Genomic DNA, 117,151 nt, shown 5'->3' with positions numbered 1-117,151 from the left:
CCTCTCTGTTCTCACCCAACCCTCCAACTCTCTCACCCTAAATCCCTCGAGGAATCTCAGACCTGTGTGTGAACCAGACTGCCGTCTGACTGATACGAGACCGAGACTGATACTGATCCGCTCGGACTGAAGACGCCGACGTCTTCCAGATCTTTAAATCCAGCTGAGACGAAAACGTTCCCTGCAGTCAGTGAAGAAAAGCTTCAAATAACAGACAGGAATACTCACGTCAATCAAACTACGTCACACACACACACACATCTGATTTGAATAAACTCAATATTAATCACATTAAGTTGTAAATAATGAAGCGGTCCAAAAACACTGTTTGTACTCTGTAATTATTAGTTTATTATTTCATTATTGGACTGCGGAGTCAAAAACATTTTATGATTTATTCTTTTTCTCTTAAACTTCAATAATATAAATATATAAATGAGTTGAGGTTCACCACAGGAGGCAGTAACATCCACCGGGCCTGTAGAAGCTGCAGTTCCTCTTGTCGTCCTCTTGAGGCTTAACAAAACTTATGTAAAACATGACACGCCCTCTCTGGAGCCAGTGTCAGTTCATCTTTGGTTAAGCTGCAGAAAATACTGAAGGAGAGAGCGAGCGAGCGAGCGAGAAACCTGGGACTGACTTTCAGTGGTTGGTGAAATAAAAGGCTGAAAGACAGACGCAGATCTGCTCACTCGTCTTAATTATACTCATACAACACGTATGTTCACCTGCTGGTGTGTCTTACTGTCTAACACAGGTGAGATGAGGAGTGAATCCAGCCCTCCTGTTCACACACACTCTCCTCCCTGCAGCAAACAAACCTTCCCGTCCTCCGGGGAGAACACACTGCAGCATCTGAACCCTGAAACACCGGAGCGCTCCAGAAAAGTCCAGTCAGAGTCAACACGACCGAAATAAACTCTGAGATTACATCTGAGTTTGTGAATAATACTGCATTTTATTGTGCTGCATTGTTTGAGTGGGAAGGAAATCACTGGCGTCAGTCCGCTGGTTTCCTTTTTCCTCCTTTGACCTTTGACCTCTGACCTCAGGTCTCTCTTTAGGAATGCACTTTCCAACATGATAATATAACACAGACACACCAGCTCATATTTAATCATCACTCGACGCTTTAGTGTCACATTAAATGTTTGAACAGGTAGAAAGGTTGTTTTGTTGTAGGTCCTACACCCACCTGTCAATCAAAGCGTCCACGCTCTTAATCCTGCATAACTTTAAGCCTTAATATAATGTGAACAGGTGAGTTGTATATAAATTCACCCTCAGAACAGTTGTCATGAACGGGGAAATTAGCTACAGAGACCAAAACTGTTTTTTGTACCAGGCTGTAAACATGTTTATTTCTGCTGTGAAACATGGGGACTTATGGAGACTGACTCACTTCTGGAGCCAGCCTCAAGTGGACGTTAGAGGAACTGGGACTTCAGCTTCGTTTCCAAGCTGCTTGTGTAAATCCAGTTTGCAGTATGTAGTCTATTTTTTATCCGTGTGTGTGTGTGTGTTACAGTAGTGACAGCCTGGAGTCACTCCCCAAACATCCATTGTGACAGCAGACGATCTATTGTTATGTGTTTGCTGACATGGTGCATCATCCGCGGGGGGTTGTGACTGTTGCTTTCCCAGCAGCACAATGAACACTCCATGCAGAGATGCTGAGCACAACACTCCACGCCTTTATTTAGCTGAATGACACATACACACACACACACACACACACAGCAGAGTGAGATGTGTGTGTGTGCTGGCATCTCAAAAGGAGTGAGAGGACAAGAGTTCAGTTCAGTTCAGCCCTGACAAAAATGTATTTTGATATAAATGGTCTGCGTCATTTTAACGCCAGATTTAGAAAACGAGTCGAGAAATGTGCCTGAACGATGAAAGAATCATTGTTCCACATCTGCTTTCTGGTGTTTTTTGGTGTTTGAAAGATAAGAATTAGTTCAGTTTGAAGGAAGTGAAACCAAATTATGACTCAGAAAAATGCAGTCAGAGAAGTAAATATGCAGTTAATTAACATTAACATTAACTGGCACTCACAAACTCACGCAAGATTAACTCCTGGTGAAGGAAGCAAAATCAACATGCAACAATAATCAAGTATCAGATATAGATTTTAGCTTGTTGTTAGCTTATTTTAGCTTGTTGTTAGCTTGTTGTTAGCTTATTTTAGCTTGTTGTTAGCTTGTTGTTAGCTTCGTTTAGCTTGGTGTTAACTTGTTTTAGCTCGTTTTAGCTTGTTTTAACTTGTTGTTAGCTTGTTTTAGCTTGGTGTTAACTTGTTTTAGCTTATTTTAGCTCATTTTAGCTTGTTTTAGCTTATTTTAGCTTGTTGTTAGCTTGTTTAAGCTTGTTGTTAGCTTGGTTTAGCTTGGTGTTAACTTGTTTTAGCTCGTTTTAGCTTATTTTAGCTTGTTGTTAGCTTGTTGTTAGCTTGTTTTAGCTTGGTGTTAACTTGTTTTAGCTTGTTGTTAGCTTGTTTTAGCTTGGTGTTAACTTGTTTTAGCTTGTTGTTAGCTTATTTTAGCTTGTTGTTAGCTTGTTTTAGCTTGTTGTTAGCTTGTTTTAGCTTGGTGTTAACTTGTTTTAGCTTATTTTAGCTTGTTAGGTTATTTTAGCTTGTTTTACTTCACTGTTAGCTGGTTTTAGCTTGGTGTTAACTAGTTTTAGCTTGTTGTTAGCTTGTTTTAGCTTGTTGTTAGCTTGGTTTAGCTTGTTGTTAGCTTGTTTTAGATCATTGTTAGCTTTATTTAGCTCGTTGTTAACTCGTTGTTAGCTTGTTTTAGCTTGTTGTTAGCTTGGTGTTAGCTGTTTTTTAGCTTGTTGTTAGCTTGTTGTTAGCTCGTGGTTAGCTTGTTGTTAGCTCGTTGTTAGCTCAGTACAGTTGTCATGAACGGGGAAATTAGCTACAGAGACCAAAACTGTTTTTTGTACCAGGCTGTAAACATGTTTATTTCTGCTGTGAAGTTGGACATTTGGACATGGGGACTTATGGAGACGTTTGTGGACGTGCACAGATGAGAGTTTAGCGTGTTAGCGTGATCTTTGGTTGATTTGATGCACATTAACTTTAACACAGAAATGCCGAACACGCGATTCACAGATCAGCTTGTTGAGGTCAACAGAAGCCGTCGCTGTCATCAAGGCTCGGTTCTGGAAGAACATCTCCTCCGGGCCCGCACAGAGACGGTGACAAAGGAAAACTTCCATGAATTATTCAGCTGTCTCTGTCTTTGTGCGCTCGTCTCTTCCCGACACGCTGCAGACTCTGACAGCTTTATTGTAGCTTCATGTGGAGCTCAGTGTAAGTGCTGTATAAGAGTGTATAAGAGTGCAACCACCACACACACACACACACACACACACTTTAAATAGCTCGCTAATTGGACAGGCAAATTATAGCTGCAGCTGAGGACTGTGGGAAACGTAGGCAGCTTTAAGTGTTTCCTTTATTGGGAGAGCTGCTGGTTTCAAAGCTCATTGTGACTTTGGTTTGCTCGTTAATTCCTTTTTTCTTTCTTTAGTGATGTTAATGCAGACAGAGAATCAGAAGAGGAAACAGAGCGAGTGTGTGAGATGACAGAATTTAACTAAATCCAGTAAAAAGAGACAAAAACACACAAATATCTTGATTTTATTGACGTGCTGGTGCTGGACGAGGTTTATTTTAGTCTACATCTGCATCAAAATACAGACGGCGACAGACAGACTGCTAATATTAAAACTGTGAAAATCATTGACAAGGTGCAAAATCTGCTGGATAATTACAGTTTTATGAAGCTGCATGTAGCTGTATAAATGAGGCTGGATTAGACATGTGTCTGCTGTCTAAACCTGGCTGCATCACTGACAGTATAAAGAATGGACGGCGTATGTGTGATGTGATGTAACCTGGCACTGCCTGCCACCATGTTTGTAGTCCTGCTTCTTCCTCCTCTCGGCTAATATAAAAATCATCAAATGACACCTGGATGCTCAAACAAACCACCTGTAACGACACCCACCTGTCAATCAATATCATTTGAACAGGTGAGTTGTATAAATAGTTTTAGCTGGTTAGCTTGTTTTAGCTTGTTGTTAGCTCTGTTTAGCTTGTAGTTAGCTCATTGTTAGCTCGTTGTTAGCTCATTTTAGCTCATTGTTAGCTTGTAGTTAGCTCATTGTTAGCCCGTTGTTAGCTCATTTTAGCTCATTGTTAGCTTGTAGTTAGCTCCTTGTTAGCTTGTTGTTAGCTCATTGTTAGCTCATTTTAGCTTGTTGTTAGCTTATTGTTAGCTTGTTTTAGCTTGTTGTTAGCTCTGTTTAGCTTGTAGTTAGCTCATTGTTAGCTTGTAGTTAGCTCATTGTTAGCTCGTTGTTAGCTCATTTTAGCTCATTGTTAGCTTGTAGTTAGCTCATTTTAGCTCATTGTTAGCTTGTAGTTAGCTCCTTGTTAGCTTGTTGTTAGCTCGTTGTTAGCTTGTTGTTAGCTTGTTGTTAGCTCGTTGTTAGCTCGTTGTTAATGTGTTGTTTTTTGTCCCAGGCTGTAAACGTGTTTATTTCTGCTGTGAAGTTGGACATTTGGACATTTGGACATGGGGACTTATGGGGGGATAGCAGGGAGTGGACCTGGTGTCGTGCCAGAACAGGAGCTGGGCGAGCATGGACATTAGAGGAACCAACCTAACCTAATAAAAGTTCTTTAACTCAGTATTTGACCAGATATTAAAGGACTCAGGTGAGTCACGTGATCGGGACACTAGTGTAATTAATAGATGATAGATATTCTGTAAGATGAACAGTGTGATGTCATCAGTCTTACCGCTGACTCACCTGGGCTGAACCGATCGTTAATTAGCTCGACAAACGAGATGCAAAACAGCCATTGTTCCCGGGAACGAGGCGTCCAGCTGATTCTGCAGGAACTGGTTTTCTGCTGCTTACTCACCCGTATCTCTCTCTCCCTCTCTCTCTCTCTCTCTCTCTCTCTCTCTCTCTCTCAGGTAGCAGATCCACACAGACAGGTACGGCAGCATTTCCGTTGCGTGTCCTGATGCTGGTTTGAATATTTCCAACCTGTCTGACCTGTTTCCCTCTGACGTCACCTCGAATACACGAGAGTCTGACTTATATCACTACCTGTTTAATTATATAATGAACCTGGAACACAGTCATGTTAACGAGCTGGACGTAATGGCAGAGGACGTGAGAGTGAAGAGGACGTTGACGGAGGAAGCTATGCCGCTTGCGTGATGTTTGGCTGTTAGCAAGTAATGTAATCAGAAGAAATACTCGAGTACAGTCCATATTTAAAACAGTAGCAGCAGGTAGCAGCAGCACTTTAACGATTGTCTTTGAGTGACGTGGCCTGTGTTTAGTCCGCTCATTGATTTAACAGAAAAACGTCATCTTATAAACTCTGTGTATTTGTATTTGAGGCAGATTTCCTCAGTAACACGGTGCGTCGACCTCCGTCTGTCCGTCTGGATGGATGGATGGAAAGCTGCACCACACAGGCCAGAGGTGGAGCTGCTGAACGATGACTGCGATCTGTCTGATCTGATGTTTGCACGTTGTGGAGCTCAAACAGTTTAAAACGATGAGAGTCGGTCACCTCGCCTCTGTCGTGTTATGAAAGGTGAAATAATCCCACATGTTTGTGTGTGATAGCAGGTTTCTGTCTGTGTCCACAGAGCAAACACTGCACGGCTGTGACACTCATCAGCAGACAGTATCTTCTTCCTCTACATGGAAATAAGCTGAAACCGGACTACATCACACCAACAGGAGGAGTGAAGTTCTGAGATCAAAGATCGAACGCGTCAGCTGACATCAGTATGTACACAGTGTGTGTGTGTGTGTGTGTGTGTGTGTGTGTGTGTGTGTCAGCCTCTGCCACTCAGCATCACTGCATTAAGTCAGCGTTCATCACGAGCAGACGGACGCAAACACAAAGAACAGTCAGTGAAAGCATCGTGAAGTCAGCACACAGAGAAGACTGACAGTGACCTGCTCGTTTATTGTTCATGCAAAGTGAGTCAGTCTCCATAAGTCCCCATGTCCAAATGTCCAACTTCACAGCAGAAATAAACATGTTTACAGCCTGGACTGATGATTTTTATATTATTATGAGAGGAGGAAGAAGCAGGACTACAAACATGGTGACAGCAGACACACGTCTAATCCAGCCTCAGCTACATGCAGCTTCATAAAACTGTAATTATCCAGCAGATTTTGCACCTTGTCAATGATTTTTACAGTTTTAATATCAGCAGTCTGTCTGTCGCCGTCTGTATTTTGATGCAGATGTAGACTAAAATAAACCTCGTGCAGCCGTGGTGGAGCTGTTTCCAGCACCAGCACGTCAATAAAATCAAGATATTTGTGTGTTTTTGTCTCTTTTTACTGGATTTAGTTAAATTCTGTCATCTCACACACTCGCTCTGTTTCCTCTTCTGATTCTCTGTCTGCATTAACGTCACTAAAGAAAGAAAAAAGGAATTAACGAGCGCTGTGATTGACAGGTGGGTGTTGTTACAGGTGAGCACCGAGGCGTCACTGGGTCCACGTCTTTGCTGATCTTTAGATACAGACGCCATTTTTCACATGTGAACTCATGCATTCAGCATTTTTTTTGTTGCGTTCTCGGAGGTTTGCATCTTAAAACAATGATCTCTCGACCACAGGAGGCATGTGAACTATGTTTCTATTAAAGAGGCTTCGAGATGTTCTCATGCTATAGTAACCTGCCATTTGCACCATGTTTGTTTTCCATAATCCGTGTATGTGCTTACCAGATTATTCCAGCCCAGTTATAATGCTAACATGCGTCAAAACCCAACGCAGCCCTGCAGCTGTTTTAAGAAACCACGTTCTCCATCCTCCGACCGCAGACACTGATGCCTTTCCCAGATGCCTGTCAATGGCTGCTCTGCCCAAACATCTGCAGCTCCTCTCTGAGGGTTTCTCACCTCCTCCCTTCCTCCTCCTCCTCCTCCTCCTCCTCCTCTCTCCGTGTTTTTATCTCCTCCACGTTTCCCGCACGCTGCTTTGCATCGATGTACGAAGAGACACGCAACAGAAACTTACTAAGTCTCGGTGGGTTGCAGATGGTCAGCGCAGTGAGACAGAACAAAGATGTTCCACTTTCACTCTGCAGCTCTTTAATTGGTTGTTCAACGTTTGTTACACTGCACCATTGTACCACGCTCCCACATCGAGGACGTTGGACGTGGACGGTGCACTAAAGTGAGTTAAAAAGTTGAGTGTCAATAGTCGCCATTTTGGCTACGTAGTTGAAGAAGAAATGGCGGCAGAGGAAGCTGCTGGAGTTGCTGTGAATACCTGGATATAAAGATTTAAGCTGTATGTTTTATTTGTATATTTTGGTTAAATGTTGGCGCTCATGCTCCACCCGGTTGAAGTTCAGCAAAGAAATAGAAGCAGTAAAATGTTGCAATCGTCGTACTTGAATTGAGGCGACGTACACAGAGAGTACTACATGCACATGAAGTGTACTAACGGAAGTATCCGACGAAACATCAACTTGTTGTCACAGTTACAGTATTTAGGATTTACAGGATTTAGTGGTGGTGTAGTTGCTGGTTACAACCACCTCGCCTCACCCTGTCCTTCCGAGTGGCTGCAGGCGTTTAAAGGATTTATTTATTTCCATTTAAATGTGTGTTCTTTTTTGGAGCCTGGTTACATTTGGCAGCACAAAACATACAAACATATAAAATGACTCCACAAGTACAAACGTTTGGATGTAAATATGGAAAAATAAAACGTCGGTGTATGAACAGTGAAGGAAAACAGGGGAAACCACGTCAGCTGTGTGTGGGTGGAGTGACTTCCACCGAGTTTCATGACTAATAGACGTTCAGTCGACAGGACAGATGGACAGATGCTGCAAAGCCCCTGTAGCACATACAGCAAACATACATACAGTCTGCTACCCGTGCATAACACACGTATGAATGGCTGAAAAGGTGCAGCAGCGCTCTGTACTAGTATATAATTATATAGCTGACATCTTCACATGAAGCCTGCAAGATCTTCGTCTCCTTACTTTATTTTAATCTTCTGAACCTTTCAGGGACTTTCTGTTCATGTGAATCATCCACTACTGCTACTAATCTAATATCTGGAAAGACGTCAATCATCGGCTTTTGTTACGCAAGAATGAGAACTTTAATAGAAGAAGAAGAGTGTCACATTAAGGAGGACACATGATGAGAAACAGTGGATGAATTTCACCTGAAATAATCCGTTAAACGCAGCTCGTCATGCTCCGGCCTGCAGGACGGGGGAATAACACTGAACTGCTGTGTTCGTTGATATCACAGTAACTGAAGCTGAACAGGAAGCAGCTCCATGGACTCATAAAAGCAGCAATTCATTTTCCCTAACGACACATGATGAAATTACTTAGAGCGACAGTAGCTGGTTTGTGAGACGAACAAAAGAAATGTGTCACAGTCGTTTAGCGGCGCAGGATCTTCGTCACTGATGGAGGAATGTACGAGGACAAACATGTAGAAGCCAGCATGCTGGAGGAGTTCATTTATTGATTTGTTTTCATGTAGAAGGAAGGAGCACCAGCAGGACTGCTGAGTCAGAAGAACAGCAGAAGAGCTGATCAATGATTTTACACTGATGTTGTTTTTGATTTAATTTAACTCGTGTCGTCTGCATACGAGTTTATATTCTGTGTACAGAAGCCATGTTGTGCTAAAACATGCATTTCACACAAGGACACACAGCAACATAAGTTTAGACAGGTTTATTGTGAGTGATGGAAAAGATGTGCCGAGATGATGACTTGGAGGAGAGAAGAGGGGATGAGGGTCGAGGGTCGAGGGATGAAGGTACAAAGCTGTGAGGGTTAAAGGTATGAAGGGATGGAGGATCAGAGGTATGATGTGGTGAGGGTCAAAGGTGTTGAGGGGATGTAGGGATGAAGGGAGAGAACAGTTTTGGTGGATGGAGGTTGACCGGTATCGAGAAGACTGGATGGAACCCAGGAGTTGAGACTCTGGGTTGGGGAAACCGTCTCTCTGTAGCCGTAAAACGGCATCGAAGAGGGAGTGAACGGATAAGGTGTGTTTAAGTATGTGTGAAAAGGAAATGGGATGAGTTCAAGGGTCCTTGTTCCTGAACCTACTTAGAAAACCTCATTTTAATCCTGCTGCATGGAAGTTATCCACTGTGGTTCATCTCTGCAGGTCCATAACTAACTTTTACACATGCAATCAGTCCGACCTCTGCAACACGTCTTATAGAAATGTTTGTAGCAGAGAGAGATGATTCGACACACCGAGACTCTTCCTGTTAAAGCAGCTTTGTTCACACCTTTTAAATTCATACAATACTCTCTCCACCTCTATCCTGTATGGCCACATTTCACCGCAGCAGCAGATGTTTCCTGTTGCACTCGGCATGGGAGAAATGCATGTTTTTCTTGGAATATGAGCAACAGATGGTGAGAGCAGGAGAGGAAAAAAGAAAGGTGTGTTGATAGATAACACGGCATGCAGAGAGGGAGGGGGAGGCGGCCCGTCTGATCACATGTTTTTGTTACTATCACTCTGACGTGAGATGCCACAGAGCATGTTCATGCCCACAAATGTAATAGAGCTTCAAACTCTGCAAAAGGTGTCACCATCAATGATTTGGGCCGTGAGATGGTTGCTAAAGAGTTATGTTGCTGTGGAAGTGTTTTAAAGCAACATGATGTAACTTTTCTAAGTAACCTCTGCTCGACGATATTCTGCCTTCCCTTTAGAAATCAATGGGAAAAAGATTATGTCAGAGTTATGCAGGTTGTTAATGGGAAGGTCTGGTAAGGTGAGTCTGAAATTGGGAAGTGTGATCTGTGCTTTTGTGTTTGAGATTAACAGTCAGGAGGGCAGGTTCTGACCTCGGGTCAGTCCATCGACACAAAGAATATGACATGAGCTCAAATACTCTCGTATGAAAGAATTTTACACAGATGCAAAGCTAGGAAAATGTTCAAATGTCCAACTTCACAGCAGAAATAAACATGTTTACAGCCTGGTACAAAAAACTGTTTTGGTCTCTTGATCAACTTGTCCAGCTCCTGTTCTGGCACGACACAGCTCGGCCTGTAAACCTCCTCTTCTTCTTCCTGTGGTACAAACACTAAGATCAATTAAACTGTTAAAGAAAGGTTAAATAAATAAATAAAACACACGTACAGCCATAGTAATATACCAAATATATAATCTATCAAATTCAACACAGTTCTCACAGTAACGATGCTATTTCCTTCAATAAAACATTTTATAATGTTTAAACAGGTCAGAGCCATGGAACAAGACAGCAGCATGTGTTGCTATTAATTTATTTTTCAGCCCCACATTTCCTCATCCTGATGACTTCAGTCCATGGCAGACTTCCTCTTTGTGGGTTCGCTCGCACTAAATCTGAAGCTCACCAAGCTTGTTTTCTCTTCAAACTTTTGTCATGAGCAGAAACATTCAGTAATCTTCAAACTGTTGCTGTAAGTGAGATAAGGAGTGACACACGTTCATGTCAGCATCTTTTATTTGAAAAACTAACAGATAAAGCGGGAAGCTGCGGTCAGAGTGGGAGACATAATAACTGATAGGCGTATGAGTTATTCTCATGCAAAGAAGTGACTGATGACAGCCGATGAGCTCAGACTGTTTATCAGAAGACGACAGAGGACTCGACTCCTCCTGTTACCCTGAAACATCTGAAGAAAAGTCCAAACCGAGACACTTTGTATCTGTGCGACTTCTGTCTGTGACCTCTGAGTGTGTGGTGACTCGAGCGCTGATTGTATCACAGATACAGGAAGTGGCGAGGCGATCTGGTGAAGCTGGTTTCCTGTTGTGGTTTCTCACTTCTGCTGCTGCTGATTTCAAAAGACTCTCAGCAGAGAGGAGTTTGTGCATTTAAATATCAATCCAACATAACCTATAAAAAGGACCCAGCATCCAAGATTCAACTCAGATTTCATGTAGATCAGGTCTAGACTGTAATCTTTAGAATATTATTTATGGAGACCGACAGTTCACCATGAACAAACATCTGCAGAGACCTGCTGAGTTCACAGAGATGTTATCTGATGTGTCCTTTTCTTATCCTGAGTTTCTATTGTTAAACAAAATGTAACGTAAAGTGATTCACACAACAACAACAACAGTAGTAATAATCATTTATGTTTGATAAGGTGGTTATAATACGCAATAAGACAAAGACGAACAACAGACACAAAGAGGACATGATAAAAACAACAGCTGCTGCGTGTGTAGCAAACAAATGACCAGAACTGGAGGTCTAACTAGCTAACTGACTGACTGACCGACCGACTGACTGACCGACCAACCAACCAACCAACCAACCAACCAACCAACCAACCAACCGACCAATGAACCATCCAACCAACCAACCAACCAAACAAACAACCAACCAACCAACCAACCAACCAACCAACCGACTGTCCAACCAACCAACCAACCAACCAACCAACCAACCAACCAACCAACCATCCAACCAACCAAACAACCAACCAACCAAACAACCATCCAACCAACCAACCAACCATCCAACCAACCAACCAACCAACCAACCAACCAACCAACCAACCCAAAGATAAAAAAAGAAACATACCTGGTAATAAAACTGATTAAAATATATAAATAACAAAGTAACGAGAGTAATAAAACACATTTAAATATATAAATAGATGTGTTACATGTGATACATGAGGACACACACTGCTGTCAGATACAGATAGACACATAAATACAGCTGGAAACACAAAGAGCTACACAGGTTTACATTAAAACACAACATTAAAACTACATACATACATATAATAATTACATATATAAATATGTATATCTCTATGATAGATGCTGGAGTAAACATGAGAAAACATCAGATAGCAATAAAACATTAAAATGTATAAATTTATAGTCAGAATTTGAAAAAAGATAAAAATAACAAAACAACTCTTTGATCAGCTGTTTTATTTTCACACATGATGTCAGCGTTCACACCCACTAATTAAGTAACAGTGACTCATGTGTTTATAAGAAGTGAGAGCTCCTGTTAAACACTCACACAGAGGAGGAGGAGGAGGAGGAGAGGAGGAGGAGCAGGAGGAGAGGAGGAGGAGGAGGAGAAGAGGAGGAGAAGCCCAAATGTGACAGCGATGGATCAGCTGGTCGTGTCATGTGATCAGCGTCATATTCCTGACATGTCACACGTACCTGCCTGATATTTGATGACCTCTCAGAGTCACTCACAGCTGTGTGTTAATAAAGAGAGAGGTGGTGTTTACATAGATGGAGCTCATTTACACACACACACACACACACACACACACACACACACACACACACACACACACACACACACACACACACACAGTAAGGAAAGCAGCACTTGCTGATGGCGTTGTAGTGTGACAACAGGAAGGAGACATGTTATCAGACAATGGCTCATCCATCGTGTACACACAGGTTGGAGAGGAAGTGTGTGTGTGTGTGTGTTTGTGCTGAGGTTAGGAGAAAATACCACCGTCATTGATTTCTTTCTTCTTCTTTTCATAAAATAAAATAAATTCTGCCTCTCCAGGTCAGAAACTTCCTGATGCTCCTGACAGAGTTTGACAGAGTTTCAGAAATTAATATTCCGAGTCGACAAACTGAAACAATAAAATCAGTAAAATGTTTAAACGTCTTCATATAAATGCGTGTACATGTATTAGACACTGTGCAGGACTCTGTGGCATCTAGTGGTGAAGTTGCAGATGCAGCCAACTGAATACACCTCCACTCACCCTCCACTTGGCAGTGCGGTGTGGCATTCATCACCTGTTCGTTAAAGACTGACAGCAGAAAACACAAAGTGTGTCTGACAAAGAAACTTTTCTGATGACTGAGAGAAGTTCAGTTTTCTTAAGGTGAACAACTACGGAGGACAAAATATGACAAGAGCATAAATAAATGAATATTTATTTATAAATTTCTACGTGTATTGATTTCTCTGTTCAAACTTGTGTGTGTGTTGTGTAAGTGAGTCATCTGTGTGGCCGAGCTGACCAATCCTTCCCGTCAATTAGCACACAGACACAGAAATATGTTAAAATATTTAAACGAATACATGTAAAATATTTAGGTAAATAAATGTAGAAATATATACATAAATTAATGTAATATATATATAGAATAGAGATATTTACTATATAGATATATCATATATATATATATATTATATAATCTAATACATATAACATATTTAAGTAAATAAATGTAATAAGATAATGAATAATGTAAAATGTAATAATAAATATATGTAAATATTGTAAATAAATGTGAAATAGTAAGTACAAAAGTAAATTCATGTAAAATATATATATTTATATAATAAATACAGCTAAAATATATAAATAAATACCTGTAGAAATACACGAATAAATGAATAAAAAAACCCCTTTCATTAGCAAAATATAATACATATATAAATATGATATATTTATTATATTACATTATTTCTGTGTATTTGTTTTTTTATTTACTTCAGCCCTCCGCAGAGTCTTTTGTTCACTTTAAATAGTGTGTTTGTTTATATGTGAATATATTTTTAATGTGCAAACAAACAAATAAAATACAGAAATGAAAAAAAAATAGATTTATAGATGAATGAATATATTTATTGTTCATTATTCATAATCATACAGTGAGTGTTTTTCTGCACACACGTTATAATAACTATGTTTACATACATGACATTGCAAATTATTAAACTGTAAATTTGATCTTTTATATATATATATATAAAGTTTATATATATTTATATTTTGTTCTTAATAGATTAGTTACTTGTTTACATGTTGTTTTTGTTTGTTTGTTTACCTGGAGTATTGTAAAGTATTTCTGATTGTGGTGAATGAAGAAGTTAAATATTAAACATTAATTAAGATGCGGGTTTAATTAGCACACGCGTTGACGTAATGCTACAGACGCGGCATCATGAATCAGCGGAACGTTACCGGAGCTCAAACGGTTAACGGCTGTGCGCGCGCACACACACACACGCACACACGCATCCAGAGAGTGCACCGGGAGCGCGCGCCGCTGGGGCACCGGGAGCGCGCAGCAGAAACAGACCAGACAGCAGGTCGGTCGGTCGGTCGGTCGGTGAGCAGAGAGACACGGAGCACGCCGCGATCTAACGAGCACACCTGAACGTTTCTGTGGACTAACCGTTACCGGGAACTTTTTATCCAGCGGTACCGACGGACGGACAGCGGGGCACAGACAGTAACCGGGCCGGTCACCATGTCGGGCAGCAGGGAGGAGGAGAGGAGGAAACTGGCCGACATCATCAACCACTGGAACGCCAACCGGCTCGACCTGTTCGAGATCAGCCGGCCCACAGAGGTATGAGACCACCCCGGCTACGAGGAGCAGGAGAGGCCGCGGACCCACACGGGGCCCTCTCTCTCTGTCTCCGGACCGTAGAGCGCCCACTCTCTGACACTTTTGTCCGAGACACGAGCCGCTGTGGACGGCGTGGTTCGCTCGGTCCGGTCGGTGCCTGGAGGGAGACTTAACAGCCGAACTCCATTGGAAAAACCGGCGATTTACTGTGTCGTAGCATACACGTTACACGGCGGGAGGCCTTTAATATCAAACACAAACATTTTAATACTCATAAATTAATACAATAATTTAAATATTTAAACATTTTTATTAAAAAAAAACATTAAACACAAACGCAGCGTCGGCTAACTGAGCTAGCGGCTACCGCCCACAGCAGCTAGCTGTTATTAAAGTTCACATTTCACAGGGAAAGATTATTATTTATGTTTTAACACACACGCCGAATTATGATTTAATATGTGTGATTTATTTATTTTATCGAGGTTTGACGTGTACGTGTGAGCTGAGGGAGCTAACACAGAATTCCCATGTTTTTAAATGGAGTTTGGTGGGAGCTAAGTATGTTAGCCACATTACCTGTGGAGCAGAAACATGGACAGCTAGTGTTGTTTTAAACCTTTATCATGATATAATATAATATAACATAATATAATATAATATAATATAATATAATATAACTATGCTAAATACCAGGCCGGTGTTAGCTGGGTGTGTTGGCCCGGGAGGAGGCGGCTTGCAGCCGGCTGTTGGTGCCCAGCAATGGCTGACGAGCCCCGGGTGTGAAACAGATAAAAACCGGCAGGTATGGAGCTCACACAGCTCCACAGAGCTCCACAGAGCCACCAGGACGTGTGTGCATGCCATGTCTCCTTGCATTGCTTGTTTGACCCCCTGCAACATATTGAGGAGCTGTGCTGGACCTCCTCCTCCACCTTCTTCTTCTTCTGGAGGTGGAGGTGGTTGTTTACTAACAACATGACAGGATCAGGAGCTCCTCCCTGCAGGATTTAGGAGCCTGGTGGAGCATCTCGTCGTTGAAGTTAGTCAATAACCTCACCACTGATTTATCGCCCCCCCCCCCTCCTCCTCCCGGCTTGCAGTGTTTTTAGGCGGGTAGCCCACCCCCACCTTCTCCTTAAGGGGGTGGCGTTGGGTCCCCACTCCTCGTCTTGAGCCGATTAATTTATCAGGATTGAAGCTGGCCAACTGTTGGACACACACACACACACACACACACACACTCACACACGGTGAGGAATGATTAACCCGGTCCAGAAGTATTGCTTCATCTGAGAGTTTGACTTCAGCGTGATTTAAATGTAAGCAGATGCACGCCACACCCTCCACACATGTCAGCTGGCAGGAGCGTCCTTCACACACAACTGTGATCGGACTGATTTTAATTTCTGAATTTTTAGACCAAACCGCCGCCGAGAGCGCTGTGAGATCACTCGTGTGATTAGATTAGCCGTGCGTGGCTGATTAGTCTGGAGCAAAGGTTCTCAAACTTTTTAATCTGGCAGACCCTAAACTGAAAAGTCCTGCTGTGCTGGGGGACTTACGACAGGCGGGCCTCGGTATAACATAACCGGTGCTCGAGTCACGTGGTGGGGGCGGGTAGGCAGAGACGTGGGGCTTATTATTTTACAGAATTGAATAAACAAGAGGCTCGGCAAGACGAAACACAATAGATGGAGAGGAATTCAGGCTCAGGCGAGTTTGTTTTATTTGGATAAAAAGGAGGTGGGAAAGTTTTTTTAGTTTGCAGGAACCATCATTAGATCAAATGAAATGATGTCAGGAGCATCCTCCCCCAAAACACGACGAGGTTTCACGTGTTTGACACTTTGAATGTCGGCAGCTGATATCCAGGAATGCTGAGCATGAAGGAGAAGATCCTCCTGAATATAAACTGTGATGCAGAGCGCCGTACGTCCACAGAGACGAGATGAAACATCTCTGAATCTTTGGATACTCAACCTACGGACGAGGACGAGGGACAAATGACTTTTAAAAGAAGTCTGAGATCTTGATTCTGAGAGTTAATTACCCGCACGTACAGAACAAACAGAGCTGGTATGTTCAGATAAATGATAAAGTGGATTAGTCATATCGCCTCACTCAGGCTAAAGGCAGTGACATTGTTGTAATTAGCAGGTCTGACTGTTGAAGCGGCCTCAGTCGGCTTCATCTGACGGATGTTATGTTGCATATTTCTTGGCAGAGGAGGTGATGAAGTCATCTCTAATGATTAAGGCTGAACAGTGTGGAAACAAATACATATATAGAGATTATGTTGTGACTCGTGATTAGCAGGGATGATCGTTTTTTTGCATAGAGAACAAAACTGTTAAAATCACGACGATGTGGCTTTTTTTTCGGGGTGTGTACCAAACGTTTTCTCACATCTGGACGAGATTTGTGGAGCGGAGCGTCTCTGCAGCACTCGGTGTTTTATCATGATGCTGTTTTGTCGCATATCAGGAAGAGGCTCGAGTTAAATCTGTCGGACTGGACTTTTTATTTGCACGATTGATCCTGCTCGACTCCACTAAACGCCGAGCAGCACATCAGGTTATACATTAAAGTACTGGAGCTGAATCCCAAGTTTTAAAGGAATAAACAGAGTAAACATCCTGTTACGTAGTTTCACTTCCAGTTCAGTGCTGAGAACAGGTTTGACAGACGCTCTGCTCAGCTGAACAGATCCAAACACTCTTTAAATGCGCCTCGTGTGTTTATTTACAGCCTTCGACTGCGAGCCGTCTTTCCGCTCTCTCCTCCGTCTGTCTGGTTTTTCTGGTTTCTCACTCTCAAACGTCTCGAATTTGTCGCGCTGAAACCTGCGGGTGCCTGTCAGCTTCACACGAGGTCGACAAAACGAGTCACATGTGGGAATGTAACAGCTCCATGCACTGAATGAGGCGTGGAGGTGGATGTGGCACACCTCTGGCCTCGGTTCAATGTGCTGTCCCTGCTGAACTGAACGGGAAATTCAGGAATGCTGCTCTCACAGGATGTAGCTGCAGAAGGTGGCAGACTGCAAATACAAAAGTCTTAATGTGGCTTCCTGCTCGACTCTGTGAGCAGAGATGTGCTGCAAGACTCTGGCGTTTTGTAGTCCGGTCAAGTTAGAGTGTGCACGCAGAAGAAGCTGTCAGCTGTCGTGTAACTCGGATATGAAGTTGCTAATCGGACTCAGCGACAGCATTAAGATTGGACAGAGCACGGGTGAGGTCACCAACAGGCCGCCGTGTTGGATGTACTGCTTCCTCCGCCTCCCAGCGAAAGATGGGGATTGATAAGATTTATCCGATTCGGATTCCATTATCGATTCTGCTTATCGATTCGATTCTTTATCGATTCTCATTTAGGAAAAAAAGGAGAACAAACAGTTTGATCAGCATCAACCTTGTTTAGTTGAAGTATCACGACCTTACAAAACCAACAGCGAGGTCAGCAGAGGCCACAGCCTGGATAATAGTAACGATGTGTAACTACCTTCTGTAGTAACCACAGAGGTGTTCATAGTCTGGCTGCTGCCGCTGCTGCCAGGTTGAGATTCATCTCCAGTCTGAAGCGTGTCAAAAACACGACATTCATTTAAAAATATTACATGTTGTGTGCACAAATGTTTCTGCATGTTCGTCTAATCCCTCCCGACGCTGTTATCTCCACTTTGCAATGATTGCAAGTCGCCCTGTTGACGTCTGTTTTGGTGAAATGCAGCCGAACTTTGGAGCGTTTGAACCGAGTGGGTGACATTGTTTACTACTGATTGCACTGCACGTGAGAAACTTGCGTAAGTTACGTGGCGTAATTAGTCGTGCTTTCTGGAATCGAGCGTGCGTAACTTTCTGTGGAAGTTGCGTGACGTAATTCGTGCTTTCTGGAATCAGTAAGAGAATCGTTAGATAAACGGCCAAACGATTCCATGGAACCTGTGACGACACCCACCTGTCAATCAAAGCGTCCACGCTCTTAATCCTGCATAATTAAGCCGTGATATTAAATTAATTATCGATGCAGAAAGTCTGAACCTGTGTGTGCACTCGGTGAGAACTCCACTTCCCAGCATGCTGCAGCGTCACACTGTTGAGGACAAACAGACGAGCAGAGCGATTATTCGGCTATTTACGAGCAGGAAGCTCATCGCCACCTCCTCGCCGTGACATCAGCGACCGCTCCCTCCTCCCCCCAGCAGCACAGGAAGCAGGAGCCCGACAGGAAGTGTGTGCTGTGTGGCGATAGTGGGTTTCCTGTGGCGTGAGCTGTAATGACCGGGTTGTTTTCAGATTTTTCTTTCCTTTATTCCAGATTGCAGCAGGATTATTGTTGCCGTGCTGTGACGGACATGTTGACGGCCGTCCGTCCTGTGCGTGACGTCACAGACACGTCGTCCACGTTTTATTCTGTCAGCGTGATTCCTGCTGATGGAAGCGATTAGTTTTGTCTGCCCGGCAGTACGAGACACAAAGATATCCAGTACATGATGTTTGATTATGAAGTTAATTTAATATCTGTGTGTGTGTGTGTGTGTGTCTGTGTGTGTGTGTGTGTGTGTGTGTGTGGACCTGTTTTCAGCTGGTTAACAGATCTGCTGTCCTCAGCCACAACTACAACACACACACACACACACACACACACACACACACACACACTGCATTTATCTGTGTTTGCATTGTCCCTCTGTGTGTTCGTCGCCTCTCTCTCTCTCTCTCTCTCTCTCTCATCGTGTCATGTGGCCACGAGCTGCCAGCGTCGCCATGGTAACGCCATAGCTGTGATGAGCAGTGACTACAGCGAAAGAGGCCTCTCTCTCTCTCACACACACACACACACACACACACACACACACACACACACACACACACACACACACACACAGCAGTTGACAGGCTTGTAAAAGAAGTGTGTGTGTGTGTGTGTGATTGTTAGTCTGCAGTAATGATCGTTGTGGTTGTAGACGGGTACTCTTAAAGGGACAGTACGGGTGTTTTGCAGTGGGGTAGGTATGAGGTGTGATCGGCGTGTTACCTGCAGCAGACGGCGGATCAGCTGTCACGGCTGTGCTGCAGTCACCGATTGTGAGTGTGGCTCTCACAGCTGGATTATTGTTGATGGATGCTACGAGCAGCTACGTCAGGCAGCACAGAGCAGATGGAGCTTTTAAATAGCAGAGCTATCCCTTTAACACAGGACGTCATCGTCAGTGAACCTCCACACCTCCACCTGCAGAATAACCACAACACCTCGACAAAGTGAACACGTTCAGTGATTTAACTCTGCAGGTGGAGGTGTGGAGGTTCCCTCTGAAGCTGAGGCTACATTTACACCTGTTGAGTCAAGTGTCTCGTATCCAGGTACAAACCACAGGCCACACGTTGGTTTACAGGTTATTTATTTCTCTTTGGTAACTGCCAAACATGCTGAACATGCTGGTCAGGGATCAGCGTTGTTTGTGTTGCAGATCTAATTTCAGTGAGTGGCTGTCAGCACATCATCACTGATGTCGTTAAACCTGGGTGGAGTGAAGGCCACATGTAGGTCTTCACCTTTTTCTAACATGCAGCTCAAACTTCATCCTGAGCTGCAACACCAGCCTCCTGAAATGTTTTTCTGCTGGAGTTTGTTCACACAATGACAACCTGTGAGTGCATGAATACCTCTGTGTGCTGAGTCTTATCTGCAGAAATGTAAACATGCTCTGTGGCTCAGGCGAGAGCTCGTATCAGGAGCAGCGACGTGACGTTTCTCTTTCATGCTTCACTTCGTTCACTCTCCTGTGGAAAGTCCTTCAGTACCTTTTTGAACACGTGACCATGATTTATCGAAGCTGCGCTCTTCAGAGGACGGCTCAGTCGCCATGAAACAGGAAGCAGGACGCTGATTGCTTCCTCGTTTTGACACGTTCCTGTACAAACAGCCACTGTCAGCTGTTGATTGGTGTTTCAGCAGTTCATCAACAAAAGATCACGACCACGCGTCTCACAGCCTGTCCTGCACAGTTATGACCATCTCTGTGTGACACGCAGACAAGCTCAGCGAATCACAGCTCCGTCATGAAATGGATGGAGGTTCTTGGTGTGAACTCCCCAGCTCAGTATCTAATCGTCGCTCAGCCACATCGCTCAGCGTGCGGGCTGGAATCGATGCGGCCGGCCTCGCTCGATTGGCCGCTGCCTGTTTAGAGAAGAAGGATGGGGTCAGGCCGGACAGCCGGGATATTTATCACCACCCAGAGATTCAGGCTGGATGTGGGTGACTATCATGATTTTAAGGTGTGTGTGTCTTTAAACGAGGTAAACATTCGACTAATTGCAGGTAGTTCCCATTTTTCAGCATGTGCCATCAAGCCCGACGTCGGCCCGCTCTGTTACTGTGTGTTTAGGCATCACAGACATCAGAGGGAGGCTGATGCCAAACAGCAACTCAAGCACATCCCAAACACAAACTTAAAGGCTCCTGGAAAACCTTGAAAACCGTCTTGCAGTCCCATTTAGACGCAGTTTCTAAAGCCGATCAGATGATTGAAGAAGACTCCCTGAGCGGTCCACATTCCCACATCAGCAGCATCGTCTCTGTGTGGGTGGGTGTGTGTGTGTTTCAGGGTAATATGTCATAGTTTTCAGGGTTCCTACCGCTCCTGGAATTCCTGGAATGCAAATGGAGTCTTGAGAGGTGGATTCCAGACGGAGAAGGTCAGGTAACCCGATAGAGTCCGCGTGGAAAATTGTGGGAATGTCGGAGGGGAAACTTTGATTTGGAACAGCGTGTTACTGCAGACAGCTCTCAGGGAAAGTTGGGTTGGAGTCCAGACGTTTTCTCTCTTTCTTTATTTTTTTGGAAAAGCGGTCATGGAATTTAAGGCCACAGCGGGAGCTTGTCTTCCCTCCCTGGAAGCACCTGTAGTCGATGATCTGTCACACACACATTCCTCCTCTCTCTTATCTCCGCTCTCTCTTTTCTCTCTTTCCTCTTGTTCTAAAACAAGCAGTGTATTGTGTGTGCTCAGCAGAGCAGCCCGCCCTAAAAGCTGTGTGTGTGTGTGTGTGTGTGAGTGTGTGTGTAAGTGTGTGTGTGTTTGTCCCAGCCAGCCTGTCAGACCGTGTTAATCCCTCAGAGGCCCGGCTCACCTCCTCCTCCTCCTCCTCTGGGCCTCTATTGGGTTTGTTTTGTCTTCTCAGGCGTCCTGATTGGCTCCCCTAGCCTGTCAATCACGAGCACGCTGGCCAATCACGCGGCCAGGTAACCCCCCCCCCCTCGTTGACCTCACAGGGATCAGACGCCAACGACGACGACGAGGAGTGTTTAGCAATGCTCGCTGTCAGCTCCCATGATGCTTTACGGCAGATCAATGTCTAAGTCGTAGGCCGCCACGAGGAGGGAAACTAAGGAGGGACCTGTGTGTGTGTGTGTGTGTGTGTGTGTGTGTGTGTGTCGTATTGTTTACCACATGCTGGTCAGAGGCAGGAGGCGGCAGGACGTCAGTGTTCATGTGCAGCTTCTGTCGATAAAGTTTAACACAGGAGCGGTCTATAATGTCAGTAACTGATCGTCGTGGCAACAGTCGCCCCAGGAGAATCCATCAAAATGTTCAGAAAGCTTCGGGATTGGCAGCTACAGTCGTTTATGTGTCAACAAACTGGAAGTAAAAAGTAGATAAATATTTATAACACTTCATAACATCTCCTGGATTCATATGAACGACAGAAGTTTGTGATATCAGCTGACGTTGGAGCAGAAACTGAGTTTATATTATGTAGTTTATTCACAGGAAATAAAAGTTTATTGCAGCCAAAACAATCAGTTTTAGCATTTTTTAAAACAACATTGTTTTTTTTTTGAGAAGGTTAAAGGTCCAGTCTGTGAGATTTATCAGTGTTTATCAGCAGGAAGGCGGGTCCTCTTCCACGCAGTCCGCCGTGAGTTTTTCCTACATGCTTGGAAGAAGAGGGTGAGGCGTAGAGAGAGTGTTCAGTCGGTTGCAATCTGCAATAAATGTTATAAATCTGCGGCAGCTGGACTTAGATAGATGATCTGTCCATTTGGTCCAGATTTAACCTTCGCAGTTCCTCAAACGTCCACCTGAGGCTGGCTCCAGAAGTGAGTCAGTCTCCATAAGTCCCCATGTTAGACAGCAGAAATAAACATGTTTACAGCCTGGTACAAAAAACAGTTTTAGTCTCTGTAGCTAATTTCCCCGTTCATGACAACTGTACTGAGGGTGAATTTATATACAACTCACCTGTTCACATTATATTAAGGCTTAAAGTTATGCAGGATTAAGAGCGTGGACGCTTTGATTGACAGGTGGCTTATTTGAGTAACCAGGCGTCATTCAGCCGCCTCAGGTCTTTGCCAAAGCCTCCACCTGAAACCTGAGGCTGATACAGGTACAGAGATACGTCTTTATACTGTCGGTGCTGCAGCCTCAGTGAGATGAACATATGAAACAAATAAAGATTTTATGTCCATGCAGCACTTTAACAAGCTTTATATGGAGCACTCGAGGCCAGCGTGGCTCCCATCGTGATATCGGACCGGACAAACTGCGGTAGGGTGTGATATGTTTCTGTATTTCTGATTGGTTAAGCTTAATTACCAACATAGCAACCCGTCCACAAACACACAGGGACATTCCTCGACTTTTAGGATGGGGACCACACATTTTTTGGCGCTGCATCTGTGTGTTGCAATGTTTGCTGGTTTGGTGTTGTTGGTCTGTGAAAAGTATCAGCATACCAAACGTGTGACAGCAAAACCTGCAGACGGACTCGACCGGACTCTGAAAGAAGAGCTGAAGTTTGATTTAAGGCCACGACGAGTCGAGATTGATGCTGCCGCTACTTCATAACTTCAGTTACGTCATGACACTTTCCTTATAGAGCAGGTTTAGACCGTACTCTTGAATTATATTATTTACAGAGACCCAACAGTTCCCACCATGAGCAAGGAACCTCGAGCAGAACCCGACCCATGGTGGACGAACATCTGGCAGTGTAACGGCTCACGGTTCTGCACAGGCGGCTTCAGTGGGAGGGATGATGCTGCCTGGTGGTGCGTTATGAACGAGTATCCTATCCTATCGTTTAATAAGTCTTTGTGTTGGAAGGGGTGGGGGTGCATTCCAATTCAAAACACTTTACACGACCTGTTTAGCACCAAATAAAACATAGTGATGCAGCTAAAGATCCAGGTAGTGGTGGAGGAGACCAAAAACAGAGCAAAAAAGGAGAGTCAATGTTGGACTTAAAATTGTTGGGTGGCCTGAAATATGACCACAAATAATATGAGATCGACTTTATTGATCCATACAGAGGACATTCACTTACAGGGGCGTCCTCACCACGTACGAGAGGCTGAGTCCTTCCTGCAGCGACCCGGTTCTGACTCCGGCCTGTGGTCCACGGACGCTCCCTTTGCTGTGTGTCGATCCCCCTCAGTGTGTTCATTCAGCCTCGTCTCTCTGATGCTACGTCAGCGTCTCCATCTTCGTTCCCCGTGATAACAGACGGTCCTCGCGGTCTGCACCGTCTTGTTAAACTGTTACCTGGTGTCTGTTTGCTACGTCACCTCTCAGCAGGCGTCCAGGTGCTGCACATCTCCTCCATCACTGTTGTTTGTCCTGACCCCACTCCTCTCATCTGCTGGTTGTTAGACGGAGCTGCACCCTGTCCTCGCCTCGCCTCGCCTCACCCTGTCTCAGCTCAGCCCCACCCGCCTGGTGGGTCCTGGTGGAGAATTCAAACATAAAAAAAAAAAAAAAAACTACAATAACACAGTCTGAGGCTGACCTCAGCGGGCCGGGGACTTCCCTCCACCCTGCTCCACCCGCTCGTATTTGTTGATGTTAGCTGTCCACCCCCATTTCATACGAATGTCTTCGACGCACACACACACACACACGTTACCGTGTGACCAGAGTGTGTGTGTGTGTGTGTGTGTGTGTGTGTGTACCTGGGAATTCAGGGTGTAAATCTTTCTCATGGAAGAGGAAGAAAAATAATGTCTGTAACTTGCTTGTGTGTGTGTGTGTGTGTGTGTGTGTGTGTCCAAGCTACTGTTCCCGGTGAGTTGTTTGTCCAAGGAGTCAGCGCCTGATGTAAATGAACTACATCATCCATCAGCGCTGTAAGCGGCAGAGTCCGCCCCGTAACGCCGTCGTTACCGGATAATTTCTCCAACCAGAGGAAAGTATCGGATCCTGCACATGTGGAAACGAAGCTCGGAGCAGCGCTCCGGCTTTGAACTGTGTGTTTTTTTTTTTGTTTTTTTTTTTTGGTGAAGGCGGTGATGATGTCAGCCGCTAATTTGGATACTTGTGGCATCAGTTGCATCAGTTTTCAGGATATCTGCAACTTTCATCAGGACGGTTCAGTGCAGAGTTCTTGAATCAGGTCAGAGAGAGAGAGATCCAGAGTGGAGCTAAAACATTTAGTCAAGTAATCAGTGACAGAAAATGACTGTTTTGATCATCAGTCCACGTTTGTCACGTTTAAAAAATCAAATATTTGATGTTTCCAGCTTATTAAATGTGAGTATTTGCAGATTTTCTGTTTTATGTGAAATATTTTGGATATTTTGGTCGAACAAAACAAGAAAATTAAAGACTCTGTGAGCATTTTAGACTAACTGATTGATTATTAAGAGAAAATGTTGCTCAGTCTCTTTTGTTTGTTACCTTGCTGCTCATACTGTGTCCTGTAATACCAGGCCTCCACATGTTGTTTGACTCGTGGGGCTCATAAGGACAGTTCTGTATTACAGAGTGTACCGACACTCCTCTGATAATCAATCCATCGTTTCAAGGAGAAATGCCAAAGATTTGATGGTTCCAGCTCATTAAATGTGAGTTTTTGCAGATTTTCTGTTTAATATCGATGCAAATTAAAATTTTTGGGATATTTTGGACTTTTGGTTGAACAAAATAAGCAATTTAAAGACCAACGTGAGCCTCTGATCGTCATTTTTGAATATTTTCCGACTCTAAACAGAGTTCATGAGCGTCCTCATATAGTCGTCTCGTAGTGACAGCTCTGCATCGTGACACGAGGAGGAAACGGTTCATGAATGAAGCAGCGAGGGTGTGACGGCTGAGCCAATCACAGGCGAGGCTCAGAGATCCTCGTTTGGTGAGATTCAGGTCAGCGATGAGCCGGGAGGAGGAGGAGGAGGAGGAGGAGGAGGAACGCCTCCGTCTTCGTGATGAACTCTGTTCATACGATGTCGCTGCATGTTTCGCTCCTTTCTTTGTCGGCGCTCCTGACACCTGAGAGCTGGGCATGGCTCCGCATACCGCCGCCATGGCAACATGACACCCAGCTGTAAAAGCGGTTGCCATGGCGGCGTTCGGTAGCTTGGTGCGGTGTTGGGTTACTTCAACTTCATTCATGGCCTGCTAACAGAACCGGACCTGGTTCTAGACCAGCAGGGAATAACGTCACATTACTTGATGGACTATGATTGATAAGTAGTGAACCGCTGACCCAGGAGCCAAACCGGGCAAAAAAAACACCTCGGTAGGCTGTAGTCGCTGTTAGACTAGTTCAGGAGGTTCTGCTCTGACCCATGAAGGTAGACGCTGATGCAAAAGTCTGATGAAATCCATAAAACATGAGGAGAAAGCTGCGACTGAAGTCCAGGTTACTAATGTGAGATCTTCACGTGTCGTCAAAGCTCTCATTAACGAGTTTCCCTGCAGCTTTAATTAGCGGTTGTAGCTGTGAAGATCAGATGAACACAAACCACGACGATGTGTTCAAGTCCAAACAAACCGACTAAACTCAGACGGAAACACATCCTGGAACACGACGAGAGAACATTCGTCAGCATTTTGTCGAAGCACTCGAGATGTTCGAGCCTCGACCACTCTGAACAGTGATCAGAGTCTGAGCTGGGTGAATGAAACGTGTGACCTCTGTGGTTATTAAAAATCAGAGGATGGAGCTTTAAGGTGCGTCACACAGCTGTTAGTGATGCACAGTCAGTAAACTCACGGACTGACTGACTGTTCTGCTCTGCTGCGTGTTGGTCAGTCGGTTTGTCGTCACGCCCTCCCTCCTCTGTGTCTGCAGCAAAGTCAGTGCTGAGAGCGCGATGTGGGCGGACCTGCATAATTCATGTGTGTGTATGTGTGTGTGTGTGTGTGTGTTCTTATTCTCTGCACGTTGGGACCTTCAAAAGCGCCGAGTAAGGTCACGTCGGTGTGTGTGCACGCATGTTTGTGTGTAACTCCATAGCCCCGATCACACGGTGGCGTGTTTAACCAGCCGCCCCCCCTCCTGCACGCTGTTATTGATCTTTGTTATACACACACACACACACACACACACACACACACACACACACAGAAGCATGTGTGACCTTTCTGAAGTCTCCGTCTTCTCTTAGTTGGTGAGAATGGGAGCGAGAACATCAGTAAATGGAGCAGAAGTGAATGCTTCCTCTGTCCCGTTAGTTTCTGTCTCACTGGACTGATGCAAACACAACCCTCAGACCGAGAGAACTGGGACGCAGCCATAGACATAAATAATACAGTAAAAAGATATTTAAGAAGAGAGTCCACAGAGTTCACTCAGGCTCGTCTCCTCTCTTAGTACCCTGTGATAACAGACGCTGATCATGGTTTGTCTTTAGATCCAGCTCTGCGTCCTCGTCTCCTTCCTCACTTCAGCACAGATCCAAATTCTGAATTCGATGACAGTTTTTTATTGAACACATCCAATAAAAGTTTGGACAGGATCGGGTCATGAAAGGAGCGACCTCGAAAAGCTCAGTCGAGGTTCAAAAACTACAAACAGTCCGACAGTTCAAGGCCGCATTCAAACAGGATCAGACGCAGCCTAGGAAATGCAGGTTTTTCCGTTCATGTGAGTTGAGGTTGCGTGTTTGGCCGCACACGATCAGACGCTCAGACCGGTCAAACCTCCACAGCCTGATCCAAACTCTGAGACTCGACCTGCTGTGTTCTGACTTTGTTTATTTCATGAATCTGTGAGTCTGGCTGAAATTTACACTGCAAAATAAAACATGAAGAAGTTTAACCTGTGTCTGAGCGAGCAGTGGATGAGAGTGAGCGAGCGCCGGCCTCGATGAAGTCGGTTAATCAGAGAAATGAAAAGTTTCACAGCGATTACGTTCGTCACAAACGGACACACCCCGATTCTGTCTGAACGTGACCTCATATCTCACTTTTTAAAGAAGAAACCAATGAACTAATTTAACAACAGCACGTCTGTCTGTGTTTTATCAAACTAAACTTCCTCCACGTCGTCTTGATCCATCGTGACTTTGTTGTTTTCTTTGTCCCGTGTCCGATGATCCGTGATAACTCGACATGTTTTCAAATGAAGTCCAGATTCTGAGAACAAAGACCCGAACACATCGCGGCCACTCGGAGAGAGAGCCGCCCCGCGTTGTTCCTGTGTCTTAACTTTGAACCAGCGATGATCTTCACAGAACAATGGCTGCTCTGTGGTGGTCAGCGGGCCGGGCCTCTGCTTATTAACTGTGTGTGTGTGTGTGTGTGTGTGTGTGTGTGTGTGTGTGGACAGTTTGTGGCGTAAACGCTGTGTTGGGTTCGGTGTGTGTCGTCTTAAAAGACACCTGAAGTCCGTCGATGGCGGTGTCAGGTATAAATCACGCCTGTGTGTGTGTGTGTGTGTGTGAGTGTGTGTGACCATAGACAAGCTCATCAGCTCTTCCCGGCCTTGTGGTGGGCAATTACCACACACACGCACACGCACACACACACACACACACACACACACACACACACACACACGGTGATCTCCGTCCAGCCTTGATCCTCGTGCGTCGCTCGTGGAGGCGTGGAGGTCGTCATCAGCTCCTGATTTGCGACCCGGAGCGTCAGCACCAGGTCCACAGGATTTATACCCACAATGCCTCAGTCTGTCAGGGTGACAGGGGGGAGTTGGTCGCAGGGGGGGAGGTGGAGGAGGAGGTGGAGGAGGAGGTGGAGGAGGAGGTGGAGGAGGAGGTGGAGGCTGCACGGGCTCGATACCGGCACAGAAACTCACCTGAAACAAAGAGTCTTTTCTTTGCAGCCACAGAGGAAATGTGTGCGTTCAGTCTTTCCTTTCACTCGCTGCCTCTCTTTGTTTCTGCTGCTGAATCACACACGGCAACAGATCGACACGTCGGATCACGTGACGCCGCCGCACCGCTCGGTGTCTAACGTTTAATCTTTGCAGACGGTCAGAGAGGTCAGAGGTCACGATGTTATGGATAAAGAGAAACCGAGGCGTGCCGTAGGGACGGGTGAGGGGCAAGGAGATGAAGGGGGGGAGGCACGAGAGGAGAAATCCTGATTGATTGAGGAGTTCAGAGGTTGACGAGTGTCGGCGGGGAGACGGGAGGGAACCTGGACGGAGCGGAGACTCCTCTGGGTGGAGGAGGCGTCTTTGTGGCTCAGTGGACAAACTGAATGATCAGGGACACTTTGATTTGGTTTCACTGCTTCCATTCAGGATATTTAGAGTCTCAGAATGGTCGACGTGATGATGGACATCATCAAGACTTCCTCTGCGGTCCGAAACTGATGAACTCATTTATATAAACACATCGTCTGTGTATGAAGCTAATAAAAGTTAAGTTGTGGTCAGTTTTTTTGCTCTCCACATGAACTGCTGCAACCAAAACCTGAGCAAATATGACTGGTCATCACACTAAAAGTTGGACTAATGCCACTAATCAGGTGATCGGCGGTTCGATCCCCGGCATCTCCAGATACTGAAGCCATCGGTGTGTGAGCTAATGACCATGCAGATCTGTCTCCAGATTGACTTCATAAAGTCAGAACCAGCACCAGTACCAGCCTGGCAAAGCGGATATCTGCATCTCTTCGAGTTCATGTTAGTTTACGTCTTTCTGTGTTCAGAGTCATGTTAATAAAATCTGGACAGTCACGGTGGCATCAGATGCTTTGAGATGATGAACGGAGGTCTCGGTGTCATGTGAGACAGGAAGTCCTGATCATACGTGTGTCACATCTGATACTCTGCGTTTCTATTTAAAGACGGAGAAAGTAACTCTCCTCCTCCACGCCGTGGATCCTTTGTCTCCTTTTCTTTGTCTCTCTGCCTGATGTCTTTGAAACGTCTCAGCTGGGGGACGAGTTTCCCTCCTCCTCCACCTCCTCCTCCACCTCGCAGCTACAGCTGACCTTAGACATGAATCCCCCCGTGTTACTGCTGCAGGTGGGGCTGCAACAATATTGACTCAGGAGCTCAGGAGTTCATTTTATTAGGCTCATGTCCGTGTGTGTGTGTGTGTGTGTGTGTGTGTGTGTGTGTGTGTGTGACGCACAGCAGCTGGAATCTGTTCTTGTGTTTTTTCAGACAGCCGTCATCCACAGAGCTCCTCTCCTCCTCTTTTTTTAAAATCGTCTTTTCAACGGCACAGGATTCAAGTGTCGAGCGTCTCCATGGAAACAAGGATCACCTTTTTGATTTGGAGTTCCAGCGTTGGTCTTTTAATTGAACACGGAGCTTAGAACTGAACGCTGGATAGATAATTAGAGTAACGAATCTATGTGTGTGTGTGTGTGTGTGTTTGTGTGATGGTGTGTACATGTTGTCCTTAAACCCAGACGTGCCGCTTTGTTCGGTCTCGTCACACCGGAGGCCCAAAGTGGTTTTACGTGTTCGGAAATGGAGCTCTGGTTAGTTTCCTGAGCACCTGATAACCCCGCTACACACCACACACACACACACACACACACACACTTTCTCTAAATACACCCTGGGTGTGTGTGTGTGAGTTTAAAGACGGATTTGGAGACTCGCTGCTGTTCCTCATAAGACGGAGAGAGATGTGGAGAGACGATAAAAGTGACGGAGACGTGAAGCGATGACGTGCTCCGTCACAGACACACACACGTGATGACACGTGCGATGACATCATGCTCGATGACATCATGCTCGATGACATCATGCTCGATGGCGTGCTCCTGAGGACAGTTTGGATGATGTTCCTGCACACGGAGCAGGAGAAAGGAGAAGGTTTATTCAGTATTCTGTGTTTTCTGCATCGAGCAGCTTCTTCACGACACAGATCGATAATGTCACAGCTACCGAACTACAGCCACCGTGCTCGTCCTCTTCACTCTCTCCTCCTCTGCCATTACGTCCATTGAAGCTGCTGTTAACGGAGCCTCACTGTCCATCAGGAGTGTGACAGTTAGCTGAAGGTTTTTCTGTTATCTGAACGTCTGAAGTGAATTTACCGTGTCGCTCTCCGTGAATCTCGACAGACGCCAGGTGTGATCTGACGTGAACGAGCACAGACGTGACCTTTGACCTCTCTCTGCGCTGACCTCTGACTCTGAGGTGTTAGTCAGAGAGCATGATGGGTCGGGGTTATCTCATCACAGCAGGCGTTCACTTCAATGAGACACACACACACACACAGACACACACAGACACACACACACACACACACACACACACACACACACACACACACAGGCTGAAACGTTCTTTCATGGACGAGCTGTTTGTGTCGTGGTACTTTAAAATTAATTTACATCTGAGCTAACATTAGCCATGAACAGCTAACGAACTGAGCTAACATTAGCCATGAACAGCTAACAAACTGAGCTAACATTAGCCATGAACAGCTAGCAAACTGAGCTAACAGCAGCTAACAAACTGAGCTAACATTAGCCATCAGCAGCTAACGAACTGAGCTAACAGCAGCTAACATCAGCTAACAAACTGAGCTAACATTAGCCTTCAACAGCTAACAAACTGAGCTAACATTAGCCTTTAACAGCTAACGAACTGAGCTAACAGCAGCTAACATCAGCTAACAAACTGAGCTAACATTAGCCTTTAATAGTTAACGAACTGAGCTAACAGCAGCTAACAAACTGAGTTAACATCAGCTAACAAACTGAGCTAACATTAGCCTTTAACAGCTAACAAACTGAGTTAACATTAGCCTTTAACAGCCAACGAACTGAGCTAACAGCAGCTAACATCAGCTAACAAACTGAGTTAACATTAGCCTTTAATAGCTAACGAACTGAGCTAACAGCAGCCTGAGTTAACATCAGCTAACAAACTGAGCTAACATTAGCCTTTAACAGCTAACAAACTGATGTGTTCCCCTCTCGGCTGCAGCGTGAACGTAGCCAGAGCGTAAATCACTGTAACTGTAATTAGCAGCCAATCAAACTTCGTTAAACGGGTAATTAGTGCTAATATCTGCAGCTTGGCAGTCAGTAGCTCGACTGCACACGCTCAGAGAAACAAACACTTTCTCCCTCGCTGCTCTCCGTCAGGTTTTATCTCTGATAAGAGTTATCTGCAGCGCTGGCCTACTTTGTGTGAGTGTCATAAATAATCCCGTCTCTCAGGTTTAGTCACAGGTATCGCTCACATATCTCTGCTCCCCTCAGCCTCCATACATAAACACATTCCTGCACTGACGAGTAGTCCAGCTTCAAAGACTTCAGCTCTGACCTGGACTGGATTTATGTGATGTGCAGCAGCGTGTAGTTGGCGTGTAGCGGGCCTCATCCGGCCTGTTGTTGTGTGAAATATATCAAATAAAAATCAGAATGAGAGATGCACAGAGGATAAACTGAACGCTTTGTTCTTGTTCTGCCCTCATATTTTATATTTTTTAAGCACTGAGCTGAGACTGAGGTCGAGCTCGTGTCCTTCAGACTCCAAATAAACTTTATATTCATATTTTTATATTTGTGTATTTAAGCAAACATCAATGAAAGGTGGCTGCGTCTGTACTCTGTGATTTAGCTTTAAGGTCACATTAGATGTGATTGTGTTCATCTGAATATGCTGTGGAGACGTCATGACCTCCTGCTGCTGCTGCTGCTGGTTGATTGTTAATCCATAAACTCTCCTTGATACTAAAATATGTAATTCAGCTGTGCAGCCTGTGAGGTTTGAGCTATAATCTAATGTAGCTCTTCAAGTAGGATAAATCTGAGAGAGTTAAATGATGCAAACAACCCCAAAATTCATGCAAGACTCATGCAAGTACGACGACTTCTTCAAGTGCTGCATTTAATTTAAGTTAAAGGTTTTCTTCTTGTTGTTGTCACGCGACTTCATGCTCCACCAAAAGTGTTTCAGAAACTTTAACTTGCTCAGATTTTGTTCCACGTGCTTCTAAATATGCTGCAGAGTTCTGGCTGTTTTTACGATTGCATGGTTTTATTTTGAAAATCCAGTTATGGTGAAATTTGTCCTTTTTAAATATCCAAACGTTAAACATATTTATTATAAATTAATTTTGTGTGTGTGTAAAGGTCTGGCCTGCATGTTTCACATTATTTAACTCGACCTTTTCAAAATGCTCTTAAGGTGGAACTTTAACTTTCACTTTGTGCTGCAGCTGCACGCTGAAGACAGTTACAAACAAATCACGTCGGGATCACGGGCTCAGATTTAAAAGTGTTGGAACGCGTCCACGGCCTTGAATTAAGGAGATCCAGGCCTGGGCAGAGGTTTGGAGGTGAAGAGGAGTGCACTGTGTCACGGAGATATGTAGGAGAAGTTGGACTGTACCACTGGACTGTTTAGGTGTGGAGCTTCAGGAGTGGACTGGACCATTGCCATGAATGTGTGTGTGTGACTACATGTGGTGGAGTTCCTGTGCTTGTACTGGACTGTGTGTGTGTGTGTGTGTGTGTGTGTGTGTGTGTGTGTGCGTGTGTGCGTGTGTGCGTGTGTGCGTGTGTGCGTGTGTGTGTGTGTGTGTTAATTATCCACTGCTGTCTCTTCGCTGGGCTTTTGTTTGAACCCAAGTGGACTGGTGTCTCCACGGTAACAGTTACCAACGGTTACGCAAGCTTGACAACGGCAACCCTCAATGACCCACATTCCAGCAGTAAATCACAACACACACACACACACACACACACACACACACACACACACACACACACACACACACATTCCCGGCTCCACCCTTGCCTATCGAAACTATGCTCAGTGTTTCCACTCTGTGTCTGTAGAGAGGGGGAGATAACGGGGGAGAGCGATGGACGGAGAGAGAGAGAGGACAGTTCTGTCTTTCATGTGGGTGGGGAAGAATCGTCTTTCTCTAACGGTGCAGTCAGAGGCTGTTACAGTTTGAATCACTCGATCTGTCGCCTCACAAAGCCGTCGGGTCGGTCGTCTTCCCTTCTTGGCAACGTCTCTCTATAAAAATTAAAAACTGCTTTGTTGTTGGCATCCTGACAGGAAAGATACCAACGTTTGTACAGGAGCCACGAGCAAGAAGAGCTTTTTATCAAATACAACCTGAAACCAACAGCTAACAGACTGAGCTAACAGCAGCTAACAGACTGAGCTAACAGCAGCTAACAGACTGAGCTAACAGACTGAGCTAACAGCAGCTGTTTCTGCTGTGTCAGGTTTCTGGTCCTGTGTTTGACTCTGCAGAGCGACACGTCAACATGTAGCTAATGAACGTGTTACTACACACAGTGTGTGTTTTAGCCTGTGTGTGTGTGTGTGTGTGTGTGTGTGTGTGTGTTGTGAGATGAGATGGACGAGAAAGCTTCAACACAATAAATGTTGTCGCTTTATTTCATGTGTCAGGAAGGACGGAAGTTTCCTGGAAAGGAGTGAGTCCTCTGGGAAAATATGAAAAATACTTGGAACAAACAACAAACGGTTATTTCTGTTATAACGCCTCATTAAGAAAACATACAGTGACAATAAAGACTGAATACATGAATGTACGGAAGCCCCAAGCGGTCATACATTCATACATTTGATTTCCTGTTTTCTCAGGATAACGAGCTAATTTCATTTATCCGTGTCATTACGTCAAACTAACAAGCTTGAGATAACAAAACTGCGTTTTCCTGTCATAATTAATTTGAGATCTTGAAAATATTTAAAAATTGTTGTCATTGAAGTCGGTTACAGCACATAAAAGAGTTGGTATGCAGCCGACAGCTCAGTCAGTGAATGAATGAACGACCTGCTGGCACGCTCCCCTCGCTGGCTCTCGGCCAGAGGAGCTTCTCTCACGACAGTCGAGACTCCTGAGTCTGAGTCTGTACAAAAAAACCGGTCATGAACTCTCCGTCTCTCTCTGTCTCTTCAACAGGACCTGGAGTTCCATGGCGTGATGCGGTTCTACTTCCAGGACCGGGTCGCCGGTAACTTTGCCACCAAATGCATCAGAGTGTCGAGCACGGCGACAACGCAGGACGTCATCGAGACGTTAGCAGAGAAGTTCAGACCGGACATGAGGATGCTCTCCTCGCCAAAATACTCTTTGTACGAGGTCCACGTCAGTGGCGGTGAGTCCCGTGATGTTTGAATATTTAATAACAATAATTCTGGACGGTGGACTGTCGGATGAACGGCTGCGTCTGTGTCTGTGTGTTAGAAGAGCGTCAGCTGGATCTGGACGAGAAGCCTCTGGTGGTTCAGCTGAACTGGAACAAAGACGACAGAGAAGGACGCTTCGTCCTGAAGAACGAGAACGACATCCTCCCCAAGGTCAGCCGCTCTGTCTGAGGTCGTCCGTTACCTGACGGTTCAGTTTGGAGCTGACTCATCGCTTCATTCATTCATTCAGTCATCCGTAACCTGAAAACATTGTGCAACAGTTACACAGGCGGAGACTGACAGGCCAAAGATAGATACAGTAAAACTCCACTATAGATTTGTTCAGTTCGAGGTGTATTTATCGTCTTTGTTGCAGAAACAATGAGGCCAAAACGCAGGTTTTTCTATTCATTTGAGTTCGGTCAGCCTGAAATGTCTCTGAAACGTTTCTGACTTTGTTTATTTCATGAAGCAGCTTCTGAATCGGAGTCTGACTGAAATTTACGCTGCGAAATAGAAACACAATAAAGTTGAACTTGTGTCTGAGCGAGCAGTGGTCGAGCGACATAGACGGTGAATGAGAGCGAGCGAGTGCCGACCTCGATAAAGTTAATCTGCGAAATAAAAAGTTTGTTACATTAAACACAACCTGAACTAAACCGTATTTTCTCCTCACAACAAATCAATATTCACTTAAAGGTGTGTAGGATTTAGTTGTGGTGTAATTGCTGCATTTCAGTCCCCTCGCCTCACCCTCGCCTTCCCAGCATGAAGGAGAAACATCAGTGCGACACATTTCGAGAGGCTCTGTCGAACTGATGTGATTAAACATTATTGAAAACAGAGTTCAGCTCAAATAAAGAAATAAGTCAGATTTAGATCGTCAAAATAAAATAACCTCCCGTGTCCGTGATAGGTCGCTACAGTAGCGTTAAATAAGATTCAGATGTCTGTCACGTCATCACTGACTGTCCCAGGCGTCGCCCCTCGCTGACTCCTCTTCCCCTCTCTACCAGAAGAGTCAGAGTAACGGCCCGGAGAAGGAGAAGGACGGAGTGATCCAGAACTTCAAGAGGACTTTGTCCAAGAAGGAGAAGAAGAAGGAGAAGAAGAGGGAGAAGGAGTTCGCCCGGATCCCCGACGGAGACGAGCAGGCGCTCAGCCGAGAGGACGGGTAACACACACACACAACACAAACACACACTCAGTCATCCATCTTCCTGTCCTGGCCTCACGTCCTCTCAGTCCTCGGAGACGATCTTGTTTTTCCAGAAGAGGAAAGAATAGTGTTTTAAACTTTGACCTTTCTGTTCCTCCGTCTGTCTCCTCCTCCGTCATTCGTCTTTTTTTTTTTTCTTTTAGGGAGAACAGTCGTCTGGCGGCGGAGGTTTACAAGGACATGCCGGAGAACAGCTTCACCAGGACGATCTCCAACCCGGAGGTGGTGATGAAGAGGAGACGCCAGCAGAAGCTGGAGAAACGCATGCAGGAGTTCATGAGCAGCGACGGGAGGCCCGACTCAGGTACTGACACCAGAGACCTGACTGACACCGTTCACCGGTACATCCAGAACCGTCTCTGACGAACCCAGCTCGATCATCCAGCTGTGCATATTTCACGGCCTCGTAGGTCTCGTAACTCACAGCGGTTGTCGGGGCATGAACTGGGCCAATGACGTCCCTCTGCTGCAGTATGGTGTTGAGCTTCCAGATAAGGACGTGAGCAAACATTCCCGGGAGCTCCGTGGAATTCATTATTATGAAATACGGGAAGTTTTTAAACCTCCGAGACCTTTCCTGCAGCTGGATGTCCGTCCAGATGTTGGAGAAAGATCGATTACTTCTTTAGAAGAGCAGCACAGATAAACGCCTGCCAAAGAGCGCTTTAAGCAAGGAGGGAGATTATTCTGATAGATGAGCCACCACTTTAACTCTGAGGCCTGATTGCTGCTCTCATCTCTGATTGGAGCAGATCTGGTGTCGTTAAGTTAAGATAAGAGTTTAATAAGTGGGATTAAGAGTGGGGAAACGTCTTTAGCAGCAGCAGGAAAAGTTCAAGCTGCTGTGTCAACTGATCTCCTCTGTCAACACGACTGTCGACCGTTTCTCTGGTTTATGAGCTTCCACATCTGTAAATATGCTGCGTGGTTGAATTGTTTCCCCTTTGTCTGTTTTTTTGATCGGCACAAGGTGTTTTAGTTTGAAAATCCACCGGCTTCTCTATGCTGTGACTTCCAGTCAGCTCGTGCTGCTCTGTGCACATACAGTACAGCCGTGTTTTCTCTGCTTCTCGACCGGACCGCGACGCTTCTGATCGTGTTTGAAACATGGATGGAGCGGCACGTCATCTGGCTGTCTGAGCACGCCGTTGGTGAATATATAGAGACACCTCGCAGCAGTTGGAGCGGAGTCTGATCCGGATTTGACGGAGCTATAAAAAAAGCTGCTCCCAGAGCAAACGTGACTTCATGTGAAGATTCATGCTTCCGAACTTGAGTCCAGACCTGGAGTTGGATCTGTCTGAACGTCTTAAAACAAACCTGACGTGAACTCCAGAGAAACTCTGCAGAGCGACCTGGAAGTTCACAGTTCACTGCCGCTGCAACAAACAGCTGGTGGACGTGAAATCCATATTTGAATCCATTGAACGTACTCGCTGTGTCTGTCCTCGGCGTGGACATATGTTGTGGGAACGTCTGACGCCGACATGTTTACAAACACAGACAGACATGCTGGAATCAAACACTCGCCGTGTGACTCAGCCGTTACCTAATCACACTGCCAGACAGACAGATGGACCACTGAACACACTCTAAAAACAGCTTTAACCACTGTCCACATATGGCAGACACACACACACACACACTGAAGCTGGCGGTGGGACGGGGTGGCTCGTGGTCAGACAATGACGTCCTCACGGCACAAAGTGCTATTTTAAACGAGCTCCTGAAAATCCTGTTTGCTTTGCTGAAGACTCCCCTGTGGAATTCACCAAGGTGATCGTTTCCATGACACATCACGGTCACACGGCGACGTGTGCCTCCACGTTAGAGGGTGGAGGAGTTTGTGAGCACCACAGTCGGTCCTGATCCGTGTAGGACCTCCAGATTATCCAACACATGAGATGAACCAAGCTGTCAGAGCCATGATGGAGAACATTCAAACACCATCACACAGTCATGATGGAGAACATTCAAACACCATCACAGTCATGATGGAGAACATTCAAACACCATCACAGTCATGATGGAGCTACACATGGAGCTCCGTCTGTATGGACTTTACCTGAACAGGAGGGTAGATGGAGCACAGTGTGGAGCGCGAGGTGCCAGTTCACCTCCTTCTACTTCTTCTACTCCTTGTATTTCTTCTCGTCCTCGTCACGATGGTGGAAACATTAGAGATGCATTTCAGTGTGATCTCGTCCAGGACAACACCACCTATAACTACGACCGTATTGATACATATTAATAGTGTGTGTGTTTTCTTTCAGGGGGCACGTTGCGGATATACGCCGACAGCCTGAAGCCGAACATCCCGTATAAAACCATCCTGCTGTCCACGAGAGACACGGCTGACTTTGCGGTGGTGGAGGCGCTGGAGAAGTACGGGCTGGAGAAGGAGAACCCCCGAGAGTACTGCATCGCCCGGGTAACCACCTTTTTGACCTCGTCGTCTAACGCCGCGCTAAACGTGCCGCACGTCCTCCGCAGACAGACACAAACGTCATGTTTGCTGATTTATCTCTGAGTGTGCTGCTGCACATCCAGCAACTTCAATAAACACCCCCATCATCCTTCTGAGAGGCTGTGCAGAGGACGGCCAAGGTCACACGGTCACGTGACCGAGCACACACACACACAGACACACACACACACACACACACACACACACACACACACACTTCATCAGACCGGCAGATTGAGACAGAACACTGCTCGGCACTAAAACCTTTGCGAGGAATGCAATTGAATTGCTTTCAGACTGAGTGCTACAGCAGCAGCAGATGCTCTACGACTCTGTGTGTTTTACTGTGTGTGTGTGTGTGTGTGTGTGTGTGTGTGTGTGCGTGCATGTATGTTGCGGTGACGGTGAACTCGGCTGCCCTCCCTGCAGCCTCTCCCATGTCTGTCCTCTCAGATGGACTCAGCCAATCACATGAAATAATAACTGCTGCTCTCACAGCCAGTACAATGGAAGAGCCTCCAGAGACACACACACACACACACACACACACACACACACACACACACTGTTGATAGTCAGTAGCAATTTGCTGATGAGACTCGAGCACAGGGAAAGTCCATTAGAGAAACAAGCAGCAGCGTGTTTACACTGAGGTGGAGGGGATGCTGACTGACGTATGTGCTCAGATATGTAGGGCAGCTGTAAAGAAATGCAACAAAATGACGACTTAAGTATTTATGAACATCATATTTACATTATGAAAAGTGAAGCAGTCTCTAAAAAGTCTTTTGGGATCTCATGGTTCGTCCGTGAGTCACGCTCGGTTTTTCTGCGTTGAACTTAACGATTTGTTTTCTTTGCAGCAAGACGATAAGTCCGGCAAGGAGGCGATCCTGGACGATACCGAGTGTCCACTGCAGATCTTCAGGGACTGGCCTGCAGACAGAGGTAACACACACACACACACTCTTTTCTTGGCCTCTACCGCCCTCTACTGCTGCGTCACTGTCATTACAACCATCACAGCACCTCTTCTTCTTCACATCGTCGTCACATTTCGGTGCAGTGTCTTTTAAAAATGTTGTCATGTCGTGTGTCAGGAGCGCTAGTGTTCCAGCTGAAGAAGAGACCCCCGGACTACCAGGGCAGGAAGGGGAGGAAAGTGGACGACAAGGGCCTGCGAGGGAAGGACGGCAGCAGCTCCCTGCCGCCCGAGAAACTGCCTTACCTGGTGGAGCTGAGCCCAGGTAGAACCCCAACAACAACAACACTGTATCGTGTGTCAGTCACACCTGCACAGATAGACGACAAAGCAGGCGGTGAATAACATTTAGGTCGCTCTGTGAAGGTGAGTGAATCACATGTGGGTCCACAGCTGTTCAGCACAGATGATACAGATGTTAGCGCCACAAAAGAAGCATCATTTATCTTTGAGGACAGCACTTATTCACAGCAGCATCTTTTAGCTCCAGCAGGTATCAGGTAAGATCAGGAAGCTGAAGTTACGTGCAGATCGAAGCACAGAAAAGTCCAATGCAGAGCTCGACTGACTTTAACTTATCTCTGCAACAAAGCTCTGCACCAGGACAAGAGTCAGAGTAGTGACCCAGTTAAACACACACTGAGACAAACACGGCATAATCCCGGAGCTGCTACAGCTGCTGATGTGTTAGGAGCTCGATACGGCGACTTTATATCTGAGTTAGACGTAGATGGAGCAGGGTTAGAGTCTTCAACAAAAGGTAAGGTTCTCTAAATAAACAGAGAAGAGAAGAACCTTCCCCCTGAGCCCTAACAGCTTGTTTCTTGCTACTGATCCCTCTCTCTCTCTTTAGCTTCCTATTTGTTTGTCACATTGCCTCATGCCATTAACTGATCCGGCCCTGATGGTGACCCAAACACGCACTCAGCACCAGCACCGGTTTGAACAGCAGTGCTGTGATGGTGTTTGGGGCATCAAGCGGGCTTCGATCCAGGAAAATACTAACACGTCTACTTCATCCACTGTCAGACTGACGGGGTCACTGTGTGGAAAAAAACTGTTTGATGGCTGTCCTAAATAATGGGTTCTGGTTCTGTGTGCGAGAGTGTGTGTGTGTGTGTGTGTGTGTGTGTGTGTGTGTCTTTGATAACCAGTTTAAATCACAGTGGCTAAGTTTGTATGAAACTTATCTTCTGAGGCGTGAAGTCGTCTCTTGTTTGAGCCGTTGAGGTGAATTATTCCTTTAAAGTTCAGACTTAATATTTAAATATAGACACTGAACGACCCTCAGAGAGATCCTGTGTGTGTGTGTGTGTGTGTGTGTGTGTGTGTGTGTGTTTGAATGCATCCATGCATTTAATAGGTTAACAAGGTAATGCTGCATTTTTCCTCCTTGCTGCATTTTCACCCTCTGCTATGTGTCTGTTTTCTTTCCCACCTTCTTATGGCATGGTGTGTGTGTGTGTGTGTGTGTGTGTGTGTGTGTGTGTGTGTGTGTGTGGGGCCTTGTGCATGTGTCCTTCCTCCTCCGCTCCTGCCTGCCTGTTTGCCTAGGGCGAGGGAATCACTATGCCTACTACGCCTATCGGCACCACGAAGGTAAAAATCCAACACACCTCCTCTGTGCCTCTGTGTCTGTTGCAATGGCTGATGGGATTGTTAGAAGCTCTGATCAGATCCCGTCGTCCGTGTTCGAGCTGCACTCGTAGACCAGAGTCACTTCAGCATCCTCGTACGCTGCCACACATTTAAGATTTCTTTTATTTTGACGGTTTAAAGTCACAGTTTGACGTTTTAGAGCCTCTCTCGTGTCTGTGTGGGAACAATGAAGCAGCAGCCGGTCAGAGAAGGTCCCGTTCCATTCTGTTCTGTTTATACAGTACAAGTCCCATTCAGATTTAAAGTCTCTGTTTTAAAGGGAGTCCCGGCCGAGCCCGGCAAGTAGCACAAACTAATAAAAGTCGATTAAAACAGACACGACACGAAACATCAAAAAACTAAAAGACGATTCGTCTGCAGGTCTTTAAAACTGATTTAAAATCACTGAAATGAATCAGATCTGAGACAAGAAGAAGGGAGCAGAGTATCCAAACACCATCTGTACGATATGTACATTTATTTATTTATTTATTTATTTATTTATTTATTTATTTATTTATTATCATACAGCATCTTTCATGCAGACCTGCAGCCCAGAAATGAAGCACGTAGGATAAAATGAAGGTTGAGGACCAGAGCACAGAAACAAGGAGCTAAAGGCTAAAGTCCCTCTAAAGGAGGTGACGGCTGATTTTCAAAGTAAAACAACTTCTGATTGAACAGCCAAAATGGACCAGGGTGTTTTACTTTGAAAACTCACCGCTTTGTGTGTGTGTGAGCTGACCGGCTGCTGACTTCATGTTTACACTACAGACAGGACGTGAGCTCCGTCTATCAGCTGCACCTTCAGAATAAAACACCTTTTTACATAGAAGATGCTTCTAGAAGTTTAGTCCTCGTTGCACCACGTACAGCAGTGCACTCTGGGAAGTTTCCTCTCATCCTCTATCACCGTAAACTCGTTATATTACTTTATGTTGTTTATTTGTCCCAGAAACTTTCCCAGAGCAGCGAATGTTTCCCTTTTTTCCCTCCGGTGCACTAACGCTTTGCTTTTTACTAAACTCCTGTTTACTAATGATCAGTAATCGCTCTGCAGCCTCCCTCCTTTTATGTTGCCACATTTAGCAGCACATGTCTGAGCGGGCTCTTAATCTGTATCGATGTTCTCCTCGTTGAAGTGACGGATGGACTCTGCTGTCAGCTCGCTGTGTGTGTGTGTGTGGGCGCTCAATATGAGTGTGTGTGAGGTTGAACATATATACAGTACTTCCTGTTTTAAATTTGATGTGTGTGTGTGTCTAGACGGGTCTGACTCACGGGACAAACCAAAGCTGTACCGGCTCCAGCACAGCATCACTGAGGTCGGCTCAGACTGCACAGAGGACGGAGCCATTCAGGTAACTACAGCACCAAAACACACGCTCTGAAAACGTGTTGTGACGGAGACGCTGACCCACCGCGCAGAGAGCAAAGAGACAAACGCATCACGTGATCACCACCAGCAGACAGAGGGACTTACCCGGCTCTCCCTGCCCAGACCGAGGCTGTTTTCTGGGGCAAGGTTCACCGAAGAGTTGGCGGTGTAAACTATATAAACTTTACAACATGTTTGTGGAAACAAATATCTAAGATTTGTTTCTGAGGTCCAGTGTTGTTTAGAGATGTCAACCTCAGAGGAAGAGTTTCATTCATTCTTTTCAAATAAGCTCACATAGAGTTGGTTACGCAGTTTAATTTAAGATGCCACAACATTCAGCAGAGGTGACCCAAAACAGACTTTCATTTCAGTTCAGTCAGCTCCTGTCGTAGCTGCTTCATGTGTTCATACTTTCTGACGTGCCTCTCTTTGTCCTTCCAGCTGCTCGGTCCGGGGATTCTGCCCCACCACTGCAACCTCATGCACAGTGAAGGCATGGTGACGGTGACGCCGCACGGCCCCGACGCCGACACCTTCGTCGACGGGCAACGGGTCACTGAGACGACGGTGCTGCGCTCGGGCTCCACCCTCCAGTTTGGCCAAGCGCACGTCTTCAAGTTTGTGGACCCGATGTTCGACCAGGGAGGGAAGAGAGAGCCGGCCGCCATGATGAGGAGTCGACACAAGTCCGGGTGAGGAAACGGAGGAGGTGTTTGTGTGAACCCTCGCTGCCTTTGCCTTCTTTCTCCTCCTCCTCCTCCTCTCCACACAAGTTTGTGGGGTGTTATTGTAGATGAAGGGAGGAGAGGATGAGGTTTGGAGGTTGGCAGGCAGAGCGAGAGATGAAGGGAAGGGAAAACTGTGGGAGGAGGAGGGAAGTGGAGAAATGAGAGGAGAAGAAGGAGCGGAGGTCTCGGGTTATGGCAGGCAGGCTGCCCTCTAATCTGATCAACATGGAGCTGGGTGTGGCCTCCTGCTCGCTGTCGCTTCACACACTAACAGAGACAGAAAGAAAGAGCAGAGCCGATAAGAGGAGCCGGTCAGGGATGAGTGAGGGACGACAGAAAGAAATGAATGGAGCTTTAATGGACGCCTAAGACTACGAGAGAGAGAGAGCTGTGTAAGTAACGGCGTCACAGCTGTGTGTGTTTCTGCATGAATCATTCAAGATGAGAAGTTACACCACGCTTTCTCTCGCGCAGCTCGTCCTGTCGAGTTTTAAACAGTTTGCATGTTTGGGAGCCTCGAGCGCTGCTGAGACGGATCAGTTGAGTGTCCGTTGTATATTTAGACGTGGTCTGTGACGGGGCGCTCACACGATGTTCCTCCGGAGGTTTGAGGTTCTTTGCTCCAGGTTTGCAGTCCAGAGACTCCATCAGGTGATTATTTTATTAGTTTCACCAACAGCAGAGCAGCACGTGCATCTTCTGTGCGTCTTTCTGGCTGTAGACGACAGAACTCCACGTTAAATATACATATTCAAACATCAATGCACGAGTAACTAAACCCAGATCCAGATGCTTCTAACTTATATTTATGTGTAGGAGGTTTATACGCTTCAAGGCTGCTGTGAGTAGTATTTTAATATTTAAGTCGTCTCTGTCTCAAACCAAATCAAACTTCTTCATCAGTCAGACTCAGATTTAGAAGCTGCTCCATGAAACAAAGTCAGAACACAGGAGAGAGGCTGACTGTCTGAGCGTGTGATTGGCTGCAGCGTGATGTCGGATCAGCTTCTCTGCTGCAGGTCACTGCGTGGACACCTCTGTGACACGTCCCACCACAGCTAAACCTTCACCGTCTCTCTAAGAAAGCTTCTGATTGGCTCTCAACATTCGAACCTGCTGATTATTTCTCTCCTGTGTGGGCAGAAAAGTTCCGACCTCCGTTATTACCGTCCACGTCCAGATGAAAACCACAGAGAGACGGACTCGTAAACCTCCCTGCAGAAGTCTGTGGCGACGTGAACACTAACAGCAGCTGTCGTTTTGTGTGGATCAGTGTCACCTCGGTGTGGAACACAAGCCTGATGCCGTGGATGTGGAGCTCTGTGGTTTCACTGGGCTGATTTCCAGCAGCTCCGCCGTACAGACTCACAAAGATACAGAGTTCATTCGAGCCGGAGACACGTCGTGATGTTTGAAATTGGCAGAGCCAAACAGATGAAGTTTACTCTGCTGCCTCTCAACGAGTATTTCACATGAATCGAGCATGAAAGGACGGAAAACGTACCGGAAGTGTGGAAAGAAACGTCACGGCCTGTTTGCATGTTTGTTCTGATTTTGAGCTGCCAGCTTCTGCTCGTGTTCGATATTCTTAATAAAATGCCATCCGAGCATTCAGAGAGTTCTCACTGACGCTTTGAAGCTGTTCATCCTGTTTTTTCTCATCATTTGGATGGATTCTCTTTAGGTCTGTCAACATGTGCGTTCCTTAAACTGTTAAATCCACCTCAGCCTCCACCTCGCTCTGTCTTTGGAGACCTTTCTGCCCGGACACTTCTCCTCCAGCCGTCCCTGGGACTCCTCTTTTCATCGATTATTATTGTTTTTTCTTAATCTGTCTTCATGAAAATGTAAAGTTAAGTCAGAGTCTGATTCATGAGGAAGAACCTGCAGCTGGAGTTTCGATGACATGACCGATCATTTCTTTCTTAAGTTTTTTAAAGTGAAGCTCGTTATGAAAGAAACAAAACATAAAACTTTATTTATTTTAACGTTTCTTCATGCAGCAGTTATGATACCAGAACTTTAAACTTCAGTACAAAACTAGTAAGAAAAGGAGATTCTCGTCGCACAGAATCTATTTTCTGTCTCTTTGTTAAACCCGCTGCTCTCCTCGCTTTACGTTCTGTATCAAACAGTATTTCTATGAAGTTGGACAAAGACAAACTCACATTTTGGATTGTTCGAGCGCTCGCGTCTCTCTCTGAGATTGTCAGTCGACCACACGGGAGGAGGAATGTCCACGACTTAATCGATCATGTCATCGTCCTAAAATAAAGACGGACAGTACTGCTGCCTGCAACCTGCAAATATAAAAGAACTGAATGAAAATGAAATATTCTCTCAAAGGGGAGCCGTGATCTGAGCGGCTACAAACCCGACTGCAGCTGAACAATGTGACGTATAGCCTCCAACCCAAACCCCTTCAAGTCATGCTGGAAGGTCTTTGAGCTCCAGAACTACGAGGCTACGCTAAATCAGCAGAGATCTGTCTGCGGCTCAGCGACAACGACGACGTCTGAGTCTGATTTCTGCGTCCATGTGAGCTCAGTTAACGGTTTAGCCTTCATGTGTACACAACAAAGAGCTGCAGCTCGACACACACACACACACACACACACACACACACACACACAGAGGACTCCTGGCATGGTTTCTCTATATCTAATTAGACCGTTATGTAAGTGTGTGTGTGCATGTGTGTGAAGCAAACTATCTGTCTGTATGTATTAGTGAGTCATTCATTTACTGCCCCTCTGATCGAGCTCTCTCTCTCCTCCCTGACGGTGGGTTAGATAAGTGTGTGTGTGTGTGTGTGTGTGTGTGTGTGTGTGTGTGTGGATTAAGTCTGAGCTCTCGTCGTTGTCGCTGATGAAAACTCGGCTCACAGTCAGTCCTTAAATCTGAACCGCTGCATGTCGTCTGTGTCTGTGCTGCAGCAGCGTACCCGAAACCACCTTCGACCTTCACGGAGACGTCCACAGCGGAGCCGCGCTGCCTACCAGCAAGGTAACACACACACACACACACACACACACACACACACACACACACACACACACACACACTTTTATTTATATCTTTAAATCAGAATTGTAACATTGATTCAGCACCAGGTGTTTTTATTGTTGTTTTATTCACCTGCTGGGTCGGATATCTACGTTTAACATGAAGCTCCACACCGTGTGTGTCACACACATCATTCACATCTGTACAAAGGTTGTACAGTGTGTAAGCAGCATACATATTCGGTGTCACGGCCGACCTCAGCGAGTGGAAAATTCATGAAATTTTACTCTGTCAGTTGAGATTTCTGAATCAGAAGAGAAAAGTCGGAACGAAGCGTCTCCTCTTGTAAAATAAAGCAGCTGACTGTCTGTTAATTACTTCCTTAATTAATTAGTCCACAAAGTGTCGCCAGATGTTTTATACCTGCTTAATATTCATCTGTTATAAAACAGATAAAAGACATTTAATGAGACAATAATTGTTCTTTTATGATTTATAACATCTTTTAGAAATAATGATGAATTGACTAATTGTTGCAGCTCTAGCTACATATATGTTTATAAAACTAAACCTGTGTGTGTGTGTGTGTGTGTGTGTGTGTGTGTGTGCAGAGCTCAGGAAAGCTGGAGATGGAGAGAGGAATGGTCAAACCGATGATCAGAGGAGAGCAGCAGGACGGCAGGTCAGACACACTCTCGTCTCCTCTTCCATCTTCGTCCTCTTGTCTCCTCTGTCCTCTCTCTGTCCTCAGACCCGTCGTCTCGTCTCACGCCGTGTTCTTTTGCCTCCTCAGGTCTCAGGACATTTCAGCAGACAGAGCCGAGTTGACTCTGCCAGCCGGCATCGAGTTCAGAGACAACTGTGAGTACGAGTTTGTCTCCGTCAGTCAAACAGTCGATAGCTGGAAAGTATTGAACAGTGTGGACTGATTGTGCTGACCTCACCGCTCTGCAACAAACAGCTCATCCACATTTAAGTCTTCCATTTAAATTCATGTTATTTAGCCTTTCAGACATTAATATGAACAGACGGGGAGGAGACGAGCGTCTCTTCTCGACCTCCACGTCACATTTTTTATTGTGTGCTGGCAGAAAATCAGCTGGATCAGCTTCAAGCCTTAAAGCTTTGTTTCCTCCAATTACATTAAGATAACAGTTCATTTGACATCGTTTGAAGATGAAGCTCTTTGAATTAAGTCCTCGTTTTTTAAGGGGGTTAGTTCATTAACAGATGGTTACTTTAAATGGTCCTGTTGACGTTGTGGATGTTACCTTCGATTGAGGATTCCAGCGAGCTCAGCTGATATTCAGTGATGTCATTTGAAGACTTTGCAGATAGCGACGATGATTAGACAGCCCAGAAAACCACGCTGTGTGCAGACGTTTGTCTTCGTGGTTGCAGATAAAATGATCTATCCTCCGTTGTTCCTGTTTTTTTTGTGTCACTGATATCACGTGACGATCAGCCGTGAATCGCCACCTGAAAGCAAAAACAAGTCGAGCCGCGCCGCGGCCGATACGCAGTGATCGAGGGCTGCTCTCCATTCCGGTCTCCAGCTCAGGTGTTGAGCGTGCTCACTCGCTGACCGTAATGGTATGGAGCCATTCTTTGGTTGACAGTTTAACGGCCGATAAAAGGAAAGAAAAATGTCGCCATCTGCTCACACGGGAGGAGGAAAATCTGCTTTGAGACGACGAGCGATAACTCAAGTTTGACCCATGTGATGCAAACATTATTACAGTGTTCTCTTCTTACTCAGTCAGAAAAGAGTTGGTTTCAGGGTCTTAAATGAGTTCCAGGTAGCCTTAAAATGCTTTAAAAAGCCTTGAAAGTTTGGTTTTGTGCCTCTCTCTGAGCTGTTTGCCCCGTCTCTTGTTTATTGACTTGAACTTCAGTCTGTCTCTGTATATTTGGGCACAGTGTTGTATCATCTGTTTCACCAGCCATAGGACGGTTTTGATTGGTCAGAGAGCAGTTGGAGAATCCCCTACAACCCACAATGCATCGGGGGGGAAACCATACGCTCTCAGACGAGGCAGGCGATGACGCACGCGCCACCAGAGGAATCTGGGTTACTTACTGCGCCGTCATCTTCAGGTTTTTCGAGCCGTCGTCCTGCAGCTGCAACCAGTTTGACATCAAATAGGTTTTTTTTTTTAACCAGCCGAGCTAAACTGGAAGAAACTGACACCGCAGACTGGTTCAAAGCGGTTTTATTGGTGTATCCTACATGACACATGTGGAGCCAAGTCCTGTGACCGAGCAACCGCTGAAGTGACTTATACAAACTGCTTGTTGCAGCTCAAAGGGGATCTACTCCGGCCAGTGCCATCCATCTTTGGCATGATACATGAAGTGTAACGTGGAGTGAGAGGTGCTTTCCCGTGAGGTTAGCAGTAATATCGGTAGTAAAAGTACTCAAACGGTAGCTGTGGCAGCAGTAGAGACAGACTTATTGAGGCCGAAGGGCTGCTTTGGTGTGAGGTTTGTTGTTTTAGGACCCGAGGAGTCCCGTTTGAGTAATAGATCCGTCAGTGGGAAGGACTATTAGACTGAAAAACACTGCACAGTGGTTTGTCACGCAGTTGCACAACATTTTACAACCAAAGCCATCACAGTGTTTTATCGTTCACCACGACAGTCGGCGAATAAACAGAATTACAGCGCACATGTTAGAAGAAGGAAGAAGGTATATGTTCAGATGCACGCTCATTCACTTATTATAGGCAATACTATAATAATTATTGGCTGCTGAGAGTTAAGTTGGGATGTTGGAGGTGTCACAATCAGGAAATAACGTTTTATTTCGCAGATTAACTTCATCGAGGCCGGCGCTCGCTCACTCTCATTCACCGTCTGTGTTGCTCAACGACTGCTCGCTCGGACACAGATTAAACTTCTTTGTGTTTCTATTTTGCAGCGTAAATTTCAGTCAGACTCAGATTTAGAAGCTGCTTCATGAAATAAACAAAGTCAGAACACGACAGTAGTTCAGTTTCAGAGACGTTTCAGGCTGACTCTGGAGGTTGGACCTGATTGGCGGCCGCAGTGTGACGTCAAGGATTGACAAGTCCCAACAAACTGATCTACTGCTGCTGTCACCCAAATGTTGCAGCAGCCCAGAAAGGACAAACTAAACACTGGCTCTAGATAGGGACAAAGTTTTACAGACTTGTCCTTAAAGGCAGCACATGTTGAGATGTTTCAGCTGAGGCTGCTGGGAGGTGACACGTGTTTTAGTCGTGTTTATGATGGAATATTTCATCTGTATCCACATTGTAGCATCTGTATTAATACTCTGATTGTGTGTCTCCCTCCAGCTGAAGACACCTTCCTGTCGGCCATCATCAACTACACCAACAGCTCCACGGTTCACTTCAAACTCTCGCCCACGTACGTCCTGTACATGGCCTGCCGCTACATCCTGTCGCCCTCGTACCGGCCCGACATGTCGCCGTCCGAGAGGACGCACAAGGTCATCGCCATCGTCAACAAGATGGTGAGCATGATGGAGGGAGTCATCCAGGTCAGTAACACCACCTTTCAAACCTTCTTTTTGTTGTGTGTCCTGCCTCCTTCATGATATTTACGTACCTCATACTGACACACTGACTCGCCTGTGAGATGTTTGTATTCTTACAAACTACACGTGTGGTCGTTGTAAGGTTCCTGTAAATGTTTCTGTATTTTTTTCAGCTCTCTCTCCACAGTCACGTCTGTCGTAGCAGTCTGTGTTTGTCTGTCTACCTCTCAGTGTTAAATGCTCGTGGTTTGAAGCCGTCATCAGAGCTGATATGATAGCTGATTTTAGCCACCGCCACATATTATAGAATAAAATAAAACTTCAGGATTGCATAACACAAAAAGGACTTACGCTAATTATAATGGTTTTATTTGAAGTTCTTGTACAGCCGGCTTTAATATTCTCTGCTACTTTGTTCCTCAGAAGAGTTGAAGCTCGATACTCTTCGGCACAGGGTATCAACTATATCTATAACTAATCCAACAAGGTATTTTTGGAGCACGTTTGGGATGTCAGGAACTCGTGAATCTGCATGATTGTGACAAGTGTTTCTATGTCGAGTTGTGGAGATTGTTTGTTAAACGTCTTAACTGCATCTTAACTTAATCGTAAATGACACGCAGCATTTTCAAACCTCAGTATGTGATTATCAAATTAAGAGTCATAACTCATCGAGAACGAGGTCGACTTTATCTGACAGCTTCTATGAAGTTCTGCTTGTTTTATGTGCTCAGACCACATTTCTCATAAACTCGTTGCTTGTTTCCACAAAGAGGGTGTCGCCCGCTCGTTAACTGCACGTTGGTGTTTAAATGTTTAATACTTCATCCAGCTAGAGATGAAACTGTTGTTAATTAAATAAAAATGCCAGAAGTTTTTGTGGTTCAAGCTTTTCAAATGTGAGAATTTCTGCAGCTTTTTTATTGTAAACTAAATAACAAACAGACTTTTGAACATCCGGTTGAACACTGAGAGCTCTGGGAAACTGTGATGACCGCTTAGAATAGAATACTGACAGTCGACAAACTATGAATGCAAATATGCTCTAAAAATAAACAGCAGCATATTTTTAAAGCAGAAATCAACTTTAAATAATAAATAACACCTAAATGTATAAAAATCTTTGTTCCCACAGGTCTTTGAAATCCTTAAAAGTTTATGAATTTGAAGGGGAAATAGACATGAGTCATTGGAAGTGCTTTTGATACTTTACTATAAACTTTCCTTTACTTAAAACTTTCCTTTACTTAAAACTTTCCTTAACATAAAACTTTACTTAAAACTTTACTTAACTTAAAACTTTACTTAACTTAAAACTTTACTTAAAACTTTACTTAAAACTTTGCTTAACTTAAAACTTTACTTAACTTAAAACTTAACTTAAAACTTTACTTAAAACTTTACTTTAAACTTTACTTTAAACTTTACTTTAAACTTTCCTTAACTTAAAACTTTGCTTAACTTAAAACTTTACTTAAAACTTTACTTAACTTAAAACTTTACTTAAAACTTTACTTAAAACTTTACTTTACCTAAAACTTTACTTAACTTAAAACTGTTTTATTTTGAAAATTGACCACATTCTGGGTTAGACTCTCTGTTATGTCAAGCTGAGAGGCACTTCTTCTTCTTCTACTTGGTTTTCTGCTGGATTGAGATCAGCTCCGACGGTCACATCACAGCCGTGCTTGGTGGAGTTTAGGGGTTATATTATCTTTTTATTTCCAGCTGGTGTAGAGAGCTGAACACTTTGAAGTTTATGTCTGCAAACCTGTAAAATGTATCAATGAAACTTAAGAACAAACTCTTCATATGATCTTGATAAACGTCACTGACACTCTAAAATGTGTTTTTTCCAGCCGACCTCCTTCAGTCGTGTTCAGACTGTAAACCATGACCATGTGTGTGTCACACTTTATGTCTATGTATGTGTGTGTGTTACACGGCCGTGTCCATACTGTAGCTGTTGACGTGTTTTCTCTCTGTCCTGTGAACGTTTCCTCCTCCTCCTCCTCCTCCTCCTCCTCCTCCTCCTCCTCTTCCTCCCCCTCCTCCTTCCATCCAGGAGATTCCTGAAGGGGATCAGGTAGGATAGCACATTAGCACACCATGATACGGCTGCTACAGACTCGTCTACCTCCCTCACTCACCCTTTCTCTCACTCTTCCTCTCGGTGTGGGCGACGTGGATAAAATATCCAAAAGTTCATCGATCTTTCACGCTGAAATCTTTCACCCAGCTTTAAATGTTGGGACTCAATTTTCTGCCTTTAAAGAAACTCAAATGATTTCAGAAAAAGAACTGTAACTTCATTAATATCATAACATGTACAGCTAGACCTGATAGTTATTTTATTGGTCATTAATTGGCAATACTTGTTGTTGAATTTCTACATTTGGTGAAAGAATAGAAATTTAGTTTCATTTGATACTTAACTTAAAACGTTACTTAACTTTACTTAACTTAAAACTTTATTTAACTTTACTTAACTTAAAACTTTATTTAACTTTACTTAACTTAAAACTTTACCTAAATTTACTTAACTTAAAACTTTACTTAACTTTACTTAACTTAAAACTTTACTTAACTTAAAACTTTATTTAACTTTACTTAACTTAAAACTTTACCAAACTTTACTTAACTTAAAACTTTACTTAACTTAAAACTTTACCTAAATATACTTAACTTAAAACTTTACTTAACTTAAAATTTACTTAACTTCACTTAACTTAAAACTTTACTTTCTTGAATTGAATTGAAAGTTAAATGAATTTTGATATTTTATACAACTATGTTCTATTTTCTTCTGCAGCTGCCTCATCGTTTCTCACCTGAATCAGTATTGTGAACGTAACTAGCCTGGAAAGTCTTTGAAAAGTCCTTGAATTTGATTATTAAAGTTTGGGAATAATGGACTTTAAATATATAAAAAAATAATCTGTGTTGTTGAAATCTGTCACAAGTTCCTTTGAAGGCAAATCAGAACCAACGTAATGTTTCTATAAAATAAAATCATGTCGCTCCACCTCGTCAACCTCTCAGCTACCTCCTCTGACTCTGACCTCTGACCTCTCTGTCTGCTTTTTTTTTTTTTTTTTGACGAGCCCTTCATTGTTGCTGCTGCTTCTTTTTCTCCATCCTAACAGAAATGTCAAATAAAAGCCATAATAATGCGTCCCACCTCCCACAGCTGGAAAACTAAGCACCAACATCAACCTGACTAATTCCATTCAGCTTCCTGGACCTGCCTGGTACTAAAAAATATTTTTTTAAAATACAAAAAACAAAACAAACTGAGCGAAAACCAAAAACCTCTCCTCCGTCATCGCTCCACCTTTAATTCTTGTGACATCATCACGTCTTGCTTCTCCTACTCGACAGTGTGGATGAGAGACAAGTCGCGTCCCTCCGACCTCCTCCACCTCCTCCTCTACTTCATTGTCTGTTTAATATGTCCATCCATCCATCCATCCATCCACGCGTCTGTGTGTTTTTTAAACGTTCCCTCAGTGTTTTCTCATCCTGTTTCGTTTTGGATGCACTCGGCTCCATCTCTCATTCTCTGGCTGTTCTGAATGAAGGGTTTTTTTCCTGTTTTATTTTACGTTTTGATTACATTTTTATTTTTATTTTTTTTCAAGGCGGGGATAGATGAGTGCAGGAGAGCGAGCTTCGCACAGTCCTCCCTCTGAGTGGCGGGAGATATTAACCAATCAGCTCCTCAGACACCGAGCTCTGTCCTCCCTGTTTATGTCGGAGCTGAAACGACTGTAGACTGACACATGGATCGGTTATTAAACCAGTGACGTCATTAATTATCACAACATGTGTTTTCTATAGATTTTATATCATGATACACTGAAGGAACGCTTCAGAATTCTTGCTTAACTCTGTCTTTTGTTTTTAAAGGTTAGCCAAAGTTATTTTGATTCAACATGTCCAATAATTAAAGAGTCCATTGTGTGAGTCTACAGTCTGAATATATTTAACAAAGCTGTTGGAGGAGGCCGGTGTCTGCTGACCTGATGACCTGAGCTGCTGTCTGGGAGGAACCGAGTGGTCACTAATGTCTCTAAAGCTGTTGAATGTGATTGGCCGTCTTCTTTTGAGTGACAGTGATGACCACTCGTCCTCTCGCACCGGGTTGGCTAAGAGGGAGGGGTGGGCGGGGCATGAGTCTATCCCTGAAGTAACAACTGCTCCTTCTGGCTGCCACTCAAACAGAAACCTCTCCTACCGTTTCCTTTTTTTAACTCTGCAGTCTCTTCTTCGTCCTGCCGCTCTAACAATGTCCTCCATGTGTGTTCTTCTTCCTCCTCTGTGTGTCGCTGTTGTTCCGTACCTTACAGAAGCAGAAGAACATCGCGGGAGCGCTGGCTTTCTGGATGGCCAACGCCTCCGAGCTGCTCAACTTCATCAAGCAGGACCGAGACCTGAACCGCATCACGCTGGACGCCCAGGACATCCTCGCCCATCTGGTTCAGATGGCTTTCAAGTCAGTCTGTGTGTGTGTGTGTCTGTGTGTGTGTGCTCGTGTCAGAGTCTGGAATATTCTGGAGGTTTTGGAGATGTTTTTCCAGGCAGGGAAAGTCAGGGAATATGTTTGATGTCTGTAGATGAAGCTGCACACGTGATGATGATGTAAACACACCTGTGTAAACGCAGCAGGTCGTCATGTTTAGTTTTAAACTGATGACATACACGAGGACAAAGTGTCACTTCAACATGTCATTGAAAAAACAGGATCAGCTGCTCACACACAGGAAGAATGTCGATTTATTGAAAGTTCACAATCATGTCTGTGAAAATCAGGAGAATAAAACCTGGTTACAAGGAGACCTCGTCATGGGTGCATGTGTCTCCTCTGTTGTTTGACCTGCTGTAATAATAATGTACCTGTGCAGGTACCTGGTCCACTGTCTGCAGGCTGATCTGAATAACTACATGCCGGCCTTCCTGGACGACCCCGAGGAACACAACCCACAGAGACCCAAGATCGGTAAGACACAAACACAGGGAGCTATTTTTATGGATTTAATATTATGTTTGAACCAAAACAAAACTCCTGATGATCTGTTTTATCTGTCATTCGTACATTAGGCTGCTAACTCTGTTATTACACCAAACACGTTCATCCACATTTGAAATGTCTACAATCACGTTCTTGCAAACTTTCTTCACTGGGTTGAATTTGTCATGCTCAGACATTTATTATGCAATTAACTCTGAATCAGCCTCAAAACAGCCGGAGTCAAAACTTCACTGCATTTAGTCTGATTAAATAAAGTGACCGTACAACGCCTGAATTCAAGTTTCTGTCTTCCAAGCTGAAATTAGTTTACTTGCCTCGTTAACTCGTTGTAAATGAAACTCACCAAACTGTCCCCGGTTATTCTTTCCGCTGTTCCAACAATCACCAGCTCTGCTTGATATAAATCTTTTTGCTTCCTGGGGCTCTGATGAGGAGAAGAAGTAAAAATCAGATCTTTCTTTCTCTGTTCTGTTTTGGTAATCATGATCTTTTAAACTTGGAGGGTCTCGGCTCTCATGGTGGGAAACCACGTTAGGAAAGTCCCTCCGTTACCTCCAGTCAAGTAAAATATGTCCAAACCTCAAATCAGCGGCTTCACACTTGGTTAAAGTTTGGACTCCTACCTCGTGTGAAATAATAACTTGGGCGTGAAGACACTGGGAGAGAGTGAGAAAGAAGCTTCTCAGCCTCGTGCGTCTCCTTCTCTTCACAGAGGACGTCCTGCACACCCTCACGGGGGCGATGTCGTTACTGCGGCGGTGTCGGGTCAACGCCGCTCTCACCATCCAGCTCTTCTCGCAGCTCTTCCACTTCATCAACATGTGGCTCTTCAACAAGCTGGTGACGGACACCGAGTCCGGGCTGTGCTGTCACTACTGGGGGGCCATCCTGCGGCAGCAGCTCAGCCACATCGAGGCCTGGGCGGAGAAACAGGGGCTGGAGCTCGCCGCCGACTGCCACCTCAGTCGAATCGTGCAGGTAAGACGGACACGAGGGAAGTGTGGGAAGATGTAAATATACGTACAAGATGTTTTTAAAACAAAAAGTCTGTGCAGAATGTTTGAGAGATTAATCAGAACACAGTTTCTAAAAGGTGACGAGGCCTCGGGTCTCGTCGTCCAGGCCAGCTGCGGTAGATGTTTGTGGTGTGAGGAGGACTTCCTGCGGCGACGTAATCATCAGTTAAAGATGACATGAGCTGTCAACATGGAGTAATAGTTCAGAGCTCAAAAATCTGAGCTCATCTGCGTCTGCTGAGCGAGTGTTTGTTTGATCAGACTCGACCGACACGGGCGTCTCCGAGCAAACAAACCCGACAGCTGTCGTCAGATTCTGATTATCGCTTTGTTATGTTTGAAGCCTTTTCAGACTTTAAGGGTTCAGAAGTTCAACACGTGTCTGATATAAAAGATGAGAAGCTGATTGAAGTGTTTGTTGTCCCCTCCAGGCCACCACCCTGCTGACCATGGACAAATACTCCATGCAGGATGTGCCGAACATCCACAACACCTGCTTCAAGCTCAACTCGCTGCAGCTCCACGCCCTCATGAACAACTACCACTGCGCTCCGGACGAGCCGTACATCCCGCCGGTACGAAAACACACACTCAACACACGCAACGTCACTTCTAACCTTCAGGTTTAACACATCTGCTGTGTGTGTGTGTGCAGGAGCTGATAGACCACGTGGTGGCAGTGGCAGAGAACACAGCAGATGAGCTGGCGAGGAGCGACGGCAGAGAGGTTCAGCTGGAGGAGGATCCGGACCTCCAGCTGCCGTTCCTCCTTCCCGAGGACGGTTACTCCTGCGACGTGGTGCGCAGCCTCCCCAACGGCCTGCAGGACTTCCTGGAGCCGCTGCTGCAGAGAGGTAACGTCACCGCGATTCGATCAGCTGTTTTTCCAGATTTGAATATATATAACTCATTACATAACTCTCATGTTCACTGTGCACGATGAGTTATTGACACTAACGAAGGAGAAGCAGATTAATTTGAAGTGAACCACATGACACGGAGTTAATATAAAACATTATAAAAATCTAACTTTATTTTGAAATTGCATTTGTCCTAACAAATTAAGATGATGAAGATAAAGGCGTGGCATCTTTTAAAACCTTGAAAGTACTTGAAAAGTGCTTGAATTTGACCCTTGAAAAGCTCTGATGTTTGTCTTGAATCATGTGTGGACAGTTTTAGACGTTTCCTTGGTGATTTAAGCGTTAGAGAGAGCAGCTCGCTCTGTTTTCACATTTATGACTCATTGAAAATGTAAATTAATAATGTGTGTGTGTGTGTGTGTGTGTGTGTGTGTGTGTGTTTCCTCTGGCAGGTTTCTGTCGGTTGGTACCTCACCCTCGCTCTCCCGGTACCTGGACGGTCCATTTTGAAGGAGCTGACTGCGACAGCCACTTCTCTGCTGCTGACAACTCAGAGATGGTACGACACGAACACACTGTGTGTGTGTGTGTGTGTGTGTGTGTGTGTGTGTGTGTGTGTGTGTGTGTGTGTGTGTGTGTGTGTGTGTGTGTGTGTGTGGTACATGGCAGGTTAAAGCTGGTGCCACAGAGGAGGTTGGGTAGGTTAAGTAATGCTGACTCACAGAAGCTGTGTAGAATGAAGCAGACCTGACAGCTCAGACAGCGGCGAGCGAGGACACGGACACTCAGAGGCCGCGGAGTCTTTGAACGCAGCGCGGTGACTTCAGGACGCAGCTCTTTGATCAGACTCACAAACAACAGCTACAAAATACAACCTGATTGGACCGTTCAGTCGTAGTTCTGGAGTTTAGACGTCGATAACCACCTGTCAGTCAAAGCGTCCACGCTCTTAATCCTGCATAACTTTAAGCCTTAATATAATGTGAACAGGTGAGTTGTATATAAATTCACCCTCAGTACAGTTGTCATGAACGGGGAAATTAGCTACAGAGACCAAAACTGTTTTTTGTACCAGGCTGTAAACATGTTTATTTCTGCTGTGAAGTTGGACATTTGGACATGGGGACTTATGGAGACTGACTCACTTCTGGAGCCAGCCTCAGGATTTTACACTGCGACAGAGAAACGGTTTGAAAAGTCAGAGCCGAGCTAAGCCCCGCCCCCTCCTGTCTGCAAGAACACACACCATAAATCAAAGTGTGTGTGTGTGTGTGTGTGTGTGTGTGTGTGTGTGTGTGGTCTCCGTGTTGGAAGGCAGTGATTACTGTGACTTCAGAAGGGGCAATTTACTTTTCATAACAACCTCCACACACACACACACACACACACACACATTTTAATCAACACCAATCACACTGCAGAAGTTAGTTAGTGAGCCTGGAGCACAAAATGATAGACTCCTTTTCATCGACACACACACACACGCGCACACACACACACACACACACACACACACACACACACACACACGGCCACTTCCTCTGTAATTGGTCTGTTTATCCCCGCTCTACTATTTCATGACTGTATCCTTCGACATAATGCAGGCGTCTCTCTCTCACACACACACACACACACACTCAAATCAAAGCGACTTCCAGGTTCAAACTTGGCCTAAAAATAGTCGAACTACGTCAGCCTCCGTCAGCCTCCAGCTTCTGTTCACCAGTTTTTTCCCTTTTTTAGTCGTAAACTCACCTGAAGCTGATCTGTGTGTTTTCATCCGTCACGTCTTGAAGTCTGGAATTCTTCGACAATCCGCCTTAAACCCAGTAAATCCAGAATAACACAGACCTGAACGAAGCTGCAGAGCCAGGTTATGTCACAGTGAGCTCAGACATGGAGCAGCAGCATCGTTTATCTTCAATATGCTGAAGAGAGGCTTGTTATTGTTGTTATTTTGATAATTACTAGTTGCTTAACGTTGTTTTTGTTGCCTTGTTGTATTTAAGATAACAGACTAACGAGTTAACGAGGTTCATCCTGTCCCCTCCACACATTTGAAGACATACAGGGTTCAAGCAGCTATTTAAGGGTGAAATTCAAGCACTTTCAAGGTGTCCTTGAAGCCTTAATCATTCAATCAGTGAACATTCTCACTTTGTCTCAGTTTGTTTTGATCGTTTAGTTTTTAGTTTCTGAACACGAGGCGCTCAAAGTTCTGGATGGATGTGACCGTGTGATCGTGTGTGTGTGTGTGTCCCGTAATCTACCCGGCGAGTTACGACGGAGGGGACGAGTAACGGCTTCCAGATGCCGCCGCCGCTCCTGAAGTCGGACCTCGCCGACTCAGCTTGTGTTCTGGTTGTCATGGCGACGGTCGTGTCGTAGTAGTCTTGTAGTGTTGTCATGATCGTCGTTGTGCGGTTGTTGTAGTTGTTGTTGTTTTGTTTGGTTCTGGGCATCCCTGCAGAACACACACACACACACACACACACACACACACACACACACGGTGCAGACATACTTTTCTGACACAGGCTTTATTTATTTTGGCGTTTCCTTTGTCAGAGTATTTTTTCACGATGTGGGAAACCTTCGGTAGCTCGCTCTCTTTCTTTGTTTCTGTCTCTCTCTCCACACCCAGTCACCCAGCCCTGTGTGTGTGTGTGTGTGTGTGTGTGTGTGTGTGTGTGTGTGTGTGTGTGTGTGTGTGTGTGTGTGTGTGTGTGTGTGTGTGTAGCCATGATGTGGTTTTCATTCTTGACTCCACTCCAGCGACCACAGGTTCCTCTGCGGTCTTCCCCTTTCCCCCTTTATCCCTCCTTCATTCCTTCCCTCCCTCCCTTCTCCTCTCTCCTCATCCCTCCCTCTCTTCACTCCGCTCCTCGCTCTCGCCGGTGATGTTTCAGACGCACACGGGACGAACGCGCTGTTAAACGGGCTGTTTGAAGCTCACGCCGAGGCCGCTAGAGACGCATCCAAGAGGTTTCCATCCTCGCTCACAGTTTCTCTCCTTCCTGTCCATCTCTCTTTTCAGCCAATGAGGAAAGAGCCGGAGGTTGTCACGGTAACCCTGAAGAAGCACAACGGCATGGGCCTCAGCATCGTGGCTGCCAAGGTAAGAAACGCCGAGCGCCGCCGTGAAGTTTGTCTGAAGAGTTAACGTGTGGCAGATTCTCTAAAGTTTAAAAAAAGTGTGAAGGATTGGCACGAGATTGACAGGAAGTCCAAAAATAACTTTCTGTGTCTTGGCTGTCGAGACGGAGTGTGTCAAAGTGTGTGTGTGTGTGTGTCAAAGTGTGTGTGTGTGAGGCTCGGCGACACAGCGCTGACAGAAGAGGCTGCTATTTTAAATAGACGGCTTTCATTGTTGAGTCTGACAGCAGAGCAGAGACTAAACAGTGACACTGCACACACACACACACACACACACACACACACACACACACACACACACACACACACAGTCTGCTGTTATAAAGGAGGTGGATGTGGGCGTGGTGGGTGGGCTGGTTGGAGCGGGATCATGGATCACTCTGTTGTTTATTTGACGTAGAGGCAGAACCAGGAGAAATGAAACGACGTGTTCCAGCGTTAAAAGAAGACGGCGCCTCGAGGATGTCGGGGAAAAATGAAGATTAATGCAAAAGTTTAGAGGTTAAACTCGACAAACGGGAACAGAGGAATCAGATGGATGTGATGAGATCATGATGGATGCTTCCTTTAATTCCTGACGACCGGAAAATGTCGTTTGAGTCGTTTGAGAGATCGTCCCACAACTTAAAATAAAATCTAAAAACAGAACATGTGCACAGTGGAGACACCTACTGGTTGAAATGAGTACTGCTAGACAACAAACTAATACTAATTATTATAGTATATAATTTCATTTCACACACACACACACACGCAGGCAGGCTCTGACATTAAAGTAATAAATTAAACATAATGACAGTGAAACAAACGCTCAGTCACCAGCGGTTAAACAAACAATCTCCGTCATCACCGTCCAGTTTTATACGACTCATAACTCGCTGACTCGTGACGGAGTTATGAAAGATAAATGAATAATTATCTTGGAGCGTGTCTAACAGTCATAAAAGTTCCAAAGTCCAGACTGAAGCTGTGTCACTGTGAGCGTCTAAAAGAAGAAGTCAGGCTCAGGATCTCTCAGACCGGTCGAGCACACGCAGCGCTGCCTCATATTCAGGTTGTTTAATTTGCTGATGACGCCTTTTCTGAATTCTAAGCATCAGTGAGTATCTGGGTTATTGTTGAGGATTCTCTGAGGATTCTGCAGGTGATTGGAAATCGTCGTTTTGTCCGCATCTCGTGGTTGTACGTGATGTCACCGCGATGAAGGCCTGGTTTGATGTTTGGATGTCCACTTTACATCCACGGTTACATCACTCTGATGTTTCTCACCGTAACGTATCTTATCACATCACACCACGACGCTTCCTCCGTGTGCCACACTCCGATGAATGGACAGATTCGAGTTCAGCTGATGGTCGGTGGGTGAAGCACGACGAGTTCTTCTGTCTTTCTTCAGCGTGGCGTGAGTTTCCTGCTGAAGGCGAGAGCTTTTCCTGTGTGTGTGTGTGTGTGTGTGTGTGTGTGTGCGTGTGTGTGTGTGTGTGTGTGTGTGTGTGTAGGGGAAGAGCGGGAAGGAAGGACGCACTGAGGAAACCTCAGTGTTTGTTTTCAAAGCTGTGTGAGGACAGAGGAGGCAGAAGTGTGTGTGTGTGTGTGTGTGTGGGAAAGGCAGGTAAAGTGAATTCTGTCAAACAGCTGCTTGATTTCTGTGTAAACTGGGCTGAGCTCTGCCTCCTTATATAACTGTGTGTGTGTGTGTGTGTGTGTGTGTGTGTGTGTGTGTGGTATTTGTGCTGCTGCTGCTGCAGCTCCACCTCAGTCCGACCAGCCGACGCTTCACCTCTGGATCCACGCCTGGATTTTCTTCTTAGGAACTTTTTCGGGAACATTTGAGGAATTTCCTGCGTCGTCTTTAAAACCACGCGTGCTGGAGTTTAAACAGCTTTTCTAAAACATTTTGAAATGACCATACCTCCACCTCTTTCTGCCACACACGCAGGCGCTCACGTGACTTTTTTTTTTTGCCGCTCGCCTGGAGCCGTAAACAGTGATTTTTAAAGCGTTTGAGCGTTTGAATGGATTACTCCCTGCTGGTGTAATTTTGAGCTTTTGGACTTGTCGGTGCATGTTAGCAGGTTGAAGCACACACACACACACACACTCTGGGATAAAAAGAGGTGTGTGTGCATTTGTGTGTTTCTGTGTGTGTGTGCTGGACATCCCAGTGTGAACTGGTCTGGCTGAGGAGCGGCTGCAACATGTGGTTTTCAGTGGTGGGCAGGAAAGACCAGGTAACAAACAAACAAAGAATCTTCTTGTCGTGTGTTTTTCCGTCTGATCGACGTTTGAATGAGCTGAACTTTGATGCAGCTGTTCAGTTTCTCGACAGACCAGATTCCTTCGTAGATTTTTCTTATTTTCTCGGTATGCGTCGTGAAGTCGTGATATTAAACATGCGTGAATAACAGTGGAACAATGTGGATTCATCAGGTCCTCTCCGCTGCGATGACCTCCTGTTTGCTCTCAGCTAATGTTTAAACTTAAAGTACACACAGACGCACGGCGAGGTCGAGATGTTTCATCACATTTTAATAAAAAGATCAGACGTTTGTTGCAGAATTTATCAATATTACGCTCACTGTCTGTTTTAAGCTGTTTAATCTGACGAGACTCGTGCATTGATAATGTTTATTGTTATTAGTCTTTATGTTCTGAGTCATCGGAGAGGCTTAGCAACGTTTTAGGCAACGTGTGATGTCGATTGTCGAGCAGCTGTTGAGTCTTCGCACATTTACCTCGCATTGTTTCTGTGGAACAAATGAATGGAGACGGATTTGTATCCTTAAACGTGTGTGTGCTATTGTGTTTGTCGTGGCATTGTATGAACTTTCCAACTTTCCTCCGGACAGCTGGGAAACTCTTTTCCACCTCCTCCACCTCCTTCACCTCCTCCTCCACCTCCTGTGTTAGTGTGTTTACTCCACTGATCGATGGCAGTGAAGTACAGAACATTCCCTCTGTGCAGATCGAAACGCTAAATTTGGAATATGTTGCAATCCAGAGACATGACGGCGGTTCACGCAAGAGAGCAAACTCTGCTTCTTCTTCTTTGTTTTGTGTGGAAATGATCTCACTGCACACTGGTTCCCAAAGTCGGGGTCGGGACCCCATGGAGGGGTCGCAAGATGATTTTCAGAAATCAAAAGAAATTTAAAAACTTTTAGAAATGGCATGTTTTAGTCATAATTGTAACAAAACATAAAAAAGTCTTTTGTTAGCTGAGGATAGTCTGGGCATGGTCAGGGTTGCAAATCACTGGTGCCGTTGTTTTGGGGGTCGCTGGCTGAAAAGTTTAAAGACACCAAGAAACTCTTAATTAACAGTGAATTCATGTAAAAATGTTCATTGTGCTGCAGCGTCCAGTTTTGTGTTTATTCAGTCAGCGCCGAAGTCGAAGAGTGACTTTGAAAAAGTTCCTGTTTTTGAAGAAAGCGTCTGAAAAAGCTGCATTGTGTGTTTGTTTGTTAGCTGACCGAACGGTGCTCCAAGTGGAACAATAGTATGAGAGGGTTACCCCCTGTGAGGGCTCGAACAATGGGAGGATGTGCCTCACACACACACACACACACACACTCGCCTTCCTGTAAGGCTTCGTGTTTACAACGTCTGCACATCTTGGGGCTCGTTATATTAAAAAAGAATCTCAGTTTTTCAGGTTTATGTGGAAGAATCGGGGTTAGTGTGCGCGTTGTCGTCTGCTGGATCATTTCCTGCCTTTGCATTTAGTTTAACACGTGTTGGTTTCTGTCCGAGTTCATCTCTGGTGACTTCTGAGGGTATCTGAGGTACTTTGATGAATCGGCTTTCCGATCCTGGGGTTCCCAGATGTTGTTAGATTTGTTTTTGAGTTGTGAGGAGCTCTGTGGTGGACAGTCTGTTTCTCGAAGGTTTCTGTGACTCACGATACGATCTGCAATAAGCCAGGCCGAGTATGTTTGACCCATTAAACCTTTTAAAAGATTGAGATGTGCAGTAGATATCAACAAGAGTGTTCAAGTGACTCAAATAAACAGTTTGTGGACGACGTCCCGAAAAGTTGTGACTGTGAAAGCTCGTCAAAGCGTTAAATCACTCCGCTGACGTTGAATCAAAACTCCTGTGAGTTTGATCCAGAGACTTGTTGGTTTATTGTGATGGAAAACGGTTGACTGAACGGAGGAAACCTCCTCCTCAGAGTGTATTTTTGACCTGTGGGAAAAAACTGTGTTCCCCTAAGATTATAGTTAAATCTCTATTTCTGTTTCCATGCACACTCACTGGCATGGAGTGTAAATGTGCCGTACGGGATCCTCGCAAGAAAAACACACCGACAAGCAGGAAGGTGGTAATTAAACAAAAAGTTCCAGTTTGGTTCGAAGCTTTTAATACTATCAAGTGATGATACTACTTTGTTTTAAAGACGTGGTATCAAAAAAGTATTGATACGTTTACTTCAACAAGCAGAACTGTGTTGAACTGTTTCTGACCTGATGGGGAAAAAAACTGCAAAGCAGCAGACAGGTTTTTTTTTCTGGGCGTTTGTTGCCTTTTATATGGAAGAAAAAAAAAAGTACTTTTTACAGTGAAGGAACAGTAGAAAGAAAAACTTTGTGGTAGTAATTAGTGGTCCAGAATTATTCCAGCAACTGCCACACTGACCGATGTGTAACATCTAATATCCGCGTACGAAACAAGTGACTATCCCACTTCTTCTTCTTCTTCTGTTCTCCATTATTTCTTCAGTTCAGCAACAGTTGTTTTGTCAGATCAGACGTCTTCTCGGGGTTAAAGTTGGGCGCCGTGTCGTGAAAGGTTTGAAAACAACAAAACTCTAGAGGATGTCAGTCAAAGCTCGGCCCGTGCATGCAGAGAGAGAGTCCTGAGAAGAAGTCTAATCTGTTAAAAGCAGCCGTGTGGACGTGCAGAGCAAACTGCCTCTTACAGATAAGTGGTTTCTAACCTCAGAAAGGTTTGACATGTATCAGCATTGGAAGCTGTAATCTTGGTGTGTCGCCAGGCGGCATTAGCAGCTTTTTTTTTTTCTGTATGTCAGACGACGTACGTGACAGCAGCTCCGTCTCCGATGTGTGGATCTGCTGTCGATGCCAGTTTCTCAGCGTGACTCAGCCTCGGAGGAACGTGTCACATCGCTCCGACTGTGCAACAACAGAAACACTCACAGATTTAACACAAGTTCAAGTTGACTTATTTATTTATACGGGATGTGTCTCTGCAGTGTTTCTTCAACTTGTTTAGAGTTTGTGATGATCGTTTGACAAATCGGCAAAGCTGAAATAATTAGTTGATTAATGGAGTAATAGCTTGTTCCTCCTCCTCCAGTTTTCTTAGTTATATATCTTTGCAAACTGAATATATAATATTTAAAGAGGAGGCCTTAATTTCCTGATATTTTATAGACCAAACAACCAGTCGACTAATCAAGAACATAACCAGCAGATTAACGAGCAATGAAAATATTCAGCTGCAGCCGCACACGTCACTGAAAATCACATCACATATGTGACACTCGTGTGTGTATAACCTTTGTTTGACCCTCGATTTAACCCAGTTGTGCAAAGCCTCATCGTGTTTACTGTAGCACATTTTTAGATTTTAAGTAGGATTAAGATAAAAATTCATATCAGGGTCAGAAGACTGACTCCTTAAAGAAGGAATAACATCGTTCATATCTCATACATCTGTTTTTTCTGGCTTCGTCCTCACTTTGTACAAAGTCCTCTTTGTCTTCAGATCACATCAAACACATCTCCGATCTGTTGTTTGGTCAAAAAAGAGCTTTTGCGTTTCTGTCGAGGAGCTTTAAAGAGTGAAAAACACTTTCAGTATTTTACAAGCTCGTGCTTGTAAGGGGGCGTCGAGTGTGCAGCCAGCGAGGCTTACCTCAGGAAATTGATAGAATTACGTCCACACAAAACTTATATGCACGTGTTATTGAAGCACAACCAGGATTTGAATCCCGACATGACAGGATGACAAAGTTTGCACTTAAAACAGAACTCGAGTGTGAGCGGCGTCACGGAGGCTTTGTGTTATTGTTATTAAAAGTTTCCATCCATCCATGAGGGGAGCGTGTTTAAAGAAGCCGACTCCCTCAGGTCATCCCCGCTCTTCGCAGAGGCCTGGCAGCTTTAAGGCGCACTTGATTTGTTGTGTCAGCGCACTTTAAAGAAGCAGAACCTGTCCATTAAAACACAGTAAATCAAACCGTAAAGCTCCCTCAGGTATTCCAGCTGTTCTTATGGATCTATGGACACGTACAGACTCACAGGAAACATCGTCGTACATGTTTTGTAGTGTCGTTTTAAAGAAAAGGTCGATGTTCGTGACCGGCAGCACATCTGGTTTTACTTTGCCCCCCAGTCCAAACATCAGCTACTGCTTCTAAAGCTTCATTATCGCAACAGACCTGCTGAGTCTTTACAGTCGACCTGTGCGTTCTCCTCCGTGTTCATGTGGCAGAAAGTCTCGATGAAGACTTGATCGATCTTTTATATCTACGGAGGAAGGTCGTCTATGGAGTCCACCACGCTGATGAAACGGGGCCTTTGGCATTTTCCCGAGAGTTTTCGTGGCCACTGTCGTTCCTCCTTCATGCTCGGTAGTGAAGTAGAGGTTGAGGCGAGGGGTATTCAGTTGCTTGCACTGTGCAACCTCACCACTAGACGCCACTAAATCCTACACGCTGGACAGTTCCAGTCTCATACAGACACAGAATCATATCTTATGGTTAAACGACCATTTTCTAAGATTTAGTGGCGATCTAGCGGCGTAGTTGCTGGTTGCATCCCCCGTGCTTCACCCTGTCTTCCCCTAGTGTTGAAGAGAAACTACAGTGGAAAGTGCAAAAAACGTGAAAGTCCCGATCTTTAACCGGTGTTTTAGTCATGTTATGTGACACAGCTGACGTGTTTCGTGCTGAATTCAGCTTTACGAACTCGGAATAATCAAACCGACGCAGCCGATGTACTCGTGTGTTTCTTAATGATGTGTGGCAGAAGTTATGTGGCCCGTTCGAATCCCCCTCTGGGATCATGTGAACTTTGCTGAAAGTCCTTCCAAACATCCTCTGGGGGGGATTCTGGGAATTCCCACAAGTGTCTGTGGAGCCTGATTCGGCGCCCCGATCCTCATTCTGGATAAGTGCATGAAGCTGTGGCTCCATCTGAAACAGAGGCTCTTTTTTAATGTACAACAGACATAAAACAGTCAGAATGATTCACTGTTCTTCTCTCATCTTAATGTCACTCGCAGGAAATTCGTGCCTGCATGAATGCAGCCTCATTATTACATATACACGCACACGAAAACACAGAGACAGACGCACAGAGAGTCGAAAACTCTGCTGGAGAAACTGGGACACAGATGTGTGGATGATGGAGGGCATCTCTGTTCCCTCGATTCACACAGTTAATTCACAGAGTCGATTTGAGTTGAACAATGGAAGTAATGTGAGGAATGATGCACGTCTGACCTCTGGCTTTCAATAACATGCTTTCCAAACATTTTGTCTAAACTCCGTGCCACAAAGTGAAAGCTCGGGAATGTATTTGTTTCATTTTCATCTTGACACGGCAACACAAAGTTCATTGTTTTTTGTATAACAAGCTGATCGGTTGGAACCTATTTGAAGCCGGATTTTTATTTCCCCGCATATTCAAAACGTCGTTTCCTGCCGCAGGAAGTCACCGATCCTGCAACTCACAGCAAACAAAGCGCTCGTGCAACGAGCCAATAATCAGCAGTGTAGATAATTATTAAAAAATGTGGAGCCAACACGAGGGATGCACCAAATATCGATGATTCTGCCCGTAACTGAACAAATGAATCCGAGCTGAACTGTGCTGATGGAGCAAGTACTGTCGGTACTTCAGTGCTGGAAGGTGGAGGAGATAATTTCTCCAATATCGCTGAGTTGGAAACGTTTAGTGCAGAATTGATGCAACACAACAGATAAACATCAAGCAACTGGTATCCTATTCGCCAGAGTAATGGAAGTAATTTAAAACAAATGGCTCATCTGGTTAAATTTCATTTGAAACAGTTTTTGGATCTTTTGATCGTATCACATCGTTGTTGAACTTTCTCAGTGACTCAAACTCCTTCTCATGACGGAGATCGTGTTATTGAACCTGAAGCTTCAGACTACTGAATGTACTGTGGTGAGATTGTTTTCACTTTCACAGGAAAAAGAAACATAAATCTCAGTTATTTACCTGCTCATTATTATTTAAAAAATGTTCTATATATGTTTAAATAAATGTTAAAATATAACCATCAGGGGCGGACGGTAGCGTAGTGGGTTAAGCGGCCGCCCCATGTGTGGAGGTTATAGTCCTCGCTGCAGCTGGCCCCGGTTCGAATCCCGCATCGGACGGCTAATTTACGTGTCACTCCCCCTCTCTCTGCTTCCTGTCTATCTTTAAAGGCATAAAAGGCCAAAAAAAATATCTTTAAAAAATATATATATATAACCATCATGCAACAAAGATGGACCAACAGTAACCTGAGGATATCTGAAAGTCTTTAAAAGTTTGAATTCAGTTACATTAAATTAATATTTATTATGAATTATTTATTATTATTCTTATTAGACATGACATTCGACAGCAAAACCTTTAATTAATTTATATGAATTGTTCTTTAACAAGTGAATCTATGCATCAGTTATCTGAAGTTTACCAGGTCACATTAATTATATTAGATGAATGTCACATTTAATTTAGTTTGAACTCTGTGTTCTCGTGTCTTCGTCTGATGAAACAGTTAATGTGACCTGCGCACAGTGAGCGGCATTAACCTGAGTGTAACCTCTGTTTCTGCTTTTACAGGATCCGGCTTCACACACACACTCTCCGTGTTGCCAGGTCTGACGGATGGCAGCAATTAAGGAGTCTTTTTAATCCACTCCACAGTTTTACGAGCGAGTTTACAGACATGCTGCGATTCTTAATGTCTAGGTAGAAAGTGTGTTGGCTCCATCTGAACCTCTCCTGTTTTTAAAAGCCTCAGTAATCAAGCGACGCCGTCTGTTTTCTACTTAGTTCATCGTTAGTTTCGTGTTCAGCACAGCAGTCCAGTCTTTTTTTTATAAAGAAACGTTTCTTCTGGTTTCTGGTTCTACTGTTGCACAAACTCTGAGAATAAACATGTCAAGATGGGAAAGAAAGCGTGTGATACGTCTGATAACATGCCAGCACTTTGCTGCATTGTAAATCACCTCCCCACTTCACAAGAAACCCGCACACACACACACACAGAAGCTCTGGTTTGTGTGTGAGTTTTGTATTTCTGCTCTTTGTTGCTTGGTAAAGAAAGGATTTGGTTTAAAGCAAATATTATGACATAAAATAAGCCTCTGCAGATTCCTGTGGGCAGATTTGATTGTTTCAGCAGCAAATATCACTAGAATACAGCAAAGAAAACTCCAATGTAAGCCGGGAAACGGAACATGAAAACACTCGTGTTTGCCTCTCGCTGCTGCTTCTCCATAAACGTCTTGAAGTCTGACATGTTGGTGAACTTGTTGCCTCAGATAAAAGAGGCCTGGCATTCAGGAACCTTTTTCCAATCCAACCCTGCTCTGTTCAGTGTCAACACTCTTTAATAGCAGTGTATAAATGTGTGTTTCTTTTTAAAATTCCTGGTTGGTGCAAGGCCTCCACTTTCTGCTCCAGACATCCTGTCAATGCTGCCGTTTCTGTCTCGACCGGTTATGTTTTCAGCTGGTGTCATTGTGTCAGTTTGTCTTGGCTGAGAGACGCGTCAGACTACTCGATAAATCGAAACCTCAATGTCAATCGCAATCTGCGTGATGTGTTCAGATATCAAGCAGGACGTGAAGTACGTTGTAGATACGTTTAGACATTGCTGACGTCCTAAAAACATAAATTATTGTCTTCTACCTCGATTCTTCTGCAGCACAAACAAACCCAAACCCTCTTTGTTTGTCTCTCGTCTCAGTTTTAAATCAGAGTTTGATTAAAAAAATTAATTGGCTACCAAAATAAAAGCAAAGTGTGACGTTATTCTCCACGGTATCGTCACACAACAAATACTTCTTCGCCTTTAAGCCACACAAGTTTAAGTAAAACCACCCTGACCACTTGAATAAGCCACACAGACGTCACTGCTCTCTTCGGAAAATATTGTGAGAACTTTTCTGTGTTATTTAGGTTTTCTTGCTACTGATCTGCAACACGTGTAGATTTAAACTGATCTGCCTCAGATGTTCATAGCTGAATAGGGTCGGCTGCTGTACGCCGTGTAAAAAGTCTTATACAGTTTAATATTTGTGTGTGTGTGTGTGTGTGTGATTCTGACTAAGGTGACCTTCTGGGGACACATGTCCGACTTCAGATCGGTTAATTCGGGACCGCTTGTCCAAGTGGGGACAAAAGTCGTCCCCACTTGGAAAAAAGCTGATTTTTGGGGTCAGCGGTTAAAGTTAGGGTTAGAGTTAGTCAAGTCATGGTTAGGGTAGGGACACTTCACACCCTGGTCACCCCCTGTTTAAAACTCAAACACAGTTTTTATCCAACTGCAATAACCACTGTGAATGCTGCTAAAAAATGATGTGCACAATGTTTTAATGTTTTACGTAATGGGTGTATGCTCCCTTTAGCATATTAGTATTTATTTTGATTTTAGCATATGTTTAATTTTATTTATTTTAGTACATTTTAATGTCTCAGGTATTTTTATTCTTATTTATTCTAGTTATTTTAACACTCACTAGTCACTTTAATGCTAGGATTTTATTGCACTGACTAGAAGCACTTTCAATCTCGTTGTACCTGTGACAATGACAATAAAGATCTATTCTATTCTATTCTAAGTCTGTGCAAAGTCAGCGTGTGTGTCTTTACCCTGCTATTTACTTTTATACTTGTTCCTGCTTAAATGAAATAAGAAACCAGTTCACGTACAGTAGATTGACCTCTTTGTGTCTCTCTCTCTGCAGGGTGCTGGTCAGGAGAAGCTGGGCATCTACATCAAGTCTGTCGTCAAAGGAGGAGCAGCTGATGTGGTTAGTGCGCACACACACACACACACACACACACACACACACACACACACACACACACACACTGTGGATCCATGACATAAAAACATGAGGAAAAACCCGCAGTGACTCATCCTGTGGTGTGTGTGTGTTTGTGTTCATACAGGACGGGCGTCTGGCTGCAGGTGACCAGCTGTTGAGCGTGGACGGGCGGAGTCTGGTCGGCCTATCACAAGAGAGGTAAACACAGCGGTCCTGTTGGCGCTGATATCTTTTGACAGTCTCTGTTTGTTGGGATAAAACTTTCCGATTCCAAATTAAAAACGAAGAAACCCCCAGCTGACGTCTAAATTATGGTGAAACCTCCATGACATGCAGCGATCTATCTTCATGAAACACCAGGGAGTAAATGTGTGTGTGCACATGGTGTTTTTCTCTTCATGTGCTCAACCACCTACCGCACAATATTGACGTATTTATGAGTTGATGAAATCTGAATTTCTATTTTGGGGGACTGAAAACATTTGAGCAGTGAAGCATCACGTTGACGTGACTTGAGATAACCACATGTTGGAAACCTCAGCGTGGAGACACACTTTGAGGTTCTCCTGCATCCCGTTCGTCCTCGTAAAAAGAATTTTCCAACGTGTCTGGGGCGCTGGTAGCAGAAAGAAAAAGGGTGTGTGTGTGTTTTGGAAACGGCAGCGAAGCGCTCGCCAGCTGACGCCCCGCTCCGATTAATCCGTCGACATGTACAGGCTCGGCGTTCGAGCACCGGGTCAAACTAGATTTACAGAATCAATTGTTCTAATTGCTTTTGCGAGCAGGTAGGAGGGTTCATCACATCGGGCCGTATCACAGCACGCCAACCAAGAGTTAATCTGATGATTTCTCCTGTGCATTTCTTTCTCATGGTGTCATCCTCTGCTCATCTCCTCCTCCTCCTCCTCCAGGTTTGAGATCAGCTTTGATTTACAGCCGTTAGCTCGGCTGCATGTTTGTGTAAAAGCTTTAATCCTGCGATATTTCCAAATGTGGCCTCAGAGTCTGTTCTCTGCTCGGCATCAAGCAGTCGATGTTGCATTCCCCGAGTTCCATCCAATCAAACACACATGGCTCATTACCTTGTGTGATCTGCCCTTCAGCTATTTATAGGATTTGGTTATAAAGCCTTTTTGCACGTGGCTGTTAAAGAACATTGTGTGTGTGTGTCACAGCAGGATTGTACCCAAATTAAAGTGAAGTGAGTCTCTGGCAATGACAAATATAATCCCTGCCTCCTCCGGTGCATTGTGAAGGTTTTTCTGCCTGTCGAGACACAAACCTCACCTAAAAGTACTCACTGTGTACTGGATGGAGCTGAAACAGAAAGTAATCGAGTATTTTGATCATTTTATCATGTATTTTGGTTTCATGTCATGCTACAGCTGTGACGTTCAACCCTCCGATCTGTGCTCGGCATCATTCAACGAAGTTTCCTTCAAGTGGGAATCAAGCGTCATGTTTAAAACCTCACAACAGAAATATCGTCACAATATCCTGTCACGTTAAAGTTTAAATAAAAAGTTCCCAGTGAATCAAAACACAGAAAATAAAGTCCTGAACTTTTTATTGTAGATTTAAGCTGGAAATATTCATCATTACGTTGATTTTTATCTGATTTCCTGTCAGACTGAACCACCTGTCTGTCAGTAAATGTGATTTATGTGCTCGTCACAAGATGTTTAGCTGAATTCCTGCTATGATGGATCACTTGAAAGATGTTTGAAAACTTTAAGTTACATTTCTGTGAGTGTGTCGGGTCTCTTGAAGTTGTGTTGCAGGTTTCATGTTCTCGCTCCCCCCTCCTCTCTCTCTCTGTGTTCAGGGCAGCGGAGCTGATGACGAGGACGGGCTCAGTCGTGACTCTGGAGGTCGCCAAGCAGGGAGCCATTTACCACGGACTGGCCACGCTCCTCAACCAGCCGAGCCCCATGATGCCACGAGGTGAGCGCAGATAGATGCAGACGCATTAACTCACTTTGTAAGGTTTCAGTAAGAAGTCTCTATGAGAGGAACTGGAAATGATTGTATTAAATCTGCATTTTTTGATTAACTTGTTTGTTTCTCTTCATGATTTCAAAGAACTCTGAACAATTGATATGAGTTGTTCTTAATCATGAGTGGCAGAGCTTACGTTGTTGTTGATTGTTCCAATATTTGATCAGAAAGGGTCGATCGTTGTCGGGTTCTGGCTTCACCTGTGTCAAGATTTGTTCATTTTCTCTTTTAATTATAATTAATACATGAAATATTCAAGTTTGAGTTCGTTGGTTGAACAGAAAAGTTCATTTAACTTGTGGTTTGAAACCAGATTTCTAATGAGCTCCTGTGGAGGCAGCTGGATCGACCTTCAACCAATCAGAGCAGCTAAACGTGACGGCATCTGTCAACGCAAATAAAACACAAACTCCCAGACCACGTCTGAACCATCTGCTGATGGACGTTTTCTCGATTTCTGGTGTTTAATTCAAACAATTAACTAAATAAATGATGTAATCATTAAACTGATTAAACTGCAGGGACACTTTTAACACAGAGCAGTGAAAGTAAGTAAATTAAAAGCTGTTCAAGTCGTAAATTTGTCTCCCTGAACAGATTTCTGCTGTTTAATAGCTGCAGTGAATGGACTATTGTTAGTTTCCCCATTAGTCAGTGACGGTAATTTGGTGTTGTGGATGAAAGCGGAGAAGCAGACTTGTCCAGACAGTGTGTCCTTGTTGTCTTCAGCTCGCAGACTGAAGGATATAATGAGTGTTTGTGGCCACAGCCAGATATGTGTGTGTGTGTGTGTGTCCAGACACATGTAGTTTACTGGGTTGTCTGGCTGTGTGCTGCTCTTTGTCTGCTGGAATGTGACCCCAGATTCATTAAGGAAGTGTTCTGGTCCCGGGGCCAGTCTGTGGTCCAGGATGACGCTGAAGGCGTGTTTCTCCTGAATTCCCTCGACCACAGCAGCGTGTGTTTTCCAGATATTTAACCAGCAGGCGGTGAAGGACGCCGGTGAACGTAATGTTCGGAAACTGGACGAGTCCAAGTGTAGATTCTCACAGGCCGAGGGCGAGACTGACCGAAGATGACCCGGAGAGACAGAAGGGAAAGAAATTAGCACGTTTGTCAGATTTAAAGGGCTCTGTTCACAAAATCTGAGAGTTTTTAAAGGATAACCACCAAAAAAATAAGAATCTTGATGTTTTTGTTACCTTAGAATGAGACTTCTACAGGGAGAGTCCAAAAAACGGACAAACCGGCTCTGGTTTAAGTCTAAAAGCTGCCGTAGGGTGAGGTGAGAGGGTTGCAATTATCAACTACGCCACTAGATGCTACAAAATCCTGCAGCCTGCTCCTTTAAGAAGACTCTAGATCAGTTTACATTTGAAATTAACTTAAAAGCTTGTTTTTAAAACGTAACGTGTCACTTTTAGGAAATCTAGTGGTTGACACGTCGATATTTAAGTTTTCAGACGTGCACCTTGTTATCTGAACATTTACTGTGGATTCCTGTGTGATGCTCTGTCCTTCATCTCCTCCCCTCTCATGTTTCTTTCCGTGCAGCGTCAGACAGAGGCCGCGACAAGAACGGGAAACTCCGACCAAAGAGCGAAGGCTTCGAGTTGTACAACAGCTCGGTGCAGAACGGCTCTCCGGAGAGCCCGCAGGCCGGCTGGGACTCTTACCCCGAACCAAAGAAGATGAGCGGCGAAGATCGACTCCTGAAGAACCGAGCCGACCACCGCTCCAGCCCCAACGTCGCCAGTAAGACGGTTAAACTACGTGAACGGCTCCATCCTCTGCTCAGCTGTTATTGTTGGTTTAGTTGGGTTTAGGCTTGGCATGGGCAGTAGTGGAAACACTAAACTGATGTTATTGTTAAAGAACTCCACCCTGATATGGAAACAGTAAATAACACTGTCTGTAAAACACTCCGGTGCACCAGTCTGAGGTTTTTACTGAATATCGTCGTGTGTGTGAAGTCACTGTGTCTCCTGCCTCCGTCTCCAGATCAGGGCCAGAGTCCTGCAGGCAAAGCAGTGTACCCCGGAGGACCTGGCACCAAGATCACCTCCGTCTCCACCGGCAACCTGTGCGCAGACGTGAGTAACCGTCCAATTGAAGCCCGGTGCCGTCTTTGTGTGGAATTCTCCGCGAGACGAGAGTGACGCAAACGCTCGAGGACACACGGAGATGAGAAGTCATTTTTATCCAGACTGGGAAGGTGTCCCAAAGTTAACTTCTGGTTTTGTCTCCATCAGGATGAGCCCTCCCCTCCACGTCCAGAAGCTTACCCCATCCCCACCCAGACCTACCCCAGGGAGTACTTCACCATCCCGGCTTCCAAGAGCCAGGATCGGGTCGTTGGTCCTGGGCAGGGACAGCACTGGCAGGGCATGGAGGACAGAGAACGCCTCCCTGTGGTCGACAACATCCACAACAGCATGCAGGTAGATCATCAGACTCCAACAACAACATGTTGTAGCCTCTAAGGTGGCAAACATACGGTCATATACCGTAAAACACGAGAACATTCGTCGTGGAGGAGTCAGGAGCGATTGTCCGTCCACCTTCTCTCCTCTCTGATTCGATGCTTCCATCTCTCCTCAGCGGGTTAACCACTCCCAGGAGGAGTTGTACCCTCCACCCGGAGGCCTGAGGCCGGAGGAGCGCATGCAGCAGCACTACCAGCAGGACTACCAGCACCGCGACATGGACTACCAGCACAGAGAGCTCGACTACCAGAGAGGAGGTCCACCAGGTGAGGAGCTCAGTGCATCATGGGAAGTGTAGTCCTATAGCAGGATCACTGAGGGCTGGATCAAATGTTTCTTTGTTGTGTCTGTAGGTGTCGGAGGTCCCGATCACTGGACTCCACAGCCTCAGGTGTCCTCCTCGCTGGAGTCGTCCACGTCCAGCCAGGAGCACCTCAACTTCTCCGCCTCCTCCTCGTCCTCCAACAAAACCCAGAACCAGAAGACCGGGCCGGGCCGGTGGAAGACTCCCAACGCCCCTCACTCCGTGCCGCCACATTCAGCCCAGCCGCCCTCCCGCTCCGACCTGCCCCCTCCTCCGCCTCCACCGCCAGCTACTTACCCCGAATCCTACGACCCATACGACCCCCAACCGGACCTGCCGCTCCCGCCGCCTCCCTCCGCCGTCACTCCTGCGGTAGCTCAGCAGGCGGCCGACCGCAAGAAACGTGAGGAGCAGCAGCGCTGGTATGAGAAGGAGAAAGCTCGGCTGGAGGAGGAGAGGTGGGTGAAAAATGTTTGATGTCACACACAAAGAAATGTTTAATGTAGCTGCAGGTGGATGCAGCTACATGATGCTGATGATCATTTCTGATGATGACGATCTCAGGGAGAGGAAGAGGAGAGAGCAGGAGAGGAAGCTGGGTCAGATCCGGGCCAACCCCGTCATGCCCGTCCAGCCTCACAACAACGGAGGATCCATGCCTCCGCCTCACCACCAGCCGCCTCTGCCGTCTGCAGCCCCGCCTCAGCCCTACCTTCCCCCCGCTCAGCCCCAGCCTCCACCATCCAGACCGGAGAAGCTGACCAGCCTGCCGCGGTCAGCCGTTCCTCCACCCGCCAGCGCCTCCAACCCTGCAGGTAACAAAGCTTTCCTCGTGTTTAATGTTTCGGAGACTTGAATTAAAGAGCTTGAATAAGATGCGATGTTGTTGCAGGCATGGACACGGTGATCAGGGAGCTGTTGCCACAGCAGCAGCCGCGGACCATCGAGAGGCGAGACCTGCAGTACATCACCATCAGCAAGGAGGAGCTCACCTCCAGCGACAGTCTGTCTCCAGACCCCTGGAAGCGAGACGCCCGCGAGAAGGCCGAGAAGCAGCAGCAGCTCCACATCGTCGACCTGCTGGACAAGGAGATCCAGGAGCTCCAGGTAGGCGCCGTCTCACCTCCGTTCATGAGGCGTTCACGTCCGATCCGGTTCTGAGCGGTTCCGTGTCTTCCAGGCGAAGCCGGAGCGGACGGCGGAGGAGAGCGACCGCCTCAGGAAGCTGATGCTGGAGTGGCAGTTCCAGAAACGACTGCAGGAGTCCAAGCAGAGCGACGAAGACGAGGAGGAGGAGGACGACGAGGACGTGGACACCATGATGATCATGCAGAGGCTGGAGGCCGAGAAGAGAGCCAGGGTGAGACGGGGGGGCGGGGAAGGAGAGAGCAGCCTGATCGAGAGAGTAACTTAGAGACAGGAAGTGAAACCTGATGTGTTTTTCAAATTAAAATCAGAGCTGAGTCCTGGAGGAAGGGCGAGCCTCAGGAAATCAGGCTGATTGGGGGGTGAAAACAAAACCTCCCGTTATGAATGTCCTGCAATGTGCATCTGCAACATGCTTCTGTCATCGCTTTGCCATGCTGAGCTGCTTAAATCTGATTGGCTGGAGGGGAAGGGTGGGAGGGAGGGTGGGTGAGGACGTTAACGCTGCGTTCACATCAAACTGTGCGACTCTTAGCGTGACATGAACACGTGACTTCCTGTAGACACAACTTGTCGTTAAACGTCTCACCTCGCCGATGATCTGACTTCATCGGGCTGCTGGTTTTAATGATTTGATTAATACAAACCGGAACTTTAATTAAGACTTAAAGGTCCGGTGTGTAAAGACTGACAGAACCAGATCTGTGGAAGTTCTCGTCGATGTTTCAAACCCGACCTGAAGTGCTGTGGTCCGGTTCAGAAGCGCCTGTCCGCCCACGTCAGTCTGCACAGAGCAGCTCGAGCTGACAAGAACGGTGGATGGATTTTCAAAATAAAACAAACTCCTGGGTGGAGTTTTAAGTCACGTGGAGATCAGACCAAAGCAGCGTCGTGGCTGTGAGGTGACGGAGACGTGACGGAGATGTGTCCCAGTGAGATGCGATCTCCTCAGCTCGACTTCTCCTTCCGAACATAAACACGGCGGTCTCTGCAGCTCCTGCAGACGTCAGTCTCGTTTTAAGACACACTGGACCTTTAAATGTTTTTATTTCACGGCCGTTTTATTCTGAATAAATCTGATTTAAAATGAGGCAAAAAAGGAGCCAAAGTTATTTTGTCCACGGCTCCTCGACAGGTCACGTCATCTTCACTTCGACGTTCTGAACTTTATTTGAAAAATAAAACAAGTTAATGTTGAGAAAATAAAGATTAAAGGAGTCGACATTTTAAAAAAAACAATAATTGGCTGGATTTATTATATTTAATTATTTTTTTATCTATTTATGCAGCAAATGTTGGATTTCTTCATCAGTTATTTTCAAAATAAAAGCACCTTTGTTCTAAATTGTGTCAGGTGTGGTTAGGTGGAGCAGTGGACGTGGTGGATGAAGGATTAAAAGACTGTTTTCACTTTACTGTCTGTCCCCACTCCTCCCCTCTTTAATTCCTCCTCCTCCTCTTTTTGCTAACTTAGTTTTTTGATATCTCCTCCTCGCCTCCTTTTCAGTGTTTGGTTTCCTCCCTCCCTCCCTCCCTCCTTATCTTGCCTCCTCCTCACTCTCTATTCTCTTCTTCTTCTTCTCCTCCTTCAGCAGCAGAATGCTGTCCCAGCTATCTCTGTTCTAGACTTGGTATGTGCTTCCTGTTAATGACGAGTATCCTCTCCCTGCCCTGAAACCACTTCTTGTTTTCTTGTCTTGGGATGCCCACCTGCCCGTGTTTCCTCTCTGTCTCTCCCCACCCATCTTGGATTACTGTCGTCGTTTCATTGGGGGTGGGGTCGTGGGTGGTTGGAGGCAGGGCTGTGCCATGCTGAGCTAACGAGCAGCCGGTCATGGAGGGCGGCGTCCTGGGATGCTTGAAGTGGTTTGGCTGGGGAAGCTGTCCATCTCTCTGTCCACTCAAAACAACTGCCGGGGGGCCGAGGGTGGGGGTAAGGGTGGGGGTAAAGGTGGGGGTAAGGGTGATGTACTGATGTTTCCGATAGTGGAGGGTGGTGCAGTGAAGTTTTGAGTGCATATGGAGGTGGAGCCTGCATGGCTGAATGCATCACAGGGGTCCACACCCATGCATGACAGTCCTGTGAGCCCCGAGCACCGCCTGCGCTGGGCCACACCGTCATCCATCCATCCATCCATCCATCCATCCATCCATCCATCCGTCCATCCATCCATCCATCCGTCCATCCATCCATCCATCCATCCATCCATCCATCCATCCATCCATCCGTCCGTGTGTTTCCAGCTGAGCCTTTGTGTTTTTTTATTTAAAGGTTCAAGTTCAACCAAAACAGAAACACAAAACAGCTGATTAATGAAAGAAATGTAGATTTATACAACAATGATAAAATGTTGTATTCAGTTACTAAATAATAAAATAGAAGAACTGAAGGATTATACATGAAATAAAATATATGAGAAGAAAAATATAAAAATTTGAATGTACAGAAAAAAAAAAAAATATATATATATATATATATATACAGAAAAACAACAAATTCTGTGATATCATGATAATGTAAATATAAAGTGAACATTTATTTTTTTAATAAAGTAAACAAATATAATATATAAAAAAAGAAAAATTACATATGAAAACAATAAAGTCAAAATAAATATTTTATTTTTTAAATAGTTTAAAATAAATGAATTCAAAATGTTACAATAACTAAAATGAAATAATTGTTAAATTTAATAAAAACACATTTTATAGGTTTTATTTTCTAAAGAAACATTAAATGAAAAATAAACGATAAACAGTAAACCAGCTGATTGAGATTATAAAACATTATATTATATTATATATAAAACATTAGATTATATATAAACATTGTATAACAACATTAAATATTAGAGTTTTTAAAACTTTTGAACTTTTGTCTCGTCACAAACAAAAAGTTCTGATCATGACTTCTGTTGTTTGGTTGAACCGACCCTTTAACTCCACCCGGCCCAGAGAGCGGGGTGTGTTTGTTTCGTGCATCACCGTGTCCCTCTGGGTCTGTGTTGGCATGACTTCTGAGCTTACAGCTTCTTCGGGTACGTTTGATTCATTCGTCCTCTCCTGCTCGGCGGGAACTCAAATCCACCTGAAGGAGCTGAAAGACGGGCGGTGTTTGTTTCTGTCGGTGCTGTGTGCATGTTCAGCGGTGTGTGTGTGTGTGTGTGTGTGTGTGTGTCTGCCTGCCTGTGCTGTGTGTTTGCAGTGCACACTGCTCCTCCCCTCTGGAGCAGTCCTGTGAGACGAATCAAACCCACACAACATGTTAGTGTACGTTAGTGTCCGAGCGGGTTACCGGAGACGTTGGATGTTGAAATGTTGAGTTCAGTGAATGAATGTTGGATTCATGTCAGACTAACTGTCTCCTCGTCTGCATGCCTGCCCTTTGTGTGTGTGTGTGTGTGTGTGTGTGTGTGTGTGTGATCAGTTGCAGGACGAGGAGCGGCGGCGTAAGCAGCAGCTGGAGGAGATTCGTAAGCGGGAGGCGGAGGAGCGAGCAAAGCAGGAGGAGGAGAGGAGGTGGAGGGAGGAGGAGAGAGCCAAGCGAGAGGCCGAGGAGAAGGTCGGTTTGTCTTCACACGAGTCTGCTGACTGTTTGTCACCGTGTCGTAGATAATCAGACGGTCAGGGTTGGACCTCAACAGTTAGAAAAATATGTTGTAGAGACGTTTCTTTAATGTTAAAATAGGTTTTTAGACTGACCTGTTAAACTCTGATCACTGCCACAGAGTGAGGATGAAATCATGCAGCACAAACAAACAAGTTTAAATAATTCAGGGAGTCGAGTTTAAAGAAATAGTTCAGTGTTTTGGGAAATGAAGCTTAAATGAATGTTAATTAATGTGTTAATTAATGATCTTTAGACAGCTGCTGTAGATTCACAGTAAAGACATCAGAGTTCCTTAAACTTCAAAAATCTCATTTATACCTGTGAGAGGTCTGAGACATCTGAGCATCAGTTCTACCTGTACACAGGGTCCGGTTACATGTCATGTGATGTTTCATCACTGTTTTTGTGGATTTCCATGTTGCCTAACTTCTTATGTTATTGTGTACGCTGAGAGAGAGAAGAAGAAGAAGAAACACGTTACACATGTGTTCATTCGTTTCTTCAGTTTTTCTGTTTATGTCCTAAAAAAAAAATTTTAAAATTTGTTGTGTGTTTCCCAAAATTATAAACTATTTCTTTTTAATAACAAAAAGCTTCTTATCAGTTTGAATAGTGAAATGTTAAAATCAGATTTGTGTTAACTAACTTGGAGAAGGATTGTGTAATTAGTTAACAATAAATCAAATAATAATAAATATGGGTCCAACCCTCGGATGTACAGCGGCTCTTCACCTGCTTCACACTTTATAGATTTAAAATGGATTAAATTTCCTTTTTTTGGGGAATTAATTCTGCACAAAAACAGATTCAAGTCGTTTTTTGTGTAGAACAAAGTTTGTAAAGTGTGAAACGCGTGAAGTCGTCTCCGTGAAGCTGCCGTATGAACTGTAATGACTTCACTTGTGTTTTCTCCTTCTTTCATCCAGGATACTCTAGTGTTGATTCAAAGAGGCTCCGTGTTTCTATAATATTTAATATTCTATAAGAATCTGACTTTAATTTTGGAGCTTTTTAAACGACCAGTAGTCTGATCCGACGTCCACCCACCCATCAATCTGTGTCCTGTGTGTTAAATCAAACATACTCAGTGTGTTTCTTTTAATCGTTGTGTCGCGTCCGTCATGATGTCATCACTCGCACCACTGGTCGTTTAAGAACTCAGGACAGAAAAGTACCGAGCAGGACTTAAAGACGTGATGATGTTTGTTTGATGTGAAGACGTCCAGTTTTGCATGTCCTCATCCTGTGCACCGTCCTCCCTCCTCCCCACCCTTTGTGATGTGTTGCCGTGTCATGTTGTCATGTGCTCCACCCACCCGTCAGCATGGGACTCCCATCGTGTTGTCGTCGTCGTTGTTGTCGTGTGTCGGGAAGTTATTTCAGTTTGTTTTCTCGGGGTGGGGAAGCAGTTTTTATGATTTGTTTGTTGCCATTTTCCATCCAGCATCGCTCCTAGAAAAACTATGTTTAGGGAATGCCGCCCACCACCACCCTCCCACACCGCACACAGAAATCTACACCCAACCACCACCTGCCTCATCCCCGCCCTCAGCCATCCATACCGTACATATTCACGAACCCAGCCAAACAAACCCACACACACCCACTAATCCCTCCCAGTTTCTTCAGATTCCAACTGGGCTGATCCGACCATCAAAAGCAAGCGAGACCTTTTCGACTACGTTCAGCTTTCAGCACATGAAACGGACCCCAAAAAAAAAAAAAAAAAAGCCGCAAAGCTTCGAGTCTGAGCTCACGTTGACCCGGAGCAGCTGGTCGAGCTCCAAACCCAGAGAGTCTAAACGCATTCATGTGTAACATCACAGGCCTCTCTCTGAAGTGTAGATACTCGAGTGGAGACAGGGTGGGCTCGACTCAAACCTGCCCACAAAAACCCAGAGAGCGTAAACTGAAGATCCACTGAGAACCGAGGCACATATGGAAACACACACACACACACACACAGCGATGAGGGGAAGGGGAGATGGTGGTAGTCAGTCAGGGTGGTCCAGGAGTTGGAAGAAGTATCTTTGATTGATGCAGGGTTAGAGTCGATATAACGGCCTCCTGTAGGAGTTCAGTCAGGTCCAACGTGGTGAAACATCATCAGAGGCGTCAGTTGTTTCCTAACTTCAGATTTGGCAGCGTGAAGTTGTTTGAGGAGGTTACGCTTCAGTTTCTTCTTCCCAAACCAGAACAAACAGCTTAAATAAATCCTGATGATGAAGAGACTCAATTCGTTCGATGCGTAATCAGTGTCGGCGACGGTCGGCGAGCTCCCGGTTTGAAGACGCTGACAGAAAGTCCCGTCATGGAAGTAGATCGAAGCACTGCCGTGAACACGGTCAGCAGAAACTATTTCAGCCACATAAAGAAGTCTGACTTGTGTTGCGTTCACATCAGGATAGTCCGGGGGACTCGGGTCGATTGGGGCGGATCAGAGTTTAGAGTTTTCAGACCTGCCCCAACCGAACTGGACTGTCCGGGGAAGCAAACTCGTGACAGCGCCCTTAAACCCTTACCCTGCTGTCAGATCTGTGGAGTAGGACTATTCAGTTGGGAAGACCTTGCCCCAAGGGAAAGGGGTTGTCTCACGGTACGGTACGATCACTTTCTCTGCTGACCCGGTCCACGTCGGTGCTCGGTGCTGGGACGTCTGTCTGACTTTACAAACTGGGAGCTTGTTGACCGCCGTCAAACAAACCCGTCGAGCCTCAGTCCTCGCGTGCTGTGCACAGACTTTATTTTCCCCTCGAACTCGTCCAGTTTAGTTAAACGAGGCCTCTGATCTCGGACCGGTTGTGAGGTGTCTGGTGGGCTCGGTGGTCCAGTTAGAGAAGGTGTGCTCAGGTCCAGTAGAACCTTGTCAGACCCGACAGTAGCTGAAGAGTTCCCCTTGCTGATTAGCTAGTTAGTGAGCTTTGCTGAGGTGACAGCCAATGAGAATGGAGCTTACTAACAGGTTGTCCCTCCCCTAGAGGAGACAGGAGGAGGAGTACTACACTCGCCTGGAGGCGGAGCGGCGCCGGCAGCACGACGAGGCCGAGAGGAAGCTGCTGACGCCCGACGACCCGGCCGGTCTGTATCGGCCCCCGCTGCCCCGGGATTACCAAACCCCGCCCCCCCAACAAACCTATAAAACCCCCCCGCCCCCCCCACAGAGAAACACCTCCTACCTCAAAACGCAGGTCACCTCCCCCGACACGCTCTACACCGCCAAGTTTGTCTCCTACGCGGGCGACGAGGAGGAAGACGAGGAGGCAGGGAGTGGCGGCGGCGGCGGCAGCAGCAGCCAATCAGGTCAGGTGAAGCTGTCGGCGACCCGGAAGTCGTACGGCGACCTCCCGGCCTCCGCCTCGCCCAATCACAGCAGGCCTCAGCCGCCGCCCACTGCGCGCAAGCCCCGCCCTGTTTCTGACGGCATCTTCCTGTCTGGCTCGTTCCAGCCGCCATTCAACAACAACTCCAACAGTACAGGTCCCCCCCTTCCTGCCAAACCCAGCTCCATCCCCCCGGGAGGCTTTAAAGGTAGACCAGGAGAGGAGAGAGGAGTCAGGCTCGCACGGCGCCCTCACAGCTCCCGTCCCTCCCTCCATCCGCTCACTCTTCATTTCATAGTTTAGTCGTTTGGTTTCCAGTAGCGACGTCCTTCTTTTCATTTCCACCGTTTCTCCTCCTCTGTGTTTTTTTCGTCGTCAGTCCACTTTTTGTGTTCGTTTATTTTTAAATGTTGGAAATCTTTCCTCCCTCTCCTCAAGCCAATCAGGTTGTTTTATTTTCCCTCCTCCTCCTGTCCCCTCCACCCGGTAAATCTTCTTCATGATTCCTCCAATCACCACCCACCTTCTTCGATCAGCACCGGTGAAAAAAAATAAATAAAACACAGAAAAAAAGCAATCGATAATCACGCCACCACTTTTTTTGTGCCGCAGATTGAGAACCCATCAGAGCCAATCATAGTACTGTTGGTGTTGTCGCTCGCCGCCTCCTTTTTTATGTCTGGTTTGTCGCTGCTTGGGACGAGGTGTGTTAGGGGGGCAGGTGAGGGCGTGGCCTCCGTACCTGCCCTCCCTCCCGTCACCCTCTTTTCCCGCCCCGTGGCTCTGCTTAGCGGTGTTGGCTTTAAAGGGAAGGAGACACACCATTGGCTTTCCACACCCATCAATCACTCAGCTCAACCAATCATGTCATCATCACACAAAAATGCACACGAGGGTCTCGTCTTTGTCTGCGGCTGCTCAAACACAGCGCCCCCTGGTGGCAGCCGTCCATCACGGTCGGAGATATTAAAGGTCACACTCAGTTTATCTCAGATGTTAAACGTCTGTTTTTCTTGGTCTATGCGCCTCGAATGTGAAGTTCAGATATGTATCGCAGCTCAAAGGGACTTATTGTTGGACGCAGCGAGGAGTTCGAGCTGCAGTCAGCTGGCAGCCGGCGAGAATTTTTAGCTCCCAAAATATCCGTCCATGTCAAAATCACAGAGAATTATTATTATTATTATTATCTTTGAGATTTACCTGAACTTCCAGGCTTTATTTCAGCTTCTCAAACTAGTGAGTTACCAACTTTTGGAGGACGAAAAGAGAAGAGGCGCTCAGACTTTAATCCTTGTTCTTTGCTTTTCCCTGATCGTGTTTGAAATATCAAATTCTTCAGATAAAATAAGAAACACAAAAAGTTTCTTTGATTTAAAGTTCTAACTCGATGGTTTTTCATCTGAGGGGCAAGAAAACAATTCAGCTTTCTCCTGCACGTTATGAGATATAGACCTGCTTTAAATAAACATAAATAAATATGCCTGTGGTAATTAGTGTCAAGTATCGATCCTCGAATGTAACATCGAAAACTTTCATGTTTGGTCAGATTTGTAAAATTTTTCACAAATTATTTAAAAAATGTTTCAGATTTTATGCAAATATTTTAACGTGTGAGACGTTTTTCTTGTTTTCATAAGAGAAAATGTTTAATTATCAAAGTAAGATGCAGGTTAATCTAGAAAATAATAAAACCTTTTACTGCACATCAGGAGTTATTGTTACTCTGTGGTATCAGAGTGTTTGATCGTCCGCAGACAAACAGACCGAGTGTCGTCACGACCTGAGGTCCAGGAAACCCTCGCTGCCCCCTTTCAAAATAAAACTCCCCTCTGTCCCTCTGCTGCGTGTTAAACACTAAAAATGACCTCATGGAGAACTTTGTGTTGCATTTTGAAATCAAATCAAACATCCCACTAACGTCCCACTACCTGCCCCACCCACCCACCACCCCCTCCACCCTCATGCTCTAAATGAAATCTGCATGTTTAACCCCGCCCCCCCCCCGTCACGCATCATGAACACGGCGCTGCGCTCTGGCTGCCAGCAGCTCACTCAGTAACCGGCTCGATGTCTTTTGCTTTTTTTCCCGGCTGTGCGGCAGCTTCCTCCCTGCTGCCGTTTATTTCCTCCTTTCTGTAGCTTCCCCCTTTTCCCACTTTGCCTGTCTCTGTTTGTCTGTCCGGCTGTCCTCCATGTCCTCGCCTGTCGGTCTGTCCCTCTGCTGTCTTAACGCTGCAGCTTTACTAAAAAAAAAACAACCTTACTACAACTCCCACAGGGCATTGCGGCAGGTTCAGGTGACGCCAAGCGGGGCCACCTGAGTCTCTGTCTTCCCCTGACATGTATGAAATGTATCTGATGAGTGTGTGATCTGATCAGCTGGCAGCTCGAGAGTCTTTGACATGTTTCAGTTCAGAAACTCGAACAAAAACAGAAAACGATGAGGTTTTTTTAACTGATCCAGAGTCAGACAAACACGAGAAGTGTCGTGAATCTAAAGAATTCTCAATCTCAGTGCCAGCAGTGTAATTTTCCATCTTTCCTGGCTCCACAGAGGAATGTTTCTCTGTGGTTACTTTGTTCTCTGCCCGTTTGTGTTTATGTGGCTTGAGGCCGACTTGATCGCGTCCCAAACTTACACTTCAGATCAGAAAAACCCCCAAAAAAAGAAAGAAAAAGAGCTCAGGAGCTGCCAGCTGGATGAATCCATCTGGGTTCACACCCTGTCACTGTGTCTGCATCTGAACTGTACCAACCACCCACCCTCCATTTCATCTGAAACTCAGAGTAGACTGGATGTTTCATGTTTGTGGGTCGGTACCTGCCGTCAGCTGGTAGGATTCAGAAGAACTTCACTGTTTGGATCCAGATCGTGGCGCCGTGAAGAGACTGCAGGGTTTTATTCTCTCGCTTTAAACGATGACTGTGAACTCTTCTGTCAACAAATCCAATGAAAACACCAAGATGAAGATCGTCCACGTCCATCTTCATGTTCTCTGACGTAAATCTTTAGTTTCATTTTTTAAAATCGTTCTTTGAGAAGAGTTAAATCTGTGACGCTGGACTAGATTGTTTGGTCTTGTCATTGGATTTGTTGACTCAGCAGAACTTTTCTGAATTTTTTTTGCTTGGCGGTAAAATCCTGCAGATTTCTGGCTCACGTGAGGCGAAGCGTTCAGACTCGCTTTGGCCCGGACGTTGACGGAGTTTGGAAAGACACAGGGACACTGATTAACATCTCCTTTGGGGTCAAAGGTCGGGGTCACCCTCCTGAAAGCATCCAGGATATGAGTTTGATTTGCTGGTTCCTTCACATGAACGTTCAACATTAGATCTGGATGATCTGGTTGGACGGTGACCTCGGCCTCGGGCCCCTCCGACACTTCCACAGACCATCTCTGCTGCTTCTGAATGGCCCTTCAACTTCAGCTTTTCTAACGCTCCCTCTTTCTCTTCTCTCGGCTCGCTGCTCTAGTTTCATGAGATCTGACTGTTTCTGCCTAACGCTTCTCCAGAACTCGTTCCCTCTCTTCCTTCCTTCTGCTCAGGCTGGTCTGTGGGAAATGAACTGATGTCGACTGGAGAAGCTGCTGGTTACAGGCGACCAGGATCTCTGGTCACTGATCCAAAACATGAAGATTTCAAACGTACCAGAGATCTTGCAGCCGTCAGCCAGCAGCTTCTGTCTGCCGTGTTTTCAGATGAAGCTGTTTATGAGCGATGCTGACTCGTGTCTCTGATCTGTCTCTCTGCGAACGTCAAACAGGATTTAACTCGTACACTGGAAACTCAGCAGGAGTTGTAGGATCAGGAGAAGTCTACAAGGACCCGCGAGACAAATGGACGAAGAGGTGAGTAACTGAACCGGAGTCTGAAACTTGTCCACGTACCGAAGACGCTTCATGCACGATGGAGACGTGTGGTGTCGAATGTTAAAGCAGATCAGACGTCACAGCCGAGCTTCTTCTGGTTCAGGCGCCAACTACCGCTCGTCCCCTGGACCAACTTTTAATATTCAGATAACGGTAGAAGACGAGCATGTTTTCTTTCACCGGTTACAACCGGTGTCAGACACGTGGAGGAGACGTTCAGCTTTTATTGTTGATCAAAGATTTTCGACAACAAAAGATGAAACAGTACACCTGTCTCCTCCAACCTGAGCTACAAATCTTGTTTGGAAGTGTTATGAACGTCGCGTGGACGATTAAAAACAGATCGCGTCGTACCGGAGACGGTTCAGAAAGTTCTTTAAGTTTCAGTTCAGTCGTTATCGGCTGTGCCGCTTCACACTTCACCATGTCAGTAAAATCAGGCCTTACCTGACTAACACACTACCCAACTACTAATACAGCCGACTCGATTACTGTAACGCGTGTGGATTGATTAACACAGATCGTGACGTACTGGAGACGGTTCAGAAAGTTCTTTAAGTTTCAGTTCAGTTGTTATCGGCTGTGCCGCTTCACCCTTCACCATGTCAGTAAAATCAGGCCCAACTACTAATACAGCCGACTCGATTACTGTAACACGTGTGGATTGATGAACACAGATCGCGACGTACTGGAAATGGTTCAGAAAGTTCGGTGTCGCTGCTGAAACAGAAACGTCTCGAACAAAGTTCGTTTTCTAAAATGTTCTTAAAGAATCTGAGCTCGAGTTCCCGAATTAGAGTCAACAGACGACGTTTTCTGAAGCATCTCTGGAGAGATGTTCATTGACTTGGCTGTTGAGCAGCATCAGTGTGTACTCTGTGTGTGTCTGTATCTAACCTGCCTCTGTGTGTGTGTGTGTGTGTGTGTGTGTGTGTGTGTGTGTATCTGTATCTAACCTGCCTCTTTGTCGCTGCAGTCAGGAGCAGGAGAACTCGAACCCCAGCGGCCCTCCGGAGAATCTGACCTTCAAGGAGCGGCAGCGTCTCTTCTCTCAGGGGAAGGAGGTTTCCAACAAGGTCAAAGCTTCGCGCAAACTCATGGAGCTGGAGAACGAGCTCAACACCAAGTAGTCGACCCCCCCACCCCCCCACCGAGCCTTTCACCCTCCTTTCAAAACGCCACCTTAAATGACCACATCACCACGGTAACCTTAAGGTGCTCCTGAAAAAACAACAAACGGGTCGAGAGAGAGAAAAAAAACGACGCTCGCTTTTTCCAACCACTGACCGCCTCCTCCTGTTTGTGTTCCCTCTTTATTTTAACCACGAGTAACTGGACCACTCACTCTTTCTTTGACGTAGCTGTATCGTTGCAATAGGAGAGACATTTATGGCTTAAACACTTTTCTTCCCCTTCGTTAAGGTCTGTCAAAGATATATAATGATGAAGCACTGTAAAGAAGTTTTAATTGTATCTAGTGAGAATTTGAGAATCACGATAAAAAAGGGGGATATATTTTTGTTTATGAAGCGGTTCTCGGGGCGAGGGGACGGAGAAAGGTTGTTCTCGTTTTAATTTGGTTTTTTTTAATCGCTCGATGAAACATGAACAATTTTATGCTTTTTTTTTTTTTTTTCCTGCATCATTTTTTGTTTTCACACTTTTTAAAACCCACAGTTTGAGTTCGAGCTCCAGCAGACCGACTTTTATTTAGTTTTTAATTCTCAGTGAGTGGAAACACTGTTTGTCTCATTCCGTAGCAGGACAGCATGGGATTCAGATTTTTTTTGTGATGTTTTAGATGATCGAGGATCACAAACAGTCCAGACGGATCTTTAAGTGCACAACTTTACTGTAAATATTTGGGTCCACACTCTTTTACTACTGTAGAAACCTGCCAGGCGACTAAACAAACTGCAACACTAATGTGAGTTAACAGCAACAGGAAGTTCTGCTAAAACTGGACTGTCAGTTTAAAGGTTTTTAAATGTTTCCCCCTCTTCTTCTTCTTCGATCTGACGTTTTACTTTCTTTTTAATTTTTTTGCAGAGTTGTGTGAGATTAATTTGATTGATTGTACCTGAAGCCAGATATAAAAAAAAAAAACAAACAACAAAAAACGGATTTTCTTTTCAACTCACGATGTGATTAATGTTGGTTTTTCACAATAAAAGACAAAACAAAACAAAAAAAAGAGATTAAAACTTCTTGTTTGCTTTACAGATATTTATTTCAAACCTTGTGGAAAAAGAAAAACTTGCACAAAAACTTGTTTTTAATATTAAATATGTGTCTGCAAACTGTCCTGAGGAGTGGAGGGTTACATCCGGGACCTCTCGTACTGTGGTAATAATACTCTGTGTTTTTTTTACACCAGCTGTAGTTGGAGGAGTCGAGGTGACAGAATATATATACACAAATATATAAACACGATTTCCATCCCAGTCACTCTGAACACCACTGCTGCTCTGCTGATGTAGAAAACAAACGCACCTCAAACCTCCACGCGTCCCACTACAGATTAAAAGAGTTCCAGATGTTTCTCTGCTGCAGTTTCTCTGTGTGGATTTCTCTGCAGGAGCTTCGACTAAAAAACGAAATAACAAAAACACACCACAACAACAACAGGAAGTCCTTTTTAGGTTTCACAATGAACTGAATCATTTAAATGGTTTCATGTTTAGCCTTTTGTAAATCATTAATAAATACAGATTTTTCAACAGATGTGTTCTTTTGTCTTTGTGTTACTTAATGCTGCATATTTCTGAGTAGAAATACTTTTTTAAGACGGCTACACTGGAGTTTGAACTTTTCAGAGTATCATATTATTGTAAATGCATCAACGATGTAACACTGACAGTGTTTTTAGTTCATTCTCCTTTTTTTGCTCCTGAAATTGAAATTTATTCTCTGAACTTTGCCCGTTTTACGTGACCGTGACAGCGGAGAACTTGTTCACTCGACGCAGAAACGTTCTGCCACGGCCGGGATTCGAACCGCCGACCTTACAGCGTGAGGAGGCCACAGTGTAAAATCATTCACTATGGGTGAAATATCAAATTCTACAATGAGGTACTTTTTTACCACAGTAACCATGGTAACCGTACATGTTAGTGGAGTAAAACTTAAATTTCTTTTGAATCTATGATTGGTCAGTTTTTACAGAGTGGTGTGAAGTTAATTAGATTGATTGACAGACATACGTGTTCCTGCCACAGGTGGGATTCGAACCGCCGACCTGCTGTGAGAGCTGACAGTGCTTAGCCACTCTATTAGTATTTTTTAATATATATATATATTTATTTAAATGTCTTGTTGCCAAACCTTTAAACTTTAGCTGAAATATTTCACAGTACTGCACTTTGTTACTTTTACCATAGTAACCATGGTAACCGCACATTATAGTGTACAGTCGTAATATTTGTAACGATTTCACTGATTCAGGATAATTCTGTTATTATATAGAGTCAGTGGTCTGGAGAGACATTTTCCTTCACTTAAAGTCGGTTATTTAATTTTAATTTAAACATCTTTTGAATTCAAAATTTAAACCACAAGAAAAAAAAAAGAGCCGTTGGTTCGAATCCCACTTCTGACATCAGTGTTTTTTCATCCCCCTGATCTTCTCTGTTGATCATATTTAATCCCTTTAACATGCTGATGACTTTTCATTTTGTTTATTTTATGTTTTTCTATTAACAGATGTTTTTTTTAGTGATCAGTATAAATTTTATTCACTTTGTTCTCTGGAACTTACCCAGCTTTGCTTTTCAGTATATAAAAGTTTGAATTAAAAACACCTGCGAGCTCTGAAAAAGACATTTTTATTTTTCATCATAAGTTTAACATTCATCACTGCGCCTCACACACTGTGATGTCAGTCTCCGTTCACAGGACACAGCTGAAACACTAATTTGATGAAAGTTTATCAGAACTTCCATGAACAAACAATCCTGGCTCAACAGCGCCACCCAGTGGTACTGTGTGTCTGTGTGTGTATTTCAATAGTAAAAACAAAAATAAAAAGCAAAATGAGTGTCAACAAAGATTTAATTTAACCTGAAGATGATTCATTGCATTCAACACAAACGTACGTTAAACGTAATAAGCTCAAAACAAACTTTTCATAGGTCACAAAACTCAAAGTTAACAAAGTCGACCTTTTGAAAAATATCCTACAAAATATAGAATTTAAAACTTATTTAGCTCAACTCATCAAAACAAACACTGCAAGTCCAACTTCTAATTATTTTACATGTTTAAAACAGACACATGTAACGACCTGCCATGAGAGGGAAACTTATTTAAATCAAATATTTAACTGTTCAACAGATTTCTCAGAACATAACGTGCTGCCGACGTCACAAAACGTCTCAAACTACGTCAAGAAAACTAAATAAATTCAGGGAAGTTTACACAGTGACATCAAGGCTTCACTGTTTTGGAGATCAGAACATCCAACAAACATCTGACGTGGATTCATCAGCAGCAGATCCTCGACAACATGCGAGCCTTCACATCAGGAAACCTGCAACAGAAGAGAACAAACACTGTAACCCGTACCGTACACGTTACTGTGCATAACGAACATTTTCCAAGTTTCTGGTTGATGGATCATTTTAATTTATTTACATTTAAGCCTGATCCTGCACAGGTTTTGTCTTGGTCAGTGTTTTTAAAGTTGGCATAGGCCAACACTGTCGGGTTCAATAGGAGGATCGTGATCCACACTTGTTAATATTTCTTGTTTGGAGCCAGCAGAGTTTCACTTCACCTCTGCTTATTATCTTCCAGTCACGTTTTAGCTCAGAAACAAACGACAGGAAATGCAAAACTTAATTTAAATCACGTTCCTGTGATCTCATAGTTTATTTCCATTTAAAATGTTTTAGTATTTTCAGAGTTTAGTGTGTTTTTTAAATACATTTCTCAGAGATTCCTCAACAAACCACTAGAGGGAAGTCACGTATCAGGAAACCAGTGCTACATTTTGGAAATAATGCTGAATGTTGGCAGGGATCAACGTACACTCTCATGTGACTGTCAATGAACAAAATGTTTTAAAACTATTATTCTTACATTGTCTAGGTTCAGACACAACGCTGAGCGCCGTCTTCCCGTCTGCTTCATCAACATGATGATCTGACTTCTTGTCTAAGACTTCATCTTCTTTACACGAGCTCTGCGTCTGGAACCTGAAAGTATTCAGGAGAAAGAAGTTTGTATCCAACCGTATCTTCAAAGTCTTGGCAGCAAAACTGTGACTTTTAAACTGATTTCATAGATACATACCTCAGCCCCAGCATGTCGTCTATATAACTCGCGTGTCCAGCATCCACCAGCTTCTTGGCAACATGCACGTCATCAACCACGACGTCCACTTCCCAGTGTGTGTTTGACACGAACTCTCTGAAGAAGATCTGCAGGTTCTTCTGGTACAAACACTCCTGGAAGAAGACCGCTGCCTCATCGGTCCACTGTCCGTCCGCTATGTCTGGCTTCACCCCTCTCAGGACGCAGGGGAACGTCACTTTTGGCAAGTTCGTCATCTCCACTGGAATCCTCTTCAGCTTAAAGCGGTCTTCATACGGCATGCATTCATAGTGGCCGTAATCTACCAGGTTTAGGATCACGGTGGTGTCGGACTCCGCGATTTCTGCCCTGCACCACTTGTTCTTGGTGTCCGATTTCAACAGGCAGCAGACACCCCGGACCAGGTGGGCTTCGGGAAGAGGAGTGATCTGCCCAGGTAGATCATCCAACATTATGGACACTTTGTTCATGACGAGAAGCGAGTCCTCCAGAACAACACAGAACTCGAAGGGAGTCGTCACTGCAGCAGCAAAGCCAGAGTACGCTTTGTCGAAATCAACAGGAGCAAAACCAAGTTGCTCAGGTTGACTTGATTTTCCTTCTGCTGGCTCACTTCCGTTTTCAGACGGTGATGGGTTCGTCTCTTCTTTCTGCTGCGGTAAGGTTTTGGTATGATGAATGAGATATTGTTCAGTCATAATTATTTCAACCTCCCAAAGTTTATCAGCTTCTGAGTAGCACACAAACACCAGCTTGACTTCTTTGTCTACCATCGGGTTCATGGTTTCACACAATGATTTGTGACCACCCTCTTCCTCGCGGAGCCCCGAGCAGTTCACCTTGCACAAAACTGCAAGGTTCGGGATGTTTGTCAGGTTGCTACACTGTCGTCTGATTGAGTGACTTGGAATTTCTTTTCTTGTTGCATGATCCACAAGGAAGACCCAGCATGTTCCCTGGTGTACGTATTCAACAACAGCCCTGTGCCACGGCTTGTCCTCGTGTACTTGAACTAAGCACTTCAGGCCTTGTTTGACATCGTCTTCAGCCACCACCTTGCACATATATAGGTTGTTAATTATGCGATCTTCCAATGCAGAAAGCTGTTCATCTGTCCTGTTTAGTCTTACGTAAAAATTGCCGTTTCTGAGTACAGACAGAACTCTACAATTTTCTGTGTCTTTAGCTTGAATAGTCAGTGGTATGTTTCCATGTGCACAATCACTCTTCGCTCTGACAGAGGATGTCATGATTTTGCTTTGATTCCTCTTAGAAGTACTCTTGTTTCTGGTACGTGGTCTCTGGCACTTGTAGTTTGTTACCTTCAGTTTGGACAGTCTGAAAAGTGGCGGTTCCAGTGTTTTAAGTGGTGGTTCCAGTATGGTAGGTGGTGGTTTTGGGTTGGCAGGTGGTGGTTCCAGCACTAAGTTTTCAACAGAACACGTCATTCTTTCGGATTTAGTCGTTTCATTTTCGCTCACTTCTTGTCTCGGGTAGTTCTGTTCACATGAGCTCTCTACTGTTTCAGATGAACTTGCAGGAGGCTCCTCTTGCGTTTCGGTTTCAGTGCTGCTTTCAACAGCAGCTAAAAGTGGCGCTGGACCAACTGCTTCATCAAGAATCTCAACCTTGACTTTCCAATGAGTTCCACATTGACGGACAAAATCGACCATGAGAGGCTTCTCCATTACAGCATCGATGAAAGACTCAAAATCTTTGTATGTGCTTGAGTCCCAAAGGGAGCATGATATACTCAGTCTTGGCTGAGAGAGATACTCCTCTGGTATGCAGTAGAGCTTTTCCTTCCCCGTAACTGCTGAATTTCCATAATCCACAAACTCAACTTTGAAACCGGAACTTCCTTCACAGTCCTTCACAACAGAACGATACAGAGCGCCGTCTTCCTCGTACTCAGCCAGAACAAGATCATCGACTCTTAAAGGTGCGGTAGTCTTCAAGGAATCTCTGGAGATGTCGGAGTTGAGATCTTCAACCAGTTTCAAGATGGCCGGTTCATCCTCTGACAGTTGAAGGAAAAAACTGTTGACCGAGTCAACGTGGGAGACGAAACACGTCGCCCTGAAACCTTCGGTCACTTTCATGTCAGGCAAACATGTGATCTGAGGGTTGTCCGTTTTCTCTGTATATTGTGGCTGTTCTGACTTTGTGTTTGTATCGTGGTACTCACTTTGTTGTTTTACTTGAGGTTTCAGAGGGACACAGCTCTTTGTATGGTGCTCACTTTGTTCTTTTACATTTGCATCCTTGCTCTGAGCTTTACCGTGAACCTTTTTGGTGTTTCCTTTCTTTTTCTGGAGTGTACTACCAACTTGTCTCCCACCGCGTCCATTTGATGAGGGAGCATTTGAAGAACGCCCTCCATGTTGACCTGTCCACGTCTTTGCATTTTTGGTTTTGGAAGTTTTACGTGTTGACTTTGTGCTGCTCGCGTCAAAACACAAAACTGTCTTTGGTTTAGGTAAATGATTAACAATGAGCTCCTTAACCTTCTCGTTGATGTTGACTTCTCCATCAAACAGTTCAACATCAAATGAACCATCGTCACTCTTTCCAACTATGACGGCTCTCACTTGCTTGTTGAGGATTGCACCTTCAAGCCATTCCTTGACATCTGTATAGTGCCCTTCCTTAGACACCGAAGCAAGGCTACATCTCACAGCCTGTATGGGTGTGTACAACAAATCGGCAGACTCTCTGAGGATCAACATGACATCGGTTTTCTCAGATATGTTTGTGTTTCCATAATCCACAAAAAACACACTGAGATGCAGAGGCGACGGAAGAGAATGCGCATAGCCTCTGTACCATTTGCCATCGAAGTATTTTGCTAGGTACAGATTATTCACAACAGGTCTCACACTGGCTTGCATCATTTTCTTACTTTCTTCTGAGATTTTCTTTTCAAGCTCTTCGATGATGTCTGTGTTTCTCTCAAGGTGGTAGTAGACCTCCCAGTGACTACTAACATGTGTGATGTAGACGTCTTCCTCTTTTCCAGGACTTTGATCATATGAAGAGAAGACAAAAGACTCAGGAACCACTGTTGACGGTTGATTTGTTGGATCCGTCACTTCTTGTGCCAGGCCCTGTTCCAAGAGCAAGTTTCTTATGCTCTGTTGTGTTTGTGTGTTGTAGAGGTCCACAGCATTGCACAGCCCTTTGTTTTTCACAATAACCCAAGAGACAATTTTACATCTTAGATCACAGGTGCTGTCACGGACAAAATCTTTCAGCGAGTCACCTGCCGCCACACTCCAATCCCCGCAGTTCTTGGGATCAGCAGGTTCGATCAAGTTGTAAAGGCTGCACCTGAAGGCCTGTCCTTCCAAATAAACATGTTCAGGCAGTATTGCCTGAAGGTTGTCCTCCTCGATTTGGATGACAATCCCGTAGTCGACCAACAACACTCTGGCATGACCGTTCTGTTTTTCTGTGATGAGAGCCCTGTACCATCTTCCATCTTTAGGCAACTTGGCAACACAACATGAATCCCCTGATTGGAGGGCGACTGTGTGAGTTGAGTAATACAGCTGAACTTTGTCCATCAGTTCCTCCAAAGCTGGAACTTTATCCAGAGACTGGCACCAGAAATCTGATGGCGAGACAATGTAAGAGCAACGCACAGCCAACTCATACCCAGGCTCGATGCTAAATCCTCTGAAGTAAACAGGGGCTTTGGCCTGTTCAGTTTCATGTTTGCATGTTTTATCTTCCATCCCACAATCATCCCATTGCTCTGTATTCCCATTGATGTGTGTCTTTGTTTTTCCAGTCACGTCGATGGTGTCTTTTTGCATCTTTTTCCAGAATTCCCCTTCTTTTGAAGAGATCAGGAACTCGGTGATACTTTGATTGTTGTCACTTCCCATCTCAAAGAGATCAACAACAAATTTGTTTTTTCTCATCTGGACCACATGGACGAGCACGGGTCTGTTAGATACAGCCTTCCTGAAAATATCAGAGGTGTTGCTGGTCCAGATGCCATCCGAAGGAAAAATGTTCACAAGAGAACAACAGAAGGCGAATGGCGGTTTCCCGGCAAATGTCTCGGGTATCTTCTTGATCAACATGTGCGGTACTTTCTCAATGTTCCCGAAATCGACGAAAAGGACTTCAGCTCCATGGTCAAGAGTGTCTGTCACTACACCCCTGTAGAAATGCATGTCTTCCTCATAAACCGCACAGCACAGTGTCCCAAGCGCAGGATTCAACAATACATCTTCATCCAGCCTCACTTGACTGAAGTGATCTGTCATTTGTGTCATCATTTCTTCAAAGTCCTCGTTGCGTTTTTGTGTTCGCATCCAGAAGTGGTTTGGATTCTGAACATACTCGACATAGCCCACAAAAACAGAGCCTACTTGCACCTCTTCTGACTCCAATGTTCTACCCAATGCTTCACCCATGATTGTCTCGTGGTACAAATAGCCACACTGAGGTGACATTTCTTTTGTTTCTCTCTCAAAGACTGGCTCAACGTTCATTCTAGGAGGCTCCTGAATGGGCTCTGGTTCCTTTGTGTGATTATCTTCAGCACCAATTACTGTGATGAAGTACAGATTCTTTTCTTTGTCAAAACTTCTGATCTCAACATCTAACACTCTTCCAAGCAACCCTGCCTTGAGGAAACTCAACTGCTGAGTTTTGACCTCGTCGTCCTGGTCATTGAGGGAAAAGAGCGAGCATGAGAACGCCATGATCGGTGCTGAATCGAAATCAGGCGGCAACCTGTGGACGTTCTCAACTTTGACGGATTCAAAGAACCCATAGTCGATGATGAAAACTCTAACTTGAGAGTTGACTGGGAGAAACTGCACAAAGCCTCTGTACCATTTCTCATCCTTGCTGTTAACGGCGCACAATAAACCCAGATTTTCTGGAGTCTTGTGATTGCGCTCTTTGGCTCGTTGCTCACAAACTGCAGCAAGCTTCTTTGACATTTCCCAAAGATCTGTTTCCATGCTGGTCATCTGACAGTAAAACAGCCCTGGGTTGACAGCAGCAGTTACACGAACTTTAGCACGTGTCCCACAACTCAACCTAGGCCCACAGAGTGACAAAATGTCTTCGTATCCCTGCAAACGAGATGGTTTGAAGCAAAACTCTTGTCCCCTTTGCTTTTCAATGAGTAAGTCCGGAACTGGCTCTATGTTCTGTTTGAGCGGCACCTCTGTGACCATCTCAACCAACAGGAGGAAAGTATCTGTGTCCACGTGCCTCCCAAACCCATGTTTAACAAGGTCCATGTTGATGTCAGGGATTTCCAGTAGGAGCACTTTGTGGGGTAGGAGGGCTTGGATGTAACCTGTGGCATCTCTTCCAATCAGGTTTGAGAAGTACTTCTCCACTACAGAATGAGGACAACCCTGAAGCAGGACTACATTTGCAAGAAAGCCGCAAACTATCTTGGGAGGCAGGAGGAACAGGTCATTTGAACAGGAAGATATGTTGGCGGTGTCGACACTCAGGACATTACCGTGATCTATGAGGAAAACATCCAACAAGTCCTCTGTTTGGTTCTGAACTCTTCCTCTGTACCAACGACCTGAAGTCAAATCCTCTACAAGGCAAAACTCTCCGATTTCCACTGCAGCTTCAGTCTTTGGTGCGTTCTGTATTTCTGTTTGCAAGATGTTATAGTCAAGCTCACATATGGTGAGGTATTGCCCCTGGAAGTGTATCAGGGTTGCTTCAGGGTTCCAGTCCAAGTGGGTTAACTTGAGGTCCACTGGCCAAAGAGCACATGGCGCAGAGGGACCAGAATCTTGAGACCTGCAAATATAAGTGACTTGTATTATTAATATTCAAGAGGTGTTTTAATTCAAGTACCAGCTGTCCATAGTAAAACCCATCTCAGAGCCTGGTGCACGGAGCACGTGTTTGGAAAAACATGTAAAAGACAATAATATCGTGTTTAATTGGGAGCCTAATTAACTCATGTGTGGCCAGATTTGGTCCTCCACTAAATCCTTTAACTTAGCAGTCAACGTCTGAACCGTTAAAACAAAACATAATGAACACTGAGCTAATTGTTTTACTTACTTCTGATGTTCAGAGCCGAGCACTGACTGCATGGCAGCAGCATCAGTGACTGTCATATCCAAAACAGAACCTGAAGGAAAAATTGGAGAACTAAATGTTAAATTACATACGAGCACTGATATCAACCTTTAAAACATACACTAAGCCTGTAATAATAATAATACATAACGTAGGCTTTATCAGAGGCCGAAGTCTACAGATTTTATTGTATTGCAGTATAACCAAACCTTAACCACAGTGGTGTAATGAAAACAGTTGTTGAATCTTAACTAAAATAAAACAAATACTCTATATCAGTGTTAAAATATCTATCTATCTATCTATCTATCTATCTATCTATCTATCTATCTATCTATCTATCTATCTATCAAAACAAATATTTCCCTTATAGAACATGAATAAATGATGTAGACCTCCATAAAGAAGACCATGTCTGGTCATTCTTGGTCTCATCTTCGACTGAATTTTTACTCAGTCTTGTCTCAGACAAAGAGGACTCTGGATTTTATTTAAAGACCAAAACTATAACTGGGAATTCATGGGAATAAACAGGAACAATGAGCGGAAAATTGGTTGGCCCTTTAACAGAGAACTTAAATATATTTATTATGCTAAAATATATCTTTATACAGTCTTGTCATAGTCTTGATACAGTCTTGTCTTGGTCTTGTCATAGTCTTGGTCTTGTCATAGTCTTGATACAGTCTTGTCTTAGTCTTATCATAGTCTTGTCTTGGTCTTGTCATAGTCTTGATACAGTCTTGTCTTGGTCTTGTCATAGTCTTGATACAGTCTTGTCATAGTCTTAATAGTCTTGTCTTGGTCTTGTCATAGTCTTGATACAGTCTTGTCATAGTCTTGATACAGTCTTGTCTTGGTCTTGTCATAGTCTTGATACAGTCTTGTCATGATCTTGATACAGTCTTGACTTGGTCTTTATAACTGTTGGGTTGTCTTATTTGTTTATTTACAATATAACTTTATCACACGCTGCCTGATCCATACTTTGTGTTCATACAAATAAAAGTGGAGATGTATCATCGATAACTTGATTTAAATCTGCAGATTAATTTAATAAATATTATTTTATTTAATTATTCTGGAGATTTATCATAGATAACTTGATCTAAATCTGCAGATTAATTTAATAAATATTATTTTATTTAATTATTCTGGAGATGTATCATCGATAACTTGATCTAAATCTGCAGAATAATTTAATAAATATTATTTTATTCACCTTATTGATGTTGCTAATCGTGCGGCTAGCTTCGCTTTTAGCTTCCAGCTAACGCCGCTAACTCAAACTTTGGCGCCTAAAATAGTTTTTAAACATATTTAAATGATTGTTTTGGTTTCTGTGAATCTGCAGCGTACAGGTAGACGTCCTGAATTACCTGAAGTCACTCAGCTGTTTCTTTGTTTACATCTAACAGCTGTTCAACTCACACGGAGCTAACGGCTGCGAAGCTAACGATGCTAACGGTCAGCTGACGTCATGTTTGACGTCTGTGCACGCGGACCTGTACCTGTGTCTCACCGCCTGTACCTGCCCCACGAGCTCCGCCTGTACCTGCCCCACGTGCTCCACCTGTACCTGCCCCACGTGCTCCACCTGTACCTGCCCCACGAGCTCCACCTGTACCTGCCTCATGAGCTCCACCTGCCCTCAACAAGATGCTGCGGTCCTGCGTCAAACACCTTTCTGACATCACATCCGGTTTGTCCCGCGTGCATCAAGGTGAGAAATTTAAATTTAATCCTCAGAAATGATGTAAAACATCTGATTCTGGTCTGCTCATAGTCTTGATACAGTCTTGTCATAGTCATAGTCTTGATACAGTCTTGTCATAGTCTTGTCTTGGTCTTGTCATAGTCTTGATACAGTCTTGGTCTTGGTCTTGTCATAGTCTTAATAGTCTTGTCTTGGTCTTGTCATAGTCTTGATACAGTCTTGGTCTTGGTCTTGTCATAGTCTTAATAGTCTTGTCTTGGTCTTGTCATAGTCTTAATAGTCTTGTCTTGTCATAGTCTTGATAATCTTGTCTTGGTCTTGTCATAGTCTTGATACAGTCTTGTCTTGGTCTTGTCATAGTCTTGATAGTCTTGTCTTGGTCTTGTCATAGTCTTGATACAGTCTTGTCTTGGTCTTGTCATAGTCTTAATAGTCTTGTCTTGGTCTTGTCAGAGTCTTGATAGTCTTGTCTTGGTCTTGTCATAGTCTTGATAGTCTTGATAGTCTTGTCTTGTCTTGTCATAGTCTTAATAGTCTTGTCAGAGTCTTGATAGTCGTGTCTTGGTCTTGTCATAGTCTTGATAGTCTTGATAGTCTTGTCTTGGTCTTGTCAGAGTCTTAATAGTCTTGTCTTGGTCTTGTCATAGTCTTGATAGTCTTGTCTTGGTCTTGTCATAGTCTTGATACAGTCTTGTCATAGTCTTGATAGTCTTGATACAGTCTTGTCATAGTCTTGATAGTCTTGATATAGTCTTGTCTTGGTCTTGTCATAGTCTTAATAGTCTTGTCTTGGTCTTGTCATAGTCTTGATACAGTCTTGGTCTTGGTCTTTATAACTCTTCGGTTGTCTTATTGGTTTATTTATGATATGAATATTTATAACATACCTGATCCATACTTTGTGTTCATACAAATATTGGAGATTTAGCATCAATAACTTGATCTAAATCTCCAGAATAATTAAATAAATATTATTTTATTGAATTATTCTGGAGATGTAGCATCGATAACTTGATTCTGACATCACATCCGGTTTGTCCTGCGTGCATCAAGGTGAGAAATTTAAATTTAATGCTCAGAAATGATGTAAAATATCTGCAGCATTTATAATTTAATAACGTGGACATGAGTTAGAAACATTAATTTAAATCACATTATCTTTATATTACAGCTTTAAACTTTCATGTGTTTTTATGCTGCCGTGACTTACTGAACCACTTTTATTGGTTTTTATAATAATAATAATACATTTTATTTCATAGGCGCCTTTCTGTCACTGAAGGACACCTTACAATAAATGAGAGTAGACAGCAAATAACAGAAACAAAAAGAAAAAGAAACATAAAAGTATCAAATTACAAGAATACAACATTAAAAACAGTTTAGAATAGGACGATGCGATTGAATCAGATGGAAAAGACGATTTTAAACAGGCGGGTTTTAACTTGTGTACAGACAGACACATACTAGTACGACTCTGTAAATATATATATGAACAACGATAACGTTTGCAGACAGTAAGACGATGGTACAAATATGATTTATAGCAGGTTTAGAAGCTTTGTACATGCAGTGTGTAAATATCTGTCCACTGATATTTAAACATTTAAACACAGTTATACAACAATAAATAACGTATGTACAGTCCCCTCCAAAAGTATTAGAAACAGGCCGGTTCCTTTATTTGTCGTTTGAGACGAGAGATCAAACATTTCAGCTTTTATTTCCAGGTGTTTACATCTTGATCTTGAGGCAACACTCACGTCAGATTAATTTGTATAACCCGTTTCCTAGGCCATGACGGATGATGGTGATGGCAGACAAAGGCTGGATGAGTCCAGGTGAGAGAGAGCAAAGCCAGGCCGATGGGGGTTAACCTGGTGATACCTTCAAGGACCCCGGGGGAAAACAGATAAGACGGTCACAGCTGCACGTCACACTGGAGCAAGTTTGGAATAAAAGTCTTCAGTGGCTGAGACATTGGGTGAACAGGTAGGTGCATTATTATTCTGAATATGGTGCCGACACCATGAGTCGATTAAATGATTCGTCAAACATCTCTTTATATCAACAGAAACAAACAACCTGACAGATGAATCACTGAGCTCTGCTGAAATAAAAACAACTTTTATTAAACACGAAGTGAAACAATCCTGACTTAACAATCCTGACTTAAACCTGCTGCTACCTTCTTATGCAAATATAACTTTGTATGAAGAGCCAGCTGACTGTGGGAGGCAGGATGGACGGATGGACAGATGGATGAGGGTTTCTCTGTTAATCATTAATAACCTGGATTAGTCCCAGTCTTCTGTAAATATGATGAATGCATCCACGGCTTCATTAGCTCCTGCCTCCCCAACAGCACGGCTTTATTAGTCTCAGGTTTCCTCTGGCAGGTTTTCAGCAGCAGCAGCAGCAGCGACACAGATTTTTCTTTTTCACTTTTTATTTCAAGTCAGTGTTTGGATCAAAAATGCTGGACGTGACATTTTTTATATTTTCCTGGATTTGTAGGAAGCTCGGATTGACAGACGGTTTGTAAAGATCTGAGCTGATTCACAGGCACAGATGAGCTGGACTGGTTTTTCCACCGCAGGCTGACTTCAGATTTCTTCTTTGGTTGATTTTGTTTGCCGACGTTTGTTTTGCGTGACTATGCCGATGAAACGCAGCAGTGAGAGTTCAGCCAGGGACGGAGTGTTTCTCATTCACTCTCTAACCAAGACTTTGTGCAGCTCGCCGGAAGAAACAGACTTCGACAAACAGACACATTTCCATCAGGAGGATGACTCTGGCATCAAATCAGGTGAATTCTCATGAAGACTTGTTGATGTTTGGAGGTCAGACCGATGAGGATGAAACTTCCTATGTTGTCCTCTTGAAATAATCGTTAGATCTGAATGTTTTTCTGTGGTTAGCTCAGGTGAAAACACAAAAAATATAGTCACACAGGTCGGCCACATGGTGGTGCTGCAGCAACAGACTTCACTGAACTGATTCATCGTCTTCTTCACACATGAATGAGGACGATGATGAAGACACAAAAACAGGAGGTGAAGAATAAAGCAAATACAGACAGATTGCTTTAAAATGTTGAACTAAATCTTCATTTGAACTGTTTTTTGTTTGTTTTTTTACATTTCTAGACGTGCAAAATGTTGAATAATCGTACAAAATCGAACAGCTGACAGCGCAGATATGAACTTTTCTTCTGGGTTTCATAACCGTCAAGAAAACACAGATGACAGATGCACAAACAGGAAAGCACACACTCCATATTCTCAGTGTTAGAGTCAGTAAATATCACACATGTAATAAGAGTCTCGTCATGACGACGGGTTAAATGTTTCGCTCCAAAGGCTTCGACCCAACTCATGCCTGATTGCAGCTGTATAAGAAGTTCACGTCTGTTTCTTAAATTAATGTATATATAATATATAATTTTAATTGTGCTGTTTTCATCATGCCTACCTCTTTTAATTTCAGCCCACTCTCCTCTAAAGCGTGCTCAGAATCCTAAATATAATATACAGAAACACTGTTGAACTGAGGTGATTCACATCTAATTTTATTGGAACTTTTAAACTTACAAACTGATTTCTTCTGTCAGCTCAAATATTGAGATATTTGTCATCTGGTGGATAAACAAGCTCCAACCTGTGATAACCTGCATTCCTGTTTGATTAATTTGGTTTGTTAGATAATAATATGATCAGCTGCGGCAGTAATGGTGTTCAGGTTTGTCTCTCTTCTCACTTTTCTTCGAGTTTGCAGGAAATGAAATGCAGTCGCTGTAAACGTCTGTGAATGTTTGTTACGTAACTCTTCAGAGAACGCTGCTCATGAAACGTATTGTTTACCGAGTGAACAAAGTGAAGAATGAAAGAATCTTTTTGTCAAGGTCGGAGAAATAAAATAATTAAATGAATAAAAAAATAAAATAAAATGTTCCATTAGTAAGAAAATATTGATTCAGCGCGACACAAAGACCTTTCTCCTCTGATGAACTCTGTACCCACACTGTCTGCATGTTCCCACAGAGGCAGAGGACAGTAATGAGACACCGTCCTCTGAGGAGGACCAGGACCTGGTGGACTTCAACCCAGACCTGACCATCAAACAGAGCATCTCGTCCTCTAGGAAGACCATCAGTCAGATCATCAAGGACAAGAAGAAACAGACACAGCTCACCCTGCAGTGGTAGGAGCTCTGTGATCGTATCTGGATACTGTAAAAGGTTTATTTAGTGTAAGAAGGAGGAGACAGAACATCTACAGAAACATGTTTCGAACCAGATGAAGCTAAAAGCTCGTTTTCATCACAGCAGAGGCTCCTAGTGATGAGACAGACAAATAAATCACCAAAACTAAAGATGAACAAAAGTTCAATAGAAGTTCAAAAAAACAAAAACAGAAATGACCAAACACTGAGAACCAAAGTCGGCCACATGCAGTGTCCTTCAGACCCGTCTGTCCCTCAGGCCCGACTGTCCTTCAGACCCGACTGTCCTTCAGACCCGACTGTCCCTCAGACCCGACTGTCCTTCAGACCTGACTGTTCCTCAGACCCGACTGTCCCTCAGACCCGACTGTCCTTCAGACCCGACTGTCCCTCAGGCACGTTTCAAAACTGAGTTTGAACTGACTAACGTGACCGTCCTCTCCGGTCTCGTTCACGTTGAGTCGGGTCGACATGTTGTTACAATCTGCCTCAGAAAGGTTCACCACAGATACATGACAAGAAGGCTCTGAACTACTCTAACCTGAAAAGTAACTAGTAACTACAAAGGCAGTCAGAGTGAAATATCTGTGTCTGAGATGTAGTGAAATATCGTGTGCGCGTCACTTACAATAAAAATGATTCTTTAAGCTGCAAAGTAAAAAGATTTTTAACCACCTTCACAGTTCACAATGTTTCTATCACTGCATGTTTCTTTGTCCTCGTCGTGACTCATCTGTATTCAGATGTATGAGTGATTTTCTCTGTGATGTGTCTGAACAGGCTGGAGGAGAATTATATAGTCTGTGAAGGAGTGTGTCTGCCGCGATGTATCCTCTATGCTCACTACCTGGACTTCTGCAGGAAAGAGAAACTGGAGCCGGCCTGTGCTGCTACGTTTGGAAAGGTGTGTGTCCATATGTCTTCCATAAAATCAGAAACAGGAACCTGGAGACTTATTACTTAGTTTTAGGATCCCTCTTGGATGTTTGTTTGGTGCCTCTATGATGCCCTTCCATTGGATATTGTGATGAAGCTAGAAAATAATTGGCCTCTAGATGGTTAAATAGTTCCCTGTGTGTTTGGTAGTTACACAGTTAGAAACATGACAAACTGTTCAATATGAGGCTTCTGTAGAGTAACAACAAAGTCATCATCATGTAGAAGACGAAGCTCGTCTTGATCCAACCAGAACTTTTTCACCTCCTTTCCTCCTCAGACGATTCGACAGAAGTTTCCTCTTCTAACAACAAGAAGACTCGGCACCAGAGGACACTCCAAGTAAAGTCCATCCATCTTTCATACATCGTTCAAATCAAACATTCACTTTCTGATCCCTGTGTTTATCATCCTGACGTGCAGATATCATTACTATGGGATTGGCATCAAAGAGAGCAGCGCTTATTATCACTCTGTGTATTCTGGGAAAGGTTTGACGAGGTAACGAGACGATTAACATGATTCAGTTTTGTTTCGTCTCAGGCTCTTTGCAGACGACACTGTTTTGTTCCTGTGAATGTAAAACACATCATCATCGACATAACGTTGCTCTTTTCTCTAAAAGTAATGAATAACATATTTCAGAATCACGTTTTGCTTCCTCTGAACGCGTCACAGAGCTTCATACTGCGATTTCTTTCATGATCTTACTTATGTTTCTGTTCCTCTCACAGATTCTCAGGAAGTAAGCTCAAGAATGAGGTGAATGAAAATGGAAAATTATATTTAGAGTTAAAGTACTCTCTCTCTCTCTCTCTCTCTCTTGTTAACATTTATTTTATATTTCAGGGAGGCTTCACCAGGAAATACTCTTTGAGCTCTAAAACTGGGACGCTGCTTCCAGACTTCCCCAACGCTCAACACCTCCTGCTGCAGGGAAACATCTCCAGAGAAAAGGTTGGTGATGAAGTATTAATTAAAACTGAGATGACTGCAGATTCATTAATCGCTCTTCAAATATCTCTCTGCAGGTGGACACTCTGATCATGATGTATAAAACACATTGCCAGTGCATCCTGGATAATGCCATTAACGTCAACTTTGAGGAGGTGATAGTTAATGTCACATGAGTTCATTTTTTATTGTTCTGAAAACCACTGAAGAGTTTAACTGACAGAACTCTTCTGATATATTTTGTTTCAGATCCAGAACTTTCTGCTCCATTTCTGGCAGGGAATGCCCGACCACCTGCTGCCGCTGCTGGAGAACCCCGTTATCGTCGACATCTTCTGCGTCTGTGACTCCATCCTGTATAAGGTTGTTATGAAATACCGTCTCACTTCATCACAGCTCATCTTCTGGTCCTTTGTTTCGTAAAATGGGATGTTTGCTTTGATTCTTCTGAACATATTTGGCGAGCAGAGACATTTTCTTATGAGTGTAAAGGTGGCGGTTCAGTTTCGTCTCTACCTGAACCACCAGTAACTTCTCTAACCTCTTACTTAGGGCAGGAAAGGATAAACCATAGTCACTGATAGAAACCTACCTGGATGAGCAGCACACACTCAGTTTTACTAACATGTTCCTTGTTTCTTCAGGTTCTAACAGACGTTCTGATTCCTGCCACGATGCAGGAGATGCCTGAAAGGTTTGTCACTTCAAACATTTGCTTTCCTTTTCTGCTGGAGGGAATTTTCTTGATTGACTGAAAGATGTTTTAGATTTAAAAGGGGTTATTTGAGCTGTGAGATATAGATATAGATCATTGGATGATTCATTATTTAATTACCTGTTTGTTGTTCATCAGTCTGTTGGCAGATATCCGAAACTTTGCCAAACACTGGGAGCACTGGCTCGCCTCCTCGCTGGAGAACCTCCCGGAATGCCTCGCGGCTAAGAAACTCCCCATCGCACGGCACTTTGTTTCCTCCCTGAAGAGGCAGACGTCGTTCTTACACCTGGCACAGGTACGGCATTTCCTGCAGAACAGATCAGCTCACACACAGCTCACAGTTTACTCTAACGTCTCTTCTCCACATTGTTTTTCCAGATAGCCCGCCCGGCGCTGTTTGACCAGGCGGTAGTGACCAGCATGGTGTTGGATATCGACAATGTGGATCTCAGCAGCATCAGCTCGCAGCCTCTGCTCAGCATGAACGCTGCCGGAGACCAGGACCCGGACATCTACTCCGAGTGTAAGAACATGGAGCTCATGTAAACATGATAGAAATTAAATATTCACAGATTTACATTTTCAAAAATCTATTTTCCAGACGACTCCGTCACCGTCTTCCAGGAGCTGAAGGAGCTGCTGAGAAAGAACGCCACAGTGGAGTCCTTCATCGAGTGGCTGGACTCTGTCGTGGAGCATAAGGTCATCAAGGTAGCAGCTGCTCGCCCGCTGCAGTGTGTGCTCGTATTTGTCTTTTTGTGCAACCCAGCAGTTATTTCCTCTCTGATCTTTCTCCGATCAGCCCGGGAAGCAGAGCGGTCGGTCGGTGAAGAAGCGAGCTCAGGATTTCCTCCTCAGGTGGAGTTTCTTCGGTGCCCGAGTGATGCACAACCTCACGCTCAACAACGCAACCAGCTTCGGTAAGAGCAGTTTAAGAGTTACCGATTATAGACGGCACAACACCTGGACGAGGTCTCTGTGACGGCACCCACAGGTTTCTGAAGAGCCGTTGTGAAACTCCCTCATGAGGGAGAAACAAGATTTAACTCTCAGCAGCGCCGAGCATCAAACCGACAGTCGTCCTCTTACAAATCCAAAATGATTCAGTGGATTTTAAAGGTCCAATGTGTCAGATTTAATGACACTGAAGGTGAATTTTGGATTGCAACAAACTGAATACCCCTTACCTCACCCTCTCCTTCAAAGCGTGTACAAACAGAGTTATGAATATTATATTAAATTTCTGCCAATAGATCCTTTAACTGGACAAACTGTATGATGAACAAGTTTCATATTTGATGTCATATATAAATTATAAAACATTTACATGCCTCCGTTTACAGTCTGTAAAACAGGGGAGGAGTGTAACTAAGTACATTTACTCAAGTACAGATCTGAGGTACTTTCTGCTTCTACTCTGCAACATTTAAGGGTAATATTCTATTTTTTACTTCACTGTAATTATCTGAAAGATTTAAGGTTTATGCACAAAAAATATGTTTTGATATAAATGAAACTTTCAAACAACCAATTGACAGTAGAAAATTAATTAATTAGTTAATAATAATCCTAAACTGTCATTTTCAGGTAAAAATATTTGATGGTCTCAGAAGATTTTCTTCTTTTCTTTCTAATAATTTTAATTTATTTGTAATCATGTTTGAGTTTGGACAAAACAAAAAAAAATTCATTATTTTCTTAATTTTTCAAAAACCAAACAATCATTCGATTCATGGAGTAAATAATCAGCAGATGGATCCAGAATGAAATTAATTATTTGATAATAATGATTCATAATTTCAGCTACAGCAGTAAAGTCCTGCTTTTACATGCATGCAGGAGTATTTTTACTTGTAACAGAGTATTTTTACAATGTGGTATTACTGCGTGTATTAACTCGTGTATACCAGTTTATGGTAAATATTATCTACACGCGGCTGATAACTCAGTGTCAGAGTTAATTAGACAATATTAAAACACAATTTGTAAAAGCTGCACGCTCGACATGACGACAACATCCTGTGATTGACTCTGAAATGAATACCTGTCACTCATCTAATTAACTTTGAGCTCCTTTTTTATCCATCAGTCAAACACACACACACACACACACACACACACACACACACACGGCTAATACAAGCCAGCTCAGAGCAGATTGCTACAATAGCGTCATAAATTGTAATGGCCAGGCTCGCCTTGATTAAACAAAGTCTTATCTGTGGGTCGCGTGCTCTCTGTTCAAACACATGCAACACAGTGTGTGTGTGTGTGTGTGTGTGTGTGTGTGTGTGTGTGTTCAAACACACACAGAAGGTTTCAAACCTGCGACCCTGCAGGTCAAACAAAGAGCAGCTTGATCCTAAAGGTCAAACAGTAGATAAAGAAGAAGCTGGGTTTCTATTAAAACGTCTGTTTGAAGAGTTTGAGACGTGGGTGAACAGCTGAGCGCCTCTTCTTCGACAGGTTCCTTCCACCTGATCCGGATGCTGTTAGATGAATACATCCTGCTGGCTCTGGAGACTCAGTTCAACAACGACAAGGAGCAGGACCTGCAGAACCTTCTGGACAAATACATGAAAAATGCAGGTATCAGTCATTAAAACAAACACTCACACAGAGAAGTCCAGCTGGACTCAGACCTGCAGCAGGTCTGCAGTCTGTTCTGGGACACAGTGAAGAGGAAAGTCCACGTGAATCCAGTTTAACGCTCCACAACGTTGCAGATTGTTGATTTTTATAAAACAAACGTGCATTTGTATAATTAGTTAAATGAAATATAAATAACTAATACCAAATACAATAAACTTGAATTGTTTGAAATGTGAACTCTTCTCCTACATCAGAGTGAAAGTAATTAAAACATTTTTATTTGAAGAGCACAGAGACGATTCAGAGTGAGTGGAAATCCATCAAAACACAACAGAAAAGGAAAATAAAGTAAATTATAGTAGAATATAATGTCAACACTCTGAATGTATACTTACAAATATCCATATATTACAGCAGTATTAAACATTTACATAATATATGCACACATATGTACGTATTAGTACATAGTGCTAGTCGGATTAGTAACTCCCATAACTTAGATGTTAATTTAATAATTTAAAAAGAGGGTTTGTACATGACAATATCTCTATATTCAACACTCTACATGACCTCAGATCGATAATTATATTTACAACATGCGAGGTGAGTCAAGATCATTTATAATATTTATAAATAGTTTTATAAATGGGCCACGAAACCTGTGAAACCAGGTCAAAGGTAAACACAGAGATATGTCAAATAAATGCTCTATAAAGATCTAGATGCAACATTTCCTGCAGTAATAGTTCAACTTCTTGCCCAGATTCATAGATTATTTATGTATATCATGCCGAATCATAACAAAAGGTATCTCATGATACTTTCCATAAAGAGTCTAGACACACAGTGGCGAGGAAAACCTCCTTTTGTCTTGTGTTACGTAACAATCAAAGTTATTGTTGCCGCTCTGACCTGATGTTCTTTTGTTTTACGCTTTCAGATGCCAGCAAAGCGGCGTTCATGGCCTCTCCCAGTTCCTGTTTCTTAGCTAATCGCAACAAGGCCAGCGCTGCCATCGACCAATCAGTGAAGAACGAGTCACTGGGAGAACACGCCTACATGTCTCTGTCCACCAATCAGCAGCAAAGTCTGGAGACGACCACCGTCATCTATCAGGGGACAGAGTCTGCGGGGTTCACAGGTAAGATTAAAACGTTTTATTTTGAAGTGTTTTCAGTCTTCGTGGTATCTGAAGTGTGTTTTCCGTCCTCACACTCAGGTGGTCAGCTGGACTTCTCTCAGGTCAGCGGGCCCCTCATGACGCCCCCTATCTCTCCGGCAGCGTTAGTGCACCGAGGCTCCGTCATCAACCAGGGGCCGATGACGGGGGGAGGGAGACCCCTGATATCTTCATCTTCCTCCACCGCCTGCTCCTCCTCCTCTTCCTCCTGCCTGTCCTCCATCAGCGCCATGACCCAGCCCACCTCCAGCGCCTCATACCCAGAGACCCTGTACCACTGCTTACCTCAGACCAGCTCTGGTTACTTCACACCAGGCAGCGGCTCCTCGGCGTCAAACTACCAGCCTGCACTCAGGTCTGTGTCTGAAGATACTGTCCTGACATTTAACGAGTCAAATAAATTAAATTAAATACAGTCTGAGGATTTGTTTGATCCGTGTTTCAGGCCTCAGACTCAGAACCAGTGTCTGGCGTCGGTCCAGTCTCCGGCTCCATCGCTGGCCTATCATCTCTCCCGGTACCCCTCCTTCAACGACCAGCACCTGACTAAAGACGTGTTCTACACTCACCATCACTCCTCCAACACCTCTAACTGCTCCCTGACACCTTACGGCTCCGCAGTCCGACCCACGTCCGGCTACAGCTCCGGCACGGATCCAGTTCAGACCGAGCAGGGACTGGACGCTCAGACGGCGGCTCAGATTCTGGACTCGGCAGAGGGGTTCAGCTTTGTGGGGGCTGGACTGAACCCAACGGGTGGTGGATGTCAGGGACAGACGTACTCTGCTGCAGGACACAGCGGTAAGGACAACCACTAAAAGTCAGTCCCACATTTACTCTTCTCCTCTGCCATTATGTCCATAGAAGCTGCTGAGCCTGGTTACCTCCTCTTCTTCTTCCTGGTCGTCCATAACGCCTGTTGGTACAAACACTAACATGAGCTAACAGCAGCTAACAGACTGAGCTAACATGAGCTAACAGACTGAGCTAACATGAGCTAACATGAGCTAACAGACTGAGCTAACATGATCTAACAGCAGCTACAGCTGTCAGCAGTTTACTTCACTGTCCATCATAAACTCTGTAAATCACAGAGAGTTGAGGCGGAGCCACAGCAGCTAACAAATTGAGCTAACATGAGCTAACAGCAGCTAACAGACTGAGCTAACATGAGCTAACAGCAGCTAACAAACTGAACTAACATGAGCTAACAGACTGAGCTAACATGAGCTAACATGAGCTAACAGACTGAGCTAACATGAGCTAACAGCAGCTAACAAACTGAGCTAACATGATCTAACAGCAACTGACATTGGCTAACTTTAGCTCACATAAGCTAATATTCGCTAATAGCAGTTAAGAAACTGAGCTAACTTTAGCTAACAGCAGCTAATAGACTGAACTAACATTAGCTAACAACAGCTAATAAATTGAGCTAACATGAGCTAACAGCAACTGACATTAGCTAACCTTAGCTCACATAAGCTAATACTTGCTAATAACAGTTAAGAAACTGAGCTAACATTAGCAACGGCGGCTTACAAACTGAGCTAACATGAGCTAACAGCAGCTACAGTTTACTTCACTGTCCATCATAAACTCTGTAAATCACAGAGAGTTGAGGCGGAGCAGCCGGAGGACATCAGAGGGAAAACCAAAAAACATTTCCTCCATAAAATATGATCCAGTTTCTCCAGAATCAGTGAAACAGTTGCTGCTGTGTGACTTTGACGTTTTCTGTGCTTTTTGCAAATATCTGCACATAATGAACTTATTTTATACGTAAAGGTTCAGAGAGGTAAATTACTATAAACTGATTTATTTTCACTCCCTCTGATTATTTTAACCGAGCGAGACCCGAGGAGGTGTTTAACAAATTAAAAATCATTTTTGATAAATGAATCACTTTAATTTATTCATACAAAAATATTTGAGAATTTTGTAATAGTAGACTCTGTGTCACTGGTTCCCAACCTTCACTTTTTGTTTTGTCACAATACTTTTCTTTATTTCTTTATTTCTTTATTTTTGGTTTAAAATGAAAGTGAAAGTGATTTTTTTTCCTGTTGATCGTTTGGTTTGAAGGTTTTTTTAGAGCTGAAAGAATCCAGACAAACAAACAAACAAAAACTAATTTATACATAGTATCCATTTTTCACGTGACCCTGATCCCGATGCTGGTAACCACAAACCAGATGCACTCAATTTATTAACAAGACAGGAACTCAATGCCAAGCTTTCCTTCTGTGGCAGGTTACTATGGCAACAGCAGTTACCTGGACAGCCAGCGCATGACATCACTGGTTGACCAGCACGTGTCCGTCATCAGCACCGTGGGCAGCCTGCGCCCGTTCCCGTCGACGTACTCCGAAGTCCACGATCCGCTCAACATCCTGGACGAACCGGGGAGGAAAACCACCGGAGCGTATTTCACCGAGGCCGAACCCGGAGCAGGTCAGCAGCAAAACATGCGGCGGGGATGATGGAAGCACAAAAGTTTAGAGGACTTTTGTCTTTTCTGGATTATGTGGTGGAGACTGAACCTGAAGTTCCACCAAAATCACTGAATAAAGTTGTAAAGTTGTGCTTTTGTACTGTAATCAAACTCTAAAATACCATGAAGAAAACCTGAAAATACTGAAAACAGAACTTTGTGTCAGTGAAGGACAAAAACACTTTAACATCAGTGTTGTGTTTCTAGCTTGTTTTTACTGCCCCCAAGTGGCCTAAAATTACTTATTGCAGGTTTGAATTGTTCTAAATGTATTTCATTTTTTACATGTCTGTTGTTTCCTCGTCAGATCATTCCCTGCCCTCGTCGGGATCGGCTCCCTGCATGTTCGGCGTTCCCTCTCCGTTCACCTCGCAGGACGCTTTGCTCTCTCAGCAGCGAGTGCCGTCGTCCTCAGAGATGCAGGACCTGGTGTCTTCGCTGCCTCCCATCAATACCGTCTTCATGGGAGCAGGAGGAGTGCAATGACGCTGGAAAAAACACAGATCTACTAATGGAGGATCTTTGGAGTCCGGTCCCCATCAGAGCATCCCATTTCGTTTGAGCGTGTAAGATGTCCAGTACAAATGAGAACCTCCAAACTGTAAGGTACAGTATGAATATTAGCTAAGGAGGCCAGGACACTTTGAATATAGACAAATATAGAAAGACTTTTTAACTTAGAAAGAGCTGCCAAATGTTTTATCACCTACGTTATTATAAAACAAGATCGAGAAGAGCAAAGAAAAGATATTTATTTGTGCTAAAACGTGGATTCTTACTTAAAAACATACAAACTATGACTCTGATGCAGATTTTTATTTATCATATATTTCCAGTGCTTTTGTCCCTTAATCATGTCTGAGGACTTCCATTTCTTCTGAGTGCAAATTGTAAATAAATCTTCGTTAGTCACCATGGTGTTCAGTTCATTGAGGTTGGATATTAGTTTCTTAGTTAGACACTTGATGAGGTTTGATCCACGTTTGCTGCTTGTTTTTCGGGAGATACTCTCCGGGCTCGATGATGAAGAGGATTTCTGTTGTTAGAGTTAAGTTGAAGGAAGTTGACTGACATCAGATCAGCTGGTGAAGTCTTGCAGATCAGAGATTTTAACGTTAAAGGAGAGAGGTACAGCAGGGTATCGTCTGCGTAATCATCGATCGGATTAGAACCATTACTAGTGAGAGCGTCTGAAAGATGTTTTATTTTGAAAAATGACCGTCAGAATTAAAGGATAAAACCATGGACTTATAAATAAAAATAACCAAAGTTTTTTCATATATTTGTTCATTTATAATATTTATTTTTCCACATTCTGCAGCTCTGCAGACCACATGGATTATTTCCATGTTGCTTCTGTTTGGTCATTTATTTATTTGCAGTAGTAATGGAGATACCGCACAGGACCGAACAGGGAACAGTTTGCGTTCTCTCCTTTGTCTGCCTCTGCAGCAGATTGACCCCAATAGGATCCTTATCTCCCTCGTTTCAAAGAACTCGTGTCAGAGCGCTGAACACACAACTCTTTAATGGCTGATGTCTGAGATTACAGGACGGAATAACAATCGAAGACTGCGGATCAAACTTGTGAGCTTTTTATTTGTAATTATTTGGTTTGTCTGCAGCACAATGGAGGGAGATATGACTCCGATAAAGGTGTTTACCAAAATGTTACAAGAACCAACAGAGAAGGAGAGATGATGTCGGAGGGTGAGTTAATGTCACACCATGGCGACCTCGGTAAAATCGTGGAAACATGTCTCCTCTTCAGTTTGTCGGCACTGGAGCAGATGGGACGTCGTAAAACGATCAAAGGCGACGGGAAGAGGACGGGCAGCGTCTGACAAAACATTGACAAACAGTAAAAAAACTTCAAGCTTTTAAGCCTCCGCGACTCTCAGAGTTCAGCCGAACAAAAACACGTATATTAAAATTTAAATGTAGCATCTTAAAATGTCATTTTTCATTCCTGCGTCCATTGTTAGGATGGAAAAACACTAAAACTTTCACACTACATCTGAAAAAGCTGCACAATTTTACAGGTCAGGCTCAAAATATTAATTTAATCTGACTTATTTCTGACTCTGTGCATGAATGAGGTTGAATTTATGTGGTTGGATGGTTGGATGGGATGAGCTAAAAGAAATAGTTTTATATTGTCAAATTAATAAATGTTTGTCCTGACATTTCTGCATTATTTACACAGGAAAACAACAAGACTTATTATTATATTAATTTACAAAAACTGGTGAAAGCCTCCAGTTCAACACAATTCAATGCACTTTTTTGAAATAATAGAAAGATTAAAGTAGAACACACAAAATATTACACAAAAATATAAATAAAATGAAGTTTTTTCAGAAAGAAAACAGTCACAGAATCAGATTTCTAAAGGTTTTCTTGGCTGCTAAATAAAAATCTGCGGCGGTTTTAGATGAATGGCGGTGACGTGGCCGCTCCCCTCCTCCCTTCTTGATTGTTTTTTTTTTTTATATGTTATCTACTCAGGAGGAAAAATCCATTTCAGGTGCTCATGCAGCGGCGCAGGGACAGATGGTGGCATATGTAATGATTACAGAATCCCCACGTTAAAATACTTTAATTACTAAGTCAATAATGGCTGCAACAATTGCCGGACCTTTAGTGTAAAAACAACAGAAGGCGGAAGGCAAACTTCGGGCCAATGTTTAACCAGAACTTTGCATTAGAGCTGATGGAGACCAGCCTCCATATGTGAGCGTAACTCTCTCTGTGTGCAGGTATAAGAGCTACCTGTTGTTTGTGTACTAAACAGCAAAGTGTTATAAAAATAAAACCTAAATAAAAAGAGTTTTTTCTTGTTACATCGGTTTAATTCTGCTATAATGTTCTGTTAGATTTCTAAATGGCAGTGTTTGTTTTTTTAAATAAGATATTAGATGCATGTATGTAATGTATAAATAGACACATAAAATAAAATAAAAAAATATTTAAAAATAAATAAAAATAAATGATGATTATAATAATACACTGACATTTATACATTTACAAATTAAAATAAAAGTAAAAAACTGTTAAAACAAAAAAAAATATTTTATCAATATTAAAATTTAACCTTTTAATGTTTTTAAATACAACATTTTTATAAAATAATGTTATTATTAAATTATTATTATTGCAGTGGTGCCCGACTTCATACAGGTCAAGGCGATAATTAACTCTTTAATTGATTTTAATGACTTCTATACAGGAGATGATAATTCAACAAAATACAAAAGCTATAAAGTCATTTATGTCTGTAAAGATGATGATGTTTATTGTGTGGAGGTGAAAGGTTGAAGCATGTTTAGTTATTATAATTTAATACTTTATACAGAGTACACTAGAAA

At 44.2% G+C, this 117,151-nt stretch overlaps 3 protein-coding genes across 27 annotated transcripts; 2 read left to right on the top strand and 1 right to left on the bottom strand.

The window, feature by feature from the left end:
• The first annotated feature begins 14,103 nt into the window (after positions 1–14,103).
• Positions 14,104–90,298, top strand: afdna (afadin, adherens junction formation factor a). Of its 18 annotated transcripts, none has more exons than XM_027284625.1 (39): positions 14,104–14,438; positions 34,557–34,752; positions 34,845–34,954; positions 35,803–35,957; positions 36,146–36,306; positions 38,276–38,433; positions 39,333–39,417; positions 39,570–39,716; positions 41,006–41,050; positions 42,356–42,450; positions 42,912–43,162; positions 46,135–46,204; positions 46,816–46,886; positions 46,998–47,065; positions 49,525–49,730; positions 51,793–51,813; positions 54,077–54,222; positions 54,632–54,726; positions 55,472–55,737; positions 56,207–56,350; positions 56,431–56,629; positions 57,091–57,197; positions 59,676–59,756; positions 70,755–70,820; positions 70,963–71,036; positions 72,664–72,782; positions 74,391–74,591; positions 74,838–74,929; positions 75,089–75,277; positions 75,438–75,588; positions 75,676–76,084; positions 76,191–76,441; positions 76,519–76,733; positions 76,807–76,986; positions 78,365–78,403; positions 80,200–80,334; positions 83,361–83,910; positions 87,469–87,553; positions 88,551–90,298. In XM_027284625.1, exons 1-39 carry the CDS (start codon positions 14,337–14,339, stop codon positions 88,702–88,704), a joined length of 5,889 nt encoding a protein of 1,962 aa, XP_027140426.1. In that variant the 5' UTR covers positions 14,104–14,336; the 3' UTR covers positions 88,705–90,298. The 18 variants fall into 18 exon arrangements, with proteins under 18 accessions (XP_027140426.1, XP_027140433.1, XP_027140425.1 ...); XM_027284624.1 differs by having other exon boundaries at positions 14,105–14,438; positions 35,800–35,957; XM_027284623.1 differs by having other exon boundaries at positions 14,105–14,438; positions 34,842–34,954.
• Positions 90,299–91,606: 1,308 nt separating this feature from the next.
• tdrd15 (tudor domain containing 15) lies at positions 91,607–100,705 on the bottom strand. 4 transcript variants are annotated; one of them, XM_027284618.1, is made up of 5 exons: positions 100,600–100,705; positions 98,951–99,020; positions 92,867–98,680; positions 92,654–92,769; positions 91,607–92,102 (listed from the first exon to the last, which is right to left on the bottom strand). In XM_027284618.1, exons 2-5 carry the CDS (start codon positions 99,004–99,006, stop codon positions 92,089–92,091), a joined length of 6,000 nt encoding a protein of 1,999 aa, XP_027140419.1. In that variant the 5' UTR covers positions 99,007–99,020; positions 100,600–100,705; the 3' UTR covers positions 91,607–92,088. The 4 variants fall into 4 exon arrangements, with proteins under 4 accessions (XP_027140419.1, XP_027140418.1, XP_010748153.2 ...); XM_027284617.1 differs by having other exon boundaries at positions 100,596–100,686; XM_010749851.3 differs by lacking the exon at positions 100,600–100,705 and adding an exon at positions 100,480–100,595.
• On the top strand, positions 100,583–114,773 carry rfx6 (regulatory factor X, 6). 5 transcript variants are annotated; one of them, XM_027284651.1, is made up of 22 exons: positions 100,618–100,691; positions 102,480–102,669; positions 103,203–103,494; positions 104,729–104,888; positions 105,690–105,813; positions 106,126–106,187; positions 106,269–106,346; positions 106,580–106,607; positions 106,695–106,802; positions 106,877–106,954; positions 107,049–107,162; positions 107,444–107,493; positions 107,653–107,812; positions 107,896–108,040; positions 108,119–108,228; positions 108,320–108,437; positions 109,984–110,106; positions 111,050–111,250; positions 111,332–111,644; positions 111,735–112,090; positions 113,543–113,743; positions 114,091–114,773. In XM_027284651.1, the coding sequence occupies exons 3-22, from the start codon at positions 103,344–103,346 to the stop codon at positions 114,267–114,269; spliced, it is 2,859 nt and encodes a 952-aa protein (XP_027140452.1). In that variant the 5' UTR covers positions 100,618–100,691; positions 102,480–102,669; positions 103,203–103,343; the 3' UTR covers positions 114,270–114,773. The 5 variants fall into 5 exon arrangements, with proteins under 5 accessions (XP_027140453.1, XP_027140454.1, XP_027140452.1 ...); XM_019265733.2 differs by having other exon boundaries at positions 111,329–111,644; positions 114,091–114,772; XM_027284650.1 differs by having other exon boundaries at positions 100,671–100,691; positions 102,480–102,526; positions 111,329–111,644; positions 114,091–114,772.
• Positions 114,774–117,151: the final 2,378 nt, after the last annotated feature.

The sequence above is a fragment of the Larimichthys crocea genome, chromosome XI (assembly GCF_000972845.2).
Source record: "Larimichthys crocea isolate SSNF chromosome XI, L_crocea_2.0, whole genome shotgun sequence".
In the NCBI taxonomy this organism is placed as follows: domain Eukaryota; kingdom Metazoa; phylum Chordata; class Actinopteri; family Sciaenidae; genus Larimichthys; species Larimichthys crocea.
Note: the sequence above shows the minus strand (reverse complement) of the source record. Positions and strands in the feature narration are given on the sequence as shown.

Bases quoted from the DNA above. Each gene is read 5' to 3' on its own strand.
- rfx6 (XM_019265733.2), top strand. From the start codon at position 103,344: ATGCCGATGAAACGCAGCAGTGAGAGTTCAGCCAGGGACGGAGTGTTT. The intron at 108,041-108,118 runs GTAAGAACATGG...TCTATTTTCCAG, and splicing joins CCCGGACATCTACTCCGAGT to ACGACTCCGTCACCGTCTTC. The intron at 108,229-108,319 runs GTAGCAGCTGCT...TTCTCCGATCAG, and splicing joins TGGAGCATAAGGTCATCAAG to CCCGGGAAGCAGAGCGGTCG.
- tdrd15 (XM_027284617.1), bottom strand. From the start codon at position 100,662: ATGTCAGAAAGGTGTTTGACGCAGGACCGCAGCATCTTGTTGAGGGCA. The intron at 99,021-100,595 runs GTACAGGTGGAG...TTTTTCCTTCAG, and splicing joins AGGTGGAGCTCATGAGGCAG to GTTCTGTTTTGGATATGACA. The intron at 92,770-92,866 runs GTATGTATCTAT...GAATACTTTCAG, and splicing joins GACGACATGCTGGGGCTGAG to GTTCCAGACGCAGAGCTCGT.
- afdna (XM_027284621.1), top strand. From the start codon at position 14,337: ATGTCGGGCAGCAGGGAGGAGGAGAGGAGGAAACTGGCCGACATCATC. The intron at 54,223-54,631 runs GTCAGTCTGTGT...GTACCTGTGCAG, and splicing joins CTGGTTCAGATGGCTTTCAA to GTACCTGGTCCACTGTCTGC. The intron at 75,589-75,675 runs GTGAGGAGCTCA...TTGTGTCTGTAG, and splicing joins CCAGAGAGGAGGTCCACCAG to GTGTCGGAGGTCCCGATCAC.